The sequence below is a fragment of the Ipomoea triloba genome, chromosome 5 (assembly GCF_003576645.1).
Source record: "Ipomoea triloba cultivar NCNSP0323 chromosome 5, ASM357664v1".
NCBI lineage: Eukaryota > Viridiplantae > Streptophyta > Magnoliopsida > Solanales > Convolvulaceae > Ipomoea > Ipomoea triloba.
The window spans coordinates 1412917-1554606 of NC_044920.1; the positions used below are offsets into that span (position 1 = coordinate 1412917).

Here is a 141690-nt window from a genome sequence, read left to right on the forward strand (position 1 = left end):
TGGAAAGTGCAAGCCTACCAAACATACATACATAGAAGTCATCTAAAGAATTTTGGTTTAGTATATGTGATCATTTCATTCTATAATGAAGAATAATTATTTATAGTTATTTTGTTCTATAATGAAGCTAGTTGTTGGTAAGTTATAAAATAACGTTAAGCAGTGATAAAATTAAGCAGAAGCAACTAACAGGGTAACTCTAATCATGCTGGTGAATTAATTGACTTGATAATCATAAGGTTCTAAGTTCATCACCTACTTAAGGAGCGACCTTTTGGCTTCCATGGTTTGAGTCAGTTAGTCAACTATAAGCAATCTAGGTTGGTTTACCTCCAAAATGTAGTTTGGGCCGGCTAGTCAGTTATGTATAACCTAGAATGTGGTTTACCTACAGAATGTGGTTTGAGCCACCTGGTCAATTATGATCAACTTAAGCTGGTTTATCTCTATAACATGGTTTGAGCTAGCTGATCAACTATAAACAACCTAAACTAGTTTATTATCTGCATAACGTATCTTGGGGTAGCGATGATTCCAGAAAACCCCATGGCCATTATAATGTGGTTATCATAATGCCCACAATCACTGTGACACTTTATTCAATTAAGACTTATTTCATGTTTATGTAAAACAAAAGTATACTATAATAGTGCATGTATTGTGTGTGTTTTACTTTGTAATCCCTAAATGTACATTGTCCCATTGAGATACTTGTATTCTGTCTGTATGCAATAATTAATGTGGTTTAGATTACTTTGCACAACTAGTAATCATTGTATTAAAATAAAATGTATATGTTTGTGTGTATATAACTCGTGCAAATTTTGAAAGTTAGGGTTAAGGCATAACCTACTGGTCGTATTGTATTTATATATATCTCTAGTCTCGTGCACAACTTAACTGATCAACTAACTCAAAATAATTATGTAAGTCAGTTGAGACACATTCCAAGTGATTTACCTCTAATTTGGTCAACCTATCCCCATAACAGGAGCAATTAGGCAGCTTTGAGATTGGTGTTCAAATTTACATATATATAATTATATTGATAAATTTTCATTAACTTATGTGAAAAACATTGAATTTAAACATAATAAATGTTTAATTTAATGAGCATCATATATCATATGTGATAAATATGATCTTAGACACCCACATGGTTGCTTGGTAACTTAATTGAAATTTTATAGAAATTTCCTTATATGCATGCAATTAATCTCTTTTCCTCCTATTTCTTCTTATCTTGATATTTTAAATCTCGAGGAAACTTCAATAATAGAGAATTTTTAATAATTTCACTTTTATTATTTTGATTGTTCCACGAAGATTGTTCAATCTCATTTTTCAAAAGACGAGACATCTATATTTTGACTAATGTTTTAAAGGGTTTTATTCCTAATTGGGACGATATGTATTGTGTTTCTAAGTAATTGTGTGGAAGATTCATGTAAGAAAAAGAACATATGTAAAATCATTACATCTTGCATGCCACACCTTTGAGGTTTATTTTGTCTCTTTTTTACATTTAAAAAAAAAAAGATTTTATTCTTGATTGGGGTGAGGTTGTGCTTCTAAGTAATTGTGTGGAAGATTCATGTAAGAAAAAGAACATATGTAAAATCATTACATCTTGCCACACATTTGAGATTTATTTTGTCTCTTTTTTACATTTTGTTTCTTAAAGATTTTATTCTTGATTGGGGTGAGGGTTGTGCTTCTAAGTAATTGTGTGGAAGATTCATTAACATTTTCTTTTTTCTATAAATGTTATCATGCAGCAACCTTAATTAGCTTGTAATAATATACCTATTTCCATTCCTAGGTTTACTCTAATCTTTCTTCTTTTCTTTGTTACATAATCTTCTCCAAATTCTAAGTGCAGAAAGCTATCATCAGATCACTACCTTAAACTTTTCTGGGTGCAATCAAAGTAGGAAAAATATCAATTATATTTTAATTTCTCCAAATTAGGTTAAGATGGAATATAATTAATGCAGTGTGAAAGGTACTTAGTTTTCCATTTTCCACTTTTCTCATTAGGAGTCCACTCTACCCTAACTCTTAGTTTTTTTAGTTCTTTCATAAAATTATATTCCAAGAATCTATGTATTTGTGTAGGTATATATTGTAAGAATTCTGAGTAGCGGTTTAATAAGATAAGGTAACTTAGATATTCAGTTTGGTGAAGTTTCTCACCTCGGCCGTCTTGGTCTTTGTGCCGCCGGCTGATGGGGCGAGCTACCGCCGCTCCCGGAGCGGTGTACCCTCGCCGCGGGTTGAGCCGGAAGCGGCGGTGGCGCCACCATGTGAGGGTGAAAGAGCTGAGGATCATGGGCGGTGGTGCTCATCAGCCAAGTGTGATCAAGAACGCTCGGCGGCAGACGGGTGATCTGCGGCGGCGATGATGATGAAACCCTCTCCCTGACGCCGCTGAAAACCCTAACGATGTCATCGCAGGCTCGGGCAATGTAATCACGTTCGGTGGCGAGGTTGTGAGCTAGGTTAGGCTCCAGGTCTTTGGCCAGTTGAATCCCACGTAGGATCGTCATCATCAGTAGAGCTGGTGAAGTAGTAGCAGTGTTAATAATATTGTCGTCCATTTCTTGTTGTTTTTTGGAGATTTTGAGGTGGTCGGCGTTTGGTCTGCTCATCATCATATCATTTATAATCTGGTATATGAACCTGGAGGGTTTAATTTTGGTCTGAATTTGGGGATTTCTAGGAAGCTAATGGAGAATCTGATGAGGTTTATTATTCAAAGTATCTGATGTAGTGATATGTTGAACACGGTGCGTTTAAGTAGGGTTTTTTACACACCAGATATTAAAGAAAGAAAGATAATGTGTATACAATTAAGTGTTTGTGAGACCAAGTCTTGGTCTACAGGGTTTACCATTTTTCTTGAGTCTACCACATGACTTTTTCCCCCATTGAAAACCTGTTCTTTATCTTAGACCTTTGAACATGGAATGTTCCTTTCACAACCTACTTTGAAGATGGTAATTAAATTCGGTTCAACTACAGTACCATCCCGTATTTTGAAGTTGGTCAGACAGTTGATTTAGTAACAACAAATTAAAGTTTTAAGTTCGACTTTCAATGAGAGAGTTGTCGATTAGTCTTCTTGGTTTGGTTTGAATAAGTCTATCAGCTATAGGTAATCTGGACTGATTTATCTTATTGTGATTTTTTGTCGATTAGAGTCAGAAGGTGGGCTTCACCCAGAGCGCATATTCGAGTAAAGTATTAATATTTATAATAGATCAATCAAACACTCTATTTGTTGTCATTCTTGATTTGAACTGGTCTATTATGAATAACTATGATTATTTGTCAGCTAAAGGCACAAGACAAACTTCAGGTATTTACCCAGTACACACATTTTAAATTATATGATAAAAGTGCAAAATAATATTTGTAATCAAGAGTTATAATTACTTGTTAATTAAGGATAAGGTTAGTGAAGGAATAATAATTTAGCTATTGTCTTATGTGTGGTTGTGAACTGCAAATCAAAAGATTGTAGACCTTGACCCCTACGTCAAGAGCACCTGCCTGTCTGGCATGCATGAAGTATATTCTAATCTTTGAATATTATATTAATAATTATACAAATACTTTTTTTTATGGTTAATTATACAAATACTTAAACAAACAACATTGTGGCCCCATGCATAGATAGCAATTTAGATGTTCTGATCTGAAAAAAAATTGGTAACACTTGTGTGAGCCTCACGAGTCTCAATCCATGAGACATATCAGATCTTTGATTAATGAGTCAGATCTATAACATCATTAATTAAAAATTCGACCCGTCTCACAGATAGAGACTCGTGAGACGGTTTCACACAAGTTTTTGTCAAAAAAATTAGCATAAATTGACATTTAAAATAATCATTATGAAGTATAGTTTTAAGTGGGGTCTACCCTTAATTTATGTTAGATATAATTTTCTCTGGCATACTCTCTCTTAAATTATGTTAACACTTTCATAATTTTTTGAAGTTCAGCAAGAACGTTTGTATTTCCATGTTCAAATATCTACGTTGATATCAATGCTCTTAGCACCTTCTAGAGGAAGCAAATCAGTTGTAAAGACTGTGATCGAGTAACAAATCTTTTGGAATAATTTTGTGATTTACCTTGATTGAAATAATTGAAAATATTTTGAATTAAAAAAAATTCCCTACTACGGACTATACATTGAGAACAAGGGGAAAAAGTTAAGGGATTTTGGAGAATATGATGCAAATGCCTCCGTTTCATCGAAGTTGAATTGAAGAACAAAATTAACAACAATGGGAGGTTTACACTTACCTAAATCAAAGGTTGTTCATATTGGTTTTTTGATATTTCCTAGACCAATCACAAACTATGTATGGGACCATGAATTACATTGGACGATGCTGGAGTAGACATCACGTCTTCGTTCAAGGATTTGTGCTGACTGCCCAGCCGCCGTAAAGCCATGTTTGCAAATTGGTTTACGCACTGAGCATGCATTGCATTGTCAAGTGGCTGGGTTGAATTATGCGTAACGTCTTAATTATATATATATTGAATAATTATAGACACACGCGCACACATATATATATATATAGGGATCAGTTCAGGTGTGAAGAAGCTCTCAGTAAAAGATGGGGTGAAATCTGAGCCGTTGATTTAATATAGATCAATGGCTGAAATCAAGAAAAAATATTTTTTTTTAAACGCGCTTCTGCCAACATGCATGCAAATGATCAATTGTTTCAACTTGATGCACTGCACCTTAAGATATAAAACTACGCAACTTAAGATATAAAAGCACACAACTTAAGGTATAATACAACGCACCTTAAGTTTAAACTGATGTACCTTAAACTAGAAAAGTGACGCACCTTGATTAAGCTTTAAATATACACACGCACCTTAAGAAGGAAACGGCACATACACCTTAAGCTATGGAAAGACGAACCTAAAGCTTTAGAGACTAACGCACCTTAAAATTTCAACACAAAAAAAAAAAAAAAAAAAAAACGCACATTAAGTTCTCAATTGAAAAACTGACCCACCTTAAGCATAGAAATCACACACCTTAAGAAGGAAAACGACACACCTTAACTCCTAAAGAAGGAGAACGACGCACCTTAAGTTTGACCAATACGCAAAAAGACCAAATTGTCACCGCATTTTTTAAAAAAGTTTTCTTCAGTTTGGGCTGTTGATTTTTATTAGATCAAGGCATGAGATTAAATCTCACCGTACTAAGACTATTGTATGTATAATGTCAAATGAAACTGTAATTAAAACAAAATGAAACTTTAGTTGTGTTGAAATGAAACTACAACGTATATAAAATGAAACTAAATATTCTATATACAAATAGAACTAATTACGTAAAATAGGTGTCGTTTCTTTTCATTAAAAGAAAAGACACCGTTTTGGATCATGGTCCACATTAAAATTTACCTATTATTATGTTCCCTATAAACATGAACGCCCCGTAACTTAGAATGATTTGTCTACACCTATCAATCACTACGTTCAATTTTATCCAACCTTATGACGGTTTTACCTAGTGAATTATTGTTTAATTAATTTCATTTTTTTATTACTTATTATATTTTATATTTTACATAGTGTGTGTGTTATGTATGATCATGTGCAATTCATTTTAAATCATCTCGCATTAACATTCATCTCAATTACCATTCCATGTTCATATTATGTTAACGTTCCTTGCTCATTTTCAGTTGTATTTATATTCACTTAAACTTGGTTTCAAGCTCAATATATTCCAATTGATCTTTATATTCATTTGATTTGTGCTAACAAACTTATCTTTAAGCGTGTGCAATTCAATCAGAATACAATGAAAGTATTGTTTTGATAACCTATTAAAACATGTTTTGTTCACGAAATAAATTTTGAAGGAATAGAAAACATATTCCATCAGTAATGAAATCAGCAAGGAATATAATTAATAGGAACTTAATTTCATTGTTTGGTTCGTGAAATTACTAGATTCAATAATTATATTAAAGTGTTTGGTTGTATTAAAGAATAAAATGTACAATAAAACCATCAAAATCTCATTTTAGTGAAATATAATAAAGACCAAAAAAAGAAAAAATTAGTGACCTGCTTTTACAGGTCACTAGGGTTCCAGTAAACTCCGGCAACAAATCGATTGACAACCATTCTAGGTCGCCGATTGATTTTGAATTAACGGAGCCTTCTCACTGGAGAAGGCAACCAATGGGTTGCTTTAAGCCGAATAAGGCAACCACCGTCGTCGCCTTCTGTCGGAGAAGGTAACCCAGTTGCCTTCATCGTTAATTCAAAATCGATTGTACAATCGTTCTATAGTCGTCGGTCGATTTGTTGCCGAAAATGTCGCTGGAGTTAGTCAAAGGTTGCTAGAACGTTGGCCAAAACCTAGTGACCTGTAAAAGCAGATCACTAATTGGTTTTTTGGCTTTATTGCACTAAAATGATATGTTGATGGATTTAATTGCAACTTTAAAACATTTAGGGCGTAATTTTTTTTAAGGTAAAGTCCGACTAGCTATTTTCCCTTATTATTATTGTTGCTATTGTTGTTATTATTATATTTGTTGTGCCAAACTATTATGTAGTGTGATATTACCTCTGTTATCATTTCAAATGAGTGGTCACAAGATCGAATCCTAGTGGTGGGGACAATTAATTCTTTGAACCGAAAAAGTTTGAGAAAGTATAGAATATAATCAATATATACCATATTGTAAAGAATTATGAGTGTTGAAAAAATTGCTAAAAGTACAGTATATTCAAGAATACAAACTAATTATATATTTGTTTTATTTTTGACAAATTAAACAAATATAATATATGAATATTTAATCCGTAAGAACAAGTATATCCAAGAATTTTGATCAATGTAGTATAATAACATCTAGATGCCCTTTGGGTAATGACTGACCATTAAGAGTGGAATTCAACTTTTGACACCATAGGGTACGTGACTCTCAAGTCGAACATAATAATTACCCTTTGTTATAAAATCCAAAAAACAATGAGGAAAAAAAAAAGAAAAAAAAAAAAAAAGAAGATTCGAAGGAGGTGTTAATTCTCTTACATTATCCAAATTTAGTTAGAACATATGGTGGGATGAGATAACACAATTCTTTTTCAATTTAACTAAATGTCTATAGATTGAGTTGTCTTAGCTTAAAATGTATTTCGTAATATTTTTTTATAAATTAATAAAAAGTATTATATTTTAGTTAAAAGTATTACACGTCTTGATAGTTTCACACAAAACCTACTCTAGTGTTATCATATTGTTTAATCATCTTATATATACATGTGTAATGAACAATTTTAATAGTTTTCGCAACTCGTAAGTGCACAAATTGTGTTGTAGCACAACATACAAAAACAATGGTTGATCACACAAGAAACTATTTATAACCAATTTTTTTTTTTTTTTGAAAACAACTATTTATAACCAATAAAATAAGTAGGCAAATCCAGAAATGATAACTGAAAACTAAAGGTGAAGGGCTACACTTGTGTGAGACCATCTCACGAAAATCCTTCTCCGTGAGGCGGGTCATGTCGGTTGGATCAATATGTAAATGTAATATTTAATTTATACTGAAAATGTAATATTTACTAGGAATAAAGTGTTTGTTAATTACGTACTTATAAAAGAAAATGTAATATTTTTACATTTTGATGTATATTTGTATTACATTTTTCATCAAAAGTATTACTTTTTCTCTTATAAGTAATGTTGGCAAGTGTTTGTTACTTATAAGGAAAAATGTAATACTTTTGAGGAAAAATGTAATATTTTTAAATCAAAATGCAAATGTATTATATTTTTCTTCGAAAGTATTACATTTTTTCAAATAAATAATAAACATTTTATTCCTTCTTATAATTCAATTTTTCAATATAAATATTACTAGTACATTTTTATCATGACCCGAATCGTTTCACGAACAAGGATATGTGAGACGGTCTCACATAAATTTTAAAGTCTAAACAGTATATGAAACGTGACAATTAAAGATCATTCCAATACAATTGTTCATTGAACGTATGCCATTAGGGGATGATCAAGACTTCCACAGGTGATAGAATTATAGAAATCAATCACTACAGCACTTCCAAAGTTCCAATCCATCAATTCAAAGAACCTCCGAATGGGCAATCCCAAGTAAATCATTCGATTGACTTAATAACCACAAAATTTTAAATTTAACTTTGTCTTAGTATAAACTAGTCAATTATGGGTAATAAATTAAGATTGATTTACTTCGTGACCCTTTGTTGATATAGTCACAATATGAAATTTATTTCATGCTTGAGTTTTCTTTATCACTAAAAAGGGTGGGGAATCTCCGAAATTGAGAAACTTAAGTGCATTTCCATAGAAACTTCCTTGAAATTTGAAAAGTGACAATTAAACAGATTAAAAGTTCCAATCCATCAATTCAAAAAACCTAGGTAAATTAATTAAGTTGTTAATTCAGTAACTACAAAGTTTCAAATTCAATTTTATTTTATTTTGAGCTGGTTAATTATCAACTACATAAGTTTTTTTTTTTTGAATACTATTGACCCTGTTACATAAGTTAATATACCTCGTTATCTTTTGCTAACTAGAGTTACAAGATAAGATTTATCCCCTGCATATTTTAGGATATACCCGATTTATACTCCCTATCTAGATGAGTAGATGATGTAGCATATATTTTGCATATTAACGTCATTCTCGCGGTCTAATGTTTCATAGGTCGCTGGAATTCTATGATGCTACATTTGACTGTCTGTACGTTGTGCAGAATATAATGCTGAATCTTCAATAATAGGTAGCCATGGTTTTCTTGGAGCTTTTGACCATGACATTTCAACACACCTCGCAATTAATGGTATATTTACCAGCGACACAACCTTAGCTTATACAGCCATGTAACATGTTGCTGCTGCTCCAAACTTAGACTGCCATGGTCTCACTGTTTTAAGTGAGAGAGGACTTCTTCCACCTTCCCTTTTTACCCAAAAAAAAAAAAAGATTTAAAAAGTCTTTATATATTGTATTTTATTAATTAATTAAACGGAAATATAAAATTCAGGTTTACTTAGTCTTATTTTTTTTTACGTAAATCCAGAGAGTAAAAGATTGACTCACCATTATATTATCATATATAGTAATTTTCTCTTTTAGACCACAAATCACCCTAGAACGACATTATTATATTTTATTTGACTAGTATCGTTATATAGGACTTTAACTTTTGACTGTAAGTGGTCTATATGGATTAGATTGAGAAGTTAGTGCGTGTGTAATATGCATATTCATATATAGTTGGTCCATATATACACAATTGTTTATTTTAGAAAAAAACTTGGGAAGGGTGGATACTGATATTTGTATGCCATTATATTTTATAAATAAATCAAACGAAAATATAAAATTTGAATTTACTCGGGCTTACTTTCTACGTAAATCTAGAGAGTAAAATATTGATTCACCATTTGCATAGTAATTTCTTCTTTTAGACCATAGACCACCCGGAACATCAACATTATTATATTTAATTTGATCAATATTTCTTATATAGGACTTTAAGGGCGTGTTTGGTTCAAACATTGAAATCGGAATGATAATGAAAATCAAACATTTAATAATGGGTAGTCACTTTATTTGGTAGTGAATAGGAATTATAATCTAAATAAATAAATAAATAAATATATATATATATATATATATACATATATATAATGTATAATACAGATATATACACATACGTGTGTGTGTGTTTTATATATAAATAAATTTCATATTTAATGCATGGACAATAACCTTTTTTTTCTCCTTTATTATTATTATTTTTGTATTATTAAAAAGTGGATGAGCAAAAGGGTAATAGGTTTTGTAATTACTAAAGAATTTGATTCCAATAGTAGGATATCAAAAGTACGTAGACAAGCAAACATAATAATAAATATCAAAACTCATAGTAAGATGTAAAAATCCCCAACCAAACATCACTTAACTGTTGATTGTAATTGGCCTCTATGACTCTATGTGTTAGATCGATACGAAGTTATTGGCAAGAGTATTGTGTATATATCTACAATTTTAATAACCTATCTATTTGCATCTACAATTTTAATAAGAGCCAATAAATTTAGGGTTTTAACGGGAAGAAAAAATTGTTGGTAGTAATTATTTACTTAAACGAATGGTTCATATTATTTCGATTTTAGTATTTTTTTTATGATTTTCCTTCTTTAGATATATTGTCTTTATTTTTCTGCCATAAAAATTATTCATTATCAAAAAATTAAAATAGAGATATATTTCATTAGATATATATATGTCTTTAACTTCTACAATAAAAATTATTCATTATCAAAATTTTAAAAAGGGATAAAATTTCATTGGTTATATTGTCTTTATTTTCTACAATGCAAAGATTCCTTACATTTAAATCATATTAACTTTTGGCGATGATTTGTTGACAAAGAAGACACTCAAATAACCTAATAAATTGAAGCTTGAAACTATCTAGTAATATTTTTTGGACTACATCACAGTTTTTCACGTTAAAGGTAAATCATATTTCTTTATTAATATGATTTAAAATGTATAAATTTTTATTACCAAAAGTAGTATTTATTTATACTATCATTTTTAGACTAAGTATTTAGACTATCGTTTTTACAAAATTGCAAACATTTATTTTAGTGACAATTATAATCAACTTCTCATATATTATCTTGTATTCATATACTTTGAATTATCAATTTAAATAAACAAATTCAACATTCAATTACATATGCATGAACATCTCATATATAATCGTGTATTGATATACTTTGAAATACTTATTTAAAAATAAACATTGGACATTATCCTATTCGCGCAATACACGTGAAAAAACTAGTAAAATATACATGTAATGTGCATATTCATAGTTAGTTAGTCCAGGCAATCTTGTCTACACTTTTTTTCAAAAAGAAAAAAATAAAGAAAAAGAAAAAGAGGTTTCCATACGGTGGACCAAAGAATGATCTTTGTATACCATTATATTTTACAAATAAATCAAATAGGAAGCATAAAATTTTTAGATTTTACTTGGTCTTACTTTATACATAAATCCAGAGAATAGGAGACTCACCATTTGCATAGTAATTTCTTCTTTTAGATCAAAACTGCCAACTTGTCATCGGGACATCAATATAATATTTGGATAATATTCCTTATAGGACTACTAATAAATTAAATAGAAATTAAAAATTTGGGTGTACTTTGGTATTAATTTTTAGAGTTAATTCCAGCAATGGTCCTCCGACTATGTTAATTTTTCAAAATTAGTTCCCGACTTTTAATTTGGACAATTTAAGTCCCTCGACTTTCAAATTTTTTCCAATGTTGGTCCTTTCGTCAAATTTTGGTTAAGTTGAGGTCAAATAAAGGGGTAAAATTGCACATTCACTTGTATACTCGTATTTCTCCTATCCTATACGCTATATATATGAATATAATATTAGTTAAAGAGACATCGACAGAGATTATACGGCTTCGGTTGACACTTTGACTGAGATTATATTCATATATACAGCGTATATGACAGGAGAAATACGAGTAATATTACACTAAACATATGAACGAAAAATTTTACCCCTCCATTTGACCTCAATTTAACCAAAATTTGACGAAAAGACCAACATTGAAAAAATTTTGAAAGTCAAGGGACCAAAATTGTCCAAATTAAAAGTCGAGGACTAATTTTGAAAAATCAACATAGTCGGAGAACCATTGCTGAAATTAACTCTTAATTTTTACATCAATCGTGACACACTTTGCATGATAATTTCTTTTATTAAACCACAAACTAACCAGGGGCATCAATAATATATTTGAACTTATTAATATTCCTTATATAGGACTTAACGTTTGAGTATTAGAACAAGAGGTCGTTATTTACATAATATTGCATATACTAGCTAGTTTATACAAGCTTGGCACAATATCATTTTAATTCAAATACAGTTTTATTTAACAATATACACTCAATATATAAGACATGCTATTCAGTTGCATTTTATATACAATGTAGTTTCATTACAACATATCAACTAAAGTATCATTATTATTTAAATACAGTTTCATTTGACAATATACACTCAATATGTGAGACTAGCTATTCAGTTTCATTTTATACACATCATAGTTTAATTATAGCATCACTAAAGTATCATTCTAGATAAATTGTACTACATTTTTATTTAACAATATACATTCAATATGTGAGACTTACTATATATACAACTCCATTTTATGCACAATGTAGTTTCATACGGCACCACTAAAGTACCATTCTTATTCAACTATTGTTCATTTGACAATTTACACTTAATAAGTGAGACAGGCTATCCAGTTTCATTTTATACACATTATTTTTTTTTGAAAACTTTTTTATACACACTATATTTTCATTAAATCACTACTAAGTTAAAGTATTATTCTAATTCAATTCAACTACAGTTTTATTTGATAATATATACTCAATATGTGAGATATGTTATTCAATTTCATTTTATACCTATTGCAATTTTATTATTGTATCATTAAAAAAAAAAAAAAACTGAGTGCGACTCAGAACATAACTAGCGTACAGAAACGGTACCGTTTTGGCCACGGTCCATGTAAACCATTGTCCACTATATAATGATTGGCGAATTCATAACAAGTAACAACTAATGAATATAAATTACATTATGATGCAAAAATATTTAGAAAAACTTATAGGTAACATTTTTCCTTTTCGATATCTATAGTAATCTTGTCAATCAAAAGTATTCCATGGGTTTTAGAAGGCATTAATCCCACGTGCATGTTGTAATGGATAAATGGAAGTCCTTCAAGAATTGGAAACACAAGTTATTGTATCAATTTCTGGCAATTCCCTATCACTACTTTTCATAAGTCTTGAGAAATTTGGGTTTTCTATATAGAAACTTCTATGCATGTTCAATATTGATGCTTTAATTCTTTTTTTTTTTTTTACTCGGTAGACTTTTTTTCTTTTTAAAATAAAAAAAAAATCTTATATTCATTTCTCTTTCTATTTAAGTGGTATTAAAATGGACGAGTTCACTTGTCATCTATTTTGTTATTATTTAAATTGAATTGTGCTAGTTTAGTTAAGAGTTAATCACTATTTTTGACCCTCAATTATTTCCTATATGTCAATGTTGTTTCTAATTTCCAATTTCAACCAATTTAATCCTCGAATTGTTTAAAATTTCGTCAATTAAACCCTTTCAGGAACTAAAATGGTGATTTTTACATTTTTAAAAGGAAGGTTTAATTGACGAAATTTTAAACAATTCAAGGATCAAATTGGTTGAAATTGAAAACTATGAATTACATTGACAGTTGAAAAACAATTGAGGGACCAAACTGTTGATTTTTCCTTTAATTAAAATATGCACTTGGTTAGGTTGAGCTTTTAAAAAATGGTTTGGCCCAACCTATAGCCCAAAAGATTAAAAAATATATTATTAATCTTTATAACTATTACTAGTATTTATATGTGTTATGCGCAAAAATATATGTCCAATATTAATACTCAATGTTCATTTTTTAAAAATAATTGTGTGTGTATATAAAATTTATAGTTATAGAATTCGTATTATATTAAAAGTATAGTTGAAATAATTATGATATGATTAATATTATTAAAGTAAGAATTTTATATATGAAATTATTAAATATAATTATAGTAACCTTTAAATAAAATATAATGAAATCAAACTTATTTCTTACAGAGTTCTACCACATGAATTCCCTATTTATACTCACTCATTTTTACTTCCTGATGTGGCAATGAATGATTAGTTATTGGTCCCATGAAAAAATGTCAACATTAAAATTTTGTAAGGGGGAGTAAAAGTTCGGAGTACAAGTAGTATATTCCTTTCTTATAATAGCATGTCTACATATATTATTACCATTGAAGAATATAAGAAAATATATTGTGTATGTATGCGCATAGTAATAATAATGGAAAAGATAACATAAATTATAACGGTAGGGATATTTTTATCCAAAAATTCTTATAGTACAACTCTTATAACAAAATGTATTTAAAAAATTAACAAAAAAAAAATAAACATAAATAAGTGGTATAACCTGGAGTGAGACTTATTATGTTTTTAGATAACTTTGAATTTATAATTTTATTTTAATATAAATAATAATTATTATCACCATTACAATATTAATATTTTATATGAAATTACTTACTAATATATTGAGTTAATCACAAATTTGCCCCCCCCCCCATTGTTTTCCAACTGTCAATGTAGTTTGTAGTTTGACAACCAAGTACAAATTCAACAAAGCTCACTGTCACTATCAATTGGATGTGCAATCGTCGCTAAGTGCTCATCACCGATCGGTATCGAACATAGCTCACTGAACTAACGTAACATCGATTAGGTAATGTTTTTAGTTCAATAGTTAAAGAATAGTTTTTCTTGAATTCTTTGTTTTGTATATATGCTACTTATGCTTTAGTCTCACAACACTAATTTTCAGTAAGAAATGCAAAGAATATACACAAGAAGTTAACATTTCATTCAAACATTTATTTATAGGCATCTTTCAATGTTGTAAGGCTTATGGCTGTTGGGATTGCGGGTTACCTTCTTTTGTGTACTTGATTAGTTGCATTCATTGAATTTGTATTGAAAAATGCAAGCAAGTTTTTGATTTACTCAAATATGTGGTCCTTCTTTGTAGTACATAATGAAATCTATTGAATATTTTATTGCACATATGGCCGAATGCTCTATGATTGGTATATATCATGCTAGATTTTGCTTCTTATTCTTCTTCTTCTTCTTCTTTTGCAAATGGGGTCTAGTGTACTGGGTATGTTTGGTAGGTGTTTTATTTATGCCTTAACATGTGTTGATTTTTACATTTTCTCTTTTCACTTTAATGTACTTTTACTTTGTATAAAACAACATTTAATAGTATACTAAACTATTGCAGATGTGTGAACAACTATTGAATTAATGGTCCATCATAGTGGAAATTTTGTACAACAACCTAAGCTAAAGTATATAAATGGTGAGGTGATGAAGGTAACAACTAAACCCATATTTGAAGTTATATTCACACTTGGTCAAGTATATAAAAGATAGGCAATACGATAACATTATTAAATCTCTATACTATATATAAAGCAACTATTAGAGAAATAACTCATATATATGGAATGATCAAACCACCATATAGACCTAATTATTGTGGCAAAGAAGTGGAAGAAATGATGTGATATCATTGTAGATCATGGAATTGATGAAGTTGAAGTGATAATGACTTCTCTTTACATGCATCTAAGAATGCTAATAAAAGAAAGGAAACTGATATTGTTTATGAAGGACAAACAAATGGTGAAGCTAATGTTGAGGCTGAGGATGTGGTTGTTCATTCAAATGATGAAACATAATGTAGTTTAGAACATTTTGATCATGCTTTAGATGATGATGATTTTGAAAGTAATTATGAAGCTGAAAATGAGATGAATGTTGAAGATAATGAAGATGTTACACAAGAGTTTAATGTTGACTTTAATGAAGCATAAGAAAACCTTAATGTTTATTCAAGACTTGATAATCACCAATAATTATGCATGGACAACTATTTCAAACCAGCAAAAGACAAGTTTTCACATTTTTTTCTACTTATTATGCTTATTATAATTTCAGTTTGCTTGATGTCTTATATGTGTTTAATATATTAGTTTGTTGTATATCAGTTTGTTATATCTGTTATATCTGTTAGTGATATATGTGTTGATCTATTTGCTTATATAAGTTTGCTATGTTTGGTTATGTTTATTATATCTGATTGGTATATATATCTATTTTTTTTTTTATTATATAAAGGGTATATATCGATGTGGTATAATATGTTTTCTGATTTTATTATATTTTCTATTTTTTTCCTTAAATGATAATGTATTATGTTTTTATATTTTTTATGAAGCATGATTTCAATTTCTATGTGTTGATATATCTGCTTATATCAGTTTGATGTATTATTTTTTGTGGATAAATCAAATTGATATATGTGTTAATATATTAGTATGTTATATATGTTTGTTTTTTTTTCTACAAATTATAATATGCATTCTGGTTTATTTTGTTCTAAAGTTTGATTTCAATATGTATGTGTTGATATATCTACTTAGAGTGAATTTCATTTTTGGTCCTACTGTTATTAGGCATTTTCAATTTTAGTCCACTTTATTAATTTTTGCCACATTATGACCACTGTTATTTCAAGTTTTCCACTTTTAGTCCACCGTTAGTATTTCCGTCAGTTGACCGTGTAATCCAGGGGCATTTTTGTCTTTTTGTCTCTTCTCCTTTAAGCTTTCTCCTTTAATTAGCCACCGATCGTCGGACACTCATCGAGGAGTAGCAAAGCCCACAAAAATCCGGTGAAAGCAAAGAGACCCAACCTGCCGGCACCCAGGCCGTAATACTAGTTTCCGACCTTCCAGAGGTGTATGCTTCACAAATCACAGTACTAAACTGGAGAGACGACGAGAGAGTGACAGAAATTAGAGGATGAAGCGTCATCGGTGTCACCTCGTCTTCCTTGCTGTCGACGACAAGAGAGAGAGATGGAAACCAAAGGATGAAGCGTCGCCGGTGACACCTTGTCTTCGTAGCCGAAAGAAATTGCAGGCGGAAGAAACCAGAGGAGGTGACGGAGCTGTTGTGGTTGCCGGAGGATGCCACAATTGTCCAACGTGGACGCGAAATCGGTCCTCCATTTTAGCAAAATGCCGTCGTCTATTCCCAGCTCGTCGCTAGGCAGCTCGATTTGGAGGAACTTGATTTCGTTAAAGTTCTTCAAGACCTAAGTGGGGGAGTGGTGCATCACGGAGCTCTGGTCAAACTCGTCGTCTTCCAGCGCTGATGACACACCCACGCGCCTCAGGGAGGCGAAGGCAGAGATGAATTGGGAGAAAGACTAGAAGGGCTTGAGCAGCCTCGGGAACACCAGGCGGAGGATGGAGGTGATATCGATGAACAAATACTAGTGGCACGAACAATTGGGTCTATAAATTGTCCAAATTTTTTATGGAGGACTAAAATTGTCCATGCCACTATAAATCTATGACTAAACAAATAATTGACTCATTTTTTCATACAACATCACAACACAACTTCCAACAACAACTTTCATCAACCCATAATAACTTTTCCATACTAACATAAACCAAACACTTTACAAAATATGCAAATTTAGGTTATTACTTTGCTTTGCCCAAAGCATAGCAACATTGCTAATAACTACACCTATCACAACTATAGTAGTAAGCATCTTAGACCAAATTTTCCTATCACCTTTAGTAGCACCAACATTTGACAACTTAAATCTCTCCTATTCTCTTTGGACAAATGACATGTCATCTCTTAGTTGTTGAATAATACCATTCAAATCCCCTAATGCATTTACATTTGAAAAGAATCAATGATTGGAATTTCTTGAACTTGAGCATTCATCAGAATATAATTAACCAATACCAAAAATCCACAACCATTTTCCTATTACATTGTCATATAACACAAAATAATTTTTGAAAATCCACTCACGTCCTCCTAGCGTCCCTCTTTCATCACTTGAGATCCACATATATCCTTGCGAAGTGAAGTTTGCGATGAAATTGCTTGTTAGATCAATGGGAGTTTATACTTCTAGAATTCTTTCGCCATCTCTCTTTTCATATGTTTTGCTGAGCAAATAAACATGTTTAGATAGTAATATACTAAATAAATAAGAAAAAAAGTAATTAAAAATGTTACATGACAGCCAATTGACATAGTAACCAGATGAAAACTTGTAAAACTAAGAAAATTGGAAAGAATTGCATGGTAATGGTTGATTTAGAGAGCTAATTGTAGTTCTTTTGAGTTTAGTAGTTTAGCCGTAGTTTTGTGTGCACTTCAATACCTTTATTTCACTCGGATATTATAGGAGTGCTATTTTTTTGTGTGAATTTATAATCAATCTCAAAAGGAGTGATCGAGTATGTAAAACATAATTTTCATATTTAGTGGTCATAAGTTCAATTCTTGTCAAAATAATTTTTGTTAATTCTGTCCCACAAAATCTTGCAATTTACTTTTTGTAAATAGTAATTGTGGATTTTTCTTCTTAGTCAGGAAGACTATAATTATAATGAATTGTTTTAATACTAATTGTTATAAATTATCATTTCAATAAAATGGGAAGTAAAAGATCCACCGTCGATCGCCAAGTACTGAATCCAGCAAATATTTTCCGATCTTTCCACACTTCGTTTCGCATACTCGTCTTTCCACTCCCTCCTTCCCTTCTCCCGGCACCAAATCTCCAGATCGATCGTCGCCGGTAAACGGCTGGTGGCGTATTACCGGAGGATAAACGATGCTGAAATTCTTGAAAGGCGTCGTCGCCGGATCTGGGACGGGCGTCAAGGATCTGCCATACAACATCGGCGAGCCTTATTCCTCTGCTTGGGGCTCTTGGGTTCACTACCGCGGAACCTCCAAAGTAATTCATCTCTATCTCTCTTTTTTCGTAATGTAGTCAGTTCGAATTCCGTCATTATATGTAGTGTTAATCTCGTTTTGATTGCTCATAGATCAGTTTGTGGCAAGTGGTTATAATCTCTTGGATTTTACCTCAATTACTCTTCTTTCGAATGATATGATGGACTATAGAGAGTAGGGAAGGAATTGATGATTCAGGATAATGCTATCTCCAAGCTTGTTGATTTTGAGTTTATGGATTGAACAATGGTTGGGTAGAGGTTTAAAGAGAAGTCAAATGTTAATTTGCTTGAATCTCAATGCGTCAGTTTAATTCTGGTTCGGTTGTTCGAACTTCAGCTCCAAGTTGAGCAGTATTTGCCAAATAAACCCAATCAGCTAATCTCTATAAATTGCCAACTAAAGAAAGTCATGCAGTGAGAACATAGAAATACATTTGAGGGATAATAGATGACCTGATGCTCCATGCTTCACATATAACTGCTCAAATTATCTTTGTTGTTCCTGTCTGACTAATGCTGCATGTTTTCAAAATTTTTGCCTTAAAAAATGAATATTGAGGGCTGGGCTTCCATAAGAGGGAAGCCAGGTATGATCTTTTGGTAGGGAAGCCATATTCCATAATCTTAAAATGCAGTAATAAGTTCTACTGTTTGGGTTCTTGATGTTTGACTTGGGAAAGCAGTAGATTATAAGTTATAATATGTACATTTGCTCTTATATTTATTTTGATGCAATACAAATGATCATGATCCGTAGTGTTCTTTTGAGTCTTTTCTGTATGCTACTGTAAGGATAGTTGATTACATTCTAATAATTTATTCTGACCTTGTGTCCTGGTGTCCCCGACTTCTCCCTATTTTACAGGACGATGGTGCTCCTGTGTCTATATTTGCACTCTCAGGTAGTAACGCAAATGATGGGCATTTGGCAGCTGGTCGCAATGGAGTCAAACGACTTCGCACAGTAAGCTTTTATTCATCAGAATACTGATATCTTCTTATCCTCTTTATATCTAAGGTTGTGTTTCTGTTTCACCTTTAGCCCTAATGTGCAGTCTCATCACTCATGCAACTGATTTCAGTTATCCTGTGTTACAATTTCCCCTTTATTTTCAGGTCAGGCATCCCAATATTTTATCATTTCTTCACAGCACGGAAGTTGAAACTTTTGATGGTTCTACAACAAAGGTTACTATTTATATTGTCACTGAACCTGTAATGCCACTTTCTGAAAAGCTCAAGGAATTAGGATTAGTGGGCACACAAAGGTATTATTTCCTGTACTTATATTTTGATTATCTTTTGGGCTTAACTAAATTGGATTTAATTGCATTTGAACTGCTTCTGTTTCAGTATATGATTTTTGCCATTCAATGAGCCAGATCCTACTTATCAATTTTATTTCCTAGGCACGCCTTTTTTATTTTATTTTATTTTATTTTTATTCAGTAGGTTTTATTTTAAATATCCATGTCAAATATCAAATATCCATGTCTTTGTTTTCTGTGATTGGCTTAAGATTAATGATTTTTTAACAATAAAGAAATAAAAATGATTAAACTATTGATAGTCAAGAGGGTCTAGTAAGACCATTTGTCCTAAAGTGGTCACAGACCATTGCATGGATCTAGTGAGAACTTTTTTTGCATTTTAATGAGGTGCTTTTGCAGAGATGAATATTATGCCTGGGGACTGCATCGAATAACCAAGGCTGTGAGCTTCTTGAATAATGATTGTAAACTTGTAAGTCATTATAAAATCTCCTTCAGTTGGGTGTAAGCTTCTATATAATTCCTGATCTATACAGCTTATGACCTTAAAGGTTACCATTTTTCTTGTTGTGACAGGTTCATGGCAATGTTTGTGTTGCTAGTGTTGTTGTTACTCAAACTCTAGACTGGAAATTGCATGCCTTGGATGTTCTTTCTGAGTTTGATGGAAACAATGAAACTTCTACTGGACCAATGCTGGTAAAATGTGTATTCCAAATTTATCCAATGGGTAGTTCTTATGGTGTTCTGTATGACTAATAAATCTCATTCTCCTGATTCCTATCTGGAAAAGGATTTCAAGTTGTTGAATGGTAGTAAATTAAAATGATATGCTGTTTTATAAAGGATGTTAATATGAGATAGAACTCACAATTTGCAGCTCATTACCTTTTAATGGTGCTATTTTGAAGTTTTTGTGATTGTAATTGTTTTCAGATTACTAAACCACAAGCTGTTTTATTTATTCATTTATTTATTTTTGGGTTTTTGTTGAAGCATTCTGCATTTACATCTGCAAGTATATCTACACCTTGGCACACTTGCTAATTTAAAACAAAGCTCTCTCACCCTCTTTGATATGGGGTTGGGATGAACAAACTTCCTCAACTGCAATCATGATGGTTTCATATATATAATGAAACTGAAGATACTCTTATGTCCCAAGCAGCAACATTAAATTGCTTATTGCCTTCATTCGTTGTGCAGCAATATGAATGGCTTATTGGTACACAATATAAACCATTGGAGATGGTCAAGTCTGATTGGACAGCAATCAGAAAATCTCCACCATGGGCTATTGATTCTTGGGGTTTAGGTGAGCATCTACCCAATTTTGGTGTAATCTCATTTTTTATAGATTCAGCAGGAACCTATTGTATATCAGCAGTAACAGTAGTTCTGGACATGAATGCTTCCCTGGTTAAGCCCTAGAAAATGGTGAATTATTTTGAAATCATAAATTGTATGGGAATTGGTTTATACATTCAGCACTGTTTACTTTTAGTTTATGTTTCTAAGTTCGCATATTTTTCCTTTTCATCAAATGGAAATACATCAAATCCTTTAGCAGTTCTTTGTTTTCTGTTGGCATGCTCTAAATATTTGACCTTACATGATCAGTTCTATAGAATCAGGAATTTTGAAGCTGTTGTTACATCTCTTTTGTGGATTTTGACCAAAAACATACACATTCTTTTCCTATTATGTAGTTATTGAATATGTTTTTAAGTTCACATGGGCACTGTAGCATTAGATGGGTATGTACTAGAATTTTCACTTCAGCTTAAAAAATTGCTTTACTCTATGATTGGAATTATTTGTTTCAATTATGACCCTTTTGCCATGATTTGGGTTGTTCCTTAATGTTTTCAAGTCACCAGCTTGCAATGAAGCACATGTTCTGAAATTGTGACTTTTTGGTCTTCGTTTTTAGTGACAGTTACACATGACACCTTTTAGAGGTTTTTGTTAATTTGGGAAAAAGTTACTCCTGGATTGATGCTCATGATAACCTTTGACTAGTCCTAGGCTTTTTATTTTTTTGGTTAAACTTTGTTTAGAGTATGAACTAATAATTCAATTCCTGGGTAATTATCAGGTTGTTTTATTTATGAACTTTTTTCTAGTACAAAGCTGAGCAAAACAGAGGAGTTGCGTAATACTGGTTCCATTCCTAAGGTATTGCTGTTAGTTTTTTACTTGAATGTTTGATTTATAGTATTTAAGTAGCTATAGTTCTATTATCTTCTGGTGATTGAAAAATTCATTTTCATTTGCCATTTGCTATTTTCTTGTCTTACAGTCTCTACTTCCAGATTATCAGCGCCTCTTGAGTGCTACACCTTCTCGCAGGTTAAATTCATCTAAGCTTCTGGAAAATAGTGGTAAAGTGTTCATTATTCAGTCCGTCTTCAATTTATTGTTTCAAGTATTCATGTTATATTACTTTCTGCATCATATCACAGTTGTCTTTGTTTCATCTTACTTGGTATTGTTACGTTTTTACCTTCTAAACAATACACTGGCAGTGAACCACTGGTCTAAGCTTTCCGCTTTAGTTACTGCTTAAAAGTTGATAGTTGAATTAATCATTGATTAAGTGATTTAACTTCTCTTTTATCATTGAAAGTAAGCTCTATGTTTTGTAGTGCATGTAATCATCTTAGCACAGGTATGTAAGTAATGAGATGATGTTGACAGTTTTTCTTTTATAAATTGTTTATTTCCAGAATACTTTCAAAATAAATTGGTGGAGACCATACAATTCATGGAAATTCTTAATTTGAAGGACAGTGTTGAAAAAGACACTTTCTTTCGTAAACTTCCAAATTTAGCAGATCAACTTCCTCGCCAGATAGTACTGAAAAAGGTTGTCTTGACATACCAAAAACAGCACACTTCAGTAAACATTTTTTTAGTGGTTAAAGAAAAAAAGTTTTATCATGTTCTATTTCCTGCAGTTGCTTCCATTGCTTGCATCTGCTCTAGAATTTGGTTCAGCTGCTGCACCTGCTTTGACAGCATTTTTGAAAATGGGTTCTTGGCTTTCAACAGAGGAATTTAGTCTCAAGGTTATACTCTTTTACACCTATTTGACAATACCATAATAATTTTTCTTCATGTAAAAGCATAGAGCAAGAGCATTTTATCTATCAATCATTCCATAAATGACCTTTTTGTTTATTATTTATTTATTTATTTTTCTAAATTGTGGCGACGCCTCTTATCTGTAGGTACTGCCAACAATTGTAAAACTTTTTGCCTCAAATGACCGGGCAATACGAGTTAGTCTTCTGCAACATGTTGATCAATTCGGGGAATCATTATCTTCACAAATTGTTGATGAACAAGTATGCAAATAATGATTAAATTATACTTATCATTCAAGCATACAATTCATTTAGGATCAGCTTCTCTTGCTTGAGTAGTAAATGTTCCTTATAATATTTTGGTTAGGTTTACCCTCACGTTGCTACTGGATTCTCTGACACATCTGCATTCCTCCGGGAGTTGACTCTTAAGTCAATGCTTGTTCTGGCACCTAAGGTATGTGCATCATGTGAAATGTTATTATCTTCTATATTGAGACACTATGAAATAGGTAAACTGTACCTAATTTGGTTAAATAGCCTGTAAATAAATGTTTAATTATGTTTTCAATTGACTAAATATATCCAGTCTTCTACAAGGCAATGGTAGTTTTTTTTTTTTTTTTTTTTTTTTTTTTTTCATTTAAAAGTCTTTCTACTTGTATATATGACTATTATGTGTACTATTCTTCTAATCTCTTTTTAATCTGTAATTGCAGCTATCCCAGCGCACTATATCTGGATCATTATTGAAGTATCTTTCTAAGCTACAGGTATTGAATCATACACTTCAAATAAGCAAGTCTTAATGTAATCTGCTATTTGCTAATATTTTGTATCTGTGCTTGATTTAGGTGGATGAAGAGCCAGCAATCAGAACAAATACAACTATATTACTTGGAAATATTGCCAGTCACCTGAACGAAGGGGTAAGGAAGAGATGGTGTTAATGCTTTGAGACTGAAGGAGCCTAATAGTATTATTTACCATTTTGAAATATGTTTTTTTTTTTTAGTTTATTTTTGGTGATGGCATTATCCTTATAAAAGGCATTTGATTTATTTCCTGCATGCAGACGAGGAAGAGAGTTCTTATAAATGCATTCACTGTACGTGCTTTGCGTGACACATTCTCGCCTGCCCGAGGAGCAGGTAGAACCTCAAATTTTTTTCCTCATTGGTCTGTTTTTGGAAACCTTGGCAAGTTAATTTTTTTTCTTGGTCCTTTGACAAAGCTCCCTGACTTCCATCCTTCCAGCTTCTCTTCTCTACCTTCTTTGCCAGTCTTCAATTTACAAATGTGGATATTCTTTTGGTGACAGGTGTTATGGCTTTGTGTGCCACTAGTTCTTACTATGATGTGACTGAGATTGCAACACGTATTTTGCCAAATATTGTTGTGCTTACCATTGATCCTGACAGGTATTAATGAGATTTAAAATAATAGTCCCAAATCAGTTTCCTTTTTTCTCTTTATTTTCTGCTTCCTTAATAATTTCCTGCTGCTACTAATATCATTATCTCACTTGTGTGTGTGTGTGTTTTCTATCCCTACTCATGTCCTTGTAGCAGTAATTCATTCTAGTGCCTACAAAGTTTTAAACTTCTGATATCTGCTTCTTTTCTATGCTATAGTGACGTAAGGTCAAAAGCTTTCCAAGCAGTGGACCAATTTTTGCAACTATTGAAACAACACGATAAGGTATGTGTTTGTATAAAATGTTGATTTTAAAATTTTAAAGTGTTTTTAGTTTTTACTTTGTGTGTCAATGAACCTTGCTTTCTAAGGACATTTTAGGAAGAATGTCCTCCCACAACACACGACACCTTTTCCATTCTCAATATTTTAAGAAGTAAATTCTTGAAGTGGTTAATGTTAGCATGAATTCTTGTAAGTAATTTTGAATTTGATAGACATAAATCAAGGACAAAATGAACTATTGGAATTGGAGACTAAGAATTTCTATGATGGGAGTAGAGTCACTAGAGTGCACGAGCTAACTGGGCCTCACTTTTGACATTCATTATATGAGCTTCATTTTTGACATTCAGTATAAGAGGTGCTAGCCCTGAAGTTCTGACAAAGGCTCTGTTTGGTAGAGCTTATAGCTTATTTTAAGCTACAAATAAGCTATAAGCTCTGTTTGGTAAAACATGGAGAGCTTGAAATAATAGCTTATTTAGAAATGCTATTTCAAGTAGCGTTTCAAAATAAGCTATTATTTTAAACTCTCCATGTTTTACCAAAGTAGCGTTTCAAAATAAGCTTCTGGCTTTTTTTTTTTTTTTTTTTAAAATCTTTATTAATTTACAAAACTGACACCATCTACCCTTCATTAATCAAAATCTTAGTATCTTACACTTATCAGCTAATTCAACAATTAATTTTATCAAACACTTTAATTTCAATTTTCAATTACTTTGCTTATTTGCTAATAGCTTTTCAACTTTCAGCTTTCAACTAGCTTTTTAGATAGACGTGCCAAACAGATCCAAAGCCTCGTGCATTTGTTGGTCGTCGCATGCAAAACAGCTTTACTATCTTAAACTTATTCCCATGTACTTCCTTTTTAAAGTCTTATTTCTCTCTGGTACTATTTAGGCAAGCACTGGAGATGGGACTGGAATAGGCATGCAAACTTCATCTATTCCTGGAAATGCAAGTTTGCTTGGGTATGTTAAGATGTGATTATGTGAATGTGTTTCTGTTAAGTTCGTTTACATAACTTGCATTCTGATAATTTATTTTTTGGGCACACGTGAAAAGAAAACGTCCCACTTTTAAATATCGCAGGTTTCTATGTATTACTTCTATTACCTCCCTGGTTCATTGATAAAGATCTTTCGTACGTCCGACAATAGATGTCTAATCTTCCTTTGTTATGATGCAGCTGGGCTATGAGCTCATTGACCCTCAAAGGCGGCAAACCTTCTGAATATAGTTCTGTTACCCCAGCAAATTCTAGCGCACCACATAACTCTGCAATTTCAAATGCTAGCTTGGGTAAGCACCTTATTTCGTTTCCGTCACAATTTTGCTTCTGTGATGTATACTGAATGGTATTTTTCCGCTCCTTTATTTTAGATGTTCTATGGTTTCAAAATGCCCTTGCTAGTGAATTTGTTTTGATATTGGCTCTTAAAATCATGCAGGTACAGAAGATGCAAATATAGCTCCAATCCAAGTTCGTTCTAGTACGGATATTGCTGATCATCCAGCTCCTGAATCTCCTACATCTACTGATGGATGGGGAGAGCTTGAAAATGGAATTCACGACGATCTAGAAAATGAAAAAGACGGATGGGATGATATGGAGCCACTGGAAGATCCGAAGCCACCTGCAGCTCTTGCAAACATCCAAGCTGCTCAAAAACGCCCAGTCTCTCAACCAAAATCACAAGGTAAGAATAACCAACTAGACACCCAAAACAAAACTCTGGTTGGAATATAGTTTTCGAGCTATTATTCAGCTATTTGTGATGTTAGGGAATATCGCAATTCTGTCTATAAGTATTTACTATGAATCCTTGAGCCAATCCCCCTGCCACCCAACAAGGAAAACAGAATAATTGATCCTTCCGCTTTAATATTGACTTCAGCTTCTATTCCAAGACCAAAGAGCATATCAAAGATGAACGCAGACGACGATGACTTGTGGGGATCAGCAGCTGCCCCTGTCCCAAAAACTACTAAAGCAGCAGCAAGCTCAAGGGCTAGCTTTGATAATGATCCATGGGATTCCGTGGCCCCCGCTCCCAAGACAACTGCAAAAAAGGCTGCAACCGCCGATGATGATCTCTGGGGCTCCATTGCAGCTCCTGAACCAACAACCGCAGCAAGACCATCATCCATTGGGCGAGGGCGGAGTAAACCTGCTGCTCCCAGACTGGGAGCTCAAAGAATCAACCGAACATCCGGGACGTAAAAGCACAAAAAAACCGAGCAGAAATCAGGAAAAGAATCTGGACTGCTGTACATTTTCCTCCTCCCTCCCTCCCTCCCTCTTCTGGTGACTTCCAGTTCTAATGACCCAAAATGAACTGATGTCCCCTAGACAGAGGTTACTAATATGTTTTGCTGACCTCATAAGATATGTAATGCCTTAGTTTTCTCAGTCAAACTTCCATTCTTTTTTGCACTGGTTGCATATAACTCAATTCTTTATATACCCATCCAAATTCATTATGCCTCAATGCTACCGTTGTCTGCCTTTCTTAAAGTGAGTAAAAGGTATTGTAATGTGCTATGAAGTCTGTACTCATCTTTGTCTTGTTTAATATTCAATCAATATTTTTGAGTTCTTGGTTTCATTTGAAAGCATTTAGGTTAATTTATGGTTTCATTTGCTCTTTTGCGGATAGAATTGTTTACAATTGTTTTAATATGCATTTTTATTTTTTAAATTAGAAAGTTTTTTCCACTTTATTCTCAGGACTATGAGATCATTTTGGCATTTAGTTTTCTGACTATTAATTTTTCACATTGGTTTCATAGCGTTTAAATTCTTACCACATTTAATTTCTTTGACCTAATTTTCAATCATCAAAGAGCAAAAAATTACATTTTTTTTAATAACTTTTTTATTTTTTAAACTTCTCTAGGAGGAGATTGAAAATGATAATTTTATTCTTTAAGATAAATTCCTTGCTTTAAATTTTGTCACCTACAACTGAAAATTGGTTCAGGATTTAGAAGTCATGAAACTAAATGTAAAAAATTAATAGTCAGAAATTAAATGTGAAAATGGTTCTATGGCCAAGTGAAAACTCTTAGAAAAACAATCTTGTGCTTCATAGAACAATAGAACAAAATAATAGCAAGCCATTAACAGTGTCCGTGGATCATAGAACACAAATAAAAGCAAACCTCCCTACAAGACTCTTTTCATTTTCCCAATTTTTCTTATATGTCAAGTGAGTGAGAGGATTAAATACAACTTCAAGTCTTTTTCCAGCTGTGAAAGAGGGCAAAAGAACACCCCCAAACCCAAAAAAAAAAAAAAAAAAAAAAAAAAAAAAAAACGTTTAAAGTATGGGACTACTCTACTTGGCAGCACAATGCAGCAACAAACAATGATGTATACAGTTAAAAACTTTTATGACTTTGAGGATCTTTCCTCTTCTCTGCAACTCATCCAAATCTCTAAACTTCTTCAACCTGTAAACCAAAAGGCCATAATATCACAGTCAGACAGTCCAAAAAACAACATTGGAATATTTGGGACCCAAAATTTACCTGAGGGAGATTCATCAATTCAAAAACAGCTTTAGTTGGAGTGAGTTCATTGTCAATAATCCGGGCAACTGCTGTCAAAACCGGCATTTTGACCTTGTATTTTTGCGCTAGCGCAATCACAGCTCCTGCTGTTGTTATACCTTCAGCCACCTTAAAAAACACAAAGCATTTCGGGTGAAACAAACCCCGGGACTGTTTCACACAAGAAACCTCGAGAGAATTTTCACTAACCTGGTTCATAGAACCGAGTATGTCTTCAAGCTTTTCTCCTGATCCAAGACGAACCCCAACAGTTCTGTTTCTTGAAAGATTCACAAAACACGTGAGCATGATGTCCCCAGTCCCTGAAAGCCCCGTTAATGTAGTTGACTTTGCACCCATCTTTAGTGGAACAAAAACAGCATGACTTGGTAAGTAAACTAAAACAACAGAGAAGATGATCACTTTCTCATAATCATTATTCGCGGTTTTGATGTCACCATGATAATGTTAACTCATGAACTAATTTTTTCCTTAAAAACAGTGAGCAATCATGGAAAGAGTCAACCATGGTTTAGAAGATAATCCAACCAACCTTTGTTGCCAACCATCGAATTTCAGAGCACCCTTGTGCTACAAGAGCAGCCATGGAGTTGTTCCCGAGATTCAATCCTTCCACAATACCAGCTGCTATTGCTAGTACATTCTTCAGCGCACCTGCAATCTCAATCCCTGTAACATCACTGAAGCTTCGGTGTTACAAGAAAGCATTTAAGTGCATACATATTTTAACAGCTCGAGCCTCGAATCTCTAGTTCTCTCGCTGAAACTATCAGAGGATGGTTTGCAATGTGATACCAAAAAGCTCTAACCAAAATTGAAAAATTCCACGCAGCAATTTTTTTTAAGGCCTATGGTTACTCATCTTAGGTCTAGCCGGGTGACACTTATTTTAGCTGTCACTAAGAAATTAGTGCGCAAAAGATCTCCTAATTGCTGCTAGGCCAAAAAAGACAAGCATAGGATAAGGATTAGAAGAACAACCTTGATGTATTGATTCTCAGGTTTCTCGAGGCCAGAAGTTGCTGAACTGCATTTGCAACTTTTTTGTCTTTAGACGCTACCACCATTGCTGCATAGTTACGGGGAATGATTTTGATTACTAACAAACTTAATCCAGTACATGAAGTATAAGCTATGAAGATTAAATAAAAAACCTGTTNAAAAAAAAAAAAAAAAAAAAAAAAAAAAAAAAAACGTTTAAAGTATGGGACTACTCTACTTGGCAGCACAATGCAGCAACAAACAATGATGTATACAGTTAAAAACTTTTATGACTTTGAGGATCTTTCCTCTTCTCTGCAACTCATCCAAATCTCTAAACTTCTTCAACCTGTAAACCAAAAGGCCATAATATCACAGTCAGACAGTCCAAAAAACAACATTGGAATATTTGGGACCCAAAATTTACCTGAGGGAGATTCATCAATTCAAAAACAGCTTTAGTTGGAGTGAGTTCATTGTCAATAATCCGGGCAACTGCTGTCAAAACCGGCATTTTGACCTTGTATTTTTGCGCTAGCGCAATCACAGCTCCTGCTGTTGTTATACCTTCAGCCACCTTAAAAAACACAAAGCATTTCGGGTGAAACAAACCCCGGGACTGTTTCACACAAGAAACCTCGAGAGAATTTTCACTAACCTGGTTCATAGAACCGAGTATGTCTTCAAGCTTTTCTCCTGATCCAAGACGAACCCCAACAGTTCTGTTTCTTGAAAGATTCACAAAACACGTGAGCATGATGTCCCCAGTCCCTGAAAGCCCCGTTAATGTAGTTGACTTTGCACCCATCTTTAGTGGAACAAAAACAGCATGACTTGGTAAGTAAACTAAAACAACAGAGAAGATGATCACTTTCTCATAATCATTATTCGCGGTTTTGATGTCACCATGATAATGTTAACTCATGAACTAATTTTTTCCTTAAAAACAGTGAGCAATCATGGAAAGAGTCAACCATGGTTTAGAAGATAATCCAACCAACCTTTGTTGCCAACCATCGAATTTCAGAGCACCCTTGTGCTACAAGAGCAGCCATGGAGTTGTTCCCGAGATTCAATCCTTCCACAATACCAGCTGCTATTGCTAGTACATTCTTCAGCGCACCTGCAATCTCAATCCCTGTAACATCACTGAAGCTTCGGTGTTACAAGAAAGCATTTAAGTGCATACATATTTTAACAGCTCGAGCCTCGAATCTCTAGTTCTCTCGCTGAAACTATCAGAGGATGGTTTGCAATGTGATACCAAAAAGCTCTAACCAAAATTGAAAAATTCCACGCAGCAATTTTTTTTAAGGCCTATGGTTACTCATCTTAGGTCTAGCCGGGTGACACTTATTTTAGCTGTCACTAAGAAATTAGTGCGCAAAAGATCTCCTAATTGCTGCTAGGCCAAAAAAGACAAGCATAGGATAAGGATTAGAAGAACAACCTTGATGTATTGATTCTCAGGTTTCTCGAGGCCAGAAGTTGCTGAACTGCATTTGCAACTTTTTTGTCTTTAGACGCTACCACCATTGCTGCATAGTTACGGGGAATGATTTTGATTACTAACAAACTTAATCCAGTACATGAAGTATAAGCTATGAAGATTAAATAAAAAACCTGTTGGTAACGTGTTCATCAACTCCAGTGCAAAAGAAGGTCCAGATAGAACGACATAGGGCTGCCGAGGACTTCTTAGTGCTCGGGGGATTATCTGAGACATTGTTCTTAATGTATTGAGCTCTAAACCCTTGCTGAGAGATATAAATGGCAAGCTCGGATCAACATGCGTTGCAATATCCTCAAGGAATACCGAGCTGAACTGCAAAAAGAAAAAAAGATATAATCTGCAAATAAGTGGCATTCTTTGGTCGTGAGGTCAAACTAGACAGCATAAACAAGCTAAAGAAGAAGAAACCGAAATGTTAACATCAATTTAAGCTATCATAACCAAGCCAGTAAAAGCTGAAAAAACCCTAGTTTAAATTTCTCTTTTTGCAGATACCCATGTCTTTGAACTCTATGGTTACGAGGTTATTCAACATAATTTCATAAAATCTAGGGAAATGAAGTACCAAAGAAAATATGATCTGAATTACCTGAACAGGGACAGCATGGAAACAAAAATCTGCACCCAACAGAGCGGCCTTGGCATCAGTTGTTGCAATTACGTTTTCTGGTAGCTTGTGCTCTGGGAAATACTTACTGGAGCAAAATAAAATCCAAAACTATCATAAAGATGAAGCTATGGAATATGAAAGTGGAATGTGGAAAAAGGACGACACACAAACCACAAACACACCTATTGCAGTGATTCTCATTAATGGATTCACAAACTCGATGATCTCGTACGAGCATATTAACTTCCAATTCAGCCTTCCTATTTGCAACATGGGCAGCCATAGCTGTTCCAAAAGATCCACCTCCAAGAACAACCACCTAAAGTTCTAAGCAATACAAAATTAAACATTTACCCAAAGTGAAGCAACAATAGCACTAATTAAACATTTTATTGGGGGCAACCCCAGCCAAGCTGGCCAAGCTGTTGACTTGGTAACCACAAGGTTACAAGTTCGACGGCAAGCAAGAACAACCTATTGGCCTTTTTAGTCTGAGCCAGTCAGCTATGACAACCTAAGTTGTATACCTCACTGTGGTTCTTTGTTGGCTAGCGTCCCAAGTTGGGACATACCCAACTACCTAATGCACACCCATAATTAGGGCAATCCTAGCCAAGTTGATCATACTTTTGACTTAAAGACTTTTGACTTGATAACCATAAGGTTACAAGTTCAACTCCTAATAGGATCGACCTAATAGCTTTCTTGGTTTAAACTGGTCAGCTGGACAACCTAGCTTGTTTTATCTCCTTGTGTGGTCAGCTATGTGAGATGCCCTACCTGAGTTCTAGCATTACCATTCTCAGAACTTCATATACAGTCATACAGATATGGATATACCAATGGATTATTTAACTGAAATTCTAATTAATTTCATATAAAGAGCAGCAGAAACCAATTCAAGTAAACAAAAGTAAAACATAAAAATAAGAGCTTTAAAACTAATCCTACCTCAAAAATCCCAAATTACTACTTGCTAGCATTAAGATTAACACAGAAAGTGTATAGACCTTGTTAGTGCGTTCAAGAACATCAGTCTTGGCTTTGGACCGCCATGAGCGAGACCATCGAACCAGCTTCTCCCAGGCAAACTTGACCACCTTGCGCCGATCTTTACTAGACCCATCAAGCGAAATCTCGTCCTGGTTCGACAGCGGCGGCGGCGGCGAAGAGTCGACTGCTCCGCCGGAGGTGGGGGTGGAGGAAGAGCGGAGAATAGGGAGGTGAAAGGGCTTGACAGGGAAGCATTGCAGTGAATTGGGGTTGTGGGATTGTGGGTGTGAAGAGTGAGAGTGAGAGTTGAAGAGTGAGTGAGGTGAAGAAAATGGAGTCTCTAAAAGGGACGCCATTGTTGTGCCTCCGAGCTTCCTTGACTCTCGGCGCTTATTTTGGTTCTCTAATGTGGCTATCCAATCTGTGCCTTACACGTGTCACGGGAGTGTGCATCTCATACTCTCTTGGAACTTTGAAGTGGATATGAAAGAATAATGTTTATAGACTTTTAAAGTGATGAAAATTTAGAATCACTTAAGGCCATGTTTGGTTCGCTAGAAGTGTTTTTCCATTGGAAGTGGGTTCCTTCAAATCAAAGAAATTATACTTTTCCATGTTTGGTTGATTGGAACTTATATTCCAATGGAACTAGAGTTCTGCATTTCACAGGAAAATAAAATCGGAGGTGAGAGGTGGTATTTTATTTTCCGTGTTAGTTGGGAACAAAAAGTGAGATGGTAGGACTATTTTACCCTTTGATTCTTCCTCTTCCCGTTTCTTTGCTTCTTCTTCTTCACTGCCAAACTGGAAATTAGAAAGCTAGAACTCCAGCAACGCCTGCGATGGTGGACCTCCTCCAGATCAGCAGATCGCCGGTCGCCGCCTCATCTCCTGCCGCCTTGTCTCTACGCCTCAAACCTCTCCGCTAGTCGCCGCCTCTGCCTTCGCCGGTCGCCGCCTCGCTCTGCGCCTCCGCCTCCCGCTTCCGCCGCGCTTCCTCCTCTGGTCTCTGGCTCTGATCTGCTGACTGCTTCAAATCCTCTTCAATGACTAAAGAAACCTAAACTGCTAAACCTATTGTATTATATCAATATTGGGCCTTTATTCAAAAAATAAAAAATAAAAATCAATTTTGGGCCCCCAAAATTGAAATAAGAATAATGGGGTTGCCGGTTGTGGACTTGTGGTTCATGGTTAGGTTAATAATAATAATAATAATAATAATAATAAGAGTTCAAAATAATAATAATAACAATAGGGGCATTTAGGTCTTTATACACACTATTCCTTATCATTCTAAATTCAACCAAACAACAGAATTTATTTTCCCAGCAACTTCTTTTCCACCAACCAAACAACATAATTTATCTTCCTGGTAACTACTTTTCCACGGAATTTTACTTCCACTTCCCTTCAAATATTTTCCGCGAACCAAACATGGCCTTATTTTCTCATACTCTCTTGGAACTTTGAAGTGGATATGAAAGAATAATGTTTATAGACTTTTAAAGTGATGAAAATTTAGAATCACTTAAGTAATTTAGGACTTATTTTCTTTATAGATTTTGAAGTATATTCATGGGATCTAGATATAGTCTATCGAGAAGTCTAAGTTATATAAAAAAGAGTTTTTTTTTCTTTTTTACACGTTCAATTTGATTTTTCATCCGACGTTAATATATCATGTAACCTTTATTTAGGAAGAGTAGTACGTATTATTGAATATGGAATGTTCACGAAGAACCATGCATTATATTATTGACGAATCATATTCGTTCACTTTGTTATTAAACTATAATATTTATTTTTTGTATTTACATCATAATATCTTGGTGATAGTTGATAATCCATTTTGAGCATATAATATATAAACATAAATGTTCAATTCAACTACCAGCTTAGCTTAGACTTTTAATTGAGATAGAGCGCATGTTTCAATTTGGTATCAGAGATTTTTTTTTTTTAAAAAGACTATTTTTCACGTGTTGCTTGAAGTCCTTCAAAGAATTTCAATTATCCAAAGTGATTGAAAATTAATTAGTTGATTATTGAACGATTGAGTGATTAACCATTACACTTGTATAAATAGATCATGCATTGTAATATATTTGAACATCCAATAAGCATACACACAATAATCTTAAAAGAAAAAACAAAAAACAAATCGATTAAAAAAATGAAGAAGTGCATGCATTAACGCAACTGAGATATTAAGTGCTTCACATCAGAGCGATTGAGAGGCTTTGGCATGAACATAAGAGCTCCTCCTTCCAAGCATCTGTTCATTCATCAAATTAATTATTAATTACTTTTAACTGAATTTAAGGTAGTTTAACAGTTGACCAACTAATCCAACAATATTATTATTATTGTTCTTACTGGTTGATAATACTTGGAACATTCTCTGATGACATTACCACAACTGGGACATCCTTAAGCATTGCTGATTCCTGGGCCCAATGCATATATATCCAACCTCAACATATTACAATATAATATAATGAAAAAAAGTAAGAAATAAAGTAAAAAATATCAAACTACAATCTTTTACGTTAGTCTCATATTGACAAGATTTAAATACAATTCTAATTATATATGTGTACAAAAATATTCATATCCTATGGGTTGATTCAATCCGCACCACTGATCTTATTCCTTTTATATATATGAGGCATACTCATCATCACCAACAATTAAGATTATCTCGCTCATGAAATATCAAACTACAATCTTTTACGTTAGTGTCATATTTGGATAGTTTTTGGAGTGAAAGATGAAAGGAACAATTGCAAACACCTTATAACTATGACTAACTATAAAGTATTATACATCTCATGTGAAACAGTACGTCTTACCCAATATGACTTATTATTTTAGCATATATAATTTCAGTGATATTCAAATTAATTAAAATTAAAGATTCTGACCTTGACTTTCTTAAGAAGCTCATAGCCATTCATTTCAGGCATGGAGTAATCTGTTATTATCAAATTCACCTTTGGGACCTGCAGAAAGATAATATTATTCAAAATATATAAATATTCGAAGTAATTAAGGTTTGTGAATATATGGAATGAAATTTAGTACTCCGTAGTAACTAACGTTGGTGTTTGGAGAGTTGTTTTGGTCATCTCCTGCTAATAACCCCAGGTACTCCAAGGCTCTCAATCCATTCTCTGCAGTTGTTACTGAACCCAAATTTCATGGATTGTTGAAAATTAGTTGTGATCTCAGTACAAAGCCTGATTTATGAGCCCAAAAAGCGAGGGCAAAGTATTAAAACAAAATAGATAGTTAATCCATTGTTTATAATATATGTTTTATATATTTATATCTAAAACAATTATTATATATACATATATACATACAAGACTATATATGGGGTGGAGGTGGGGTGAGTGGGGGCAGCAGCTCCCACTGCCCCCTCAGTGGCTCCGTCATCGTATGAAATGCTTGATAGAGGTATGGTAGATAGATACATTACCACAAATCATTAAATTAAAGTTACAATATCAAGAACCAAAAACACAACATATTAGAATGACACAGTACAACAAATGACTATATATATTTCCAAAAATCGAATGAAAATATAATTCAATGACCAAATTAAAACAACGTAACTAAGCTAGCTTATATTAGTCAATAGTCATAATGCACAAACCTTTGCAATAAGAAGACTTGAGCAATTTGTCAAGGATGATAAGGTTAACTGGATCGTCATCAACAGCCAACACATGGATGACTTCATCTTCCCCATTTTCCCCTATTGCCATTGATGAAGGGCAAGCCATTATTTTCTTTTACCTTAATTTCAACAAAAACTCTAATAGAGAGAGAGAGAGATCAGAGAGAATGAAATTAAAGAAGATCCGAGTGGATTAATTAAAGAGATGGATTATATAAATTAAACTTTGTTATACGTCATCATCATGGAAATCTGTTTTGAGTTTGCAGACAAATTAACAACGTAATGTACTTGCCATTGTATGTCTTAATAATCTCTTGAAAAACATCATGGACAGTCTGTTATTAATGATGCTTTTTAATTAATGTCGTTCTCTTCCTTGAGTGGGAACGTGAAGCTAATGACGATAAGGGGAAAAGGATAATCCATATTCTTCTCCAAGGATAATCCATCTTTTTAACACATGTGATGAAGAGAACCATACTTCAAATCATAATTGCCAATAATTGGAAATTTATATAGCTGGCGGTATTTTTTTTAGATATGACGATTATCAAGAATTTAAATAATATTTTAGTGTTATTGGGTAAAAATATCATTTTAAGTTCGTTGGAATTTGTTGCTTGTTGATTAAAAATGGTGGTTATATAGACTATTTGTTGAAAAGCACAAACTTGTGTGCGATAATCTCATAAATCTTTGTCTATAAGACGAGTCGGGTCAACATTAAAATGTAATATTTAATTATTTATACTGGAAAATGTAACACTAATTAGGGATAAAGTGTTTGTTATTAGTGAAAGTGCAATACTTTTTGAAGGAAAATGTAATATTTTCGATTTAAGAGTATTACATTTTTTTCAAAAGTATTACACTTTCCTTTGTAAGTAACCAAGATTTTATTCCTGATTAATATTATATTTTTCAATATAAGGCTATCATGAGTTTATTACCGAAATGGCCCTCGACTATTATGAAATTATCAATTTGGTCATTGACAATTTTTCTTGCCCAATTAAGTCATTGACTTTGGAAAATTTAACCAATTTGGTTCTCCATTTATTTTGATGTTAAATATCCGTTAAATTGGGATCAAATTGATAATTTTGCTTTACTCATGAGGCCATTTCGGTAACTAATCCAACAATATTAGTATTATTGTTCTTACTGGTTGATAATACTTGAACATGATCTGATGACATTACCACAACTGGGACATCCTTAAGCATTGCTGTTTCCTGCGCCCAATGTATATATATCCAACCTCAACATATTACAATATAATATAATGAAAAAAAGGGTAAGAAAATAGGTTATCTCTAATGTATGAGATTTTATGAAATATTACTACGAAAATAATATTTCTGGGATTATAATAATGATAAGAATGACATGGATAATTTGGAAAGTGTTAACACGATTATTCGAGCGAAGCACTCTTTTCTTAAAGTCTTATTTGCTACCTCCCAAAAGTGCTAGGAGCTTTGTAGCCTAGATTTTCCAGGATAAAACGTGTTACGATTCACAGTTTGAGCACCCAAACTAATGAACCCAGCGAACTAGAGCAACGATATGAACACAGTTTAGAGAAATGAGTAGAAGCAGAGTTTCAAGAGACAAAATCGTTGTTTTTGTTGTGTGTACCATGACCAGCAGAGTGACATCTTTGACACATTCTGATTAGTGTCAAGCTGCTGGTCACACCGTGACCTCCACAGTGTTCACCGTGACCACTTTGCTAATTTCAGTGGTCACTCTGCTGGTCAAGGCATTATGTGACCAAACTTGTACCGTTTGTTTGACGTGTGACTTGCTCTATATTTATATTTAAAAAATAAATAAAAGTTGAACCATTCATCTATTGTCTAAGTAACTATGAAGCTAATTATAATATTGGCAAATAAATTTCATTAAAAATGCATATTACAGTAAAAAAGAATTAACTAATATAAACTTAATTTTGAAATAAAACATATGTTTCCTCGTTGTCATTTTTCAATTTTTCTCAATATATACAAAAATAAAAATTTGTGGTTAGCATATTCAAGCTCTCCATAAAAAATAGGTTTTATGAAAATTTTCAAATTAAAGGTCAATGGGAGGTCCATTTTATCATATAGATACATATATATATGTAATAACTAAAAAATGCTTGCACAACAGTTTAATTTTATAATTTGTCTTCATTTATAAATTTCATAGAAAAATAACGCATGCTTGCCCCGACAAAATCGGTAACTTCATATCCTTGATACAGATTAAATTAATTTTTTTTTTTTTTTTTGAAATCAATCTTGATATACTATAGCTAAAGCTTCTGATCTTCATTATCACATTGTTAATCTTCTATCTTCAGGATTGCATTAACTGAGATTTCAGTTGGTTCACATCAGCTTGCTTGAGAGGCTTCAGGATGTACATCTTAGCTCCTGCCTCTATGCATCTGTCAATCAATTGTATTGATTTATCAAATAATTAAACAATAATTAATTACTGTTAGCAGAATTTAAGGTTGTCTGATTAACCCCAATTAAGGAACTGGTAGATTGTTCTTACTGGTTGATCTGACTTGGAGTGTTTTCGGATGACATTACCACAACTGGAACATCCTTAAACATGGCTGAGCCCTGCAAAAATCCAACATCAACATCTTAATTAATGTTGAGATTAACAAGAACAATAAACTAATAATGACAGAAAATGGGGAAAAAAAAAGACAAGATTTACATCGATCGGTAATGTTTTTACATTCACGAGAGCTAAATTATTCAATGATAAATCAAGCACGGTTACAAAAGTCATATTTAAATACAACCCTAAACATATACGTGTACAAAAATATAAAATTAGAAATACTCTAGTGTCATATTTGGATAGTTTTTGGGTTAAAGGATGAAAGGAACAATTGCAACCACCTAACTATAAGGTATTATAATTATACTTTATATATAACTATAAATTATTATACATCTCACCTGAAACAGTCTTACACAATACGACTTAGCTTACTCTACCATATATAATTTCATTGATATTCAAATTACGAAGTAATTAAAATTATTGAAGATTCTGACCTTGACTTTCTTAAGAAACTCATAGCCATTCATTTCAGGCATGGAGTAATCTGTTATTATCAAATTCACCTTTGGGACCTGCAGAAAGATCATATTATTCAAAATATAAATATTCGAAGTAATTAAGGTTTGTGCGTATATATGGAATGAAATTTAGTACTAACGTTGGTGTTTGGAGAGTTGTGCTGATCATCTCCTGGTAATAACCCCAAGTACTCCAAGGCTCTCACTCCATTTTCTGCAGTTGTTACTGAACCCAAATTTCATGATAAAAACCAATAAGAAATATCCGTGTTTTTCGTAAAGTTATACTTTATACTTTACAAGTTGTATTCTCTCCATATGTACTTTTGCTAAAGTTAAGGTACAATTTTACATAGCACTCGACATTTTAACCTACGACACTAGAAAGCATCATGTGTCAAGTGAGATTTGTTTCTCAATTAAGAATATAAGCATGCTATATTTAGTATGTTGCTCACCCCTCCAAATTTTTCCAAAGTAACGATAGAATTTATAGGAGGAAAAAAATTTTCTTAAGGATACTTTAATTTTTTTTTTTTTTTTTTTTTTATAATTTGGGCCATTTCTCAATTTGTGTGTGATCCTTGTCCAGGGGCCATTAAAACTAAGCATTTTAATGAATTTGAAGGGCCTTAAAAGGATAAATGAGTGGAGCGTAGAACATAATTCTCCTACCAAAAAGTCACGAGTACGTTTGATTCTCACGAATACTCTTTAATTTACCTGGTGCATACCTTCGTACAGTGACGGACAGATTTCTTTAGTTACTGAGAAAAATGAATTGAATGAAATACCTTTGCAAGAAGAGGACTTGAACAATTTCTCAACGATGGTACGGTCAACCACACTGTCGTCAACCGCCAGCACATGCATGACTGCATCTTCTTCTCCATTTCCCACCGTCACCATTGATGAAGGACACTCCATTTCTTTCCTTAATCTCAACGAACTTATGTTTTTTTTTTTTGTTGAAGTTTGGCACGTAAACCCTAAACCAAAGATTCAGTTATAATGACGAATTCAGAGCAGAAAATGGGTGATATTAAAGAGAAGAATTCTGCTACCGAACGCGACGATTCAAGGAAGATCTACTGAATCGTCACAAATATTTCGTAATCTTTTCAAATCGTTTGTTTTAACAGATTCATAATTAATTTGCGACGAATGCCCCATTGTGTATCTTCGTTTCTGATCCTCCACTTCATTCACTGCCTTCTTCTTCATTTCTCCTTTACTATTTTTGCAATATTATTTAATTATTTTAAATTTTTTATGCATAAAATCTGGTGTTGTTTTAATGGTTTAAATCCATCAATCTAATAGGACAACCTGGGTACTAGGTTGTTTAGATTTCTATCCTAAATATCTTCAATATTTGAATATCGTATAAGATACAATACGATACGATTTAAGATACGGTCTAATATAGGAGTAGTGTGAGATTATAATATAGTGTTTAATTATTACTTGTTTAGAATTATACGTATCCGTAAGGGTAAAATCTATTTAGTTTGGGTAGGTGGTAGGTGTACCGCTGATTCGAATATATTTTTGTAAGATATGGTCATTGTATATTAAACCGATTATATTATCTTCCAAGTATTTTGAATTACTTTTTAAAAAAAAAAACTATTTAAATCAAATAATTTTACGAAATATTTTGTATTTACTGAAGAATATGGCATGTAACAAATGACGCGTGACTACTTTTTATATTTGTTATAAATTAACTTATTTTACCTAATAGTCTTAAACTAAACGTCTCAACAAGTTAAGAGAAGTCCAACTCTCATAGTCATTTAATCAAAGTAAAAATTAATTTATAACTTTTGTGTGGTGTGCGGGTTACTGACTTACTGTATTGCACAATAAGGTTATTTACCTAATGAATATTCTCAATCTCGAATAATGGTTGAGTGTTTTCTTATTCACTCAAGAAAAGAGTTAATTTTCCTTGGAATATACTTAGATGAGTTAAATTTTCAAAAGATATTTAGATGAGTTATGTTAAATGAAATTTGTATTATTTCTTACATACGTAGAAATATTAATGAAAAATTAAAAAAAAAAAAACATAAAACATAAAACGGAGTATTTGTATTTCTGTTTAACGTCCAAATTCATCAAAAACGACAAACAGAAACGAACATAACAGCACTCTGCCACCTTGGTGCCATTGTCTCCGCCACTAACGTTACGTTTGGTTTGTGGAATTTGTCAAAATAATAATAATAATAATAATAATAATAATAATAATAATAATAATAATAATTTCTACAAAATTATTTTATTTTATTTTAGGGTCTGGCTTGTTTTAAATATTATGGAATTGAATGGTCTCGTTTTAAATAAAATGGAAACTCCCAAATATTTTTTTTTTTGAAAACCAAGACTGCAATCATATTAACTGAGTAAACTGGACAAAAAAGAAGGTGGAGAATCTCTCCAAACGGAAATGGCACCCTCGGCCTTAGCTAAAGAGTGGGCAGCCCGCCGATTGGCGTCCCTACTAATGAATCTAGCATAGCATTCAGGAATCGAACTAATCCAAAGTAAACATGACTAAATAACATGACCAACATCCGAACGAACACTCTCATTGGGGTGAAGACTTGAATAGAGAGCCTAGCAATCTGAGTAGACGATAACATTTGAGTACCCTTGCTCCTTTATCCAAGACAACACTTCACGAAACGCCATAGCCTCAGCTAGAATAGGGTCGTAAACTCCCAAATATTTAATTTAGTTAAAATTTATATTTTGTACTTTTATATAATTTAAATAAATAATTGTATATATTTTTAGTAATATTAATAAGAATTATTTTATTCCAAATTTTGTAAAATATTTTTTGCTTAAATTAAAATTTTATTTTCATTATCTTTTTTAATATTTTGATGGGGTTATGGGATATAGACACAATTTTTTGGTTGGGGCCAAGCCCAAGGATCAAGGTAGTGCAAGGTAGGCCCAACAGAGGAGCGGTGCAAGTCAAGATGCAAACCTATGCAAAGGAGGTCCGAAGGAGAAGGGTGGTTGCCACCCGCCGACCGCCCAGGGCCGCAGCGCCCGGCCGGGGTGACTAGTTGACTCGGGTGGCGGCTGGTTGCACCGCCACCCAGGGCTACAACCGCATCCACCACCCCGCGAGGGGCGCGATCACCGCCCGGGCCCGAGGCGCCCCTGGCGGATCGATTGCGCTGTCCCGCGTCGCTACCCAGGGCACTCGGGCGTGTAAGCGCCATCATGTCCGTTCTGCCGTGTTCCTCTTCTTGCATTATATTAACATATATGATGATGATCATTTTCTCCTGGTCCACCTCAACTTCAACTACAACTCCAACTCTACCTCCTAACCCTTAATTATTGCATGAATAATTTCTGTCATCAATACTACTTTTCTGTAGATTTTTGGCCATGAATATAATATTTATTATCATTTGAAGTAGTCAAATTTTAATTAATGTATTTATTATTCGTAGACTTAATTGAATAAATTGGCACGCGTAAAGATCAACGAATCTAATCCGTGGGATTAAAAGTGCAAAAAATTCTAAACTGTGATAATGAAGTCAGAGAAGAATGCAAGAGGGAGACAGAGAGAGAATGAATGAATGAATTGAAATTAAAGAAAATCCGAGTGGATTAATAAGGTTTTATTATCAATATTAATGTTTGGTTATGTATCATGATCCTATAATGGGAATAAGATGTTTTTTTTTTTTAAAGAGGGAATAAGATGTTTTAAAAATAAAAAAATAAAATCAAGGTAATTGATCCTAATATAATAACATCCAAAGCACTAATATATATGAACAAAAAAATCAAAACAAAAATCTAAAACCATTAATTCTATCTAAACTTAAAAATCATATTACCGGCCAATAAGATGGAAATCTGCTTTGAGTTTGCAGACAAATTAAACAACATAATATAATGCATGTATGGTACTTGCAATTATCTTAATCTATTGGAAAACATCTTAGACTGTCTGTTATTAATGGTGCTTTTTAATTAATTAATAATCTTGTTCTCTTCCTTAATTGAGTGGGATGTGAAGCTAAGGATGACGACAAGGGGAAGACGACAATCCATCTTTTTGGATACCTACATGCGAGGAACAGAACCATATTTCAAATCGTAATTCGCAATTATTGAAAATTTAGATGATGGTGAAGTGGGATCCTTTCTTTTTGTTTTGAGATGAAGATCTCGTTGTGATGTCTCATTCCCTTTTTTCTTTCTTTCATTTATACTCGAACCATTCAATTCATTAGATATTGATTCCTATCTCAAAAACTTTTTATCCTGACCTAACTAATAAGGATCTCTCCAAATAGTAAACTTTGGGTTGGGGCTACTGAAATATCTTCTAAAATTGTAGATGAAGACAAAGGGCTGAGCCATAAATTTTATCCAGGCGAATGATTAAAAAATATTAATCAAGTAAGAAAATTTGACCTCTTGACCTCTACAACAACACATACATACCTAACCATTTAAACACTTCATCTTTGAGTAATACTCCGTGTATATATATATATATATATATATATATATATATATATATATATATATATATATATATATATATATATATTCAAATGTCTCCTATATATAAGGGGTGAGGTGCTGCCCGGCTTCGCCCCTTTCATGAATGGATTCAGAACTGGTGCAATCAACTGGGCACATGAGTGAAGTTTGGGAGAAGACACCAGGGATCGAGTTTCACCAGCGGCAGTGTGGGACAACCTCTCAAAGTGAAGGGACTTCTTGTGCACAGTGAGCAAATATCATGCTAGGGCGTGGGAGTCATTGGAGTTGGGGATTCAACCTTTTAGAAAAGACCCGGTGCAATCAAATCAACATTATTAATGTCATTATTTGATTTAAGAATGACTTTTGCATTTGACTGCACTAAATAATTTCTGTATCATTCTTTAAATTAAGAATGACTGGACTTTGGCATTATTTCATTTCATGCCTAGTGTAATATAATGCATGTGTTTCTATAATTGGGTAATACCGACTAAATTATTATGAGCTGAAAAAGTGTGCCTACCAGATTATTCTTTGTAGGAAAAGTGTCAAATAAGTCACTAAATTTTTACACATTATACAATTGAACCATTGAACAAAAAAATATGGCCATTAAAAACTCAAAATTTGTGTAAATAACATTTTTTACAGGTTACTCTCAAATTTTCTTAAATATGATGTCATAATATATAATTATATATACAAAATTATTTTAATTATTATTATTAAAAATTAAAACAATTTTTCATCTACAGTGGCCCCATAACAAACACGCACTCACACATGGATTTTCAGATGGTACTCTGGACAGGTTTTTTTCCCTATGCAGATGGATGGCCTTTGCAGACTGGCATACGACGAGCCATTTAGGCCTCCCTTTTTTTTTTTTTGGAAAACGGCCTTCCCCCTTAGTTCAACTTGGCACAAAACTAACGGTACACGTATTTGGTTCATGGATTTAGTTATTAAGAACGGGGTCATTTTCATTTTTGGTCCTACTGTTATTGGGGCGTTGCCAATTTTAGTCCACTTCATTAATTTTTGTCACATTGCGGCCAGTATTATTTAGTCCTTCGCACTTTTAGTCCACCGTTAAAATTTTCGTCAAATAACCGTCCAAAACAGGGGTATTTTGATCTTTTCATGCTTTGACCATCTTCTTTACCCTTTGTAGTGGTTTTCCTTACAGATTTCCATCCAATGAAGATGTCCGGTAAAAGCCATGGCTTTGTAATGTGGCTCACATAACTTTCGCCGGACCTCTTCAATAGATGAAAATGTGTAAGGAAAACCACTGCAAAGGGTCAAGGAGATGACCAATGCATGAAAAAACAAAAAATACCCCTATTTTGGACGACAATTTGACGAAAATTTTAACAGTGGACTAAAAGTGGCAAGGACTAAATAAGATTGGCCGCAATGTGGCAAAAATTAATGAAGTGGACTAAAATTGGCAATGTCCCAATAACAGTAGGACCAAAAATGGAAATGACTCTTAAGAACGGAAATTAAAATCATTACTATTGTTTAGTTGATATGTTTCTAGAAGGGATTTGATTACCCCCTTACTTAGAAAAATCCAAAATTTCCTAATAAAATAAAGGTTTCATTCAATTATTTTCCTCCTAATTGAAAATTTTATTTTTAAGTTTGGATTAATAGTTTTAGATTTTTTTTAATTTTTTTTTTTGGTTCATATGGATGCTTTAGATGTCTTTATATTAGAATAAATTATCTTAATTTTTTGTTCTTGTATTTTTTTAAAGCCTTTATTCTCATTATAGGATCATACATAACTAAACACCAATATTGGTAATTATTCCAATTTCACCCTACTACCAAACATGCAAAATACTTTTACCAAAACTCATTACCAGTACCAAGTATTTGATTCTTCCAATTCCTATTCTCATATGCGAACCAAACACTCCCTAAATTCAATAAAGCAAATTTGAAGTTTCAATTGTTTTCCGGCGATCACGGAGATGGACAACCGTTTGATGGTCGCGGAGAAGTCTATCCGGTTGTCATGGGTGCCTCCTCCTTGCTAAGGAAAATTTGGAAGTAACTTGTAAAAAAAATACTATTTGCACAATTTGAGTTTTTGATGGTCCAATTACACACTCTTTTTGTTTAATTAATAGTTCAATTGTACAATGTATAAAAGTTTAGTGAACATTTTTTCCTTCTTTATATTATTTATTCTGCAGCACTATTTACTCTATATATGTTATTTGAGCTTGTGTTTTAAATATATAATATATAATATAATGGTGTGACAATCTGTGAATCTCTCCCGGTCCCATCCACTCAAGGTTTGTCATATATATCAACAAGTTTTGGAACGTTGATGGTGAGTCAGCTGAATGAGACCGTTTCTTTTGAAAGCATATGCTGAAAATGACATAGACCACCCATCATTTATATTGTTGTCTCATGAGACCATGGACCCCTCAGGCTCAGAATGCTCATGGAGTCACGGGTTCTCTTCATCATATCCATCCTTTATGTTTCTTTCTTCCTATATTTAAGGCCAGGCGGTTTCATTAAAAATAAAGACCCAACATATTTAATAGTTTAATTTAGACGTTCATTATTTTTATTTCAAGATGCAATCTTATAAATATATATATAATAGAGTAAATTGCAAAGACAAAGACAATAACATATATAAGAAGAGAGAGATTCTTTTAATAATTTAAACTTCACTATAATAATAGAAATTTCTATTTAGAGTTTTTTGCACTTTTAGTTCCACGACTATAGTGGTACTATCAAAATTGATCCACGATTTTCAAACATTACAATTTAGGTCTACGACTATTGTTTTTGTTGTAAATAGGATCCTTTCGGCGGATTTTTCGTCAATTTCTTACCGGGTAAAAAAAAAAACAGATTTTCCGTCAATTTCTCGCTAGAATTTTTTATTTTTATTTTTTGCTTTCAAGCAGGGTTAAAATGGACATTTACATTGTTGACCGTTGTTGACATGTTATTCTGCTTAATTACCAAAGTGCGAAAAACTCAAAAAAAAAAACTCAATTGCGAGAGGAACCCTGATATGCTCTCATGTAATAAAAACAATTGCGAACAAGAGAAAAGCATCGATTGTCATCTTCAACACGCCATCCATTGCCGGAAAAAAAAAACTAATTCATTTCTAAAAAGCATGTGATCGCGTTAGCCTGGACTCCAAAATTATTTTGATTTTGGTAAACTAAAGTTAAAACTGATTCATTTCTAAATAGATATGTAGCCAATTTAATCTTGCTAAAATTAAGTACAATTTTTTTTAGTTAAAATTTAAAGTTTAAATATTTGATATAATAATTTTTCAAAAAATTTCAGAATTAAAAAATTCTTTAAAAAAATTAAGTGTTGAATGTGAAGATGGCAATCAATATTTTCTTCTTATTCGCAATTGTTTTGATGAGATGAGATCGAGCATATTAGGGTTCCTCTCCCAATTGAGTTTTTTTTTTTTTTTTTTTTTTTTTTTTTTTTTTTTTTTTTTTTTTTTTTTTTTTTTTTTTTTTTTTTTTTTTTTTTCGCACTTTGGTCAGCATAATAATAGGCCAACAATGGTCAACAATGTAAATGTCCATTTTAACTCGCTTCAAAGGGGAATTTTTTTTTTCCAGCGAGAAATTGACGGAAAATCCGCCATAATGATTTTTTTTTGCAACAAAAACAATAGTCGTGGGCCGAAATTGCAAGATTTGAAAGTCATGGATCAATTTTGATAGTGCCACTATAATCGTGGGACTAAAAGTGCAAAAAACTATTTCTATTTATAAAAGTAAAAAACATAATCTCAAAAGACCTCTGACATATGAAGATAAAAGTCTAGAAGATCTAAAAAACCTTTATAAAAACTGAGGTAATTGAGTTCAAATCCATTTGGACTTCAAATTATTGTATTTTATGACAAAAATAAAAATGTAACTAATATAACGCATAAAGATTTAACAAAGAAAAATACAAATCAAAAGTAATTTAAAAGTGTCATTTTTCGTTCATATTTAAATACAAATTAAAATTTCGTCGAGATCGATTCCTTCTAAAATTTTATTTTCAATTATAATTAAGACCAATCTATGAATTCAAAAAATAATAATTATCAAGTATAAAAAATAATAGATTATATACTCAATTGTCGTTTCAAGAACATTTGTCTTGTCATCAAGAGAAGTCAGCCCAAGTTTAACTAAAAGACTCATCTAAAAACAATTGAGTATATTCGATCTATTATTGTAACCATTAGAGACGTTACTACATCTAAAATACCTAAGGTTAATTAGTTGATTATCGAACGAGATAGTGATAGATTAACAATCACACTTGTTATAGATAAATAGATCATAGTATCATACATTGTAATATTTTAACATCGTCCAATGAACATACATGCAATAATTTTATTTTAAACAGCAAATCGATTAAAAAAATAAAGAAGTGCATGCATTAAGGTAACTGAGATATTAAGTGCTTCACATCAGAGCGATTGAGAGGCTTTGGCATGAACTTAAGAGCTCCTTCTTCCAAGCATCTGTTCATTCATCAAATTAATTATTAATTACTTTTAACTGAATTTAAGGTAGTTTAACAGTTGATCAACTAATCCAACAATAATTATTATTATTATTATTGTTCTTACTGGTTGATAATACTTGGAACATTCTCTGATGACATTACCACAACTGGGACATCCTTAAGCATTGCTGATTCCTGGGCCCAATGCATATATATCCAACCTCAACATATTACAATATAATATAATGAAAAAAAAGGTATTATATATATATATATATAGTGTGTGCGCGCCCACACCACTAGCTATGCAAATATACACCATTTTAGGGAATGCACAATACAAATATGCACCATTAGAACGCATCACCAAAAAAATAAGCCACTAGATATGCAAATATATACCAGCGAAAATGCACAAGTAGGGACATGGTACATATTTTGGGTGTGTCAGTGTGTTTTTTTGCATTTTCACTGTTGTACATTTTTCTAACACTAGTGATGTATTTTGTTAACACTAGTATATATTTCAAAGCAGCTGTACTGATCGCACGGGAAAGCGCGGCCGCATTTGAGCATACTTATATATATATATATATAAGTCCATAATCAGGTGATCGAGAACCAACCTTAACTTGCGAACTACGAACTACGAACTTGTGAAGGATTGTGTTGCACTTACTATAAGATTGCACCTCAAGATCCTCTAGGCATGTCTGAGAGTCGTAACAGTGCAATCACGTAGTAATTGCGATGCAATCTTTAACAAGTTCACATTTTGCATGTTAAGGTTAGTTCTTACATGATTAGAATATATATATATATATATAGTAAATAAAAAAGTGGTAGATCGACCTGTGTGCATAGCATATAGCGTAGCTAATAACTTGTTTTAAAAGCCAAAGTGCATATGTGCGCTATGGTATGGTGTACACTTTGACTTGATTTTTTCAAAATGGAGTAAAAGATACCCTCTTATTGGAGACTTTTCTCTTCAAAAACCTAAGAGCATGTTGGTGATTTTTTTCAAGTTTTCTTTTTAGACACCTAGAATGGAGGGAGAGGAAAACAAAAAGTAAAATAAATAAATAAATAAAGAATAAAAAAAGAACATTTCTTGACAAAAAAAAAAAAAAAAAAAAGAAGAAGAAGAAGATAGCTTATGCCTGCTAGGTGCAGCCCACAAAAAACCCTACACACACATATCAAATGCAATTTTTTCTCTTTCCTCCATTCTCTCTCCTCCGATCCAACTCATATCATCTCTGTTGAATGTGTACAAAAACATTAAACAAACCCTCTAAGGGGTTGCTCTAACGTAACACTCAAAATACCCTTAGAAAATCTCAAAATCAGGAAGAAATTAAAGGGAAAACAAATATGTTGGCTATTATATATAATTAATTAACACTCCCACGCTCACCTCCCCAAAAAAAAAAAAAAGAATTTTGAATTGGTACCTTAACTTTCTTGAGAAGCTGGTAGCCATTGATTCCTGGCATGGAGTAATCTGTTATTATCAAATCTATCCTTGGGACCTGCAGAAAGGTGTACTGTATGTAGTAATCATTGTTGATGAAGCAGAGAGTGAATTTTGATGAATTTTCATGCACGTGTCATTTGAAGTAATTAAGATTTGTGGATTCATGGAATGGAATTTAGTACTAACATTGGTGTTTGGAGTGTTGTGTTGATCATCATCTCCCAATAACCCTAGGTACTCCAAAGCTCTCATCCCATTTTCTGCAGCAGTTACTGAACCCATGCCACTTTTTATCATCAAATTCCTTTCTCATACATTACATATATGCAAATTTATTCGAGAAATGTTTTATTTTTGGTCTTTAAGGGATGCTATCATCAAGAACCGAAAACACAACATATTAAAATGACACAAAAAACGACTATATAGTCCGAATAGACAACTTGATCAAATGGTCACAGGAGTGAAATTTATAAACAATGATCCGGAATCGAGTCTCACCCGTCAGACTGTGGGAGTAGCCTCTCAAAGAGAAAGAGAGATGCTCATGGTGCTTTGTAAGCAAAAAAACAACAAATGACTATACATATTTCCAAAAACCGAACATATTTAATGACCAAAACAACTCAGCTAGCTTAGCCATGATCAAACCTTTGCAAGAAGAGGCCTTGAGCAATTTCTCAAGGATGATAAGGTTAACTGGATCGTCATCAACAGCCAACACATGGATGACTTCATCTTCCCCATTTTCCCCCATTGCCATTGATGATGAAGGGCAAGCCATTCTTTTCTTTTCCTTAATTTCAACAAAAAGAATGCAGAAGAGAGAGAGAGGGAATGAATGGAATTAAAGAAGCTAAGATCCAAGTGGATTATATTAAGGGTGTGTTTGGTTCATGGGTTTACACATTATTAAGAATGAGAATCAAAATCATAATTAGTGTTTGGTTGACAAATTTTTTAAATACAACTATGGCTTTGATTATCCCTTCAATTAAAAATCTCATCTCCTGAGTGGTATTATTCCATCTTATTGGTAATCTAATTTTTAAGTTTGGATTAGTGCTTTTAAATTTTTGTTTTGATTTTGTTGTTTGATGTTTTGGATGTCATTATATTAGGGCGAAAATTTATGTGGGACCATCTCACGAGTCTCAATCCGTGAAACAAGTCGGATATTTGATTAATGAGGTCAAAGATCCGACACATAAATCAAAGATCTGACCCCGTCTCACGGATTGAGACCCTTGAGACGGTCTCACACAAGTGTTACTCATATATTAAAATTAATTACCTTGATTTTTTTTTTTTTTTTAAAACATTTATTCCTATTATGGAGTTATACACAACCAAACATCAATATTAATAACCATTTCAATTTTACCATACTACTAAACATGCAAAACTTTCACCAAAACCTATTATCATTACTAAGTATTTGATTCTCATTTGAATTTCGATTCCCATGTAAACACACCCTAAATTTTGTTTTACGACGTGGGGACGTTTAGACGGTAGACAAACAACAATGCACTCGTGGAGCTAGCTAATTACTATTAGGGGAAGAGGGCCGTCTTTTCGATACACGTGAAGAAAACCACACTTCAAATCATAATTATTGGCAATTATTGGAAATTTATATATTTGGTGTATTTAACGTTTTAGATATGACTGTCAAGAATTTAAATGTTCCGTAATATTTTAGTGTTACGGGATAAAAATATCATTTTTTTAGTTGGTTGGAATTTATGTTGATTAAAATTAAAACGGTGGTTATTAGCTACTTGTTAAAAGGCAAAAAACTTACGTAAAACCGTCTTACGGATCTTTGTCCATAAGACAGGTCGGGTCAAGATGAAAATGTAATACTTATACTAGAAAATGTAACACTAATCATGAATAAAGTGTTTGTTGCTTATTGAGTAGGAGAACTGCAATACTTTTGAAAAATATACACCACTCATTGTTAGAAAATGCACCATAATGAAAATACACAAAAACACAAAAAAATACACCACACACCCAAAATAATGCACCATAACTCTCGTGCCTCTAATGGTGCATTTGCTAACACTGTGTGGTGTATATTTGCATATCTAGTGGTGTGTTTTTTGGTGATGCGTACCTAACGATGCATATTTCTGTGGTGCATTTTCTAACATTGAATGGTGTATATTTGTATACATAGTAGTGCGGTCGCACTGACCACACGTTAAGGGGCGGTCACACTTGATTTTGACTATATATATATATATATATATTCATGTGAGCATAAATATAATATGTGCAGTCCAACTATCAGCTTAGGCTTTTAGTTGAGATGGAGCGCATGCTTGTGTGTTTGGTTGGTGGGTTTACCCATAAGGAATGTGTATAAGGGTGATTGTTAGTGTTTGGTTGATAGGTTTTGAGAATGCTACTATGAGTTTGGAATACCCATTAATGAGAAAATTCATACCCTTATTAAATAAGGGTTTCATATCCCTTCCTCCTTTCTTCCCCCAAGTATTAATAATCATTCCCATTCCACCCAACTACCAACCATGCTAAGGGTGTGTTTGGTTGGTGGGTTTAGGTATAAGGAATGGGTATAAAAGTGATTGTTAGTGTTTGGTTTATAGGTTTTGAGAATACTACTATGAGTTTGGAATACCCCATTAATGAGAAAACCCATACCCTTATTATTTATTAAATAAGGTTTTCATTTTCCTTAATCCTTTCTTCCCCAACTATTAATAATCATTCTAGCTCATTCCACCCAACTACCAAACATGCTAAATACTTTCACCAAAACTCATTACCCTTACCAAGTATTTGATACCCATTCCGATTCCGAAATTCCCATGTGCGAACCAAATGGACCCTTATATTTTAGAGGATTATGAGGACAAATAGTGTAGTGTTTTGGATTATAATTTTGAATGGGCTAAGATTAATGTTATTTTTTGGAACGTTTTGGGTTATGTTTGGTACAGAATTGCACGTTAGGCATGATTGGGGAAGACACTGTTGGAATAAACCGGAAGAAGGTACAGTTAAAATAAATTTTGATGGAGTTGTAGACCTTACAACTAATATGGCAGGCAGTGTGGAAATTATTAGGGACTCATCAGGTTTAGGCTTGGGCCTTAAGGAGTATGCCATACAGATAGGATTCAAAAATGTTATATTTGAAGGTGACTATCGTGAAATTGTAGATGGTATAATGAACAGCCCGATATATAGCCACGTGACATACAATATACTCATGGCCTGCAAACAGGAACTAAACTATGTAGAAGCTTGGAGGATAAGTGTAGGACCCTGGGAGTCGAATACAACAGCAGACCAACTAACCAGTAGTTATACCGTGGATCATGGGTCATGGCTGATACTGCAGTTGTGTTGAACTGATACTACAGTTGTGGTGAACGGATACTGCAGTTGTGTTGAAAGGAAACTGCAATTGTGCAGAACAGAGACCGTTTCATTCGTCCACAATATCATTTGCGCCAACTAACTAGGACATTCAAGAACTTCCCTAAAGGATTGCATGTAAATATTGATCCTCTAGATGAACTACTTACCTTTCTAGAGAATGATAGGACTGGCTACCCCTCTTGGAGATTCATGTACAACTATAGTTAGTTAGAACATATATTTTAGTTTCCCCTTCTAATATTAATAAAAATATTGATGGATCATGGTTTTGGGTTGGGTCTAGCCCAATTCGACCATACCTAGGCTCACTTTTAAAAAATAAAAAATAAAAAATTCCTAGGCTCACTTTTAAAAACAAAATTAAATTGGTCCTCTTTGTTGATCGTTGAAACTCACTTCAAATGCTTTTGCAGATTTTGAAGATGACATTACCAATGAAATATTTATGATGGTCAAATAATGGTCAAGCTTTGATAATTCTGTCTCATAACTCCTATTTATTTTCAACTTTAGCTATAAAGCCTGTAATGGTGAAATATTTATGTTATTTTGGCTGGGGTGTAACAGAATTCAGCTTTCGCCATAACAGAAGAAGAATTGGCTCAGCTAACAATGAGTGGGGGTTTCCACCCTAACAGAATTGAGATTGTACTTAAATACTGCCCATCCCACCTCTCAAAATTTGAGAGCACGAAATGGAAAACACTGAAAGTGAAAGTGAAGGAGAAGGAGAAAATATTAAAATTGATATGGGGATGGACGAGGATCCTTCCTCTGACGTTGAATTGGCGGCAATGGAATTCACCATCGCACTCTCACCGGTGCCAATATCCGGCCTACCCTTATCCGACCCCACCACCATTATCCGACCCGGCAGCTTCACCTTGTGACAACTATTATATGAATGCTAGATACGTATGAAATTTTGCTAAAAAATTTACCATGTGTGTGAACTTTCTATGAATGCTGGGAGCATCCATTGTTATATAATATACTAGTTATCACACACGCGTTGCGCGATTAAACCAATGTCCAATGCGTAGTTTTAAACTAGTGTTTCTTAATTGGTTGAAGTAGGTCATATAATAATGAGAAAAAAAAATGCTAAATTAATAAAAATCAAAGAAATAGTCTCGATGTATATATATTTTAATAAAATATAACGAAATTGTAAATAGCTAAATTACAACTAAAGTAAGTAGAAACAAATAAACCACTAACTATAGATGACTATCTATCATGATCAATCAATGGAAGAAAACAATTGGATAAAGAGTACTAATTTGAGTAGAGTAAATTAATTTTTCTTAATTAAATAGCATCACAATCTACTAATTTTAAACAAGACACCAAATTTTTTATAGTCTAAAATCACATGTACCCAAGCCGTATTAAATACTAATACACAATAGTAAGGATCTACCACTCTCGGACATCTTAGCCTATTATGTTCTTCTTGTCGGCATATTTTTTATTATTGTGTATTAGTAAATGTTTCAAAGAGTCTTGGTATTGAGAAAACTTGGCAAACTCATCAACAAATTAAAGACCATGACTGTCTTGGAAGACGCCTCAGGTGTATATGCAACATTGTCAGAGGAATTTCTTCGATCCCGGCCTTAACAACTTCCTACAATCCTTCTTCATATGCCCCGGCTTTTGACAATAGTGACACAGTACACTATGGTGGAAGTACGCCCCTGGGAATATCCATTGTTCCCACTGTGAGGATGGCCGGAAGTATACCCTTGGGAATTTCCAGCATTCCCACGGTGAGGATTACGACTAACAAGAGCACTACCAGGTGGGATGGGAACTTCGGGTATAGTGGATTGCTCGGACCGAAGCAAGCGTGGGAAGACATCAGCTAGGGTAGGGATTTCAGAGTTACTAAGAATTGTGGATCTAGTTGTGTCAAACTCAGAAGGAAGACCTGCCAAAAAATTCATAACAGCCAATTGTTCTCGTTGCTTTTGTTGCTCTTTAATGTCATCAGTGAATGGCATGAGCTTATTAAGTGCCTCATATGTTCTCTTAAATTCTATAAAGTAAGCAGTGAGAGACAAATTGTGTTTCTCGGCACAGTAAAAAGACTTGCAAACATCATACATACGAGTGATATTCCCCTTCCCAGAGTACAAGTATTCCAAATAATCCATCAATTATTTAACAGAAGCACAATGACTAATGAACCCAATAATACCCTCATCTATAGAATTACGGATTTGTAAGAACAAACGTGAATCATCCCGCACCCAATTAGCATCTTGCCCAGACAAAGTGTGAGTGAGGTGGTCTTTTTTATCCAAACTAGTGAGATAAAGCTTAATGACTTGAGACCACTCTAAGTGATTAGAATCATTAAGCTTACAGTCCGTGATTTTGGAATTCACAAGAACAATATCAGTTACAACAATTGACTTATTCTCAGCCATACCCACCAAAAACTAAGTCTAAACAGATCAGAAAACAGACAAAAAATGGAACCTGAAGGCGAACGAGACAACATGATTGAAGAACCGCAATAACCGAAGCAACACTGGTCCAAACCAAGACCAGATCCAAGACCCCTGGACCCAGGCGACCTCGGAGACGTCCGCCGGGAAATTTTTCGGCGGCTGGAGGCGGCGCACGCGCCGACGCGTGGCGGAGGAGGGCGGTGGTTGCGGTGGCGCGTGAGACCCGCCGGGCAGATCGTCGCCGAACTTTGCAGACGAGGTCGCCGGACGCAGGCGAGCCCAACGGAGCGATTTTTTTTTTTTTTTTTTTAATTGTAAAGGCTCTAATACCATGTTCAAAGGTTTAAGGAGAATACCTTGATTGGCAGCTCTATGTCTCACACCCTTTGAGGATAGTACACCATCCTAAATATATAAATTGGAGAACATATGGTATAGAAATAGGTTTCCATATACCTCTACCTCAAAACCCTAACTTCCAAGTTTCCTAATATGCAAGATACCATATTTAATGAATACCTTATAACACCTTTCTCATGACATATATGCAAATTTATTCGGAAACACAACATATTAGAATGACACAACAAATGACTATCTCTGAGGTGAAATTTAGAAACAATGACTCAGAATCGAGTCTCACCAGTCATAGTGTGGGACCAACCTCTCAAAATAAGAGGCTCCTTGTGCTTTGTACGCAAAATAACAACAAATGACTATACATATTTCCAAAAACTGAACATATTTAATGAACAAAACAACTAAGCTAGCTTAGCCATGATCAAACCTTTGCAAGAAGAGACCTTGAGCAATTTCTCAAGGATCATAAGAGTAACTCGATCGTCATCAACAACCAACACATGGATGACTTCATCTTCCCCATTTTCCCCCATTGCCATTGATGAAGGGCAAGCCATTATTTTCTTTTCCTTAATTTCAACAAGAAGAATGCAGAAGAGAGAGAGAGCGAGGATGAATGAAATTAAAGAAGCAAAGATCCGGGTAGATTATAATATTATATTAAGGGTGTGTTTGGTTCATGAGAATCAAAATCATATAATTAGTATTTGGTTGATAACTTTTTTAAAGCATAACTGTGGGTTTTGATTACTCTTTCAATTAAAAATTCCATTCTCTAATCAAATACTATACGAACCACCAGATAGCATATATACTCGACCTATTTGATTCCGATAGCGCTGATTTCCCAGTTTGGAGACTAATGTACAATCCCAGTTAAATCTCTGTAAACTCATTCGGATATCCCCTCTCTATTGAAAAAAAAAAAAAAAAAAAAAAAAGGGTATCATTCCATTTTATTGGTAATCTAATTTTTAACTTTGAATTAGTACTTTTAGATTTTTGTTTTTGATTTTTCTTTTGTTCAAATTAATGCTTTGGATGTCATTATATTTGGATAAATTGTCTTGATTTTTATTTTTGTATCTTTTATAGGATTATATACAATCAAACATCAATATTGGTAATCATTTCAATTCCATCATACTACCAAACATGCAAAATACTTTTACCAAAACTCAGCTCATTACTATTACTAAGTATTTGATTCCATTCCGATTCAGATTCCCACGTGCAAACCAAACACAACTTAAATTCTGTTTTACGAGTCATCAGATGGACGTTTTGAGTGCAGGCAAACAACGTAATGTACTGGTGAAGCTAATGACGATTAGGGGAAAGGGTTAATCCATCTTTTTTATGCATTGATGAAAGAGAACCATACTTCAAATCATAATTCGCTATTATTGGAAATTTATTCTTCCCAATTATGGGAAATTTATATATCTGGTGCCTGGTGGTATTTAACGTTTTAGATATGACTATCAAGAATTTAAATAATACTCCCTAATATTTTAGTGTTACCGGATAAAAATATCATTTTTAAGTTGATTGGAATGTATTATTACTTGTTGATTAAAAATGGTGGATATTGACTAATTGTTGAAAAGCAAAAAACTTGTGTAAGACTGTCTTATGAATTTTTGTCCATAAGATGTGTCGAGTCAAAGATGAAAATATAATACTTGTACTAGAAAATGCAACACTAATCAGAAATAAAATGTTTGTTACTTATGGGGTAAGGGAAGTACAATACTTTTGAGAAAAAATGTAATACTTTTACATTTTTCATCAAAACATTTTTGTAAGTAACAAACATTTTTTTTCTGATTAGTATTACAAGAAGAAGGAGAAGAAGAAGAATTAATTGTAATTGGGTGTTGTTGTAATTGATTTCTCGTTGGCCCTTAACTCCTAACCGATGAACTATGCAGGATAATAGTAAATAATAGAGAAAAAGAGAATGAAGGTAGACAATTTTATTCATCAACAACGACCAATTACAACATGCTATCAACACGCTCAACCCCGGTGAACGGTAATTTTATGCATATTATATTTGTTATTAGGCATTCGGAAATCATATTTGTGTTCTGTGGATATATTTCTAAGATTATATGCTTTTAGATAATTGTTTGGAAAGTCTTATTTCTCTTTTTTCTCTGTTCACTACTATCTTGCATAATTCATCGGTTATGGCCAAACTCTTTGCTAACTTTGACGTGCGGCTTGCTCACAATGTATATTTAAAAAATAAATAAAAATTGAACCATTCATCTATTGTCTGAAGTAACTATGCACCTATAATATTACAGTAAAAAAGAATTAACTCAACTTTTGAAATTTTGTCCAAAAAAAACCAAAAAAAAAAACAAAACTTTTGAAATAACTAAAACATAAGTTTACTCGTTGTCATTTTTCAATTCTTCTCAATAAAAACAAAAATAAAAATTTGTGGTTAATTGGCACCTTTGAGCACTCCATAAAAAATCGGTTTATGAAAATTTTCAAATTAAAAGTCAATGGGAGGTCCATTTTATCGTAGATGCATATATATGTAATAACTAAAAAATGCTTGCACAATGGTTCAATTTTATAATTTGTCTTCATTTATAAATTTCATAGTAATAGAAAAACAATGCATCTCTATCACAACAAAGTTTGTAACTTGCTATCCTTGATACATATTAAATTATTATTTTTTTTTTGAAATCAATCTTGATATACTAAAGCTTCTGATCTTCGTTATCACATTGATAATCTTCTATCTTCAGGATTGCATTAACTGGGATTTCAGTTGGTTCACATCAGCTTGCTTGAGAGGCTTCAGGATGAACTTCTTAGCTCCTGCCTCCATGCATCTGTCAATCAATTGTATTGATTTATCAAATAATTAAACAATAATTAATTACTGTTAGCAGAATTTAAGGTTGTCTGATTAACCCCAATTAAGGAACTGGTAATAAATTGTACTTACTGGTTGATCTGACTTGGAGTGTTTTCGGATGACATTACCACAACTGGAACATCCTTAAACATGGCTGAGCCCTGTAAAATCCAACACCCAACATATTAATTAATGTTAGAGATTGACAGAAAGTAAAAGAAAAAAAAAATTTACGTGGTTCAGTAATGTGTCTACATTCACCAGAGCGAAGCTATTATATTATTAATTGTAATGGTAACGATAAAACATCTAGGGTTACAAGCGTCATATTTAAATACAATCCTAAACATATACATGTATAAAAATATCCATATACTATGGGTTGTCCCAATCCGCTCCACTCTTATTCCTTATATATGTAAGACATACTCACCAACAATTAAGATTATATCATGAAATATCAAAGTAGTCTTTTACATTAGTGTCATATTTGGATAGCCTTATAAATGTGACTACATATAGCTATAAAGTATTATACGTCTCACGAAAAACAGTCTTACACAATATGACTTACTCTAGCAAATATAATTTCAGTGATATTCAAATTAATTAAAATTAAACATTCTGACCTTGACTTTCTTAAGAAACTCATAGCCATTCATTTCAGGCATGGAGTAATCTGTTATTATCAAATTCAGCTTTGGGACCTGCAGAAAGATAATATTATTCAAAAATATAAATATTCGAAGTATTTAAGGTTTGTGCATATATGGAATGAAATTTAGTACTGACGTTGGTGTTTGGAGAGTTGTTTTGGTCATCTCCTGCTAATAACCCCAGGTACTCCAAGGCTCTCAATCCATTCTCTGCAGTTGTTACTGAACCCAAATTTCACGATAAAAAACCAATAAGTAATATCGTATTTTTCGTAAAGTTGTACTTTACGCTTTACAAATTGTACTCTTTCTATATGTACTTCTGTTAAAGCACAAAGTACAATTTTACATAGAAGTTGGCATTTTAACCCATGGCACTAGAAAGCATCCATCATGTCAAGTGTGATTTAATTTGTCTCTCAATCAAGAATATAAGCATTCTATATTTAGTATGCTGCTCACCCCTCGAAATTTTTCCAAAGTAATAATAGAATTTATGAGGGGAAAAAAACATTTTCTTTACGATATTGAAACTAAGCATTTTAATGAATTGAATGGCACTAAAAGTAGAACATAATTCTCGTACCAAAAAGTCATAAATTTGATTCTTAAGAATACTTAATTTATCCGGTGCACAGACTAAGATACTGACGACAGATTTCTTTCGTTACCCATAAAAATGAATTGAATGAAATACCTTTGCAAGAAGCGGCCTTGAACAATTTCTCAACAATGGTACGGTCAACCGTACTGTCATCAACTGCCAGCACATGCATGACTGCAGACATTTTTCTTTCCTTAATCTCAACGAAAACAGGAGTTTTATGTTGTTTGCAGTTTCAGTTGTAGTGATGAATTGGGAGCAGAAAATGGGTGATATTTAAAGAGAAGAATTCTGCTACCGAACGCGACGATTCAAGAAGATCTACTGAATCGTCACAAATATTTCGTAATCTTTTCAAATCGTTTGTTTTAGCATATTCATAATTAATTTGCGACGAATGGCCCCCATTGTATCTTCTTTTCTGATCCTCCACTTCATTCACTTCCTTCTTCTTCATTTCTCTTTTACTATTTTTCTTTATTATTTTTGCAATCTTATTTAATTATTTTAAACTTTTTGTGCATAAAATCTGGTGTTGTTTTAATGGTTTAAATGCATCAATCTAATAGGACAACCTGGGTACTACGTTTTTTAGATTTTTAACATAAATATCTTAAATATTTGAATAATATAATTGATATGGTATAAGATACGATCTAAGATATGATACGATTTAAGATACGGTCTAAAATAAGAGTAGAATGAGATTATAATATAGTGTTAAATTATTAATTGTTATTATAAGTATTAGTAAAGTTAAAATCTATCTAGTTTGGGTAGTTGTACCGGTACTGATTCGAATATATTTTTTGTAATATATGTTCATTGTATATTAAATCGATTATATTATATTCCAAGTTTATTTTGGCTAAAAAAAAAACAAGCTATTTAAATCAAATAATTTTACCAAATATTTTGTATTTACTAAAGAATATGGCATGTAACAAATGACGTGTGACTACTTTTTATATTTGTTAATTAACTGATTTTACCTCATCGTCATAAATCAACGGTCTCACATAGAGAAGTCCAACTCTTATAGTCATCTAATCAAACCAAAAATTAATTTTTATTTTTTGTGTGGTTTGTAAGTTATTGTATTACACAAAGAATGTCATTTACCTAATGAATATTCTTGAGTAATGGTTGAGTTTTTTCTCCTTGGCCCAAAAAAAAGTTAATTTTCCTATGAATATGTTTAGATGAGTTAAATTTTCAAAAAATATTTAGATGAGTTATCGTCAAGTGCAAAAAAAAACAAAAAAATTAATTCTGTTAGTTTTTTTTTTTAAAGCAAAATTCTATTAGTTGATTGTTATTAATAATAAAAAAAAAGTGCACAAAAATTATTATATTATTTCTTACATAGAAATAGTAATGAAAAATTAAAAAGAAAAAACATAAAACGTCCAAATTCGTCAAAAATGACAAACAGAAACGGACATAACGGCACTCTGCCACCTTGGTGCCGTTGTCTCCGCCACTTTACCGCCACTAATGTTACGTTTGGTTTGTGAAATTTGTAATAATAATAATAATAATAATAATAATAATTTCTACAAAATTATTTTTTTTAATTTTATTTTTTGGGTCTGTCTCGTTTGAAATATTATGGAATTTAATGGTCTCTTTGCAAATAAAATGGAAACTCCCAAATATTAATTTAATTAAAATTTATATTTTTATTTTTATATAATTTAAATACATAATTTTATATATTTTTAGTAATATTAATAAGAATTATTTTATTCCAAATTTTGTAAAATATTTTTTTGCATAAATTAAAATTTTATTTTCATTATTTTTTATATTTAAAATAAATTTATATACTCTTAGAAGATAATAATTATGGGAAGAAAATAATTTTTGTTGGTACAGAAATATTTTTTAACTGATGTGAAAGTGAGTTTGATATGTTAATAAGATCAAACATACTCTTAAATGTGGGCGAGTATTGTATTAATGTATATTAGATAGCCTTACAATAGTGATAATTGTTATAATAGTTTTTCATTAGTGGACATTATTGCTTGTAACAGTTGTAACGGACGCAATTATTCCTCATTATGTATCCCATTATTGTACGCCTTTATATATATGTGTGGAATGATGAATAAGAAGACACCTGATTTTTGTCTCTATTACTTTGTCTTTACTTTTCTCCCTACATCATGTTTGAGCTAATAGGTTTCACAACAATAATGAAGTTGAAGCAATTGAATCGTTCTGATTGTATCACTTTTATCAAATTATTACTACTCTAATTTAAAATTTTGTAATTGAAAGATTTACCATTTCAATCACTCTGACAATCATACTCTTTATCAAATATTTAATAAATTATAGGTATTTTTGTAAAATTATTATATTTTTTTTTATGTATTTCTTAACCCAACTAATAAATTATTAAGTATTGTATGCCATGTATTCTTCATAGTCATAGAATATATAGTGGAATAGTAGTCTTCTTTTTATATCTTAATATTTTCCCTTTTCATTGTTTTTTTTTTTTTTTTGTTTTGTTTTTGTTTTTGTTTTTACCATGTGAACCATACCAAACATCTAGTTAAATAGTATAAGTTTTATTCAATTTTTTTAACAAACACTCCCTCAGTCACATTTTATGTGTCTGGTTCGGTTAACGAGGCTTGACTGAAGTTATTTTTAATTCAATTTTTCATAATATTAAGTTTAGTATTAAACTATTAATATACAAAATTTATATAGTTAAAAACTACACTAAAAGTACTATTAAACACACAAAAAATCAGATTTAAAAATAAGTAAAAAATAATAAAGAAAATAAACAAAGAAGAAATTATTGATTTGACCATTGAATAATAAGTATGACAAATAAAATGGGACAGAGAGAGTAGTATTTTTCCTAACCCCCAAAAAAGTGATATATTATCATAAAAATAAAGAGTTAATTTTTGTTTTAGTCTTTTAACTATTGTGTTTTTCGAGTTTGATTATCAAATTCAAATTTGATCCCAATTACTATTGAATATCTCAGTTAATAGTTATAGATCAAATTTGATCAATTTCAAAATCTAATACTAGAAGTAAATATGTATGGAATAATAAAAAATAAAGCTAAAATTAACTCTAAGAATAGTTTTTGTTAAAATTAAAAAAATCTCAATGCATTGTTCCAAATACACTAACCAATTTAAAAAAGTTATTCTCTTTGTCCCATTTTATCTGTTCTACTTACTATTCATTGGTCAAACTAACTCTTTTTTTATTTGTTTATTTTCTTTATTACTTTTTCCTTATTTTCAAGTTTGATTTTTTGTGTTTAATAGTATTTTTAGTGTAGTTTCTAAACCTATAAATTTTGTATACTAATAGTACTAAATTTAATTTTATGAAAAATTGAATTAAAACTAACTATAATCAAGTCTCGTTAACCGAACCAGACACATAAAATTGGACGAAGGGAATAATAATATAAGTCTAAACACCCTAGAAATCAGTAAAAGAGGTAAATTGTGGGATATGCCTCCCATGGACCGGCTGATAAACCCCCAAATGCTTATACATTAATGCACACAACAATGCCAAATTCATATACCTCCATTTTTTGGTCCTTGGTAGAATGCAACACATGTACTCTGCGACTGCTGGTCAAAGAAAGCTTATGAATCGATTTTAGATTGGTTGACGAGTTGATTTGTACCCCAAGAACAAGAAGCTAACAATTAGTTATATCGTGGACCCTACATAGTGTATTGTGAATCTTAGTCAAAATTATATATCTGCAGTTAACATATAATATATGTACCTTCAGTTTATTTATCCTCATTTACATAGTATGACTTAGAACAAGGTCAAAATATGTACATAACATCTGAAGACACATAATATGTTAAATGCATGATATACACAATCTAGATTAGGATCCACAATAAGCATGTGAATCTTGGTCCATGATATAATTTGTGAGAAACTAATAGTATAACATCACTAACAACCGCAAAATGCAGAGTTCAGCTAGATTCCTACTTTTTTTTTAAGTGATGAGAGGAATCCTCAATCATTATCCGATGATATATACTGAGTAAATCTCATCTTGTGATCTAGCTAGCTATATTGGGTTATAAAATGCAGAGTTTAGATTCTTACTTTTTTTTTTTTTTTTGAGTGACAAGATAAATCTTCAATCATTATTCAAAGATATATACTAGGTAAATCTCATATTGTGACCCAATTAGCAAATAATTATAATGAGATAAATTAGTATAAATTAGCCAAAACCTTGTGGTCTAGTGGCACCCGGTGTCCCAGTTTACACTCCCACATAAATGATTGGAGTGGATCCGAGCCTTAATGGAGACAACTGTTGACTTTTTGTGAAAAATAATTATGAACAAATACTACATTATAACTGAATCTAAATCATACTCAAAAATCAAACTTAAAATCTCATAATTATCAAATCAATAATCTAACCAATTTCACCTGGGTAGCAACATTTTGTATCACTACCTTTGTGTATCGACATCGTCTTTCTTGGACAATATTCATGTGTTGTACCCTTTTATCTATGAGACATGATTGGACCCCAAATATTTGACAGCAGTTTAAGTTAGGTGGTGTCTAGTAAATTTGCTTCCAAACTTTCCAACACGACCATCTGCTAAAGCTGACAAGAAACTACACACACATTCGTTCAACAAATCTCCATATATTAATTATAATGTATAGCATCAAAATGATTTTAAAATAGAAGAAAAATAAATGACTTCTTTTAAAATTATCTCATATTTAACCAATTTGCTTGACGTGGGTAATTGTGTAATCTCAATCATTAAAGAGAGGTCGGGAGTTCAAACCTTTTCTTGTATGAAAAATATAATTTTGGTCAGCACTTTGCCCTTTAATTGGATTGACGACCTGGTGTGAACGGAGGTACCTGCTCAGAACACCTCATATGCTAATAAAAAATATCTCATATTTTTTAAATTGCAAGATGTGTAGTGTCTCAACTGGCTAACACCAAATCCATACCCTCTTTTTTTTTTTTTTTTTTTTTTTTCTCATTTGTCTACTAGAAAATTAAAGTTTATTAACTTATTTTGAGTTGGTTGATCAATTGAGTTGGATCTTAAGCACCAATTTTTTTTCTATATACATATATGATTGGAACTAGATTTTACCAAACTAAATCAAAATTGAAAATTAGCTTAAAATAATACAAGTATACAACGATGAAATTGCAAATAAAGCTTAAGGATATGATGTCACAAATGCTAGAGAACAATAACGCTATTGTATTGCTATAATGTATAGAGAATATGTCATATTTTACATCTTAGAGACAAACCTTTGAAGAAGAAACTGATGGTTATATCTCATTCTAATTGTATTATGATTAGACTCATAATGTATGTCTATCTAGTTACATTATTGTACCTTGAATTATATTATATTATGGACATATAATCTAACTAAAAGTCTTCTTTGAGTTACTTACTCCTAGTAAACTAGGACAATACTTTTGTCATATTAGCCTATGATAAATTTTATAATCCTCTCAAGCTCTTGTGCCCTAACCCTATTTCTTGGGACCCACTTCACTTCACCAATTTAATCTTATGCTGTTATTCTAGATATAGGCTAAACCATATGAATTGGTCTAGGCATGACCCATATGCCAATATTCAAGATATAACAGTGTAGGCTAAACCATAGAGTTAATATCGAATATAGTCATCGACTATGGTGGTTTTACTCAATTTAGTCCTAAATGACTTTTTATACTTAATTTAATCATCGATTTTGATGGTTTTTTACACAATTTAGTCATCTTGTTAAAAATTCTGTTAGAAATATGGTCCTAATGGTAATTTCTCATCCTTCATCCTATTTGGGATGATTCCTTATTCTTCCTCTTATTAAGATCAACGCAAAAATGCAAATTTTCGTACCAAATCAACTGCAACCCTAAATAAATAAATATAGAGTAAATAAATATTTGGGTACAAAGATTTACATTTCTGCGTGAATCTTAATAAAGGGAAGAAGCAAATGGGATGAATGATGAGAAATCACCATTAGGACCCTATATCTAACTGTCCACTAACAGAATTTTTAACAAATGACTAAATTGGATAAAACCATCAAAGTCGATGACTAAATTGAGCACAAAAAGTCATTTAGGACTAAATTGAGTAAAACCACTATAGTCGAGTATAATCGAGTACTATATTGGGTATTAACTCATAAGCCATATGAGTTGGTCCAGGCACGACCCATATGCTAGAATAGTATGCTTGGCCAGACATAACTGAATCTTGATATGTAGTCGTGTCAAGCTACCCTCCCATGTAATGTGGGCTAGGCTAAACCAAGTTAGTTAGCGCACATATTACTTTTATCTCTTTCTTTTAATTACTTTTTATTTAATATCATAATACGGAGTAATAACCTAAAAATGTATTGGTTAAAATTTCTTTTACATAAAAGACAAATCTTAACCCCTTTTATAAAGAGTCTCACACTTATACTAATAATGATTTACAAAAATATTTATGTATTAGTTTAAATTTATTCATTGTAAGTGATAAGTTTGTAATTTGAATTAGTTTTAATTCTTATTTTAAAAAAATAATTCTTCAATATTGTTCAAATCATCACCACATTTGTGAGAAGTATACGTGTCAACTTAGTCATGATCAGCATGTCAAATCAGTAGTATCCTACTGAGTATGTAAAAATGAGCTCAATTGTATTTTTTTTTTTACCGATTTAAAGAGATTGATTGAAATTTTTTTCAATTAAGAGATTCAATTATACTATTTATTAGATTATGAATTAATTTCAGATGTTTTCCTTAATTTTAAATTAAAATAGTAAATTAAGTTTGTAGTTACTTAAAGTGAAAATTTGGAGCAATGATTTTATTGGTGGTCAGAGTAACAAAAATTTTGTAGTGCAAGAATTTTATCAACAACGACTGCTGTGTGCCATGTCAGATGGTCAAACCCTATTATAAACTGACACGTGTATGGCCTATTACAATGGCCCCACGTTCCCTTTTTCCCTCTACTTTTTTATTTTTTATTTATTTTTTTTTCTCTTTTTTACCACTAAATAAAGAGTATGTCCGGCGCTCAGACACCAGAGAGAAATAAAGAGAGCTTTAAATGCTTCACTGACTCACCGCTTAGCCGCCGTCACATTCTCCGGCGAATTCTCCGGTACCGGCGTCTCTTGAACCGGTTGAAACACTCGCTCCTCCAGCGCCGGCGTTTCCCATTTCCGGTGATATCTAAACCTCATAACTTCACGTTCTTGATTTTCCGTTTCTGTCCATTTTTAGTTTCCACGGCTTTGTTCTTTGCCAGCACAGCTTCTTTGAAGTTTTCCGTTTCTGGGCATTTCTCTTTGTTGTTATTTGGTCTGCATTTCTAGCCGTTATGGCCAAAGATGAAATTTTTGAGGGCTAGAAAGTGTTAAAAAGTAGTCATTTTCAGCCCCAGTTGTAGTTGGGTTTCTTGTCTATTCTTGTTAGTCTAGCTGCATTTTTCACCGTTATATTATATTATTATTTCCCAACAAAAGTGAGACTTTGCTGTGATCTACATATCTGTTCAGTGTGTTCTAAGGTTTTTGAGTGGTTGTAATGGAAATATAACAAAGGGTGTTTACTTTTACTGCATTTGTGTGGGTTGAGGTGGAGGATTTGAGATGAGAAGGATGTTGTGTGGTTTGGTTTTGAGCCTTTTAGCTCCCATTCTGGTTTGTGCTGTGTACCCTTCACTGGATGATGATGTTCTAGGGTTGATTGTGTTTAAGGCTGACATTCAAGATCCAGATGGGAAGCTGGGGTCTTGGAATGATGAGGATGATAGTCCTTGCAGGTGGAATGGGGTGAAATGTAGCCCTAGATCTAATAGAGTCTCTGAGATTAATCTTGATGGTTTTGGGCTTTCAGGGAAGATTGGTAGAGGCCTTCTTCAATTGCAGTCTCTTAGGAAGCTTTCACTGGCTATGAACAATTTTAGTGGAGGGTTAAGTGTGAGTCTTACCCAGCTTGGTAATCTCAGGACTATAGACTTGAGTGAGAATAGTTTGTCTGGGCCGATCCCGGGGGATCTTTTTCAAGAATGTGGGTCTTTAAGAACGATTTCGTTGGCTAAGAACAAGTTTTCGGGGAGAATTCCGGAGAGTTTGGGTTCATGTGCTTCACTAGCTTTGTTAAACTTGTCATCAAATCAGTTTTCTGGATTGTTACCCCGCACCCTTTGGTCTTTGAATTCCCTAAGGTATCTTGATTTGTCGGATAATTTGCTCGAGGGTGAGATTCCAAAGGGCATTGAAGGTCTGAGCAATCTGACAGGGATAAGTTTGCAGAAAAATCAATTTAAGGGCGAAATACCTGATGGAATAGGAAATTGTTTGCTGTTGAGGTCAATTGATTTGAGCCGAAATTCTTTATCTGGAGGACTTCCCAGCACAATGCAGAAGCTAAGCTTGTGTCATGACCTAATCTTGAGACAAAATGCATTTACAGGTGATTTTCCAGAATGGATAGGAGAAATGAAAGTCCTCGAGACCTTGGATCTTTCGGAAAACCGCTTCTCAGGCAAGGTTCCAACATCAGTTGGGAAGCTTCAGTCACTAAAGGTACTAAAAATATCCAAGAATTCAATTTCTGGAAACTTGCCCGAATCAATCGGCAGTTGTACAAATCTTCTGGCTTTGGATGTTAGTCATAACTCCTTGACGGGTGAAATTCCTTCTTGGTTAAATAAACCGGGATTACAGCAAGTTATATTTTCCGAGAATAAATTTGCTGGGGAAATTCCATCTGCCCTTGGCGGTTATAGTGACTTGGAAGTCTTGAATTTGTCTGGAAATTCACTTACAGGACGCATTCCTAAGAGTATAGGAAAATTAAAATCCCTGGATGTACTCGATTTGAGTAAGAACCGGTTAAATGGCAGTATCCCTTGGGGAATCGGAGGGGCTACCTCTCTAAAGGAACTGAGGCTACAGAAAAACAATCTGACCGGAGGAATTCCACCTTCAATCGGAAACTGTTCGTCTCTAGTGTCACTGTAAGTTCTTCCAATATCCTTATCGTCGTGTATATCCTCCTTTAAGCATTTTTTTGATCTTTACATGGCTGCAATATTTGTCATTTGCTGAATAGTAACTGCAAACACTTTCCCGAGTTGTTAGGCTAACAGTAAATGGCTCGTTTTTGCAGGATTCTTTCACATAACGACCTAACTCTCCCTTTACCAGAATCGCTAGCAAATCTTACTGCCATTAAACACGTTGATCTATCGTTTAACAACCTCACGGGTGGCCTGCCAAAGGAGCTAGCTAATCTTGTACACCTCTTGTCGTTCAACGTTTCATATAACAAGCTGCAAGGTGAACTGCCTCGCAGTGGGTTTTTTAAAACCATTTCGCCTTCCTCTGTGTCCAATAATACGTTCCTTTGTGGGGCTGCAGTCAATAAATCTTGTGTTGACAAACCGGTAGTAATGAACATTAGCACAAATGCTTCTACTCCTAACTCAATCCCGCGAGGTTTTGGCCATCCGAAGAAAATCCTCAGCATCTCTGCCCTCATTGCCATTGTTGCTGCAGCTGCAATAGTCGTTGGCATGATTACGATTACTGTGCTTAATCTTAGTGTACGGTCTGCCACTTCTCGCTCTGCTGCAGACCTTACGTTCTCGGGTGGTGATGACTTTAGCAACTCGCCATCTACAGATGGGAATTCGGGTAAACTTGTCATGTTTTCGGGTGATCCTGACTTCAATACGGGCTCTCATGCTCTGCTCAACAAGGATTGCGAGCTTGGGCGGGGTGGATTTGGAGCGGTCTACAGGACTGTTCTTAAGGACGGGCATCCAGTCGCCATCAAGAAGCTTACTGTCTCGAGTCTTGTCAAGTCTCAGGAAGACTTTGAAAGGGTGGTCAAGAAACTGGGGAAAGCCGGGCATCCTAATCTCGTGGCGCTTGAAGGCTATTATTGGACTCCATCACTGCAGCTTCTGATATACGAATTCGTATCAGGAGGAAATCTGTACAAGCGTCTCCACGAAGGATTAGGCCCGAACTTAATTTGGAACGAGAGATTCAACCTAATTCTTGGAACAGCTAGGAGCCTGGCTCACTTGCACCAGATGAACATAATCCACTACAACATAAAATCGAGCAATGTCCTAATTGACAGCTCGGGTGAACCAAAACTTGCAGATTACGGGCTAGCAAAGCTGCTGCCAATGCTCGACCGATACGTCTTGAGCAGCAAAATCCAGAGTGCACTCGGGTACATGGCCCCCGAGTTCGCGTGCAAAACTGTGAAAATAACCGAGAAATGCGATGTGTTTGGGTTCGGGGTCCTGGCTCTTGAGATCATCACAGGAAAGAGGCCGGTGGAGTACATGGAGGACGACGTAATAGTACTGTGTGACACGGTGAGAGCAGCCCTCGAGGAAGGCAGGGTGGAAGAATGCGTCGACTTGAGACTACAAGGCGATTTTCGAGCCGAGGAGGCAATCCCCATCGTCAAACTAGGCTTGATCTGCACATCACAGGTTCCTTCCAACAGACCTTACATGACAGAAGTGGTCAACATATTGGAGATGATCAGAAGCCCTTCAGAAAGCCAGGATGAACTTCCATGAACATATGATCCTCTATTGAACTAGTAAACCCCATATGCATTACATTAACGACTAGAAATTCGGTTATTTTGGTAGCTTTTGAAGGCTTGAATGGAAAAACCAGAACTGGTTTCTGCAGAAATTTTAGGCTTTTTAGCACATCTTAACTTACAATGTCTGTAATGCTTCTTTGTTTTTTTGCACTTCATTGCCGGATTCGTTTTCATCAGGTTCCAATTCAATCTGGTGTACCCTCTTGTTTATTTCAGTGCAGAAATCTTCACCCCGAGAATCGATTTTAACATGTTAATGTTACATCGTCACTAATATATTTGTCTCAGACATAATCAAAGTTTTACAATAGGGCCTGTTAAGTCCTGTGGACTAAACATGACAGATAAGAATGAGATTTTGGCATTATTATTGTTTTAGTCGAAGTGAAAGGGGGCCCTTAGAATAGGGTGTTTTTAAATAGGGTTTGATTGAGTTTTAATTGGATTAGTTTCAAAATGTGAGTATGGATGGACAAAATAGTGGTTAAGGAGGATTAGAATAGGGTAAATGTGAGTATGGATGGACAAAATAGTGGTTAGGGATTAGACTAAGTGTAATGCTTAGATGATGGTATCAGACACACCATCACCTTCACTGAGACTCAAACCCATTCCCTTCCACATGAGGGTACAATTGGATGCCATTAAACCACAAGGTTATTGGCTAATAGCATGTGCTTAAGTTAACTAAAATGACTTAAATGAGTTGTCTTAAACTAGTAGTTATATCGTAGACAAGGGTTCACTTAGCGAGGTGGACCCTAGTCCATATAACTAAAGTATTTTAAATGATACATATATTGATATTTTAAAAAAATTAAATAAATCTACATATACATAAAAGACTTTGGATGAAGTTAGTATTATGACCTTAGTTGACAAAGGACTAGAAGCAAATAAATCATTGTTGACCAGCTCAAACTGAGAAGGTGCGCTTTCTAAAAAATACTATTGTAAGTCTATTAAATATACCTATAATATTATTTTATGTAGTTACAATATTAATTTTGTGTATTTATATTATTATTTTTATGTGCATACATCTATTATTTAAAATGAATCCTAGTGCACAATATAATTTGACATCCTAAGTCCTGTCCTTGGGCAACTCTACTCCCAAGGTTTTTGGCCCAAGAAAACCTAACCGATTGGCTTATTCATTGTGTCACCTTTGCACATGGGATACATTATAATAAATTAACAATAAACTTTATTATTATACCTTTTTTTTTGAAAACAACTTTATTATTATTATACCTATTTTGTGTGTTTGTCACTAGGACTTTCAATGTCAATCGAAACTCGCGGGTTAACTTGCATTCATCTCGTGGTAAATTAGTTTAGAGCCATGGAAAAGATGACCCGCAAAAACACTGGTCTAATGAGTCTAGCCTGTTGCAATTCACAACCCTCTCAGATTACAGATCAATTCATAGGTCAAGCCTTATTTAAAATTAATAATTAAAAAAAAAGTACTAAGTGTCCTGCTGCAAATTGAAGCATGTGCTCCATCTCAACTAAAAGTCTAAGCTGATAGTTGGACTGCACATATTATATTTATACTCACACTGTCCTCCCAAGTCCTAAAGTCCTAATTTCTAATTTGCTTTTTTTTTTTTTTGAAAAGGAATTTCTAATTTGCTATAAACCGAAAGTCCAAAACACAAGTTGACGATGGAACACGTTTCACCATTTTCAGAAAACATCGAAACCACACTTATATTTGTCATTCACTTTGCATTCTAGTTCAATGTCATCTAAGATGAATGGCACTTTTTGCAAGTATTTGAAGGGAATATTTTATATTATTTTGTTACACAATTTCCAGGAAAAAAATTTCGTGAAAGATTGATTAAAAAATGAAACTTTTTGCTTGGCATTTATAGGCTTTTAATTGCTAGTTATTAGTATTTAGTTGTTGTAAAAAAATATAAATAAAAAATTCGTGGAGCCGCTAACCCGCGTGGAGTGAGTTAAGGTCACTTGAACTCTAACTTGCAATCCGCTTTAACAGGCCGTTTGGTTGGGAGGAGGGAATTAGGGGGGGAAAAAATTGTAATTCCGTAGAATTGTAATTCAATGAATAATGTAGGAATTGAAATTACAGTATTTGGTATGCAGGAATAGGAGTACAGGGAATTGAAAGGTAAGAAGCGACAAAATGACTGAAATGCCCTTATGTAGTAGTAGTAATAATAATAATAATAATAATAATAATAATTCTTTCAATAATAATAATAATAATTCTTTTAATAATAAGAATAAGAATAAGAATAATAATAATAATTCTTTCAATAATAATAATAATAATAATAATAATAATAATTTCAAAAAAAAAAAAAAAAAAAAAAAAAAAAAAAGACAAACGATTGAGATGAAGGGCAAAATGGTCTTTACACCAATATAAATGCCCCTCCTCTCCACCGAATTACAATTCATGGGGTAATTGTAATTCACCATTTAGAGGGAATTGCAATTCCGCGGAATTGCAATTCCCTCTAACCAAACACCGTAGTTGTCAAATTCATTGAATTGTAATTCAATGAATTACAAATCCCCCCAAATTACACCCAACCAAAACCCCCTAATAATACTATTTCTCACATACAACTTTAAGAAGTTATCAATTTTAGTATGCGAATGAGAATGTAGGAATTCTTGCCTTTGGTCATGACAATGTTAAGGGTCAAGCTCCCTAAATTTATTGTAAATATATTGCAAATGACACTTAGATAACTTTAACACTGTGAGGCTAATTTATATTTGGCTCAAGTCGTGTCTACAAAATCCTTCACCCTTGCAAATTACAATTGTGTTAAGGAGAGATGTCTAGATGAGAATGGGATTTAAGAGCAAAACGAGTTGTCAAAAAAAAAAAGTAATAAAAAAATACTACGTAACATTTTAAAAAAATGTTATGGTTAATGCACCCAGCAGGAGCGTGAAGTGCACACGCTCGGCTGAGCGCTTCTAATGCGCATCACGTGCATCAGCAACAATTCTTTTATTCTTTGGTAGGACCCACTGTGGAGACAAAAAATCAAGAAAAATTTACTAATGGGAGTGCATACTAAATTTTGAGTTTTTCATAGACAAAAGAAAAACAAAATGCACGCTTTGATTGCATGTAAGATGTGTAGTGGACAAATGCTCTTTATCGACTACTGAGCAATTAGGGTAGTCACCAACTAACAACCTCTCCAATTATTATATTATTTTTTATTCTAATTTCCTTTTATATTGCTTGGGCCCACAAAAACTCCAAAAGCTTATCCATTAGTCAAACCATTAGGCCTTAGCAACTAACTTATCAACTACTTCCCTTCCAAAAAAAAAAACCTGTTGGGTTTTATTATTATATAAATAGTTTTTTTAAAAGTAGTAGAAAATTATGTTAAGAGTGTATGATTGACACCTTTAGATTGATGTGTTCAATTAGTACTCTTAAAGCGGACCGTTCCGTGCCACGACGTGCCTAATTTTTTACAGGCCGGTACGTTAGGTCCGCGAGCTATGATTTATACAACCCTAACCCGCCTCATGTTCGTTGGCCAGTCCATATATATATGGCGGGTCGTGGGTCGACCCACAACCTGCGCAGATTTGCCTGCACGAGTCGCAGGCCTTAGCGAGCTAGGCCCCTTAGGCCCGCTCCTTCGCGGACTATCTTTTGTGTAGCCCTAACGCGCCTCACTGCGGAGCGGGTGCGGACCAGTCCATGTACTTCGACTCACTTTGACAGTATTATGTTCAATTGCTCATTCATAGGCACAGAAAATAATATTTAAGATAAATAAACCATCAATGGTGGTGGTAAGAGAACATTTATATTCAAGGAACTGAATAGTTACTGCAAATTCTCAAACTACTGAGAAACAAGTCAACAACTACCATTTGCTAATAACAGCAAGTTACAGCCAAAGAGTACTGAGAAGATGAATGAAAACTCAATTAAAATCTCTGATTGCTATGCAAGAAAGTAATGAGAGGATCAATGGAACTCAAAGGAAATCGAAAATACACAAAAAAGATTAGAAGATTAATGAATCAGTACACTGACAAGTTGCAGTTAGAATGATCAGAAACATGGCGTGTTCTCCATGGATGACAGGAAGCTGCAGGTCGAATAAATGGAGGCTGCAGCAGCTCTAACCGCTAAATCCCTCTCCGCGTCTTTCTCCAATCTGTGCATGGTGAAAAGATTGGCCAAAATGGCATTTCAGTGTACTCGTTTAGTGAAACAAAAGGCAACCATGAGTCCCGGTTTTGACACTAGTAATGTTAATCGAAAGAAGTGTTTCTGTGCTTCTGGCAAAAACGAATATCTACCTGAAGTCGTTTTGTAATGCAGCGATCTGAGGCAAAACGCAAGGCATGTTGTATTTGACAAGCCCCTTCTCGCATTGCAGCTGCATTTCCCGCACTTCTTTCTGCCAGCATTCCTGAAAATCGCATTGCAAAGGTAAGTAAATTGTTGTTGTTATTGCCTCTTCCTCTTTGTATCGTGTAAGCATGCTGTATATAACTCGTGTGTCCTTATCAAGGGATAGCCATAACAGATTCACGGGAACTCACCAGCTGTCTCTCTTCTTCAGATAAAGCTCGATCCATCTGGTCGAACAAAGAACTCCATCTAGCATGATGCGCATCTGCAGTGGGTTTGTCAAATTGGCCAACAATCGAACCTTGGGAGCTATATGGCTCGTTTTCTTGATTAGAAGAAAACTCTCTCGAGACTAGGCATGGGAATTCTGTCTGAATAACAGCCCGGACTCTCTTCCTACTGCGTTTCAATGCTGAAAATACAGATAAACGAAGGTAAGTAGCTTCTTGACAGACAATAACTGAGAAGAATATCTGAAATCTATAGCCTACCTGCAAGACGCCCTTTGATGTCTTGATGGAGCAATTCCAACCATTGCGAAGCCACATTGGCAGCTGAAAATCAAAGAAACTATTACGGGTTTTGATTGCAATTATAAACATAAGATGGCGGGATTTTACAGGAAGCAATTAAACAACCTTTGACAGAGAGTGAATTAACGCTACTTAGGTTTGCAGACTCATCATTCGATAACGAGCTAGTGTTATCTGAGACGATAGCGGTGGCTGATGACAACTTCAATGCAAGAACATCGTCCTTAGAGTCCGTGCAAGCTTTTGGGAGATAATTTGTTCTTTCGGAAACCTTTGCCTCAGTCATACATAAATCACCACCTGCTCCTGTGAACTCCGAGTTCAAAGAGATAGATCGGTTTAGCGATGCTGAGTAACCACCGATATGCCCGCTTGATGACAGAGTGTTGGAATATCCTTCTTGATAACAAGAACTAGATCGATTTATCCCTGCACCACACTGATTTTCTAATTCTACCTCCTTTCGTTCCCCACTTTTTGGTTGGCTTGCGTGTTTGCCCCCAGCACGACGGTTTTCATGTTTCTCGGATCTCACAAGGGCTTCGATTATGGAATGAACCTGTTTGCTGTTTCTGACATGGTTAATGATCCCGGGGTTCAATCCGTTTAACAACCCAGTAGGCGCAGCAATCTTTGCAAACCTATCTACTCGTTCTTTCTTAGCGAGTTCTATCTTTTTCTTCATCCCGTCATTCTTATTCTTCTTCCCATGTGCCTTCGGTATTGGCACACCACCATGAGAATACGAGAGAAAACCATTCTGTTTCATTTCGTTCCACACCTTCAACGAATCTCTCTCCTCCATCGGTCCAACAGAGCTTGCACATTCAAAATCATCACTTGGTTTCCCACATCCACCATCTTTGTGGGGATAACAAAAAGCAGCATGATTGATCGAGCTAGAAACATCTTCTGCGTTTAGATCTAAACCCAATCCTCTTGGCTTTCCCGAATCAGACTCGTGCCCCATCCTGTCCATCTTACACAAACCCTCTCTTCTAGCTTCTTCGTCAACACACGCTGCAGAAGAGCTACTAACCGCAACGCTTGAAGCACCAACAGTTGCAATAAGATCAAGCGGTTCATGAGTATGCTCAGCCACAACACCTACATTTTCCATTCCATATCTTTCTGCTTGGATAAACATAAAATGAAAGGCAAGTATTCACCCCTATCAATTACCACAAACTATACACATGTAATTTCCTTGCAGTGCAGAAGCATAAATTTCACAGCAAATTAAGCCATTGAACATATGCTCTTAAAACTAACAAAATGATATAAACCACATAAAGTTCTTACTTCATTGTAAACATATATAACAAAGATATTTACACATTGTCAGCTTCATCGTACAACTAATGAAAATCGAATAAGAAACTGCTAACAGACTTATCAAATCTGAATTGCAACCACAATGTTACAACTTACAAGTTTGACTCCCAATGGGAGCAGCCCATTGGCCTTCTTGGTTAGAGCCGATCAATTATGAGCAACCTAGACTGGTTTAACTCCCGCTATGATTACAAGGCAGGGTTTACTCAATGCTCACTCTTGAGTAGTGGCCGAGGATTTCCTCGTCACCCAAAAAAAATCTGAATTTGAATTTGAATTTGAATTTTTCCCATCATTCCATCATCTCAATGTAAAAAACTTGAAGACATTAAGCAGGCATTGCTATATGGATCAATTCAATGAAAGAAGCATACCTTCAGAGCGAAACACAGATTCAAGATCCCTCATTTTCACCTTCCTGTTAGAAAGCTGAGATCTTTCTTCCACTTCTGCAATTCCTCTCTTCTGCCCAACCATGACCTAGAAGAACCAAACCAAGAATCTGGAATAAGTTACAACTCCATCCCAAAAAAAAATTAAAAAATTTAAAATCTACTCCGTATGTTACAACTAGAGAGAACTAAAGTCCAACGTTTTTATTCAGATCTAAATACCCTTGGAGACATATCAGCAATGCCACATTTATCGTCCATTAATTACCCATCCCACCAAACCCCCGCTCAAGCACACAATTCAAATTAAAGATTTCAGCTTTGGCTTTACTCGCAAAAACCCAAGATTTTTTTTGTTCTGGGAATGAAGTGTGATGGTTCCTGTGAATCTGCGGAATTGGAATTTCGAGTTTGAATTTAATTAGGGTTAGCCCGCTCTTGGGAAGAGGAGCGAGGGAGAAGATTTGGAATTGGTGGGTGAATGGCGAAACGAATCCTCAACGGGGCTGGGATTTGAAATTGTAGAAGAGCGCGCTGACAGCTACATATAAATATTGGACTCGTCCTATGTATGTTGCGTGGAATCTTGTACGGAATACGTATAGGTTTTTTTTTTTTTTTTTTTAATAATAATTACGAGTACTTTGGAGGGGGAAGTGGACCTTTACCTCCTTTCAGTTTTCAAATTCAAATAGAGGTCTTGTTGGCGAATATTGTTGCATTTGGTGTGAGTTAGTGTAAATTTGTGTTTTCGTTCTTTTAAGTTTAAACTTCAATATAAAAAATCCCATTGTCCAATTCTTATAATATTGAGGAGGATGTTCCTGGTCATGCGGTTACATTTAAGTCATGATTTAAATCAACGGCTCAAATCAATGAAATTTAAATAAAAAACGCGTGTCTGGAAGAAAGAGACATAAGCTAAAAACTACGCACCTTAAGTGATAGAAACAAGTACCTTAAGCGTTAAAACAACGCACCGTAAGTGTTAAAATGGCGCACCTAAGTATTAACATCGCGCACCTTTAGTTTATAATAATGGTGCACCTTAAGTGATACAAAAACGTACCTTAAGTGTTAAAATGACGCACCTTAAGTTTTATTCAAAAGTTTTGTTCTTGAGGGTCTGAGCTAGGGGTCTGGCAGACCCGTGACTCAGATCCCATAGTTCAAAGGGGAGAAGGGTGGCCAGCAAGGAGTGCCCTTTGAAGAATGAACACGACGCACTTTAAGCACAAGACCTACGCACCTTAAGCACAAGCCATACGTACATTAAGTTTGCCCCATATGAAAAATGATCAAATTACCACCACATTTTTTTAAACGTTGTTAATCCTGGATGTTTATTTATGCAAGATCAATGTATCTCATTTAACCGCACAACCGCACCTAAGAAGATCAACCACACGCAAACTGAATATATATATATGTGTGTGTGTGTGTGTGTGTGTGTTCAAATGAGGACACATATATTATGCATGATAATGAGGACAAGTATTGTGCATTGGATTCTAAGAATTAATGGTGTAGATTAATTGTAATATTAGATTAGGTATTATTTTAAAAAGGCGTGTTTGTAGTGGTCTAGTGGAATTAATATGATGGGGGTATTTTTGTCAATTCATGCGTGTGTTTTAATTTGGGAGGCTTGATTTTCGTATGGTTTTTTGGAGGTCTCAATGCACATGACTCATCACTCTCTTTTTTTCCGTTTTCGAACCATTCAACTTCCGTCTCTCACAATTTTCTCGTTGAAGGCGACGATTTCCTCTTGGTAGACCAATAGAGCAGTAATGGCGGACGAAGGTGATGGTCGTTGGCAAACTAATAGGGCTGGGTAGTCATGTGTGCCGGCCAGACGAGGTATGGTTTTTCCTCCATTGCGTTTTTTTTCCAATCTGGGTTGATGTTTTTTTGTTTGTTTGTTTTGTTTTGTTTTTTTTTTTTTTTTTTTTTTTGGCGTTTTTGATGTTTTGTGTNCTTCAATATAAAAAATCCCATTGTCCAATTCTTATAATATTGAGGAGGATGTTCCTGGTCATGCGGTTACATTTAAGTCATGATTTAAATCAACGGCTCAAATCAATGAAATTTAAATAAAAAACGCGTGTCTGGAAGAAAGAGACATAAGCTAAAAACTACGCACCTTAAGTGATAGAAACAAGTACCTTAAGCGTTAAAACAACGCACCGTAAGTGTTAAAATGGCGCACCTAAGTATTAACATCGCGCACCTTTAGTTTATAATAATGGTGCACCTTAAGTGATACAAAAACGTACCTTAAGTGTTAAAATGACGCACCTTAAGTTTTATTCAAAAGTTTTGTTCTTGAGGGTCTGAGCTAGGGGTCTGGCAGACCCGTGACTCAGATCCCATAGTTCAAAGGGGAGAAGGGTGGCCAGCAAGGAGTGCCCTTTGAAGAATGAACACGACGCACTTTAAGCACAAGACCTACGCACCTTAAGCACAAGCCATACGTACATTAAGTTTGCCCCATATGAAAAATGATCAAATTACCACCACATTTTTTTAAACGTTGTTAATCCTGGATGTTTATTTATGCAAGATCAATGTATCTCATTTAACCGCACAACCGCACCTAAGAAGATCAACCACACGCAAACTGAATATATATATATGTGTGTGTGTGTGTGTGTGTGTGTTCAAATGAGGACACATATATTATGCATGATAATGAGGACAAGTATTGTGCATTGGATTCTAAGAATTAATGGTGTAGATTAATTGTAATATTAGATTAGGTATTATTTTAAAAAGGCGTGTTTGTAGTGGTCTAGTGGAATTAATATGATGGGGGTATTTTTGTCAATTCATGCGTGTGTTTTAATTTGGGAGGCTTGATTTTCGTATGGTTTTTTGGAGGTCTCAATGCACATGACTCATCACTCTCTTTTTTTCCGTTTTCGAACCATTCAACTTCCGTCTCTCACAATTTTCTCGTTGAAGGCGACGATTTCCTCTTGGTAGACCAATAGAGCAGTAATGGCGGACGAAGGTGATGGTCGTTGGCAAACTAATAGGGCTGGGTAGTCATGTGTGCCGGCCAGACGAGGTATGGTTTTTCCTCCATTGCGTTTTTTTTCCAATCTGGGTTGATGTTTTTTTGTTTGTTTGTTTTGTTTTGTTTTTTTTTTTTTTTTTTTTTGGCGTTTTTGATGTTTTGTGTTGTTGTATATGGCTCACATTTGGTAGGGTTTTGGTTTGGGTTTTTTTTTTTGGTATTCAGTTCGCATTGCGACATTTGTTTTTGTTCTTGCATTGTTCCAAATTCGGGGCATGTTTTTTGGTTTTTGTTTTTTCGTATCTGGTTTTTTTTTTTTTTTTTTTTTGCTATTTAGTTTGCATTGGGGTATTTTTTTTTTTGTTCTTACCACATTGTTAAAATTATTCTTTGTTTCTTAAAAGTGTGTCTGGTTTTTTTTTTGTTGGCATGTTCCTTTCATATAACTTATAAACACTTTAAATACAAAAATAATCCTGACAACAAATTTTTACTTGCTTTACTCGATACAAGATCATTGATAATTGCATCAAGATTAATATTCTCTAGCATATCCTTCTCAATACACAAAAAATCGCCAAACATTTCAATCTTTCTTGTGACATCTTAGAAAGTATTTTTTTCTATAGAATATTCAAGTAATTATGACTATTCTTAAAATATTTTATAGAATCAAATCTCATGTATTGTATCAAGCAAATCCTATACATTTACTAATAAGACAAATGCTATATATATATATATATATATATATATATATATAGGTGTTAATAATAATGTCAATTAATATTTTTTAAACCATAACTGAAATTTGTAAAATTAGAGAAAAATGTTATGTAAAACATAAGACTTGTTTTTAATTGTTCAATATAACCCTAATATAATCTATCATATTAGGGAGATTGTACTCAATAACTCTGGGTAATTATATATATAATTATGATTCAAAAATTATAATTATATATATAATTATGATTCAAAAATTATATATATTCTAGAATGACAAAACCCCAGAATTCATTGTCTAAATAAATATTTTAGAGTTGTATGACGCAAAACCCGTCCGCGAAAATGTGGCGAAGAGGAATAGACAGAGACATTAAGATAATGAGTTTATAGCTGTATGGCTCAAATGTCGGCGGCCTCTATTACTGGACACAGCGACGACGCCCTTATCCGACAGGCGACGAGGCCTCCTCTTGAATTTACATTCTTAGCTCGACTACGGAGCAAGTACTTCTAGAAAAATATTTATACTCTCAGCGGCACGAATTCCCATCCGACGGCCAGCGCAAATTCCTCTCATCCCGGGCCCGACGGGGAGCGTTTTGCAGGTTAGAAAGTCAGGTGGATCACTATGGGACATATTCAAATTCAAACTAGCGTGTCTAAACCTCAAATACTTAAAAATTTCTGCACTATCTCGAAGGCCTATGTCAAGAGAAGTCTGCTTAAATTCATATACAAAGATGAAGAGAAGGATAGGGTGCTGTTATAGCCTGAATGCTTTAAATTTTTCGGGCCAAACACAACCTTATTTTCGTATTACTAAGGAGATATCATTTATTTGTTTTTTAGTACTAGCTTTACAGTGAAATCCAGAAAATTTTATTTATTTATTTTTTGTTTCTTTTCCAATAGGAATGTTCAATTTGTGTTCAATGAGAAGATGATTTGGTTTCAATGGGTTTCTATTATGTGTTGGTTACAGGTATCAATTTGTGCCTCAGATGATTTTTCTCAACAGCCTTTTGGATATTGTTCACTTGTCATTATCATTAATATTTTGCTGCAGTTCTCTCTAGAATGATGGTCTCTTTTTGTTTTGTTTTGTTATGTTTTTAAAAACTAAAACTCCATTAATGCAAATCGTTTTACAATCCGTTGACAATAAAGAAAGGAGTGCAAGAGGACCACTCGTTACGTACAGACAAAGAACAGCTTCCCTAATAAGTTTATGAGCAACACTATTCGCAGTATGTTTAACATGAGAGATAACAAATAACAAAAGAAAAAATTCATACACATATCGTATCTTGTATTTGAACACATTAGAATTGACAAATAACAAATGAAAAAATCATGACACATTATTATGTTAAATACTTTCAATGCACATTCTTGATCAAGAATCCTCTCTCATTTTACTTGATGACACATAATTTGCAGGGAGTTTATGGCTTTGTGGTGTTCTCCTATCAAAACTTGTTACTCTGTGTATGTTTATGTTAAATTGCGAATTGAATGGATTGTATTAACACAATAATGCGCCATAATTTTTTACTTTGTTATTTGTCAATTCTATAGCTAAATTAACGAAAATTTTAACATATGACTAATGGCGGCAATCAAATAAAATCTTTGTTATTTGTCAATTCTAACGCTAAATTAACATTAATGACTAGTGGTGACAATCAAATAAAAGTCAGGATGTAATATGACATCAAAATTCATAGAGATAGGTCTGCGATATACTAGGTCTATCTAAAGAAACCTATATAAGCAACATTTTGGAGAGATTTCATATGCAAAATTGTTCAGCAAACGTTGCTCCTATAGCAAAAGGAGACAAATTCAATTTAGACCAGTGTTCGAAAAATGATTTGAGAAAAAAACCCATGAAGAACATTCTGTATGGTGCAATAGTTGGGTGTCTTGGATATATTCAAGTTTGTACAAGTCCGAACATTGCTTTTGTGGTCGGGATGCTAGGATGTTATCTGCAAAATCCAGGTTTAGACCACTGGTGAGTTGCGAAGAGGGTTGTAAGGTATCTAGAAGGAACCAAAGTTTACATGTTTGGGTTTAGACAGACGGACATCTTAGTTGTAATGCGGACTTTGCTGGCTGTGTTGATTCTCGAAGATCAACTTTAGGATACGTCTCTATCATGACCGATGGGGCTATCTTAGGGAGAAGTGTTTAATAATCCTTAATAACTACTTTTCCGAGGCTACTCCAGAATGTGTGTGGCTAAAGAATTTTATCTTTGGGCTTAGAGTTATGAGCTTTGATCTATATATCTAAGCCATTGAAAGTCTATATTATGACAACTCAACTGTAATCTTCTAGAACGACAAAAGTGAGAGTCAAAGTAAACACATCGACTTCAAGTTCTTATCTATTAAGGAGCATATTAAAGATAAAATTATGGTCATTGAACACATTAGTATTGAGTTTATGGTCATTGAACACATTAGTATTGAGTTGATATTAACAGTTGACTAAAGGCATGCCTCTATTTAAATTTAAGAATTGGTTCAGAAAATAGGACTTTTCGCCTACCTTGTAATTTGTATATACATTTAGTTGGGAGTGAGACAAAAGGAACTAGCAATCCAGAACTACTCAATCATCTACCACATGAAGCGATACTGCTGGAGGTTAGTGTTTACATCATTTGTCTTGCAAAATATACATATCCCATATATTTTGAATTTTGATCATCATATATTATCTACATTTTGTTATATATACAATTCTATCTTGTATTATTTGCAGTCCATTCTACAATGTTCCCATAGACAGGGAAATGAAGATGAAGATCACAATATAATCACTTTGCCAGCCATGAATTCATGAATTGCCCAAAAGCACTTTCCCTAAAGCTCTTCACCTTCACCAAGCAAAAATGGGTGCAAGACAACTCCACGCCCGCCGCCGCCGCAGCTCTGCAAGTCTTCAACAGATAGCAAACCGGCGCGGCACAGTCTCTGCCCTGAATCACAATCCCCCAGCACCGATCGCCGCCGCCGTCTCCGCCATCGCAAAGCTCCTCGACGAATATGAGCCCGTCAGGGCACTTCCTCTCCAGTTCCTCCCTCAGTGCCGCCCATTCGTCCGCCACCGCTTTCTCCGCCTTGAAACGGGCCTCGCCGTCGCCGGCGTACACCTCCACCACCAACGCCGCCGCCGCCGCCGCGGCGGAGCCCCCCTCCAGGTTCCTCACGATCTCCTCCACTGACCCTTTCATCCACCGCTCCAGCTCCGCCGGATTCACGTCCCTCCTCGGCTGATCCGAACTCCGGTGAGTGAGCTGGCGGCTGCACGGCGGAGACACCGCGAAAACGCGGTGGCGCCTGCATCGGCGGCGCTGGGTTTCCTCGCCGGAGACCGCCAGCGCTGCGAGGAAAGGGTTGGATTGGGATTTGGGAGGATTGAAGTCTGGGAAAGAATGGGTTTTTGCAGAGTGGAAGTTTAAGGATGCCATTGTTGAGGAATATTTGAAGGTGATATGAGAATATGGATCAAATGAAGCAATGAGAGATGGAGAAAGAAACAGAGGGAGTTTTATACTTCTATGTAATAAAGCAATGATGTAATATTGCATTATTCCAATATTATTTACACTAGAATTTTTTATTTTTGAAAATAAAGAAACTAATTCATTAATCATAGACGGAAACGTTTACAATCAAGATCGACTAATTTACACTAGAATTTTTAAAAATATTTTTTATAATACATAATGATGTAGTAAATGTTACATTTACTTTATTAATTACACAATTTTATAATAAATTACTTATGTTAAGTCACGTCTTAATGGTAAAAAATTTTGTATTTTGTGAAACAACTTCAGTCAGACTAATTTAATAGATAGCTTATAATAATTATAAAGTTCAAACTTGAAGTTGTCAGATAATTAGCTTGATAATTATAAAGTTCCATGTGTGATATACGCTATTGATGAATCATAATTTTTCATATTATTAAAAAACAAAGGAAAATTTAATATTTAGTAAACCTTTTTTTTAGGAATAATAATAATTTTTATTTATTTATAACTCATAGAATAATTATCCAAAAATATTTGTGCTTTGATGCGGTACGCAAGGCTGAGGTGGGCACGTGCCTGCGGTATCCATTTCGAGAATGGCACACGCTCTCCGTCGACATGGCGCATGTTTCCTTGATGATGTGGCACTCCTGGGTCCCATTCGTTTTTTTCTTTTTGGGGTAATATTTTTATACTTTCTTAATTCTACTTTGATATTTAGATATTGAGTGTTTACTTCGACCTCTTTTAATACTCCGTATTGTGTATGTGCAGCACAACCTCAATTTATGTAACCTACTAGTAAGTCATGCTTAAGTATCGAAATTATTTAATCTCAGATATTTTAAAAAATAAAGAACTATAATATCTAATAAAATTAGAATTAAGTTATACTAGGTTTGCTATTTAATCATTTTATACACTTATAGTCGCTTAGCAATATGAACTTTTTAGAAAATTATTAATAATATGGCAAGTCTCCAAATTTTCCACCCACCTCCACCTTATTTTTTGAAAATAAAGAAGCTCATTCATTTAATCATAAGCTGGAGCTATTAAAAATAGAATTGGTGGAACGGTATACCCATTCCTTACAGTCAGATATAGAAACAACTTCTCTAGCAATGCTACAAAGAACTTGATTCGCACTCTGTTTCACAAATTTGAAGCTGAATTCGTTGGATGAACTTAAAGTTTCTTTAATATCATTGAAGAATCGATCAAACGTAGTCCATACTAACTTTAGCACCACTTGAGTATATGTTTTCTATATGTCGTTCATTGACAATATATCCATCGAGCTAAGCTGCATATGCTCTTTTTCATTGTCATCGAGCTGTATATGTTTTTCACCCACCCTACCTTATTATGTAACAAGACAAGCTGGTCCGACCAGTTAAGCTTGTTTTGATATATCTAATAATATTTAATATTTTTTAACCGTATTTCACCACATAATCATCATGAGATTCTTAATAGAATGTAAATGATTCTATTAAAAAAAAAAGTGATATCCTACTATTAAAAATCAATATCAAATGGAAATGAGTAAAATAACATAAAATAAAAGCACCATTAGTTTTTTTTTTTGTTTTTTTTTTAAGGAACTAGAATCAATTAATCAAATGAAAAATACAATGAGGAAATTCCAAACCAACTATGAAGATCAATATATGAATGAGCAGTTCGGACAATGGTATGAGCAAGCACATTCATTGATCTATTGATATGTCTAATAGCAAAAGCCTGAAAATTAGAGGAAATAGAACGACTATCCCTAAGCACAGTATTAGCATACGATAAGTCTTGAGAAGACTCATTGGATACAACAAACTTGTTGACAATAAGACTGAATGCAAATTCTCTGCCACCATTCATCCTTCAACTAAGAAAGAGCCTCTTTAATGGCAAGAGTTTCGGCAAAATGAGCTTCACTAACAGGTCTCAAAGACCGGAAACAACAGTAGCAAGAATCGAACCAATGTGAGAAAGGATTACTGCAGCAAAAGAGGCAGAATTCGCTGTGACTCGGCCTATGCATCAACCTCGCAAAAAAAACCCAACTAGCATCCATAACGTGAGTCTCTTGAGAGAGAGAATAATTATTTGCCTTCTGAAAATCATACCAACACTGCCAATATTGATACAGTTGTTCACAGCAACTCTGTTAGCATTAATATTCCAAGTCTTGTTATTCCAGATAAAATCGTTTCTACCTTTCCAAATTGTCCATAAAATAGCAATGATAACACTAGCTTGAGCCTCATCATTAGATTCATCAATGGCATGGGACAATCAACCCTCAAAATTATCCTCAGAAATATGCATAGGAAGGCCAATATTGTTCCAGAGAGGTTTAGTATAATCACAATTCAAAAACAAATGTGACCTGAACTCCATATCTTGATGACAAGAGGGATAGTATGAGGGAATTGTTGGGAAAAATGGCATAAATGGCATTTTAAGTGGCCATTTTGTGGTATAAATATATGTAGGGTCCACATCCGATTTGGGTCGGGTCAAAGTGGATTCGGATTCTTCGTAGTGAGACGAAGAGATCGATATATTATACGCTCAAAATGGATAATGGGTGAATGAGAAATTGGTTCTCAAAGTAGACTCATTGAAATTGAAAAAATGTGGGGAAAAGCTTTAAGGAAAGCATTTGTCCCACATTGGTTTGGGAAGAGGATTTCACCCACTATAAATACAAGAGTCTTTTTAAGGTTAATTGACTTGTATAGCATAGAGGCTCTCTCGCGCGCAGGGGTGCAAATCAAATTCCAAAATGAGTTCGAAAAGGCTTGAACTTGTGTGCGCCAGCACCTGTCCGAGGGGACTGTGCTTAGTGGATGAAGGTTACCTATGAGGAATGGGAATGAATGCGCGCCATTAATCCCTTCCTCTACTATATATTACACAAGACGAAAAGAAAATCAGTTTTTCCTCCTCGAAACTCTGCTCTTCCTTCGTTCTAGCCACCTGTGTTCATCCCACGTTCTCGTTCGCCGGATCGATCCAAGTTTGTGTTCTCAAACGGCGGATCGTAGTACGTTTTATCCTGGGAAACCTAGACCGCAACGCTCCAGCACTACTCTTCCTTCGTTCTAGCCACCTGTGTTCATCCCACGTTCTCGTTCGCCGGATCCAAGTTTGTGTTCTCAAACGGCGAATCGTAGTACGTTTTATCCTGGGAAACCTAGACCGCAACGCTCCAGCACTGCTCTTCCTTCGTTCTAGCCACTTGTGTTCATCTCACGTTCTCGTTCGCCGGATCCAAGTTTGTGTTCTCAAACGGCGGATCATAGTACGTTTTATCCTGGGAAACTTAGACCGCAACGCTCCAGCACCCCGGGAGGCGGTAAATAAGGTTTTAAGGACAGAGGCAACTCGACTCGTACTTACATCTACCCCAAAAGTCCGTTCTTCACCGTCCCTTGTATTCCAGGTTTATCTAACCTTTGTTGTAGGTTTAAATTCCTGAAATTTCTTGTAATATTTTGTTTTAGTGGATTTTCTATTTTCGTCCATTTTCTTGGGTATTTCGAGATTATTTCCCAACAGGAACTTCAACTCTTCTCGGTAAGAGGGTTGTTAATGTTATATGTTATGGGCGCAACGCAAAATGAAATTCCTAATTTTTAGAGGAATTTTTAGCCGTCATAGCCGGTTCCTAGCCTAAAGGCTAAAACACTGCATTAGTTCTTTATTTATATGTCCACTAGTAGTCTAAACAATTTTTTTTTTTGATCTAATGGAGGGTCAAGCCCAGTAGCTTACAAAATACAATCCTCTGAGATAAATCTTTCGCAAGAAAGAGCACTCAAATAAAAAAGTAATGCCTCCTCGAACCTGTGAGGAGGTTCCTCCCATTCAACCCATGTGGTGTTGGAGGCTTGGATGTGTTTAATCAAGGAGTCTGCCACCGTGTTTTGCTCTCTATAAATATGGTTGAGAGATATCTACCAAGCCAGTTGTTCTTTTTTCACCTCTTGCACCTCTCAATAATGTTACACACTGGACCTCTAGGAGTGTTCCTTCCTTCAATCCAGTCGGTCGATAACTATTTTTGAGTCACTTTGCACAATCAATTTTGTGTACCCTTTGTTCCAAGCCCAAAAACTCCCTTTAGAATAGTCCAAGCTTCAGTCAACACCACTGTGGTAGTGGGGGCAAATTATTGTATGGACCATGGTCCACATAGCTGTGTGGACCATGATAAAATGTACATTTTTAATGTACTAAATGTACATTATTTTTGTACTGAATGTACATTATTTTTATAGCACATTATTTTTATGCTATAAAAATAATGTACATTCAGTACACAAATAATGTACATCCCCTGAATATAATGTACATTATTTTTATACTGAATGTACACTATTTTTATATTAAATGTGCATTATTTGATAGTATGGTCCACACAATAATGATTGGGTAGTGGAGACCTTGTACCCAAAGCCCCCACAAGTCTAAACAAATTTATTACTACTTTTTAAATTTTGTGCGATTGGTCCAATAGAAATTGCACTTGTTTATAACTTTTTTTTTTTTTTTTGTGAAAATAATTTGTGGGGGTTGATTAGATATGCCGTTGTGTTATTTGTGGATGTGATTGGCTTAGGTGGTGAATGTAGTGCTTGTTATTATGGTTCATGACTGCATGAATATTATTTTATAATTTCCCAAATTTTATAGTCAGCCCACTATCAAATTTGAATTATTAAATTCTGCCTAGCTTTTTCAAGGTATATTATATTATTATTATTCCATATATTAAGTTATTAACCGCAAAATATCCCATCCAAGATCCAACTGGTCCTATCGTTGTCAAAATAAAGATATGGGACCCTAACGTATATTTTATTTTATTTCGAAAATAGAAAATATTCCATTAACAAGCTCAAATAAGAGTTTCAACAATAAAGGAGGGAGAGGAAGAGAGCTACTCCTTGCCTTTAATCATAGAAAGGGGTTCCCGGACTAATAAATGATCAATCCTATTCGCTGATCGCATACCAAAAGAGATAAAGACATTAGACGAAGTTGATAAAATATCTTTAACATCTAATAAAATTAAACAAAACTTATGTGACTCTTGCCAACAAATTTTCAGTTGATGAATCTTTCACACATAATTTTTTTAGTTGATTTATCTATCTTCTGTGTGTTCTTTACTATTAATCAGGAATAGGATTTATCTAGTAAACACCATTAATTAGTTAGTGACCACGAGTTTTTCTCGTCATCAAAAAATAAATAAATCAAGTATGATTTCAAATTACGAGTATGATCCAGTACACTGGACTATCTTTTGTATCCAACAATCATTAATAAGACATCTGTCCAATCAGGAGTAGGGTTTATCCATACACAAAACTTATTTTGCTCATTTTTAATATTCATATTATACATTTATACACTTTTATAGTGGGCCTTCTAGTGCAATGGCCCAAAATATTAGCCAGTAGCAGAAAATAGTTGGGCTTAGTGGGCCTACTCTTTAACGGACACATTTTAGGTGACTATCAAGACTTTAGTTAACATGCCCAAAGTGGAATTTTTGTGGGCCCTGATTATCCAAAGGATTTGCTGGGGCCCATAACTATATCCATACATTTATCTATATTACTAACTAAAAGGGAAAAAATTATTTGAGTTATATCCCCATCTTGAAACACCAACCAAGAAATCTGATCTGCTATCCTATCACCAATAAGATGGTGAGACCCCACTCTTTGAGTTTAATTGGAAAGTTTTTAAATAAGATGTTTAAAGAGTCATATTAGGAGCATGGTTTAATCAGTAGACATATTTGAATACGAGATTATAGATTTTCTTGATCACTAAAGGAAAAAAAGAAGAGAGTCATATAATATGTAATTGTACTTGGCTATTAAATTCTATTACTTAAATATTGGACAACGTTTAGCAAAAACGTTATTATAATAGATTAGATAGTGATTGAATAATTTTAAAATGTGAATATCTTACACTATATTTCAATTCAATTGAATGTGGAGTAAATACACCAGAGTATGAAGGTCGGCATACCAATACGGGTTTTGTGCGTATAGTTGTATGAATATGCTTTTGTAGTTTAAGTGTTTAGGCTCAGGTATAGGTGACAATAGGTCAGAGAGTCCCGAGTTGATGGGGGTTAGGTGAGAATGCCCAAAAATCTCCTTTCTGCAGCATTAAATGTGGTATTTATAGAAAAAAATGAGACACATGCCGGGCTCTCGTCATGTTTGCCACGCGCCTCACATGCATTCGGCAGGGTCGGAGGCCATTTCGATTGATCCAGGCGTCTCAATATACATGACGAATCCTAGGTGATATGATCGATCATAGCGTCATCTCATGGCTCCTGTCCACAGATGTAAAGGATGTTCGGCTTAGGCCCCAAGTCAGGACCGAGCTTAGGATGTATTAGGTGGTGGTCCACATAAACGATCGCGGGTCCACCTCTGCATCCGGGTTAGGTCATCCATGGAACATGGTCAGTTCTGGTCGGGAGTCGCTCCCCGCGCGGATGTGCCTTAAAGATTACATACCGAGTAGGTGTAGAGCCATATGCCCAAGGTATATTTTCTATTAGAATGCAAACACTCGCTAAGTCAACAAAATCTTATAAACATATCGTTAGAATATAATGTTGTATATAAGAACTTGTTCAATAATTAATGAAAGATATAACAAAAATACAAATATATATGAACATTAAATACCGAAATATTTAATTCAACAATACTGTCAATGTGCATATGCAAATGTCACATAACTTTAATTTTATTATATAAATTGATATATGTTACTCATTTTATTATTTGATTATTGTTACCTATCTTAGACAGTTTCATGTGGTACATGTCCATTTGCTATAATAATGTTGAATGCTATAGGGAACCATATCCCCTATTTGATAAGCCTTTTTCAATTATGTTGGAAATAAAATTTTAATTTTTATTGAAATGGAAAGGCATTGTATTTTTTATTTTTTATTTTGATAAAGAAAGGCATTGTATTTAATCTCTTGTGTTGAGAATAATGGGTCATGAAATCAATAATAAAAACAAAAATGAAAAATAATACAAAATTTACGTGGTTTAATAGTGTATATCCACTATATATATACCTGTCCATAGGAACCAAGTAATACTTTTATTAATTGTGATGATAATCCATTCAAGACTACAAACATCATATTTATATATAACCATAATATACGGTACATTAATAAAATTATCTATCTATCTCTTCGCTTGTTGCGCTCCGCTCCACTATGCTAATTGTCATACTTCAGTAACATATGAAACTTACACAATACCAAGTGATATCATTATAATATTGGACCAACACTTATTTTCATTGGAACACTAAGATTAAGTGCTTAAAATTTCAATATATTTTATAGTGTGATTTATCATTTTGCATTTGTGGATTATTATACAAAAATCATCTAATAGGTTAGTACGCACAGTCGCACACTTAAATAGTAACTACAAGTTTCTCTCGTCACACTATCTACATTAATTGGACTAAAAGTACCAAAAAAATATAAAGGGTAATTAATTATTTCTAAAATTGATAATCAATAAAATATAATATAGAACTCCATCTCTTATAATATAATCTTACAAGCTCTTTGTAGTAAGCTAAACGGCCATTCTTTCATCTTCGATCTTCAGCCTGCAATTCCTATTTCTAACTCCAAACTTTAAACTTCATAGCTTTTGATCTCTGAAACAAAGCCATTATCTCATCAAATGCAAGATCCAGCCAATTCGAAGCCGATGATGATGAGCCAAGCGCCAGCGTTTCCATCGGCATTGAGGCCATCGCACCACCGGAGGGCTCACTCGGAGGTGAACTTCCGGCTGCCGGAGGATCTGGATCTGGTGTCGGACCCCTTCGATGCGGCGCCGGCCGGGAGCTTCGAGGAGATGGGATCCGAGGACGATCTCTTCTCCACCTACATGGACATCGAGAAGCTCGGCGGCGCCGGCGCCGGAACCGACAGTGTAGCGGCGGATAGCGGCGGCGATGGAGAGAAGAGCCTCGGCCGGCCGCGCCACCGCTATAGCAACTCCGTGGATAGCTCCTCCAGCTTGCTGCTTAGCGAGAGCACGATTGAAGCTAAGAAAGCTATGGCGCCTGATAAACTCGCGGAGCTTTGGACCATTGATCCCAAGCGAGCTAAAAGGTAGCAAACAGCTTTACATATTACAGTTTTTTTTTTTTTTTTTTTTTTTAAACTGCATTGGTGATTTGAATTGCTAGAGTTGATATGTTTATGAACTTGGATTGGATAGGATAGGATTTAGGGAGAATTCTGAAAATTGTGCGAAATTGTCGAAGAATTTATGAGTTTTAGAGAAGATCTTGGATTTAGATCTTTTTGTTTCTTGGGGTTGATGGAGTCAACTTATGACTGTAACCTCTAATGACTTTGACATTATTCTTTAAGCCTTGAGCCCAAACTTTCTTCTTTGTTACGTATTTCCTTTTTTAGTTCCCCTATTTCAAAGTTAAAAAGGATTATGTATTGAAAGATACCAAGTCATGTCAATTTATTTTTATTTTTCATTTATTAGTTAAAATTGACGGACCCAACTACGAGTTACTCTCTATAGTCCGTCAAAATAGGGATATGAATGAAAGGTATATAATCTAATAGGATATCTTGAATACCTGAGACGGCCTTAATTGCTAATCAAATGTGCCTATTGGGTGAAGCCCTCTTTGTAATTCTAACCGATAACGGATCACAAGCAGGTAAGCTAGTCTATTTTCTTCATAGTTAACAAGCTCAAACCAAGAAGTCTAATAAACCAATATTATGGAGAGTTGAACTTGGAATCTTATGGTTATTAAGCCAATTGTTTGATCAACTTGATTGGGGTGCCTCCAAAGCTCCAATCTTTTTTAATCTAGGTGCATTGCAAGGATTGCAAATGCAAATTTGACACCATTAGCCTATTGGGGCCCAATTTCCTTTTAATAAAGTTAATTGTTAATTTTAGTATTATTATTAGTGAGAGAATGCCAATGACCTTTGTTCTTGCATGCATTTTACTTCTACCTGTTGATGTGGATTTAATTAAAAGATGTGTTATTTTTTAACTAAAAGTCTAAATTGATGGATGGACTACACATCTATATACGGAGTATTATATTGTATTTTGCTCAACATGCCCCCTTGCATTTGCGAGTGAACACTTTTTTGATGGGTTACCAGCAACATGTGCACAGTCTTTTTATTCGGTAGCACTTGTTTTGTCCTAAGCTAATAGTTTGACTACATATTTATATTTTATATATTTTGCTCAACCGAAAGAAACCAAAATTTAATGGAATTTGTGTAATAGAGGGGTGAAGTGATAGATACAGCTGCAGATCGTTGAGGGGTAAATGGAATATCTTGTTACAGCAAAGATGCACAAGTATCTAGCTACAAAATACAAATCCTCATTTGGCTCACTAGATATTATCTTGTAACCAGCAAGCATCAACAATATCAGACGTGATCATGTGAATCGCATAAAGAAACATGAGAAAACTGTGTTTTGATATGAAATACAAAGCTCATGACCAGTAGGGGTCTGTTTATGTTTTGTTTCCTTAGGAAAGATTTTAAGAGGAGTATTATATAGAGTATATTTTAGCCATCGATGTTATCTCTGGATCTTGATGTAAAAGAATTCTGTGACATTCGGTACATCTTGCTAAAATACATTGCACCTTAAACATGTCTTTCTTTTCTTAAGTATTTTCTTGACATCAATTATAAATGTTTGATCCATTATGGATGTCATCATATTTTCTCTAAAGATAACATATTTCTTGAAAAAAGTAGCTTAAGGTTTATGAACTTTTTAATTCAATGTTAAATTTCAGTAGGATCTCATTATTTTCAACTGACAAGGTGGATATGCCTGGCTGATTTCTGCTATCTGATTTATTCGTTAATTATTGTGGTTTTTTTACCAATTTTAGTTACAAAGATTTTCTAGCCGGAGCATCTTGAATTCAATCTACTTGCTGTTTGTGAACTTGCAATTCTTTTTCTATTGTGGTGGTTTGTGCAAGATCAATTAAACTTGGTTTATCTGGTTTTATATCATTCTTTGTCTTGCCACTTTCGGTGTTGTATGAAGTGATATTCTTTAGTGCTAACTTGTCATACATGGCATGCTAAAAAACAACGAAAGGATACCTTCTCTAAATCTATGATTGTCTGATTGTTGATAATGGTGCACAGAATTCTGGCAAATCGCCAATCAGCTGCTCGATCGAAAGAGAGGAAGGCGCGCTACATATCTGAACTCGAGAGAAAAGTGCAGACCCTTCAGACAGAAGCAACCACACTTTCCGCACAGCTTACCCTGTTCCAGGTTTGTTGCAGTATCCATGGATCTGAAGAAATGTACTCAACTTATTATGAATAATGGTGTAAGACAGAACTTGTACTTATGATTCTCCAATCTCTACGTCTTACTATGCTGAGTTAATACTCCATAGTCCATATTTACTTGAAGGCTCTACTTCGAGAAGAATATGCTCAGTTCTGGATTGTTTGATATTTGGAAAAGGGTTCCTCTAGAATGCACGAAAGCAAATCCTGTACAAAAGATGTTTTCGTTCCCATTCATGTTATTATTGCTTTACTCCAATGCCAATCTCGGTGTTTAGTGTATCTGTCTGTCCTCCATATGACATAGTGGAGCCACCGGGATGCAAATGTTAACTGACTCTTCTTTCTTCTACAGAGGGATACGACAGGGCTTAGTAACGAAAATACTGAGCTTAAACTTCGTTTGCAAGCCATGGAACAACAAGCTCAATTGCGTGATGGTATGTATCCAACATAACCTCGATTTTCACCTCTTTCCTGGCATATACTTGAGTGAATGGTCTATTCTGTGTTTGGATGGGTAAAAAGCGGGGGGAAAGAAAATGGGAGAGTAAGTAAACTGGAGAGCAAAACTTGTATTTAGATGAGAGGAAAGCACAAATGCACCCAATTCTCTTAGTCCAAAGAAAAGGAAAAAAAAATCCTTTCTTTAGAGCAGTGATGAAAAGATATTATTACTGTGTTGATCTTTGGCATGTTTTCTGAAATTACAGCTTTGAATGAAGCGTTAAAGAACGAAGTTGAAAGACTCAGAATAGCTACTGGCGAAATAGCAGCTCCTTCTGATGCTTACAGTTTGGGAATGCAGCATATTCCTTATAATCAATCAGCCTTCTTCTCACATCAGCCACAGTCGGGGCCAAGTGACTCCCAAAATATTCAGATCCCGCAGTTTCATGCATTCCAGCCAAGCACATCTACTCCACATCACCCCATGCTTGCTTCTGCCTCGGTCCAGGCTCTTGCAGACACGGTGCAGCAGGATCCTCTCGGTCGCTTTCAGGGCCTCGATATCAGTAGCAGCAGGGGCTCTCATATTGTGAAGAGCGAAGCCCCTTCCATATCTGCAAGCGAAAGCAGCAGTAGTACATTCTGCTCTTGAGTTGCTCTTTTGTGCGACGCCCCCAACCCTATTTATCAAATTGTTCATAGACTGACACCGTTTTTAACATCCAGGAAACTCACTATTCTTCAAATTTTTTTTGTTTGGAACTGTTTTTTTTTAATCTTTCCATTCAATTTGAGGAGTCCTAGGTTCTCAGTAGTTCCAACAATTAATGTCTGGACATTCTTTCCCTGTTGTGCCATTGGTCTTTCTCTTTTCTCAACTCCAATCCATTTCCCATTATTTCATTAATTCAAGGGCTACTCCTAAAGACATCCTTGTACCTGCATATGGGAGGTGAGGTGAGGACTCTCGTCATAACCTATTCCATTATCCTATCTTTTACTTATTTCGATTATGACTTGTGTGCTAGTGTACTTCATTATCCCCTTACTGGAATATAATGCTGTCCATATCCCCAAAACGCCCCGCCCCGCCCTTTTCTTCCCTCTCAAACTCTAATGTTTAATGAGACATTGACATGCAGGAAAGCGAAGCCGATTGCTTGGATTGATCCCAACCCTGCACGTTCTCGAGTTAATGCGTGGATATTGGCAATTTTTGGGTGCTTAATACCATTGTGTGGCTGTTTGATCAAAATGGGTTTTATGGAAAGCTTCTCTGAGAGGTTGTTTCTTTCTTCTACCTTATTTCTATCTGTTCTGTCTTTGTCTCTGTGTGGACAAGTGGAGTATTTTGACACTGAAAACGGCAGATAACTGCCTGGTTTCTTGTAAGCATTTGCTGATGAGGCTTCTTCTGATCTGCTGTGGTGCTTGCTTGCTATGATCCACAAGAAATTTTTGGGTGTTTTTTGGAGATGAAATAAACAGACATCGTGTCTTCACATGCACTGCACGTTACAATCTCATTTATTCACGAAAGGCACCCCTTCTGCGACCATACAACCATCTTTCTTAGTCTCGTATCTGCTACAAAATTCTTTTGGTTCATGTGTACATTGTTGTGTTATTGTGTATGTGTATGTCGAGTGTATTGTATTGTGTCTCAAGGCGGGCTTCACCCAGAGCGCACGTTATGGGTAGCGGTTGTGAACTTTTTCGTAAATCAAGGTGTATTGTATTGTTATTGTGTCCCAAAGTGCTGTTCTGGGTAGCGGTTGTGAATTTTTTCGTAAATCAAGATGTATTGTATTGTTATCACAAAAAAAGTGGAAAAATCCTTAACTGAACGATAAATGAGTTTTGAGTTACAAATACTATTATATGTTTGATTTCTGATTAAGTTGTGAGATACTTGTGCTATCTCATCTATATTCAGATAGGTTCTTTGTTGATCGTTGGTGTTACAAGTGCAATGTTCAAAGCCAAAGTTTGACCCTCGTCTAAGGTCACGAATATCCTCTACCCACTTCTTAGATGTTCTATATGTCAAAGAGTTTATTACCGAAATGGTCCCTCGACTATTGCGAAATTACCAATTTGGTTCTTGACAATTTTTCGTGCCCAATTAAGTCCCTCGACTTTGAAAATTTTAACTAATTTGGTCTTCCGTTTATTTTGCCGTTAAAATCGAGACCAAATTGGTAATTTTGCTATAGTTAAGGGACCAAATTGGTAATTTTGCTATAGTCAAGGGACCAAATTGGTAGTTAATTTTTCATTGAAATGGTCCCTTGACTATAGCAAATTTACCAATTTGGTCCCTTGACTATAGCAAATTTACCAACTTGGTCCCGGTTTTAACGGCAAAATAAACGGAGGACCAAATTGGTTAAAATTTTCAAAGTCGAGGGATTTAATTGGGCGAGAAAAATTGTTGAGGACCAAATTAGTAATTTCGCAATAGTCGAGGGACTATTTCAGTAATAAACACTATGTCAAATAACAAATGTATTGTTGCCAATGATCTTGGGATCAAGTGGCATGTAGTGATTCTCATAAATGGAAGTCATGAGATAGCCTCAATGGAGCATATATTACGAGTCAGTAGTACTCAAAAAGTTAATTTGGTTTAATTAAAAGGCCATTTATGATATTAGCTCTTAAGTCAATTTCAAAAAATAGAACCCCAAAGTGAATGATTGAGGAGGCAAATATGAGATGAATAATATTATACTTTTATAAAAAAAGAAATTATACTTACATTTACTTTTTACCCCATTTTTAAAATTTTTAATTCACATGACACATTCTAAACAAAAAAGTGAGCAATTTTTTTTTTTTTAATTCATTTTTCTTTTCTAATAGAATCAATATAAGTGATGGTTGGAGACAATTTCAACTGAATTGGTTAGGTAGTAACTACAATGTTATAAGTTTGATTTTTCATAAGAATTGCCTATTGGCCTTTTTAGTTTGAGTTGGTAACTTATGAGCAAACTATATTGGTTTACCTCTTGTCGTTATTTCCCGACTAGGACAATAAGACAGACTTTACCCAGAGCATGCCTCCTGGTGGTGGTGTAAGTTTTTTCATAAATCAAAGATAAGTGGTGGTTCGACTCCTTGTGAAAGGTAGCTATTGACATTCTCGATTTGAATCGATTAGTTATGGACAATCTAAACTAGTTTATCTCTTTGTGATTTTTTATCGGTTAGGGTCACAAGACGAATTTCACTACACTTTCGAGTAATGGTAGTAGAAGTTTTGCTCTGCAAGAAAACACTAATTGAATTATGGGATATATAGATCACACCGTGTGTATGCAGTATGCTAATCAAATATAAAAAAAAAAAAGTGAGCAATTTTTTTTTTTAAAAATTTCCTTTTCCTTATCTAATAGAATCAAGATAAGTGATAGTTGGGTAGATGACAAAATAGTCACAATGTTTCAAGTTTGACTTTTTTATGGGAGTTGTCAGTAATTTATATTGTGCACCAGGGTCCACAGTGCATTGTGGACCCTGATAAAATATAGAGAATTTGACTTTATAAAGTACATAATTAATGTTCATAATGCATAAAATTATATAGCTAAGGACACATAAACATTTAATATTATATTGTGTTTATGTGTGTGTGTATTATGAACATAAATTCTGTACATTATGAACATGAATTACTTTACAATAAAACGATTAGGGAGTTGCTTATTGGTCTTTTTGATTTGAGTTGGTAAATTATGAACAACCTAGATTGGATTACCTCTTGTGGTCCTTTGCTGGCTAGGACTTAAGGCGGACTTTACCTAGAGCATATCTTCGGGTAGTAGCTGCGAGATTTTCGTAAATCAAAGATAAGTGATGGTTTGACTCTTTGTGGAAGCTACCTATTGACATTCTCAATATGATGAGCAATTATACGTAACCTAAACTAGTTTATCTCTTTGTGATTATTACCACGCTGATTTCATTTGCACTTTCCAGTAGTGGGGCCAGAAGTTTTACTCTGGAAGGAAACACTGTATATAGATCACACCGTGTGTATGCAGTATGCTGATCAAATCATGCATATATGAGCCAAATATGATAATACAGGCCAACTACCTTATTATTATCAGTCCCTGCCCTGGCGGAGGGCCATTTCCCAAACCTAAGGTTGAAAATGCACGTGAAACTAACGCCCTTAAAAGAAAGGACACCTTGTATGAACTATACGTGTCTCAATGGAGGACTTGAATTGGACCTCTACAATGCCAAACTAAAATTCTTCACCTCACCCACCTAACAACTTGAAACATATGGTAAACGAGTCATTAAATCAACTGTGTAGCAGATGCCGTGGCAATTAGAGAAGTTTTCAGCTGGCTCAAGTCCCTCAACTTTGACAATATTTATATCGAAATCGATTCACTTCAAGTAGTCAAGGCCTTAACTTTACTAGGGGTGATTCTTTTTTTCATTTGATTCTTAGGAATATAACAAATCTTATGAGTGATTTTGCTCAAGTGTTTTTAACTTTCACTAAACTATCTGTGAATCAGGTAGCCTACCTGTTGGTTAGGAAGTCTGTTTCTAGGTATGATTGCTCGGAGTGGCTTTCATACCCCCACCCCCCTCATATGTAATGTGTTATCCTCTAATTTGAATTAGTATTATAGTTTATTTGCTTCAAAAGTTTACCACTATGTCAAAAGTCATAACTAGTAGTGAATACACAACTTTGTTTTCTTACACCGCCACACATTTCTTAGAGCTAGGTGCTAGACTTGGCCCTTTACGGGTCTTCACCCAATAATTCTCTAGCAACATGGTGGTGGACTTGACCCTTTACCATCCTCCACTCGACAATCTAATTTGAATTAAACTTAGAATATTGTACTTACAAAGTTAACTATTTAACTAATTTAGCTCGGAGTTGCTCCAAGAAAAATTAATTCTTTGTATTTATCAATTATTGTTAAAGAATAGACTTTCTACTACCTTCACGTGAGAGGAGTATGTTCGAGTTTCAGTAGAGGCAATATTAACTCTTTATGCTTCATTTAATTGAGAAAGTGACTATGAACAAATACTACATTGTAACAGAGTTCATAGTACTTAAAAAAAAAAACTTTCTACTAAGTAAGAGTCATATTCTAAAAATACAATGTGAATTAAATTTGAATCAATCTTTACCATAGTGACAATTTGCAGTGAAACATCAAAGTTGTAAAAAATGAAGAAATTGGTCACCTCATTAGGGGGCCTAGTGGGAGGGCCGACATTATAAACAAACCACAGAAATGCACATGGCAGACGTCGGAGATACCCATAATCTGATATGCCCCCTCCTTGGAAGATCATGTGGGCTACTTGCGCTGGCCTACTTAGCCTGCAAAATACGACCACCTTAATAAATGGCAACTACCCTTTCAACCAAACTTGTGTCCCCCCCTCCTCTCTCTCTCTCTCTCTCTCTACTAGTCCTACGTAAGAGTAGTACATAGGCCCTCCCATGTTGCCTTGTTAGGGCAGATGCCAAAGAGCGTTGAACCAAACCCACACTTGCATTTCCTTTGGACCCTAACCAAGCAACATTCAGATAAAACTCACATGCCCATTTTGTGGTTCCCATTCTTTCTTCCACCTTTCATCATTTGGTCCCCCTCGGGTCGAGAATTTTAACAATTTTAAATATAATCTCAGAATTCTAGTCACGTTATAATACAAATTTAATCTAACGTTCGTGATTTTGTGTTCTGCACGCGTAATTTTCTTAAAACTGATTCGCTTTTTCTCGAGAAGGTTAGTGAGACTTCGAGTTTTGAATACCCAATGGATTTTATCATTTGGTCCCCTCCAAACAATTCTCAATCATAAACACCCTCTGCAAAATTTCCAAAAAGCATAGGAATAATGAGCAACTTTTGTGTGTGTGGAAAGCCACCTACAATCTAACACGAGTATACATACATATTTAAAGCAATTATTCTTGCATCAATGAATGTACCATACACAAATTTAAGTGTCACAATATTAGGTATACTCGATGTTATGATGTATAAAAATTCTCAACTGAGTGTTATAACATTTTGAGAATGTTTCCTACTAGCTAAGAAATTTAGGGAAACTCTATTAAAGGCGATTTCAAAATTACTTTTCTAAATTAAAAAAATAAAATACATATTCGAAAAAGAAAGTAGCGAACAATGAATGTTTATGTATATTTAAAGAAAATTTTTGCCTCAACGCCTATGGAGAGTGTGAGAGAGGTTTGAGTCATATACATCGTAACTTTTATATTTGTACGTATTCTATGATTCTTTGTGTTTAGTTTTCTGTTTCTCTATTATGTACTTCGATGGTTAACTTCTATTTCAATTTGAGTCGAGTATTGCAAGTTTGAAGTTAATCTCAACTTAAAAGTTAAAATTCAAAGTTTGAGTTGAGCTGAAACCTAGTTGTAGGGCTTAAGCTTAGCCCGAATAGAATTAATACGATCGGAAGTTGCTTAATTAACTACGGAGTATTTTTTTATTTTTTTTTTCATTATGGATTTTTGGTTTGTAAAATATTAAATAAAATAGGGGGCACAATTGTAATTGAACGAATTTATCATATTTTAATTCATTGAAGAGAAAAAAGATTCAAGCTTGACACTAGGTATATTAAATAACATGCCTAACTTTCATACCTATAATATCACCGCCCACCAAACTATAAAATCCTTTGTGTTAGATATATAATTTCTTATTATATTATATATAAAATACCGAATATATCCAAAAATATAAAGATTAATCAAATTCACAAAATGTTCAAATTGAACATTAAAGTACTCGAGTTTGATTTGACTCAAAAGTTAAGTTGCATGAATTCAAACTTGGCTTGATCCGTTGTAACTAAATCAAATTTGAGTATGGAACGAATCGAAACGGACTCGAATAATTCATGAGCAGCTTAATCCTTTTACATTCTTAATTTCAACACATAAATTAATTAGAATTATTATTTTTTTTTTTGACATCTTGTGGAGGGGGCAACCCCGAGGACTAAACTAAGAACTGGGCGTCCCTGACGGGGCTTTTAATGCTAGGGACTCCCTGTCGATCGTCCTCCAACAAGGCTATTAGGTAGTCTGGAGGTTTGTCAAAACACCGGTTGGTTTCCGCTTGCAATAATGAGGCCTTTGCTAGTAGATTTAGTCGAGCTGTACGTTCTCGAATAATCCATGAGCTATTTAATTCGTTTACATCCTTTAGTTTCAACAAAGAAAGTAATAACCTACGTGTCGGATGAATCGTTATATTGAGATAATGATCATGAATTGGGACTTATATCAACTTATTATAACAACATGCATGTTACAATCACATCGCCATTTCTTCTCAAACTTGAGAACGAATTTTTCCAAAGATTATGAATGAAAATGACGCACGAATAGCCGAGTACAAATGGACCGTAATGTCCTCTTCTTGCATGTGCTCCTAACGTGGTAGGCCCTTTCCATCAAATCCGCACAATTTGTTTACATGCTAATATAAACCCTTCCTTTGTCCTAATTACACTAGCAATCGCAATAATTATTATTCATGAATACAACAAATAACGCCCTAAAAGGTTGGTTAAGTGGTTGAACCCATCGTCGTACATGGTCATTTTTAGTGCATTTTACCCTGATTTCTTTTGTTGTTTGTTAATTATTATATATGAGCGGTGTTTACCCAATACATAACTTCAAGTAGTCACTAATTTTTTTTGGTGAGAACTTCAAGTAGTCACTATGAGTTTTCTTTGTCATTCAAAAAAAAAAAAAAGATCGAATACAACAAATAACTACACAAACGCTTAAATTTGGAACAGTTGGTTTAGTGACGACAAGGTTTAATTTCAAGTTTGACTCTTTGTGGGAGCAATTGGCGACACTTGGTTGGACAATTAGTTTGGTGATCAAAAGGTTTCAAATTGACTTGGTGATCTTTTCAATTTGAACTGATCAATTATGGACAAGTCATGGTCTTTTGTTGACTAGACTTGTTTCATCCAAAGTGCACCTTCAAGTAGCAAACTCTCGCTCACGCAAATATAAACAATTGATCAGCAATTAGTTTGGTGATCACAAGGTTCCAAATTAACTTGGTGACCTTATTGGTTTGAACTGATCAATTATAAACAACGTAAGCTTATTTATCTCCCATGAGTTCTTTGCTGACTAGAATTGTTTCATCCCAAGTGCACATTCGGGTAGCAAACTCTCACTCGCGCAGTCGAGAAGTCCCAAAATGAGTTCAAGTAACGCTCTTCGTGGTAATATTCATCCGTTATTTACATCTTAATTTTTAAGTGTGACGTAACTATGATTTGCATAATTTCATTTTTTGTCTTGTAGTGTATAAGAAAAGTTAAACTAAACATAAACCTTTTTACTATTTTTAGATCACGTAATCATAAGATAACCTACACGGTTAAACAAACAACACAACCATTAATCATGGCAGACAAGGTTGGTTTGATAGCAACTCAAATTAATTAAGAAAATCCTCACAAGTAACCTCGATTATCATTTCAATCATATTTTAGCGTTAATTGCGTGATTTAGGGACTGAACACGTGTATCAAGAGGTATTTATTTGACCCATGAATGAAGTATAAATTGACTAATTGAGTTTATATATATATATATATATATATATATAGGAAGCCATTGAGGTGAGAACGGGTTGCTTAGGAGAGAACTAAGAACCACTCACATCCGTTTAGGTGTCCAGATCTAACGGACCAGAAAAACTAATTTTTAAAAATGTATCATATTTTCGTAAATAATTGACCATTGAAGTGCAAGTAAATTGTGTTAAACGTGCAAGTAACAGTTTCATATAGTGCACCTAAGTGCAAGTAAAATGTATTACAAGTGGAATAAATAATGAACACTGAGCATCAATAATATTAAGTGCACCTAACGTTATCATTAGTTGCACCAAACGTTATCATTAAGTGCACATATGTGAAAAACTTTATCATTAGGTGCACAAATGTTAACAATGTAAATTACTTGCACTATTTAGTGAAAATAGTGTCACTTGTAAGTGATTTTAATTGCACTTTTTACTTACAAACTTGCACTTTTAACATATTTTACTTGCACTAAAGTTTGAGTTATTTACGAAAATGTCACCGCGTCGTTTTTTAAAATTAAATATAATTCGTTGAATTTGGACACATGGACGACTACAATTGGTTCTTAGTTCTTTCTTGGCTCCCGTTCTCACTTGAGCGCGCTGACACACACACACACACACAAGCCATTGTTCAGGTGAGTTCACCCTTTCCTATGAGTAAGTGTGGACATATTTGGGTCATTGAATGCTTGAGATCAATGGCTTAGATTTCGCCAACTGTGCAACTGAATTGCACAGTTTGTGAAATCTAAATCATTGATCTTAAGTATTCAATGGCCTAGATATGTCAACACGAACTCATGGGAAATGGTGAACTCATTTGATTATGAGTATATATATATATATCACTGTTGCAAAAATCCCCGCCTAGGCGCTAGGCGCTCCTAGACCGAGGCGATTTGCTCCCTAGGCGTCTGCCTAGGTGGCCGGCCGCCTAGCGCCTAAGTCGGCCGACTGGGCCGAGTTGGCGGCCGACTAGGCTGAATTTGACCGAGTTAACTCGCCCAACTCGGCAGAGTTAGCCGAGTTAACTCGAGCGAGTCGACCTTGTTAATTTTATTATTATATTTATATATATTTAAATTTATTTATTTATATAAGTAAAAGAAGTAAGATATATATATATATATATATATTATATAATATAATATAATATATGACATACACCCACACACATGAATTAATTTTTTGTTTTTATAGGTCGCCGCCTAGGTACCGCCTAGGCGCTGCCTAGACCGCTTAGGCGCTAGGCGCTAGTCTACCGCCCGACTAGCGCCTAGCGCCTATTGCAACCATGATATATATATATGACAGATCAAATAAAAATGTGTGACCATGTATAAACGTATATCGTGCAAAGCTATCAAGCGTATTTAATGATATATAAAAATGTATAGTATTTACGAACTTGTGCACCTAGTGATATGTAAAAATGCAATTGAAGGGCGAATAAACTTTATAATTTTATGTAGTGTACTTTTAGAGTTCGTGCGTTTTTTGAGTTGCACTTTTACATATCATTATATACACTTTGTAATAATTGTGTGTGGTGCACTTTTTCATTCACACATTCGCACACTTGTATCTAGTGACTTGTTTTTACTTGAATACGCCCATAAAACACACACACACACACACCACAGACCATCATTTAGTTCACCTTAATTAGATCAGCACTTAGTGGTGCACTATATACCAACACTTAGCGCACCATACACCATTACATAGTGCACCAAAAAAATATACTTGGTACATAAAATTATAAAAAATCTTGTTACAATTTTCTTTTTTCATTGATTTTCAACCGTTAATCTCAATTCATCTAATCGCTCAAATCTATCCGCACAGTTACACTTGGTCACTTGGAGAGGCTGCCGCCTAGCTCATCCAATTTTATTATAATGTAGGACCTAATCATCAATATAATATAAAAGTATGATGTATTATGTATAATAATAATTGCCGACAAGCCACTTCTTTCTACATATTCCCAAATTCAATTCACTTTAATGGAATTGATGGGTCATCTACTAATTAAGACAAAAATTTGCATGCTAAGTGCAATATTCAATAGTATTGTTTTTAACTTCATATATGGAAACATATACATATTTCTAAGAATTTGTATATATGGGTCAAACACTATATTTTGCACATTACATGTTTTGTTTGGTTACTTATCTTATGAGATCATGGATGTTTTTCAATGTAGTCATGAATTAAATAGGGTATATATATGTGTGTGTGAATAGTGTATATATATGTGTATGAATAGTGTGTATATTTGGGTGTGAATAGTGTGTATACTTTTACATGAAATTATTAATTACATTGAACTTTTTGTATTTAATTTTCTTTAATGGCCTGTTTGGTTGGATTTAGTTTCGGGGGAATTGCAATTCATTGAATTGCAATTTAGTGAATTCCCAAACTACAGTGTTTGGTTGGAGGGAATTGCAATTCCGCAGAATTGCAATTCCCTCCAAATGATGAATTGCAATTCATGGGGTACTCCCCATGAATTGCAATTCGGTGGAGAGGAGGGACAATTTGTTGGTGTAAAGACAATTTTGCCCATCCTCCCATACCCTTTGTCTTTTTTTCTTTTTTTTTTTTTTTAAATTGAAATTATTATTATTATTATTATTATTATTATTATTTTGAAACAATTATTATTATTATTATTTTTGAATTATTTTTATTATACGGGTACTTATTATTATTATTATTATTATTATTATTATTATTTTTTGAAAGAATTATTATTATTATTATTATTATTATTAATACTATTACTACAACATCTACCACAACATAAGGGTATGTACTTTAGTCGTTTTGTCATTTCTTACCTTTCAATTCCCTGTACTCCTATTTCTGCATACCAAACACTGTAATTTCAATTCCTACTTTATTTATTGAATTGCAATTCTACAGAATTACAATTCTTTTCCACCCTAATTCTCTCCTCCCAACCAAATGCCTTGTAAGAGGTTTTTTTAATGACATTTGGTAATATATATGGCTGGTTAATTAACATATAATTAATGAGTATAGAGCGTTTTATAAGTTGCAAACCCCAACTTAAGACCCTCTCATTATTCATGCCAATGAGATTGGTAGAAAAGGTAAATCGCGAGATGTGTGGGCTTACAATTCTACAAACCCCCGAATGCTTACAACACAAGGTGACATCTATACCAAAATTATGAACTCATTCAGTTACAAGTTTTGTTTGGTTACTATCTTCTTATGAGATCATGGAAAATTTTCAATGTCATGAATTAAATAGGGTATAATATATGTGTGTGAATAGTGTATATGTGTGTATGAATAGTGTGCATGTATATGTGGGTGTGAATAGTGTGCATACTTTTACATGCATGACATTATTAATTATATTTAACAATTTGTATTTAATTATTGTTAGAGTTTTTTGTTTTTATTTTTCTTTTAATGACATTTGGTAATTTATATGGCAAGTTAATTTACATGTAATTAATGAATATAAAACATTTTATAAGTTTGAATCTCAAATTTAAGGCTTTCTCACTGTTCTTACCCTAGTGTAGTGCCACACAAGGCTAAATCCATACCTCACCCTACACCATATTGCTGCTAAAAGAGTAAAGTTTATAGACTTATTTTTGAGTTGGTTGACTAATTGAGTTGTGTCTTGGGAGCAATATAAATCGTTTTATAATGCTATGTCAAAGAGTGAAATTAGGGAATGATTTAAAGAAGTAATAATATTTTTTTTAAAAAAATTTTTGTTACACCAAAATTAGTTACATAATTTGTTCGGTTATTGTACTTATTGAGCGAGCATAATATATATAAATAATAAATGTTTGATTTCATCACCACACTTTTAATTAAGCTTTTAATTGAGAAAAAAAATACATCTTTTAATTTATGCTCAGAACAAATAAAAGTTTTATATTTGAATTTTCGTGTGACTTGATATATAAAAACTTAATTTTCAGAGCTTAATTAAGTAGTACTCAAAGCTAGGTCCTTCATGATTAAGAAGGTTAGGCCACCTATTTAATTATTGACCTACTCTTGAAGCTAAGGGTCATCAACTTTTGAGTAAGAGTTGTAACAGAAATAATAATTGACAAACTTCCAACATATAATAATGCAATATCTATTCTAGAACAGAGTTGAGTAAAGTAAATAAATAAATATATGTCAAAAGAGGCGACTGTGTAAATTAAGTGAAGTATAATTTTCATACTAGAAGGTTATGTTATATGTTTGATTCTTGTGCGAAATTTACTTTTTATACACCTCCAATTAGTATTTATCAGTTTTTCTCGTCACTCAAATGATATAAATATTTAACTAGCATGTGTTAATATACCATATGTTTCAATATGCATGTTGTCTAATTTCATTCTCCGAGGGTACGGTTCATATAATTTTATTTTAAATAATGTTTTAAAACCTTTTTTTTTGTTTAAATGTTGAATTGTGATCTTTGGGATGAGCAATACTTAATGCATGTGTAGTTTCTTAATGTATAAGTGAGATGCTCAAAAGTTAGATTCAGAAGGGTTTAATGTTGCGGTTTTTAGTAGTTTAGTGTCTTCTTTGGTGTCCCTCATTATTTGATAAAAAAAAATTATATAAAAAATAAATTAAATGTTTGTTTGTTTGAAAATTAAAAAAAAAAAAGTCATTTTTTGATAAATATTTTTATTTTTTGGTATTTAATTAAAAGTTAGGAAATTAGTTTCTTCTTTTGGTTCATTTTCTTAAACAAAAATTTATTACAAAATTATATATTATAAAATATTAATTATTTTAAATCGATAAATGAAATAATTCATAACTAAAGAATTGAAAAAAAAAATAAGAGAGTAAAAACTTTTAAAATTTTTGAATTGTCGGTTGTGTTGATCACTTGAACTATGATTTATTTATTTATTTATTTACTATTTGACTTTGCTTAGTCCAATTTAAATTTTAACTTAACTAACTCTATTAGGACTCTCCGAGTTTGAGTCACGTTAGGACTAGCTATCCTACTCTACCTGAGACTCCCCTAGTATATATATCTTCTATTCCTCATCATTGTAATTCTTCAATTGAATCAATACAATATTCAGTTCTCATCTGGTATCAGCTAGCCTAGGTTTATTTTCCAATGGCTGACGGCTCTGTTAATTCTTCCGAACAGACCGTTTCTGATGCAGCTATTTCTTCTGCGGTTTCTTCAGCAGCCGCTTCTCTGTCTGCTGCGCATCACTATGTTAGCATTAAGCTAACGAACAAGAATTTCTTGTTTTGGAGGACGCAGGTTATTCCGTTTCTTCGTGGGCACGACCTCATGGGTTTCGTTGATGGCACGAACTCTTGCCCTAATCGTTTTCTTCCCGTTTCTGAAGGCTCCTCCACTGCTGCTGCTCTACCCAACCCGCTGCATGCTCCATGGGTGCGCCAAGATCAGGCGGTCCTTAGCATGTTAATCTCTTCACTTTCGTCGGAAGTTATGTACCTCGCAATTGGTTGCACTACGTCGCGTGATCTCTGGTTGGCGCTTGAGCAGGCTCTCGCTTCTTCCAGTCAAGCTCGGATTATGCATATTCTTGGACAGCTGCAAACAATACGCCAAGGTGATGCCTCCGCCGTCGACTACATTGCTCGTGCGCAAGTTATGGTGGAAGATCTAGCTCTTGCTGGCCGTGCGGTTCCTTTGGAGGATCAGAATATGTATATTTTCAGAGGTTTACGTCCAGAATATCACTCTATCGTAGCCTCTTTGAATGTTCGAGATCAGCCGGTGCGTCTTCCCGAACTCGCCGATCTCCTTGGCTCGCATGAGTTCGCTACCGGTGATAGCTATGGCAGTGTTCCAGCCCCTGCAGCTGCGGCTTTTGTTGGCCAGCGTGGTAGTGGAGGTCGGTCGCGGTCTTGGCGTGGCGGATCGAATCGCCGCGGTGGGAATCAGTCACGTGGCGGTGCTGTTTTTGCCGACCAGCAGCAGCAGGGCGGTGGTGTGCAGCGTGGACGTGGCTCGCATGGCGGTGGCAGGTCACGTGGGCGACGTGGTGGTAATTGGCAGCCTCAATGCCAATTATGTGGCAATTATGGCCATCTTGCACCAGCCTGTTTTTCTTTAATTGGCCGTGGACTCCAAGCTCATTTAACATATGCTGAGGATGCGCCGAATCTTGTGTCTGACTCGCATCTTTGGATTCCAGACACTGGGGCGACAAATCACGCGACCCCTGATATTGCTGCGCTCTCTACATCTGAAGAGTACACTGGTGGTGATGCTCTTCGAGTTGGTGATGGTACAGGTTTGCTTATTAGTCATACTGGTCATGCTTCTTTTTCTACCCCGTCTAAAGTATTTAGGATGTCTGATATTTTACATGTTCCTGGTTTGTCTTCCTCTCTTTTATCTGTGCAACGCTTTGCAAAAGATAATAAAGTCTTTTTTGAGTTTCATCCATCCTTTTTTGTTGTGAAGGATATAGCAACCAAGGCAATTCTTCTTCGCGGCAATAGTTGCGGTGGTCTCTACACGTTGCCCATTCCGAAAAACAGTCCCCGTGCGTTTATCTCGTCCCGTGCTTCCTCTTCCGTATGGCATGATCGTTTGGGACATCCTCATCAACGAGTCTTAGATCGTATTCTTCCTTTTTGTTCTGTTAGTGGTTCTAGTCGCAATAATCGTTCTACTTCTTCTTTGTGTTCTGCGTGTCAATTGGGCAAGTCTACTCGTTTCCCTTTGCCACGTGTAGACTCTGTTAGTTCGAATATTCTTGATTTGATTTATACTGATATTTGGGGACCAGCTCCTGTTTTGTCTTCTTCTGGTTATCGTTATTTTGTTCTTTTTGTTGATGACCATTCTCGTTACACGTGGTATTATCCTATGAAATTGAAGTCTGACTTGTATACCATTTTTGACAAGTTTCGTGCCTTAGTTGAACGGTCATTTAATCGCAAAATTAAGGCTATTCAGTCGGACTTAGGAGCTGAATACAAAAAGTTACATACTGTTCTTCTTCAGTTAGGGATTAATCATAGACAATCCTGTGCCTACACTCATGAACAGAATGGTCGTGTTGAGAGGAAGCACAGACATATTGTCGAAACTGGTCTTACTCTTATGGCTCGTGCGTCTGTTCCATCTCGTTTTTTGGACTTTGCTTTTGAAACTGCTGTTTACTTGATTAATAGAATGCCATCTAGTGTTTTGCAGAATTCCAGTCCTCATTTATTGTTACATAAATCTTCTCCCTCATACTCTTTTCTTCGTGTGTTTGGTTGTCTTTGTTATCCTCACTTGCGTCCTTATAATCGTCACAAAATGTCGTATCGGTCATCTCCTTGTGTCTTCTTAGGTTATCCTGAGTCTTTTAGGGGGTACAGATGCATGGACTTAACGACTAATAAGATTTATATCTGCAGACATGTACACTTTGACGAGAATGTGTTTCCCTTTGTTAGTAGGGTTGCTGTGCCATCTCCTCCCTCTGTGCAGAAGCCGTGGGCTGAATCGGTTTTACAGGTATTGCCATCTTCTCTTGCTGATTCTGCTCAGGCTGATTCTCCTGTCACCACCACTGCTGCTCTTACTCGTCAAAGAGGACGACCCCGTGGCAAGTCCACACGTCCGACTGTTCGCTCCCATGCAATGGCTACGAGGAGTCGGTCTGTGGCTCCACTTTTGGCTCTCTCTGCTTAGGCCTGTCCTACCGAGCCCACTTGCTACACTCAGGCAGTTAAATTTTCTGAATGGCGAGAGGCAATGGATCTGGAGTTCAATGCACTTTTGCACAATCAGACTTGGGTTCTAGTTCCTCCTCGCCCAGGTATGAATGTGATTGGGTGTAAGTGGGTTTTTCGTACTAAACGTAAAGCTGATGGTTCAATAGAGAGGCATAAGGCGAGACTTGTGGCGAAAGGGTTTAATCAAGTTCCTGGTCAGGACTTTTTTGACACCTTTAGTCCGGTTGTGAAACCCACTACAGTCAGATTACTTTTGAGTTTGGCTATTTCCTCAGGTTGGGTGGTTAGGCAGCTTGACGTACACAATGCATTTTTGAATGGTGATTTGGCTGAGACTGTTTATATGTGTCAACCACCCGGGTATGCTGATGCTCAATTGCCTGATCACGTTTGTCTGTTGAGGCGTTCCTTATATGGCTTAAAGCAAGCTCCACGAGCTTGGTTTAATCGGCTGCATACTTTTTTACTCTCTGTTGGGTTTATAGCTTCAAAGACTGATGTGTCATTATTCTATTACTCTCGTGGTTCTGCATGTGTGTATCTTTTAGTATATGTTGATGACATTTTGGTAATGGGGACTGATGAGCTACTAGTGTCTGATTTACTCTCTAAACTGTCTAATGCTTTCAAAATTAGAGATCTTGGTGAACCTGGTTTCTTTCTTGGAATTGAGCTAGTCAAAACTAGCAATGGTGTTATTCTTTCTCAGCAGCGGTACATGTCAGACATCTTGAAACGGGCTGGAATGACTGATTGTAAACCTCTCGCCACTCCTATTTCTACATCGAAAACTCCATTGCTTAATTCAGATTCATATGAAGATCCAACGAAATACAGGAGTTTGGCTGGTGCTCTCCAGTATCTCACAATTACACGGCCAGACTTATCCTTTGCGGTCAATCAATTATGTCAACATATGCATGCTCCAACATTGTCTCACTGGGAGCAGCTAAAACGAGTGCTCAGGTATGTCAAAGGCACCCTCTCATTCGGCTTGCATGTAACTCAGTCAAATTCTAGAGAGCTTCATGCTTTCTCTGATTCTGACTGGGCTGGTTGTCCTGAGGACCGTAAATCTACTAGTGGGTATGCAGTGTTTCTTGGCACCAATCTTATCTCTTGGGTGTGCAAGAAACAGAAGACAGTTGCAAGATCATCCACGGAAGCTGAGTATAAAGCCTTGGCTGATGTTTGTGCTGAGGTCATATGGATCATGTCCTTGCTGCGTGAGATCAAAATTGATGGCATCCTTACTCCCAAATTATGGTGTGACAATCTTGGTGCTACTTATATGTGTGCGAATCCAATTTTTCATGCAAGAACTAAGCACGTGGAGATTGACTACCACTTTGTTAGAGATAGGGTTGCCAATGGAGATATTCAGGTTAACTTTATTTCCACAAAAGATCAATTAGCTGATATCTTTACAAAAGCTTTGCCTAGTCCTAGATTTTCTTTTCTTAGGGACAAGCTTCAGGTTAGTAGTTTACCCTGCGCTTGAGGGGGAGTATTAGGACTCTCTGAGTTTGAGTCACGTTAGGACTAGCTATCCTACTCTACCTGAGACTCCCCTAGTATATATATATCTCCTATTCCTCATCATTGTAATTGTTCAATTGAATCAATACAATATTCAGTTCTCATCTGAGCCATCTCAAATAGTAATAAGGTAGCTAGGTAGATACCTAACCAACTTGTTCATTTGACATTACAAGAGATGAAGGAGAGAGAGAGAGAGATGAGTGTGATTGTGTATTTGTGTGAGAGAGGAATCAAAAAAATGTTTTTCGAATAAAAATTTCGAAAGACATTTTTGTAGGGTCAAAATGATTTTTTTTTTTTTTTTTTTTTTTTTCATTTGGACAAAATTTATATATATTTTTTTGTTGACTTTCATTTTTTAGATAGCCATACATTGAAAAATTCAAAAAAAAAAAACTTTTAGAAGTTATTTTCTAGATTATATTTTTAAACATACCCTAAGTTGACTGCCTAAATATATATATATATATACTACAGTAATATACTAAATGACACAAATAAATAAATAACAACAAATGAACTTTAGCCTTGGTTACACACTTATGCGGAAGCACACATGACCTATTTAAAAGTTATGAAATCGATTATTACTAATCAAGTAAAACTTGATCGTGAATGTATAGTTTACTATTTGTTAATGTTTATTTTCTTTGTTTTTAAAATATAATTTGGTCACATGGTCAGTAGCACTCAAAAAAAAAAAAAAATTTGGTCAAATTGTCTATTGAGAATATTAATATATGATTTTATTTGGCAATAAGAGGCATTTGGTTTACGGAAAGATAGATATTACCAAAATAAATTTCGTGCAAGTTATTACCAAAATATCATCGGGTTTTTTCTCATTAGTGCACCACAGACCAACACTTTGTGATACACCACAAATTACTTAAAAGTGCACCACAAAGCATTTATAAGTACACCATACACTAGCATTTAGTGCACCACCAAAAAGAAATTACCAAAATGTCACTACATTTTTTCATCTTCATTGATTTTCAACTATTGATCTGAGTGCATCCAATGGTCCAGATGAGTTTGCACAACCGCGTGGGAGAAACCACACACACATATATAGATACTAAAATTACCATAACACCCTCCACTTAACATACGCGAAATTGCAACTAAACACTAAGATTATATTGCCATCGTTAGATTACTCCGATTCGACGATAAAAATGCAGCCACACGACCGCATGAGAGCTTTAGGCCACATGTGAGCATTTAAGAATATCTCCATCTCACCAACCTCATGCAAACCACAAGTAAAGAAGTCAAAAAAGGAAACACAAAAAAGATTTACATGAGTAATAACGTGCATGGATTTTCTTGAACTAGTGTTGACTATATACATTTTATCCTTGAAAACATTGTTTATAGTAAAATGTATGCTTGACTATGTGCGTACATACTACAACGAACTTCTTCAAAAGATACCGCCATAAAACTTTCCAATTGCGACTTTGACAAATTCAAGAATTTCCCATTCTAATGTCGGGTGAAATTATACTTTAATTAGTACACATCTAGTGAAGTTAACCTTACAATTTCACCAAATACATTATAAAATTCTATAGAGTTAATTTCATTTTTATCTTAGATCTATAGGTGTCAATCCATTTTAAACCATTTTCTATATAACATCATTCTTTAGTCTTAGTATTATTGTAGCATGATCATTTTTGGTCCTCCATCAACAAAACAGTTTAAATGCTATAAAATACAAGGGAATTTAGATCTTCAATTATGATTTTTTTTAAAAAAATAAAAATAAAAAATATAGCAGCTCAACCCGACAACCCATCCACTTTATATAGAAAAGATCGAAATGTTCTTATAGTTAACAATATTTCAACGATTTCATTGACAAAGAACGAAAAATGGTTATGCCACAAGCCCACAATAATACTAGGAGCTAGTCTAGGAACAAAGTGGATGTTCTGAAAAAAAAGGACTAAAAGTGGGTTGTCACCTATAAATCTAGGACAAAAAATGGAATTAACTCAATTCTATAAAACATTAATTTTCACTACAATATAGTATCAAGTTTATATATTTCACTATTGGTCTTTCAATGAAAAATCCTGGGCCTCAGCAGGTGAGTATTAACAAGAATTAAAACCGTGATCTTCGAGTATGAAAATCATTTCCCATCCACTGAACCACCCCCATTCGAGACTTTAGTTTACATTTTTAGTCAATATATAATGTCCTCCGAGATGCCCTTAAATACGTAACAAGTTAAAATTGTAGACTAAAAGTGGAATTGTACTGTAGACTAAAAGTGGAACCAAGACTAGTTCTTGGTTGTCATTTAGTACTAGATTTATCAAGGGTGTGGTGGTGAAGTTGAATTACAAGGACAAATTATTTGCAAATTAACATTAATGGCCTTATACATAATTAACGCAACTCAACTAGTTGAATAATGTACTTTGAATAATAGGCTTAGTTTCTTAGGTTCAAGGATTAATTTTCTAAAGCCTAACTCGATCAAGATTGGTTGAAAAATGTATATAAGTCATCTCAACAGCCAAACTACCCAACCTATGCTTGTAATAGTACTAACATAACCTGCCATAGCTGTTTGAGTACACTATCACATCGGACTGGCTAACCATAACAATCAACCAAGGAGAATTATCGATCCAAACAAACTCGCAAATACGGTATTGCATTGCTATTTGGCTAACTACAACAACCACTTAGGAAACATTACCGATCAGTCCACTTGCAAGGTGTCATCATGACATAAATAATTTGCGACATACAATCTAAATTACTTAGGTAATTAATTAGTGGTTTCATCCATAACGCAAATAATTAAAATTAAAAGATTAAAAGATACTAATAATGTCATTTTCCATTCCCCATCTCTATACCGACGAAGAGCGTAATTTGAGGATGATCAAAAGAACACGAAGACAAGAAACTGAAGTAATAGTGTAATACCACATCGACAAATACGAAAATTGTGAATAGAAAAAGAATGGATAGAAACAGTTTTAAAAATATGCAGGCATGTGCGTGGTGGGGCCCAGAGAGATTAGCAGTTGGTATAGTTGAAGAAGCCAAGTAGTGCATGTGGGAAATGGGGTTAGTTAGTTGTTGCTTTGCGACCTTCAACGCTTTAACGGCGGAATGAACGGAGGAGCTGAGGAACAAAAACCGGAGTTGATCTCGCCTAGATACAATACAAAATTACAAATAGACACCTCGAAAAGATAGAAACGTCAAATCGCTATATAACTTCAGTCAAGTCCCGTTAATCGAACTCGTCACATAAAATGGGACAGAAGAAATATCATTTTTGTAACAATATATCCATATGAGACAATTTCAACCAAGTTGGTCAAATTGTTTATTTCGTGATCATAAGATTATAAGTTTGACTCTTAATGAGAGCAGCCCATTGACCATTTTAATTTTACCAAAAAACATATACTCGTCATACACGGAGTAAGAGTTAAATTGCAACAGAAATTTTCAATTTTATTACTTGAGGAACGAAGTTACGATTATTTTTTGTTCAAACTAGAAGTGTATATTACAATGTTTGAAAAATATAAACTAAAACAATTAGAGTTGCATAATTGATGAATTAAAATCCACAATTTTTCCATTTTAGTTGATAGTATATATTTTTAAATTGGTATTTTAGATTTTATTATTTTAGAAGATAGTGGCATACCACCAAAGGTACTATGTAGTATCAAAATGAAGGGTATATAATGTCAAAACCATATTATTGTGTGATAACAAAAGAAATAGAATAAAAAAAGTTGAGGTATCTTACCCGACATGAATCATATTTCTTCAAAAAAATAAGGATTATTGTTGTTTTTATGGTTTGAACTAGGACATAAATATGTGCTAAATTGTCACTTTCACACTCCTATTGACCCCCCCTAAATCTTTACTTGCAGTTTTTTGTATATAAATAGAGCCCCACACTTCTCCCCATAGACCCAAACTCACCACTAATCACCCATTCTCTCTTTCTCTCTCTTCTTCAATGGCAGCTGCATTCTCTGTTTCATTCTCTCTTCTCTTCTTCTTCTTCTCAAGCTTCTGCTTCCATCTCAGTTTTGGTGACTATGGTGGCTGGCAATCTGCTCATGCCACTTTCTATGGCGGCGGCGACGCTTCTGGCACAATGGGTACATTTTTCTTTTCTATTTTTGAGTAATCAGAAAAACTTGCAATCATTATTTGAGAGTGTGTATTTTGGTAAATCTTGCTTTGTGATCTTAGCTGACAAATGGTCATAGGTAGTTAAATCAGCCTAGGTCACCTCAACCTCAGGCTGAAATCGAACTTGTAACCTAACCTTGTGGTTATCAAGTCAAATAGTCTGACTAACTTGGTTGAGACTGTCCGTCAATTTTCTTTTGAGTAGTTGGAAAGGTGGATGGAAATTTAGAATTTTGTGCTAATTGTGGGGTTTGAATGTTGCAGGGGGAGCTTGTGGATATGGTAACTTGTACAGCACAGGTTATGGCACCAACATTGCAGCTCTTAGCACTGCTCTGTTCAACAATGGCTTGGCCTGCGGCTCTTGCTACGAGCTTATGTGCAACGGCCCCTACTGCGTCCCCGGCAGCATCACCGTCACTGCCACCGACTTCTGCCCACCAAACCCCGGCCTCTCCAACGACAATGGTGGTTGGTGTAACTCTCCCCGCCAACACTTCGACATGGCTCAGCCTGCTTACCTTCAAATCGCTATTTACCGGGCCGGAATTGTCCCTGTATCTTACCGAAGGTAAGAATTTATGTCGCTCGACTACAAGTCTCTTGACATTTTTTTTTTTAAATTTTTGTTTAAATATTAAATATAATATAAACGTTTAGTTTTGCTAATGACTTGAGTTTTTTTATCTTGGCAGGGTGCCTTGCAGGAAGAAGGGAGGAATAAGATTCACGATCAACGGACACACCTATTTTAACTTGGTGTTGGTGACCAACGTTGGGGGTTCTGGAGACGTCCATAGTGTTGCGATCAAGGGGTCAAAAACCGGATGGCAACAAATGTCACGGAATTGGGGCCAAAATTGGCAAAGCAACTCCGTTCTAGATGGCCAGAGCCTCTCATTCCAAGTCACCACCGGAGACGGGAGAACCGTCACCAGCTACAATGCCGCCCCTGCAAATTGGCGATTTGGTCAGACTTTTGAAGGGGCTCAATTTTAACTCCGAAAGTTTCACCCAATAGAAAAGAAAGAAGTTTAAAGTGTTTTTTACAACTTTACATTTCAAAGGGTGAGACGGCCGGGAGAGGCTCTATAGCCGTGGTGGCTGGTACCACCCGCTTAGGCCTATAGTCTATAGTAAATATAAGTGCTCTTTTCTTTCTTGAAAAAAAGCTACTCCGTTTATATTAAGGATTAGTGTTATACTTATATAGTTTAGAAGGATATATTTTCATTTTTCACAGATGTACTACATATATATGTTTAGTTGCGAGCCGGCCATATATAGTTAAACTTAGGCCACATTGAGTATGTTATATATTTTGTATATTTAATCCCGATTTGGTGTGCAAGAAAATTTGGGCAATTTAATAATACTATGATTTAATGTGAATTGTGTTGTTACTCTTTTATATTATATTATTCCTTTTTGGTTCTTTTTCTTTTTTCTGTGTCTTTTATCCCTTCTTGGTTTATCCCCTTATATTGTAGTGCCTCTGTTTATACCCACCAAGTTTGATACAAGTTAACAACCAATCTAAAGACACTATGTATAAAAAGTACATTTCATTAATAATCTTACAATTTTAATTTTAACTATTATTATTATTATTATTATTATTATTTTGTGAAAAACATATCAAAACGAACTTATATAAATTTGGAAAAACCAATAATAACGGCATATGCAAAGGGGTAACACTTGTGTGAGACCGTCTCACAGGTCGCAATTCGTGAGACGGGTCGAATATTTGATTAATGGGTCACATCCGTTGACAATTTAGTCATATGTTCACTTCTTTAGCAAAAGTGTAGTATATAGCTCTCTTTGATAGTTAATACTCCGTATTTGATAGCGCATTGCACACTGTTCAATAAGTCAATTGAAACCACATATCGAGACATACTCTCTTATCAATTTCATGATAGTTGTATTCTCGGGTTCTTGATACACACTCTCTTATCAATTTTATGATACCGGTTTTTAAGACACATACACTTCCTAGTGAATTTTATGGTAATTGCATTGTCAGATCAGATTTCAAACTTAAACATTTTGTTAACTTGTTTATTTAAGCCATTTCATTTATACTCCATGATTCTGATATCAATACTTTAGATAGGAATCTAGTGCACTTTTATGCCATTCAAAATAAAGACAAAATTAGTGAATGATTATTTACTGATAAGGATTTCTTTAGTTCAATTATGTTTGTTTTTAATGGCATAGTATGATTGGTTAATCGACGGTGCATAATTCACATGTGCATAATGATATGGACATTATTGTAAGTATAATATTTGGTTAGGATACTATAGCCCATACACAATATTATTTGGTTAGGATGCTATAGCCTATACACAATATTAGTGTATCAAAAACTTTTGTTTTTGGTTGACAAGAACAACTCAGTCATTACTTGAAAATGTGTATTGGGTAAAATTCTTTCTTATGTAAAAACCTAGACAAATTATACCATGTAGTAGGTCTACCTTTCATTGTAGACCCTTGTTCAAAAATAACCTTCAGATTAGATTCTGTATATGTAGCTGACTCACATTTTGTATATGTAGTTGACAATTTTTGTACTTGTAGCTATCATATTATGTGTCAACAATTATCAAGTTATTTGTTTATATGTACAAAAATTGTTAAGTGTAGCCGTGTAGGTACAAAATATGTTAACGGAAGGTACATAATTTTTGTATCAGGTTCACAATGCAAGCCACACAAAAGAGGTAAATTGCACATGTAGGGTGCATAATGATAAACATTATTATAACATTTTGGACGAGAAATTTTAAGAGGGAAATTACAAAAAATAACAAACATGTATATTGAGTCACAGTAAATTTGTTCTCTAAAATTGTTCTTTATTTTTTTTGACATGCTATTATTATATTTAATTATTTTTAAAATATTTGATTACTATTTACTCTTTTCATGACACATATATTTTTATTTTATTAATGGTAACTGAATTGACAAATTTAACTAATGAATATAAAAAGTATTATAATTGTTGGAAAAAAATAGCATAAAACTAGCATTGAAAGTGGCTACTTTTTTATACAAATATATGTGGGTCCAATTTCGATTTAAGTCGGGTCAAAGTGGATTCGGATTGTTCATAGTGAGACGAAGAGATTGATATATTGTAGGCTCAAAACGGATAATGAGTGAATGAGAAATTGATTCTCAAAGTAGATGCATTTGAGTTGGAAAGACATGCAACAGGCACTTGTCACACATTGAAAAAATAAGGAAATTTGCACTACTATATATACAGGAGCCTTTCAAAGGCATGTTGAATTGTATAGCATAGAGGTTTTCTCTCGCGCGCATGAGGTTGTCTCCTAACCTTTCGAAAGGCACCATTTGAATATTTTAGCTACCGTCCGAGAACTAGACTCCTCGTCTTGTAACCTTATGGATACCTTATGAAAGACACCATTCTAGTCGTTACCTTTAGAACTGTTTTGATGTTACGAACTAATTCCAATTTTAAATTTTAGAATTAATTTATAGAGTAATGGTTGTCTGTTATGAAGGTTGCCGTTTGGTTTTAAACCCGTGATTAATGTCATGTTAATTGCTATTAATTTCTCTTCTCCTATATAAGCTTTGGTTGAGCAAGTAATTTTACACACTGAAAATCTAAACTTTCTCTCTCGAAACTTTGCTCAACTTCTTCCTCCTCTATCTTTGGGTCGATATTGTGCATTGGCCACAGTATAGGTGTGCATTATCTAGTTACTTGTGTTTCGACGAGTTCCACTGTGCATTTGTTCATCGGTCATGAGGATGTCAATATGGTGGCTTGAGCAGTTGGAGGAGTCGCCAGTTAGCAACGTAGAACACTTGAAAGTTTAGAGAGACCGGTGCGTTCGAAAAGGCCAGGATATATAGTAGGGGATGTTTCACTATTTTATTGCGTGTTCACGTTATCGTTCGGGCCAAATTGCCCTTCAAAACACTTTTCCTTATTAAACAACGCCTTAATCAACGCTTATTACATGATTAGGAAGATTTGATTATAGCCGTGCATTGTTTAAATTTAATGACTTATATTAGACCCCAGTTTTCACCTAGAGCATGACTTTTCTCTACCCTCCAACTCAATAAAATTGACAAAAAATTCACATTTAGATTTTATTGTTGTGGTTGCTTTGAAGTTGGTAATTTAATACTAAAATGTGAAATATTTGTACTATTTTATCTAATTTTAACCCAATCCTTAAAAAAAAAAAGATGTAATTTGAATTACTTCATATCTTACATGATTTTTTTTTTTAAAAGTTGAAAATGACATTAAAGTTTTACATACAACCCACATTGAAATTATTATAACACACAATATATATGTAACATTCATATGTTACAATTGAAACTTTTTACTGTGCGGAACAAAATCAATACTTTTTGTACTAGGTATAACTATATATATATATATATATATATATATATATATATATGCCATTTGGGTTGTGCGTATTATCCATATTTGTATTATAATAATTGGTGCAATCAGACATACGTACTGCTGGTGTTCCATGAAACAACTGAGATTGTATAAAATTTTAATTAATTTATGCTGGATTAAATTTTATTTAGATCATGTTAAAAACTCCTTGTGCATAATATATATATTCACCTACGGTTGGAATCTTGTCTAACAATTTGATCGGAATGTTTGGTTGAATATCAAATTAAAATAAGAAAAGCATATAGATAATCCGTCATTAGATAAATATTAAAGAATGATTTTAACCAATAATAAAAAATATAACACGACTCTATAAATATAAAATTGAATTTTTATTCTATAGCGACCAACCATATGTATGGATAAACAGGGAGGAAATTGCCCAAAAGGGGCAGTCGACTGGTGAAACATGATACGCGTATCTATCTAATAGTCATGAGTTTGATTCTTGTTAATATCTCTCGGTTGAACTCGTAGCACATTATTTTTTTAGTTTGGTTCCTCAATTGTTTCCCAACTATAAATGTAGTCCTTAGTTTTCAATTTCAACCAATTTGATTCTCAAACTGTTTAAAATTTCGTCAATTAAATTATTTAAGGGACCGAATTGACAATTTTTTTTTTTTGAGAATTGAATTGACAAAATTTTAAAATGTGAAAATCACCATTTTGGTTTCTTGAATGGTTTAATTGACGAAATTTTAAATAATTTGGATCAAATTGGTTGAAATTGAAAACTAGGGACTATATTGATAGTTCGGAAATAATTGAGGGACCAAAATATTGATTAGCTCAATAATGCAATTTACCTTTCTTGTATGATTTACGGACTATTATACATGAGTAAAATGTACTCAATACATATTATATGATAGTGACCGTGAATTTCTCATGTCACGAAAAAAAAAGAAAAAGAAAAAAAGAAGAAGAGGTAATTGAATTGATGTCAGAGGTATTAAAGAGGAACTTGAATTGATGTTGGAGGTATTAATTATTATTTTGTTATCATAAAACAGATGAACGAATGGCTGAAACATAACTTTCGTACTAAAAGTTACGGGTTTGATTCTTGTCAATACTCTCTTGACCGAACCTGTCACGTAGAGTCTTCGTAATACATTTTATTTTTCGTGCGTGATTTACGAATTATTATACAAAAACTAAAATTTATATCGCATACATCACTAAATAGTGACTGCAATTTTCTTCGTCATCCAAAAAATAATAATAAACAAATAGGAAATTGAGAGATAGAAACAACTTAAAAATGCATGTGCTTTTGTCGGGAGATTGAGCTTAGCGGTTGGTGGTTCTAAGTTGGAACAGCTGCATGTGCAAATCGGGTCGTTGTTTTACGTCCTTCAAATCCGATCCACACAACCAATCACTATTTCTTCCCGGAATTGCGATCTAAATGAATAGACTCATCAAACAAAGTTAATTTAAATCATGATTGTATTATATACCGGAAATCTGAATTAATAGTGACATATCAAGTTTAGATGGATAATATCACGTAATTTCGGTCTTAAATTTGTTTGAAGGGAAAAAGAAAATATATTAGAACAAGAATTTCATAATAGAGTTAGGAAGGACAACGTCTCAATACAAAGAATGATCATGCCTAGAGAGATGACAAGATTTAATCATCACTTTTGGTATAAATCAATAGGCGCATCATATCAAGGTTAATCATTATATGACCTTCAAGTCCACTAAAGCAACCACGATTGTTGCTCGTATGAATAGCTCAACTAGTCGTAGGGGTAAACTTTGTTATAAAGGACCAATGATTGAGTCTCACTAGTGACAGTGTTGAGAAACCTCTAAAAAATGAAGGAATTCTTTATACACAGTAAGTAAAAGTCTAGTTTCTATTGATCAGTTGAGTCGTTATGATTAACCTCAAGAATTAAATTACTTTTGTTTGACGAGTCCATTCTTTTAGGCCGCAATTCGTAGTGACAAAAAGGTGGAATAAAAGGAATTTTAGAAGCCTTAATTACATCACTTTTTCCCTCGGTATATATGTATAATCACATCAAGATTAACCATTATCCTATATGGACCATCTTCATAAGTACATTAAAAAGAATGAAAAACCTCTATGACATATCAATTATTTTTTTTTTTTGGGTAAATCTACAGGGTCTTTCTCTCTGTTCATTTAACATGGACACTTGTGGGAATTGAACCCAAGTTCTCCCGAAATTCCTCCCCACAAAGAGAACTCACTTGCCACTTGAGCTACCCCACTGGGTTATGACATATCAATTATATGTTCTCTAATATAATGTATACACGTTTCTCAGTTTAGTTTCATTTCAACATCTTGATACAGATATCTGCCTTATTTAGTAACATAGTTACCTTATTAGTCAATTTTAGCTTATTTGACCACTATTAGTTGTTTGACTTGGTGAAACAATATTAATGCTTGATTAATTAACTCTTTGTAACAGCTTATTACTTTTTGACATCAAACCCACTAACCTATCAAAAAAAAAAAAAAACAGCTATTTACCAAACACACCCATCATTAAACAAAAGAATAGTGTCTACTACTACACTCAATAACATGTAGTGTTTTACAAAGTTGTATTTATGCTTTGTTAGGAGTACGTAAGGTAAAAAGTACAACTTGCAAAGTATAATATAAGATTTTACTGAGCACATGACATTATAAAATTTTCCAAAAAAAAAAAAAAAACTATAAATAATAACAAAAATTTTTCCAAAGAATTTATTGTTTGTTCTAATAGGACTTGGACATATCATATGTCTAGTTCCCAAATCTATCCTTACAATTTTATTTTTATTATTATTATTTTTTGTATAAATAGAGCCACCCACACCTTTTCCTAAGACCAAGCAAGCTAGCTCATCACTCCCACAAGTTCCTATCACTCATCTTCTTTCTTTCTTTCTTTCTTTCTCTTCATCAATGGCAGTTCCAACACCATTCTCAATCCCCTTTCTCCTACTCTTCTTGCCAACCTTTTGTGTTCATCTAGCTTTTGGTGACTATGGAGGATGGCAAACTGCTCATGCTACTTTCTATGGTGGTTCTGATGCTTCTGGCACAATGGGTACATTTCGATCAATTATGATTCTTCGATTCTCACTATTTTATTTCTTGAGACACATTCACTATTTCATTTCTCGAGACACATATAGTTATTTAGGACGTACCATGCCATCTTCTTTTTGTTTTTTTTTGTTTTTTTTTTTTTGGTTTTAGTTAAAGAGTGATATTGACAAAAACTGACAACTATTCAAAACTAAAATATAGGTTCAGTTCCAATTTTGCCCCATTGACTATTCTGTTTTTTTTTTTTCCTCACTTCTTGTCATTGAGTTTAAATTGACCGGATTTGATGTTGAACTATACAAAATGTGTTACTTTTAGTAGTCCTTCTTGAGAACTAAAGTGGGGCATAATTTTTTTTTTGGGTGTACCTATGGTTCACCGTCGAACACAATAGCTAATCCCCAGCTGAATTGTAGGCACCTATTTGGGTGGGATTAGTGGGGCATATTACTAGTTGATTACAAACCATATAAAAAGGGGGAAATGAGTAAAATGAGTGTTTTTGAAGTCAAATGTAGCAAATTGCATTTAGGTCCCCATAGTTATTTAGCATTTGGAGTGTTTTTAAGGTGTAAATTGTAAAATGAGCAATGGAATGCAGGGGGAGCTTGCGGATATGGCAACTTGTATAGGACAGGCTATGGCACCAACATTGCAGCATTAAGCACTGCCCTCTTCAACAATGGCCTGGCTTGCGGTTCATGCTACGAGCTTATGTGCACCGGCCCCTACTGCCTCCCTGGCTCGGTCACCATCACCGCCACCGACTTCTGCCCACCCAACCCCGGCTTGCCCAACGACAACGGCGGTTGGTGCAACCCTCCCCGGCCACACTTTGACATGGCCGAACCTGCCTACTTACAAATTGGTGTTTATCGTGCTGGAATTGTGCCTGTAAATTACCGAAGGTAAATGATTGGTATTTGTGTGTAGAAGCACGAGATTAATTCAGTTGGGTCATGTTCTGATTCCATTAGAGATGATGATGTTTGATAGTAAGTGCGTAATTGCTAACGAATTACGTATTTGATCTTGACAGGGTGCCTTGCAGGAAGAAGGGAGGAATAAGGTTTACAATTAACGGGCACATCTTCTTCAACTTGGTGTTGGTGACTAACGTTGGAGGGTTCGGAGATGTTCATGCAGTTGCAATTAAGGGGTCGAGGACCGGGTGGCAACAAATGTCGCGGAATTGGGGGCAAAATTGGCAAAGCAACTCCGTTTTGAATGGCCAAAGCCTCTCATTTCAGGTCACCACAGGTGATGGAAGAACAGTCACCAGCTTCAATGCTGCACCTTCTGACTGGCAATTTGGTCAAACTTACGAAGGAGCTCAATTTTAAATTTCAAAATTTCGAAAAAACTTTATATTTTTATAGTTCGATCTTCTGGTGCAACGGAGTCAACTAAAGGGTAAAATGGCCCAAGGAGGCTCTATAGCCGTGGTGGCTGCTACCACCCGCTTAGGCCTATATATTATATATATGTGTGTCTATTTAATCTTTTAATGATATTTAATTTGAGGGTTATATATAATTATATAAGATGGGAAGGTTATATTTTCACAAAGATAAGTTAATTCCTATGAGATATCTTGTATGACTGAACCTTTATATGAGAGATTTCAAATTTTTATTCTCAATGTACTAAAAACATAATTAGTTAGTGGTTGTAATGATTAAACAAGTTCACAATATGCAATAGAGTGTGTACTTAATCCCAATTTGGTGTGTGGGAATGATTGGAACAATTTAATAATATGATTTGAATTATGTTATATCCTGGTTCTTTTCTATTTCCGAGATCATTATATTTTATTTAGAAATAGTATTGTGCATTTAGATTTGAATGAATGATTTTCCCATATAGCAACTCTGAATAAGAAAAAAATTACATTTTTCGGCCAGTAGTTGCCGGAGATTTGGTTACCAGGACCAGATGTGACAACAAAAGTATACTGGTTAATACTTGTGCACTAAATGTGGAATAGTTGAGGGACCAAAAGTGGCAATATTTGTTCGGTAATCTAACAAAGGAACACAGAAAAGTATAACTCTCTTACTTCAGTTAACGAGAATTGACTAAAACTTACATTGGTTAACGAGACTTGATTGAAGCCGTTAATGAGTCTGCGGAGGTCCGAGGTAAATTTACAGCAATGTCTGCATCAGGAAGAGTCCCCTTTTAGTCAGATGTGGGAAGAAATGAAGCTAAGAGATGATGAAGTTTAGCACCTGTGATTTGCAGGACAAACAGCTTAATGATCTTTGTCCTTGGCTACATTTCGAGGTAATCTGCTGATGCTCTCGTCCACTATTCTGTAGTGCCGCGTGAACTGCTGGTGTAGCTTTCCAGCGCATCGATCAACATGAGCTTCGAATCTGCTGTACAACGCGGGCACTGTAATGAACATAATAGCCCCTGCAACAACACAGGAAGCCAGTTCAGAGATCAATGACCGCATTACGAATCTGCAGAGAAGGCGTTCCTGATATACAATTCATCCAGCACATTGATAAGATGAATAGCACAATCCTTGTCAAGCCGTGAATGACAATGCTTCTGTTTTGTATATTGCTCGGTGTATAAGTGTTAGGATCAAGCGCTTACTATTACGTCAAAAGCTATAGCTCATAGCGTCCTTATTGTATCAACTCATTTTGGAGAGGTAGGTGCTGGACTTTGGCCCTTCAGGCCCAACAATCCCTCGAGGTAGGATGTTGGACTTAGCCCTTCAGGCCTCCGCTCAACAACCAAGTGCTGGACTTTGGCCCTTCACCGGCCTCCACCCAATAATAAGTAAATTATGCACAAGAATATAGCAGAAAAGCAGTCGATGCAGTTCATTAATTAAAACCGAAGAGCGAATGCTCATTTTTAGCCCCTCAAAGAATAAGTAAGCCATTTTTTGATGAACAATGTTAATAGCTGTGCACTAAATGTTGCAAGGAATAATAGTTGAGAAACACACGAAAAGTGAAAATTGGTTTTTGGAACAGAAAACAATGCATACCTATATAGGTGAGTGTGAAAATAGAGACCATGCTGCCAATGGTAGACAGAAGCCACAGAACAATCACAACCTGCATTTTGGACAAAATTTAGCAAATACATAATGTAACTACGTAAGATCAGTTTTGGAAGTTAAACGCACTAAATTTCTTGACATGGACATCATCGGTAAATGCGCCTCATAAAAGGTAACCGAATAGATCTTATATTCAAGAGAAGTGGGGGTATTACGGGTTTAATACATTCATTAGCAACTCGCCTTGAAAACAAGTTTGAAATCTTTCCCGAGAGTGATATCGTGAGCCATTAGCAACATATAATTGATTTTGACACGAAATGATGCAGCTGCATTGTTGACCATTTCTTCCGACAAGACTAGCTGAGGCAATGTCTGAAGTTGTCTGCAGAAAACAAAACAGGAATTTCATTCGACATCCAATGTAAACATTGGATAAACACATTCATAACACAATCGTGGGTTTTTATAAAGGATAGACCGGCCATACTTATTTTTGTAGGCAGCATAGTTTGCACGAAGAAAAAGTAGGACGGTTAAAACCAGCAAGATGTCGGAACAAACTGATAAGAAAGGCAACCCCGAGTGCTCAAACAAGAGCCACGCAACAGTAGCTATGACAATTATACCAAACGAACCACGTCTCCACCTCCACAATATTACATCGGCAGCTTAAATCAAGAAGAAATAATGAGTCAGTCTACAAGATTGTCGAAAACGTGAGAAGAAATATGCAACAAGAATTATATATGGAAACAAATGATGTCTAGGACGGGGTAACTCCAGCCAAGATGGCTAAGAATATAGACTTGTAACCACGAGTTCAAATCCTAGCTTTCTTGGTTTGAACTGGTCAGCTATGGGCAACCTAAGCCGGTTACCTCCTTGTGCTCCTTTGTCAATTAGGGTCACAAGGCTGGGTTTTTCAGGGCACACTCTCGGATAGTGACTGCAAGTTTCCTCGTCATCCGAAATGATCTCTAGGACATATACAAACATGACTCTTTCAACTGTAACATCGGTTTTCCTACCAGTTAATCTGGATTCGGTTGTATTAGCAGCCCGGTTACCAACTATCTAAATCTGCTAGGTTAATACATGAATGGAATTTGGTAAAGTACATTCTAACTCTTTCACTGTGATAAGCCTGCAAATGCATTGTGCTCTCTAAGTTGCATAGCTGCGATTTCATGCTTAAATTTCAATGATCACAAGACAGTGAAGACTGAAGAGTTATATATTGAACATAAAGTGCCTCAAATATTTATATATATGAATGAAAAAATCAATAAATTTACTTCAATAAATGTTTCTTTTTCTTATTTAAAACAAGCAATAGTACCTTTACCACCTCCCATCATCTGGTGAAACGAGGATTGCCGGCGGAACAATTTGTACGGAGAGCTCGACGCCGGAGCAGTCGACGTCGACGGAGCACGGGAAGCATTGTTGATGTTTCCTCTACCGTCAACATCGCCCTCCATGCTACATAGATCATCGGAATTCTCCATCAAAATTCACTGCACAGAGTAATCCATCAAAATCTTTCCGAAGAAAATCATTGATTAAAACAAACAAAAAAGAAAAGGAAGAAATACACAGACCTGAAAATCGATCAACAGTCGAGTGCGATCATGGAACGCTACTACTTTTCTAGTTAAAGTTACGGTAAATTTTCTCCGAAGACTCTTTTGACTTGGAATCTTCAACGAACAAATTGGATACGCCGATGCTAGAAACGACGTCGGTGCAGGAGGCTCGCGACGACAATGGCGAGAAATGCTCACGCGCGTTTTAGGGCAGTGCGCTTCACTCTCCCCGAGTTTTCAATTATTTTAAAAAAACTCTTTGCGCGTCCTAACAGATAAACGGTGAAGATTGAAGAAGATACCCAAATCAGGTCTCCCACAGATTTTGACTGTAAGTCTGTAAAGCAATCTTCCATATCATGTTTATACACTGTATGTATGCATATTTGTTAATTGTTATTATCAATTTATCATATCATATATGGAGTAATGGAAGGGAGGTGTGCATAGCTTTGAATCTTTGATGCATTTACACGCTTGCACCAGACTGTAGTTGAACTGGCCAATAAACTAAAGTGACTGCTCAACTTTTTTGCCCTAAAATAATCAACACGTTCACATTAATTAATCCAAGTTCCTGAAGTTGGAGAGCTACGAGTTCACATACATAGATAGATACAAAAACTCTCTGCACAATCGTCGGATCTGTATGAGTCCTTGAAGCTTGAATTGGACGTTGCAATTGAATTTCTGCTGATCTTTGTCTGTCTACTTTCTGGTGTGGACTGGTGGAGGTTTTTTCTTGAATTTTCGCGTTTCAACTTAGGATTCGAGCTTCCTTTGCTTACAGTGCTGTTCTGATCTAGATTGAGAAGCTGAAGGCGAAAGGATGAGTGAGGGGAAGCAGTTTCAGCTTGGCACCATTGGAGCTTTGTCTCTGTCTGTTGTTTCATCTGTATCTATCGTCATTTGCAATAAGGCGCTTATGAGTACTCTAGGTTTCAAATTCGGTGAGTTGAAGTTTACAATTGCTCTTCTTTATATGTATATTCTTGTTGATTTCTGCTCAGATTGTGCTGTTTTTTACACTTTTGAGAAATTTTGGTTTGGAACTAACAAATAGATGAAGAAGACTTCATCTTTAGGATCTTAACCAAGACTGCAGTATCCCGATTAGATCTTAATATTTCCTTGTTTTCGAGTCATTTCTCTGGTTGGCAACTATAGTTCGAAGAGTTCTACAGTAGTGAAATTGAAGTTGCTACCTTTGAGTTCTTTTCAGAATGCACATAGTGAATAGTTAGGTGCTCAAGAAGGATGCTTTAATGGTGGTTAATAGTTTTATTTGAAGTGTGTTTTAAAGGTGAAGAAAATGTTAATGCTTGTTCTAATTTTTTGTATGCAGCGACAACCCTGACAAGCTGGCATCTGCTAGTTACTTTTTGTTCCCTCCATGTAGCATTATTGATGAAACTATTTGAGCACAAACCTTTCGATCCAAGAACTGTGATTGGATTTGGCATTCTCAATGGGATTTCGATTGGATTACTGAACCTTAGCCTTGGTTTCAATTCAGTAGGTTTCTATCAGGTATAGCCTCTTCTCTAGTTCTCCGTATCTTCTTCAGTTAAGTTTCATAGGTCCATTCGGTTTCTTAATTCAACGTTACAACATGTTTTAGATGACAAAGCTTGCCATTATCCCTTGCACTGTAATACTAGAGACACTTTTCCTGAGCAAAAAATTCAGGTCAGTCTTTTTTATATTTTAGGCAAGTTACTGGATTCTCTGTTTGCTTCTTTTTCAATATTCCCTAGTGTTTTTTTTAAAGCTATTTTAATGCTATCATTATGTACTCTATTCATAATATGCCTTTTCTGATGAAAGCTCTAAGATTTCAACACATTCTTTCTGTTGGATTATTTATTGAAGCTGCTACATGACTTGCTGAATAATTTAATTTCTAGATCATTCTAAGCTTTGTGGCTCTGTTCCTCGATTGGATTTAAAAACCCTAATTCCCGAGTGCTTAATCAGTATTGAATATTTTCTTTTCCCTGCAATATTATGCCATACTAAGGGTGGATCCAAAATGAGATATTAAGATCTTTTTGCATTAAGCTGTGAGTACAATTTTTATCTTATATAGCAGTTTGGAATCTTAAATCTAGCACCAGCTCAGGCTCACAACCATGCTTCTAGGAAGTTTGAACATATGTTTCTTTTGTCCCTCTGTTCTGCTTTAGTACTATACTACAATTAGAAAATCATTTCTTTTATCATGACATATAATTGAATGATTCCTCGTGTGCATACATGAATTGAACTTGATATTTCCTCATTATTACTACAGTAGGAGCATTCAGCTTTCTTTGTTCATTCTTCTTCTTGGCGTTGGGATTGCAACTGTTACTGATCTGCAGCTAAATATGCTCGGCTCTGTCCTTTCACTGCTGGCAGTGCTTACAACCTGTGTTGCTCAAATTGTATCCTTTAATGTGGTTTCTTATACCTTTAACGACTCTCAAATCTGAATACATTGGAAATGCTCACTCTTTGGAATTAGGAGTAAGTCCAGAAGCCCAATTCCTTAAAACTTTTCAGTCTATAATAATTGTGATTTGATATCATAAACCTGAGGTTCAGTGATCATCTTAAGAACTTGTGCATTTTGACACAATGTCTATGTATCGTCTTACACATGATAATACATTTTGCAGAGGATTTCCTTGTGGTTTGTTATGCTGCATTTTATCAGTTGGGATTAAATCACGATTATGAATTCTAAAAATGATCATTGTTCTCCTTTTCATTGATTTGCACATCATAAGTAAACTTTGATGTGATGCAATGCATTCTAGAGCTAATGTCCAGAGGACATGTCACCACGTGCCCTTGTCATCGTTTCTTGTTACGTTCATACTTAACTTCTTTCAGATGACAAATACCATTCAAAAGAAGTTTAAGGTTTCTTCGACACAGTTGTTGTATCAATCTTGTCCTTACCAGGCAATGACTCTGTTCTTCTCTGGTCCGTTTCTGGATAAGCTTCTGACTCAACAAAATGTATTCGCCTTCAAGTACACTCCGCAAGTTCTGGTACTTATTGCTTCTATGTTCTCTTGAATTATAGAACCAGCTCTTGTTTAATTATGTTCCCACGCCTAATTTATTCTCATAATTGCAGGTTTTTATTGTTTTGTCCTGCTTGATATCTGTCTCCGTTAATTTTAGCACATTCCTCGTGATTGGAAAGACATCCCCCGTCACCTACCAGGTTCTCGGCCATCTTAAAACCTGTCTAGTACTGGCTTTCGGTTATATCTTACTACAAGACCCATTTAGCTGGAGAAATATTTCGGGAATCATGGTTGCGCTAATGGGGATGGTTCTATACTCGTATTACTGCACTCTCGAGAGTCGAAGCAAAGCTACGGAAGCATCTCTGCAACTCCAGGTGCGAATCTAACACTGCTCCTCTTTAGCACACACAAATCACGACCTCTCCTAACTTCTCTCCCTGCAATTGATACAGCTAAAGGAAGACCAAGCTCCGCTAGTACAATTAGAAAATGGCACCGGTGTTATAAGCGATATTGCTGCGCCTAAACTTCCTTCCGGGAAAGATCTGCAGGCTTGAAGTTTTGCGTGTTTGAAGCAACTACAAACCGAATTCCTTTGCAACTATTCGCGCTATGGTGAAGTTGGCGAGTTGCGGTGTGGCACAAGCACAGCATGTCACAGAGACAGAAAGGAGGCTCTTGTTGTGTAAAAGTTATCATGTGAGTAACAAGAATCACCCACTTTTCCACATGTATTGGTTGAATTTTTATCATAACACTATTTAGTTGTAAACAAAAAGGCATACAATTTTTTGTTCCATCTTTGAATTTTACACTTTTGCAATCTGTACTATGTATATCAGTTTCTGTTTATATATATGCTTTTAGCTGTAAGTGAAATAGTGAAAATGTGGTATCATGAACATTTGCTATATCTAGTCATTCCTCAATGAACTTGTTATTTTCTTGAAGCTACATCTTTGTTATTTTGCCTCTTTTACACACTGCTTTGATACCTACATCTTGGGTAATATCTAGTTGAGTCTTGATCGAACCACATTTAAAAATTCTCCGAAAAATGATACATACATCTTGGGTAATATCTAGTTGAGTCTTGATCGAACTACATTTAAAAATTCTCCGAAAAATGATACATACACATTGTTTGATTCACAAAATATAATGAACTTTTTTCTGTAATATTCAAATCCGACTCTTCTAGGTTTAATTCTCCCAAAACCAACCCACAGGTCACATCTACCCATTTTATGGTAGGTAGGTACAAAAATGGGCTTTTAATATTAGTTCGAAATGTATTTGATCTTGGATATTTCATTTCAAGTGAATGGTTATTTAGATCAATTTTGCATCAATGACTTGTGATCAAACATGTTGACATGACTTCACATCCTTTTCATTAACTATTCATGAGTTAATCACTATTATCCAAAAGAAAAAGATTATTTTTTTCCACCGTACGTGAGGTTAACTCTCAATTGACATGCATGAAGAGCTTCCAAAGATGGACCAAACTGACCGGCGCCGGCCGGCCGTCGTTTCCCGGCGACGTAATTCGAGGTTAAGAAGTCCACCTCCTGCGGCATCACCGGCGTTGATTAGTTTATGACGGTGACCGGAGTGGTGGTCGACTTTAGTCGTTGATAGTAATGCCATAGACCTTTGTTGGGCTAAACTATCATCATCATTCATCAGCTTAACTTACAAGCCATTCAAGAATCGATTGGTTAATACATACAAGTGTACAACAATTTCAATTCAAGAAACTTTCCACTTTATTTTTCAAAGGAAAAAACTACTTAGATTGACAAATGAAATAATAATTTCATTTATTAAATAAATAATAAAACTCACTTGAACACACTTTTGATTTTTCTATGTTTAAAAAAATTGTATAAACCTAACATTATTCCATGATAACTCATTTAGGGTGTGTTTGAAAATCCAAAAAAAGATTTCTGAAAATCATTTTCTATTGATTTGACAAAATAAGTCTGTTTTGGGGGCAAATAACTTCCGCCAAATTTTGGCAGAAGTCATTTTCCACAGACCAATCACAACCTTGGTTTCTAAGGAAAACCCAGAGTTTTTTTTTTTAATTAATAAATAATATTATTTTTAATATTATTATAAATTTTTATATTCTAAATAAAACAATTAAAATGTTTAGTTATACCATTCTATTCATTTTCTAAAAAAGAACCAACCACGCAAAGACAGTTTCCAGAATGCAACCAAACACTGGAAATGAAATTATTTTATGGAAAATGACTTATTTTGTAGAAAATATTTTCCATAAGTCATTTTTCCAAACACACTCTTTATTGGGTTACAAGGCTGATTTCATCCTAATTTGAATAACGGCTGCGAACTTTTTCGTAAATCATTTAACTGATCAAATTTTTCGAATGTAAAAAAAAGTTATTAGAATTTTCAACTACTTTTAATGAGTGAGTAGTCAATAATAGCAATGAAAAATTCTTCACATTCTCAAAGTCGTTAATAAATTAACTAGAAAAGTTATTTTCAACTAAAAACTCTAAATTTTCTGGCACGTGAACAGAGGGTTAAGAATTTCACCGGCTGCCGTGGCTGCTGCATCATCGGCGTTGATTAGTTTGTGATGGTGACCGGCGAGATATGATGGTGGAGTGGAAATGGGAAGAATGTTGCACATAATTGGCTCCAAACCTTAGGAGCTATGATGGTCGTTGATAGTAATGCCATATATAGGCCTTAATTGGCTGCCCTAAATTATCGTCAGCTTAACTCACAAGTAGTGTTAATATTCTTTTGATGGAACTCGACATATATGGTCTTCTGCGGTTTATTTCTCTTGTGTTGTTTGCGTCTATTACACAGAAATTGAGTTTACATGAGCGGCTATAGGATGTATTTACCACTTTTATATGATTTACAAGATATTATATATGTGTAAAATTTATCTAGTACCCATATTCAGATAGTAATTGCTAAGTACGACACATTTTACCTTTCCTGTATGGTGTTACTTTGCTCTCAAAGTTCTTATCACTTATCACTTAGACAAGACCTTGAGATTATTTGACATGTTTTGTTCAAAGAATTTCTCTTATATATAACTCTATTTTTCATTTTTTTTTTAAAATTCTATTTGCATTATCCTATAAATTAAAGTGAGTGCGTGGGTCACATTTGAAAAAGTTTTATTTTCTTAATAAAGAATTTAAAAAAAAAAAAAAAAAAAACCAGCGAATAAGACCACAGATAAACACCAACTTCCATTTTCAAATGAAAAACTACTTTTGAGTACATTTTCAAATGAAAAACTACTTTGAGTAAGAAAGTTAGAAAATGAAAAGAGAAATATTTTTTATTTTTCAAATAAAAAATAAAACTGTACGTATTGCTCTAACGTAATTTTTTATTAAAAAAAATCATTCACGAAACTCGCGTACTAATGTACGAACATAAGCTAGTTTACATGCTTATGATCCTTTGCCACTATGGTTATAAGACGGACTTCACTCAAAACGCATATTCATGTAGCAATTGTGACCTGTTTGGTAAATTAAAGTGTACAAGCATACAAGGTCAGGTACTCAGGTTCATGTGCGATTTTGCAGTCATTTACCATTAGGTACACATAAATGCACCAAAAAGTGTTCAAAAATACGTCATTAGGTGTGGTGCGGTGTAGTGCATTAGTGTATTTTTGAATATTGTATGGTGCATTTATGCATACCTAATGGTGAATCCGCACCGGTCGCATGGAAAGCACTGTCCACACGAGAACCTGACTATATATATATATATGGGGGAAATTGCACTTTTGGTCCCCCAATTAGTACCATTTCTGCAATGTTATCCTTATCTTTCAATTTGAACACTTTTGTTCCCTCAGTTATTGACCCGTTAGTCAATTTAGTCCTTCTGTCAGTTAACAAACCTAACCTCCGTTTAGACCATGGGTAAATTTGGAATTTCACATGGCAAGAAAACCAGAACTAGAATGTTGAAGTCAACAATGTAAATTTGGTCCCCCAATTAATACGACTTCTGCAATGTTGTCCTTCTGTCAGTTAATAACCATGCATTCTCCATAAAATATACTCTGAACTAGAAAAATTCAATTCAATCCAACTCAGAATATGCAGAACATGTTGCAGCAACATACAAATTTTAGGCAAAATAAAAAAAAATAGCAATAACAACAACAATCATAGTAGCAAAGTTATCTTGAAACTGAATAGCAAAGAAGATTTAATAACCTTGGTAGGAACATTTGCACAATAGCGTGAAAACCTCCTCAGAGCTCTTGGAATCATTATCGCACAGCAAAATCCTAACTTTACTTCTATCTATGAAACCATCCCCAGTCTTCACAACCTCATTCTTCTCCATCATCGCTTTTCAAAGAACAATTAAGCAATATACATATACGTTCATAGAAAATATACAAAAAAAAAAAGGGTTAGGGTTCAGCTCAAACCCCTAAAAATCTAAGTATTAAAAAACCTCTATATAGAAAATTTTTCTATTTATTACTAAAACTAAAGCGTCTAATTTCGAAAACCTCATTTACAGATCACACACTAATTCCAATCAAATATCCAAAATTAAAAAACAAAAAAATCTATAATTTTCTAATAATTACGATGCACACCAGAGGCGCAACTTATCTATAAACCATCTGAGCTGCTAAAAAACATGGCGAAGTTCGGCCATCTAACGGCGACGGGTTAGATTGTGAAATTAGTCACAAAAAAAAAACGAAACAAAACAAAGAGAAAAGCTTCGCCAGCCCACCACCTCCGGTGCACGTTAGCGTCCGCCTTTCAGCCAAGCTGTCTTCTACTACCTATGGGGTCCTAGAGAGAGAAAAGAAAGAGAGGCTCCAAGTTCAGCTCTGGTGGTTGAGGAAGAAGCTCAGATTTTCGGAGAAAGAAACTTGATATTTTGATGGCACTTTTTAACTTGAAGTTTGAAGATGGACCAAAAGTGAATTCCCATGTGAAATTCTAAATTTACCCATGGTCTAAACGGAGGTCATGGTTGTTAACTGACAGAAGGACTAAATTGATTAACGGGTCAATAACTGAGGGATCAAAAGTGTTCAAATTGGAAGATAAGGACAACATTGCAGAAGTGGTACTAATTAAGGGACCAAAAGTGCGATTTCCCCTATATATATGTGTATGTGTGTTACTTGCTCAATTACTCTATATGTGTTGACACAACGTCTACGCAACCTATGAATTGAATTGGGTAGTGTAACATCATATACAAAACTAGAATAAGATAAGCACTACATTTGACTTTGTTACTTGGGCACTCCTCGGAAGAAACCAAACGCGATCCTTTAGCTTTAATTTGCTATGACTTGGTAAACTCTTTGACTAATTATCCCCAACATGTTACTTGTCCATTTTATTATCAGCTTATAATATATAAAATATAAGGGTAATACTTAGCTGAGTCCGTCTCACGGGTCTTAATCCATGAGATAGATCAAATTTTTTATTAATGAGTCAGATCTTTGACCTCATTAATAATAATAAAAAAAATGGTTCGTCTCACAGATTGAGACCTCTAAGACGGTGTCATACAAATTTTTGTCAAAATATAAATGTCTATCTAAAATGGAGTCTAATTAAGAGTGAATATATTCTTCAATTTGATATCATAAGAATTATGTGAATGCTAAACATAGGAGGGTGAGTATATATTATCCTAAATGTAAACAACAATTTAATTTTGAATTATAAAAAAATCACAACAGTCACGCTTTGGCTGAAGTCTGCCTTGTAACTCAAACCGATACAAGATCACAAACAGGTAAATTTGTCTAGATTGTCCACTAGTTCAAATCATAAAGACTAATAGACAGCTCTAACAAAGTGTCGAACTTAAAACTTTATAACTAGTAAGCTAACTGCCAAACAAATTTGACGAGAATAATGTAACATAACACATTATTTTTAAATTATTTTTTCCCAAAATCCCATTCTAATTCCCTTATAAATACCATTCCCACCCCCAGAATTTCCTGCAAGATTCCTTGCACACAACTCCTCCTCATCATCTTCATCATCACAGCTAAGTTTACCTTAGCTTCATCATCATATCTCTTTTAATGTCTCCATCCAAACACAAAATCATGGCACCAACGTTTCTCCTTGTCGTCTTCTTCTCCTTCATCGCCATCATCGTACCTCAATCATCGCTGTCTGCCGCCGCTAGACCCTTGAACTCTGCCGCTGACAACCTTATGCTGCCGTCGACGAGGTCCGACAACATCGCCGCCGCCACCGACAAGAAGGCGACGGAGATCATGAGGAGAAAACGTATCGTGAATTCGTTGCTGATAATGCATAGGTTGCCCAAAGGAGCAGGCCGCCCTTCCGGACCAAGCAGGAGAACCAACGATGTCAACACCTAGGTGGCGGAGTAGGTACCGGAGGGCATTTTAGTAATTTAGTGTAACACTAAAAAAATATATGTTTATATTTATAATTGTTTTTGGTCAGATCTTGTACTGAAAAGAAATGATTTTCATCACGTCAAATGATATAATATTTAGACATGTAGTATTCTTATATTGCATTTTATTTTTAATTATATTATATTTCTATTGATTAGTGTTGTGTCAAGTGTAAATACGTGAGTGTAGCATGTTGTATTAGGTATCATGTTAACCACACTATTTGATATAACCTATTACACGGGTCTGGGTGTCTATATATATATAGGAAAGTATACGGTGTTGATAAACCTAATGCCTTAGTACAATCAAAAAAAAAAAAACTTCGAGGGTTGTACCAATGCTATAGGCCCGGAATAGTGTCTCTATTCGCAATACAAACTCAAAATTTTTTTTAGTGTCAATTAGAAAAACCCCAACAATTCTCAATTGACGAGATTTTTCGTCACGAAAAAAAAAATCAACTCAAAAAATGGAGTTGGCGACCCTCACGTGTTCACTTGGCGCTGTTGGTGCACGAAACACACACCAACTTTTTTTTTTTTTCTTTTTGCGATGGGATCCACGTTTCATCAAAAAAAAAAAAGAAAAAAAAAAGAGAAAAAAAAATCATCCCTATGCGAGATACTCTCTCTTCTCTTTATTATTTTTTCTTCCCTCGACGGCTCCACTTCACCCAAAAACTCACAAAGAAACTCCAAAAAACTTATGTTGGGCTTGCTTTTAATACTTTAGAATTTTCTATGATTTTCACAATATTATATTATTGTTTTAGTTTTCATTTTATATTTGATGATCATATGGTGATGAAACTTAATTGTAATTAGGATATACTACGCATGCGTGGATTTTGTTTGGTTAATTTTGTTAATGTTAATTAATGTTTCAACTTCCACACATCTATTGTTTTATACATCAACCAATGTGGTAGCTAGTTTGAAATTAACATAACCTACATACATATAGAGTTTGCNATATATTCCCCCCCCCCCCCCCCCCCTCTCTTCTCTCTCTTCATTTTTAAAATTTTTTATTTAAAAATATTTTTAAAAACCATGGTTAATTATATAATAATCACGGAAGAATAGTATTCAACTTTGGCCCAATATATAATCAACAATAGATTCATTGGTCAAGGCCGGCCCAAAAATTATAGTCGAGCAGATAAAATATGACTCTCGTATTTAAATGTCAAGAGTTTGATTCTTTTTCAACACCAACTCAGTCAAGCCCATCACATAGGGTCTTTTTAGTACGATTTACTTCTCTTGTGTGATTTGCCCCCCATTACACAAGAGCACATTTTAAGTCTAAAGTGCACAAAATGCTTTCGGTTCCATCCCTTTATTATTATTTTTTTTTATCAATTATCAGCAATAAGAATTAAATGTTTATCAATATGTCTAAGTTATATCTAATGTCAAATGCACAATTTATATTTTTTTAACTTACGTACCAGCTGACAACACTATGTTGGTACGTTTCAATGGTAAGATGCTGGACTTGACCCTCTAAACCTCCGCTCTTCAAGCATGAAATTGTAAAGATACTTAGATATATATGAAAAATATATTATACTTTTGTCTTATAAAATGTGAATATTAAAGTATAATTTGAAGAATATAGAATGATTATTTGTGGCACGCCACATACAAGAATAGGAATAGTTATAGTATATTAATTAGTTAGTTAGAGATGGGAAAAGATAGGGGTAGAGGACTGCAACTCAATGATGAAGTTGCCATTTTGGAAAAAGAGTAATATCAGGAGGGATCAATAATTCCAAATATTTGGTATCAATGTGGCTGTCTGCAGCTCAAAGTCAACATGGCTGATCTCACCATATAGCACACACCACTACTTGCTACCTTGAATTATTTTACATCTACATATACAGAGATGATAGTGTATATATATATATATATATATATATATATATATATATATATATATATATATATATATAAAATATTGGAGTTTATTTCTCTAGTCTAACTAACCTAACATATTCGAGTTTAATTAATATATTATTGGCTAAGGAAACAAGGATATGGAGATAATGACTAATAAAGCAAGATTAAAGAAAAAAAAATATAATGAGACACTATATTTTAAGTAGAAATTTGAATGAAAAAATTGGGAAATCAACATTTTGGTCCCTTAATTGTTTCCCAACTCTCAATGTAGTTCTTAGTTTTTAATTTCAACCAATTTGATCATCGAATTATTTAAAATTTCGTCAATTAAACTCTTTCAGGGATCAAATTGGCAAAATTTTAAAAATGTAGAAATCACCATTT

General features: G+C 34.4%; 16 protein-coding genes across 24 annotated transcripts in view; 6 read left to right on the forward strand and 10 right to left on the reverse strand.

Moving 5' to 3' along the window:
* LOC116021108 (WRKY transcription factor 55-like) overlaps positions 1-2751 on the reverse strand; it is a 5383-nt gene extending 2632 nt beyond the window's left edge. For both annotated transcript variants that reach the window (XM_031261719.1, XM_031261718.1), the window contains exon 1: positions 2197-2751. In XM_031261719.1, the coding sequence (XP_031117579.1) occupies positions 2197-2657 (461 nt within the window). In that variant the 5' untranslated portion in view covers positions 2658-2751. The remainder of the gene's footprint in view (positions 1-2196) is intronic.
* Positions 2752-18325: 15574 nt separating this feature from the next.
* Positions 18326-27278, forward strand: LOC116019949 (probable inactive serine/threonine-protein kinase scy1). The gene is made up of 21 exons (XM_031260352.1): positions 18326-18607; positions 19474-19572; positions 19725-19876; positions 20279-20351; positions 20456-20578; positions 21086-21194; positions 21978-22057; positions 22182-22263; positions 22609-22748; positions 22840-22950; positions 23113-23229; positions 23336-23425; positions 23688-23741; positions 23823-23897; positions 24044-24119; positions 24290-24389; positions 24603-24669; positions 25570-25640; positions 25859-25971; positions 26121-26369; positions 26568-27278. Exons 1-21 carry the CDS (start codon positions 18482-18484, stop codon positions 26891-26893), a joined length of 2433 nt encoding a protein of 810 aa, XP_031116212.1. The 5' UTR covers positions 18326-18481; the 3' UTR covers positions 26894-27278.
* Positions 27279-27737: 459 nt separating this feature from the next.
* Positions 27738-29312, reverse strand: LOC116020837 (glycerol-3-phosphate dehydrogenase [NAD(+)] 2, chloroplastic). Its single transcript, XM_031261389.1, has 5 exons — positions 29227-29312; positions 28778-28925; positions 28435-28584; positions 28204-28353; positions 27738-28125 (listed from the first exon to the last, which is right to left on the reverse strand). The coding sequence occupies exons 1-5, from the start codon at positions 29310-29312 to the stop codon at positions 28111-28113; spliced, it is 549 nt and encodes a 182-aa protein (XP_031117249.1). The 3' UTR covers positions 27738-28110.
* Positions 29313-29429: 117 nt separating this feature from the next.
* On the reverse strand, positions 29430-32775 carry LOC116019275 (glycerol-3-phosphate dehydrogenase [NAD(+)] 2, chloroplastic-like). Of its 2 annotated transcripts, none has more exons than XM_031259427.1 (9): positions 32360-32775; positions 31532-31668; positions 31329-31434; positions 30850-31051; positions 30677-30764; positions 30228-30375; positions 29885-30034; positions 29654-29803; positions 29430-29575 (listed from the first exon to the last, which is right to left on the reverse strand). In XM_031259427.1, the coding sequence occupies exons 1-9, from the start codon at positions 32696-32698 to the stop codon at positions 29561-29563; spliced, it is 1335 nt and encodes a 444-aa protein (XP_031115287.1). In that variant the 5' UTR covers positions 32699-32775; the 3' UTR covers positions 29430-29560. The 2 variants fall into 2 exon arrangements, with proteins under 2 accessions (XP_031115287.1, XP_031115288.1); XM_031259428.1 differs by having other exon boundaries at positions 31532-31676; positions 32360-32473.
* Positions 32776-34419: 1644 nt separating this feature from the next.
* Positions 34420-36197, reverse strand: LOC116021080 (two-component response regulator ARR17-like). The gene is made up of 5 exons (XM_031261689.1): positions 36007-36197; positions 35445-35530; positions 35270-35347; positions 34722-34792; positions 34420-34620 (listed from the first exon to the last, which is right to left on the reverse strand). Exons 1-5 carry the CDS (start codon positions 36134-36136, stop codon positions 34536-34538), a joined length of 450 nt encoding a protein of 149 aa, XP_031117549.1. The 5' UTR covers positions 36137-36197; the 3' UTR covers positions 34420-34535.
* A 2185-nt stretch (positions 36198-38382) lies between these two features.
* Positions 38383-40055, reverse strand: LOC116019609 (two-component response regulator ARR17-like). The gene is made up of 5 exons (XM_031259883.1): positions 39923-40055; positions 39269-39354; positions 39105-39182; positions 38587-38657; positions 38383-38473 (listed from the first exon to the last, which is right to left on the reverse strand). Exons 1-5 carry the CDS (start codon positions 40053-40055, stop codon positions 38383-38385), a joined length of 459 nt encoding a protein of 152 aa, XP_031115743.1.
* Positions 40056-48131: 8076 nt separating this feature from the next.
* Positions 48132-50464, reverse strand: LOC116019610 (two-component response regulator ARR17-like). Its single transcript, XM_031259884.1, has 5 exons — positions 50332-50464; positions 49867-49952; positions 49658-49735; positions 48325-48395; positions 48132-48216 (listed from the first exon to the last, which is right to left on the reverse strand). The coding sequence occupies exons 1-5, from the start codon at positions 50462-50464 to the stop codon at positions 48132-48134; spliced, it is 453 nt and encodes a 150-aa protein (XP_031115744.1).
* Positions 50465-58626: 8162 nt separating this feature from the next.
* On the reverse strand, positions 58627-60293 carry LOC116018680 (two-component response regulator ARR17-like). Its single transcript, XM_031258645.1, has 5 exons — positions 60160-60293; positions 59599-59684; positions 59436-59513; positions 58897-58967; positions 58627-58780 (listed from the first exon to the last, which is right to left on the reverse strand). The coding sequence occupies exons 1-5, from the start codon at positions 60248-60250 to the stop codon at positions 58690-58692; spliced, it is 417 nt and encodes a 138-aa protein (XP_031114505.1). The 5' UTR covers positions 60251-60293; the 3' UTR covers positions 58627-58689.
* Positions 60294-67072: 6779 nt separating this feature from the next.
* On the forward strand, positions 67073-70989 carry LOC116018847 (probable LRR receptor-like serine/threonine-protein kinase IRK). Its single transcript, XM_031258863.1, has 2 exons — positions 67073-69134; positions 69287-70989. Exons 1-2 carry the CDS (start codon positions 67762-67764, stop codon positions 70719-70721), a joined length of 2808 nt encoding a protein of 935 aa, XP_031114723.1. The 5' UTR covers positions 67073-67761; the 3' UTR covers positions 70722-70989.
* Positions 70990-74561: 3572 nt separating this feature from the next.
* LOC116020870 lies at positions 74562-77926 on the reverse strand. 4 transcript variants are annotated; one of them, XM_031261429.1, is made up of 7 exons: positions 77729-77926; positions 77380-77485; positions 75776-76804; positions 75629-75691; positions 75329-75549; positions 75083-75195; positions 74562-74937 (listed from the first exon to the last, which is right to left on the reverse strand). In XM_031261429.1, exons 2-7 carry the CDS (start codon positions 77480-77482, stop codon positions 74832-74834), a joined length of 1635 nt encoding a protein of 544 aa, XP_031117289.1. In that variant the 5' UTR covers positions 77483-77485; positions 77729-77926; the 3' UTR covers positions 74562-74831. The 4 variants fall into 4 exon arrangements, with proteins under 4 accessions (XP_031117289.1, XP_031117287.1, XP_031117288.1 ...); XM_031261427.1 differs by having other exon boundaries at positions 77620-77926; XM_031261428.1 differs by having other exon boundaries at positions 75776-76801; positions 77620-77925.
* A 5752-nt stretch (positions 77927-83678) lies between these two features.
* Positions 83679-84687, reverse strand: LOC116020746. Its single transcript, XM_031261261.1, has one exon. The coding sequence runs from the start codon at positions 84627-84629 to the stop codon at positions 83976-83978; it is 654 nt and encodes a 217-aa protein (XP_031117121.1). The 5' UTR covers positions 84630-84687; the 3' UTR covers positions 83679-83975.
* Positions 84688-92353: 7666 nt separating this feature from the next.
* Positions 92354-97442, forward strand: LOC116018775 (bZIP transcription factor 18-like). Of its 2 annotated transcripts, none has more exons than XM_031258761.1 (5): positions 92354-92907; positions 94966-95098; positions 95474-95558; positions 95832-96525; positions 96711-97442. In XM_031258761.1, the coding sequence occupies exons 1-4, from the start codon at positions 92471-92473 to the stop codon at positions 96218-96220; spliced, it is 1044 nt and encodes a 347-aa protein (XP_031114621.1). In that variant the 5' UTR covers positions 92354-92470; the 3' UTR covers positions 96221-96525; positions 96711-97442. The 2 variants fall into 2 exon arrangements, with proteins under 2 accessions (XP_031114621.1, XP_031114622.1); XM_031258762.1 differs by having other exon boundaries at positions 95832-96520.
* Positions 97443-117489: 20047 nt separating this feature from the next.
* LOC116019994 (expansin-A2-like) lies at positions 117490-119105 on the forward strand. Its single transcript, XM_031260416.1, has 3 exons — positions 117490-117679; positions 117978-118284; positions 118409-119105. The coding sequence occupies exons 1-3, from the start codon at positions 117535-117537 to the stop codon at positions 118710-118712; spliced, it is 756 nt and encodes a 251-aa protein (XP_031116276.1). The 5' UTR covers positions 117490-117534; the 3' UTR covers positions 118713-119105.
* A 5955-nt stretch (positions 119106-125060) lies between these two features.
* On the forward strand, positions 125061-127067 carry LOC116020110 (expansin-A2-like). The gene is made up of 3 exons (XM_031260598.1): positions 125061-125288; positions 125892-126198; positions 126330-127067. Exons 1-3 carry the CDS (start codon positions 125144-125146, stop codon positions 126631-126633), a joined length of 756 nt encoding a protein of 251 aa, XP_031116458.1. The 5' UTR covers positions 125061-125143; the 3' UTR covers positions 126634-127067.
* A 66-nt stretch (positions 127068-127133) lies between these two features.
* LOC116020111 (reticulon-like protein B16) lies at positions 127134-130032 on the reverse strand. Its single transcript, XM_031260599.1, has 7 exons — positions 129923-130032; positions 129661-129838; positions 128809-128989; positions 128562-128703; positions 128304-128373; positions 127525-127711; positions 127134-127452 (listed from the first exon to the last, which is right to left on the reverse strand). Exons 2-6 carry the CDS (start codon positions 129827-129829, stop codon positions 127548-127550), a joined length of 726 nt encoding a protein of 241 aa, XP_031116459.1. The 5' UTR covers positions 129830-129838; positions 129923-130032; the 3' UTR covers positions 127134-127452; positions 127525-127547.
* Positions 130033-130106: 74 nt separating this feature from the next.
* LOC116020109 (UDP-xylose transporter 3-like) lies at positions 130107-133884 on the forward strand. 3 transcript variants are annotated; one of them, XM_031260596.1, is made up of 8 exons: positions 130107-130238; positions 130714-130857; positions 131253-131437; positions 131529-131596; positions 132201-132333; positions 132785-132946; positions 133035-133304; positions 133383-133884. In XM_031260596.1, exons 2-8 carry the CDS (start codon positions 130737-130739, stop codon positions 133485-133487), a joined length of 1044 nt encoding a protein of 347 aa, XP_031116456.1. In that variant the 5' UTR covers positions 130107-130238; positions 130714-130736; the 3' UTR covers positions 133488-133884. The 3 variants fall into 3 exon arrangements, with proteins under 3 accessions (XP_031116456.1, XP_031116457.1, XP_031116454.1); XM_031260597.1 differs by having other exon boundaries at positions 130185-130238; positions 130698-130857; XM_031260594.1 differs by lacking the exon at positions 130107-130238 and adding an exon at positions 130270-130625.
* The last annotated feature ends 7806 nt before the right edge of the window (positions 133885-141690 follow it).

What these genes read in the sequence shown, in the direction of transcription:
- LOC116019949 (XM_031260352.1), top strand. Translation starts at nt 18,482, where the DNA reads ATGCTGAAATTCTTGAAAGGCGTCGTCGCCGGATCTGGGACGGGCGTC. An exon ending in CTTACCATTGATCCTGACAG is followed by an intron (nt 24,390 to 24,602) that starts GTATTAATGAGA and finishes TCTATGCTATAG; the next exon opens with TGACGTAAGGTCAAAAGCTT. An exon ending in GGAAATGCAAGTTTGCTTGG is followed by an intron (nt 25,641 to 25,858) that starts GTATGTTAAGAT and finishes GTTATGATGCAG; the next exon opens with CTGGGCTATGAGCTCATTGA.
- LOC116020837 (XM_031261389.1), bottom strand. Translation starts at nt 29,312, where the DNA reads ATGGTGGTAGCGTCTAAAGACAAAAAAGTTGCAAATGCAGTTCAGCAA. An exon ending in CTGAGAATCAATACATCAAG is followed by an intron (nt 28,926 to 29,226) that starts GTTGTTCTTCTA and finishes CCGAAGCTTCAG; the next exon opens with TGATGTTACAGGGATTGAGA. An exon ending in TTCGATGGTTGGCAACAAAG is followed by an intron (nt 28,585 to 28,777) that starts GTTGGTTGGATT and finishes GTTCCACTAAAG; the next exon opens with ATGGGTGCAAAGTCAACTAC.
- LOC116019275 (XM_031259427.1), bottom strand. Translation starts at nt 32,698, where the DNA reads ATGGCGTCCCTTTTAGAGACTCCATTTTCTTCACCTCACTCACTCTTC. An exon ending in TTCTTGAACGCACTAACAAG is followed by an intron (nt 31,669 to 32,359) that starts GTCTATACACTT and finishes TTAGAACTTTAG; the next exon opens with GTGGTTGTTCTTGGAGGTGG. An exon ending in TTCGATGGTTGGCAACAAAG is followed by an intron (nt 30,035 to 30,227) that starts GTTGGTTGGATT and finishes GTTCCACTAAAG; the next exon opens with ATGGGTGCAAAGTCAACTAC.
- LOC116021080 (XM_031261689.1), bottom strand. Translation starts at nt 36,136, where the DNA reads ATGGCTTGCCCTTCATCAATGGCAATAGGGGAAAATGGGGAAGATGAA. An exon ending in AGCTTCTTAAGAAAGTCAAG is followed by an intron (nt 34,793 to 35,269) that starts GTCAGAATCTTT and finishes CATTGGGCCCAG; the next exon opens with GAATCAGCAATGCTTAAGGA. An exon ending in GTTCCAAGTATTATCAACCA is followed by an intron (nt 34,621 to 34,721) that starts GTAAGAACAATA and finishes ATGAATGAACAG; the next exon opens with ATGCTTGGAAGGAGGAGCTC.
- LOC116019609 (XM_031259883.1), bottom strand. Translation starts at nt 40,055, where the DNA reads ATGGAGTGTCCTTCATCAATGGTGACGGTGGGAAATGGAGAAGAAGAT. An exon ending in CAAGTCCTCTTCTTGCAAAG is followed by an intron (nt 39,355 to 39,922) that starts GTATTTCATTCA and finishes ATTTGGGTTCAG; the next exon opens with TAACAACTGCAGAAAATGGA. An exon ending in ACAACTCTCCAAACACCAAC is followed by an intron (nt 39,183 to 39,268) that starts GTTAGTACTAAA and finishes ATCTTTCTGCAG; the next exon opens with GTCCCAAAGGTGAATTTGAT.
- LOC116019610 (XM_031259884.1), bottom strand. Translation starts at nt 50,464, where the DNA reads ATGGCTTGCCCTTCATCATCAATGGCAATGGGGGAAAATGGGGAAGAT. An exon ending in AGCTTCTCAAGAAAGTTAAG is followed by an intron (nt 48,396 to 49,657) that starts GTACCAATTCAA and finishes CATTGGGCCCAG; the next exon opens with GAATCAGCAATGCTTAAGGA. An exon ending in GTTCCAAGTATTATCAACCA is followed by an intron (nt 48,217 to 48,324) that starts GTAAGAACAATA and finishes ATGAATGAACAG; the next exon opens with ATGCTTGGAAGAAGGAGCTC.
- LOC116018680 (XM_031258645.1), bottom strand. Translation starts at nt 60,250, where the DNA reads ATGTCTGCAGTCATGCATGTGCTGGCAGTTGATGACAGTACGGTTGAC. An exon ending in CAAGGCCGCTTCTTGCAAAG is followed by an intron (nt 59,685 to 60,159) that starts GTATTTCATTCA and finishes ATTTGGGTTCAG; the next exon opens with TAACAACTGCAGAGAATGGA. An exon ending in ACTCCAAGTCAGATCAACCA is followed by an intron (nt 58,781 to 58,896) that starts GTAAGTACAATT and finishes ATTGATTGACAG; the next exon opens with ATGCATGGAGGCAGGAGCTA.
- LOC116018847 (XM_031258863.1), top strand. Translation starts at nt 67,762, where the DNA reads ATGAGAAGGATGTTGTGTGGTTTGGTTTTGAGCCTTTTAGCTCCCATT. An exon ending in TGTTCGTCTCTAGTGTCACT is followed by an intron (nt 69,135 to 69,286) that starts GTAAGTTCTTCC and finishes TCGTTTTTGCAG; the next exon opens with GATTCTTTCACATAACGACC.
- LOC116020870 (XM_031261427.1), bottom strand. Translation starts at nt 77,658, where the DNA reads ATGGACGATAAATGTGGCATTGCTGATATGTCTCCAAGG. An exon ending in CATCAAAGGGCGTCTTGCAG is followed by an intron (nt 75,550 to 75,628) that starts GTAGGCTATAGA and finishes CTGTATTTTCAG; the next exon opens with CATTGAAACGCAGTAGGAAG. An exon ending in CTGAAGAAGAGAGACAGCTG is followed by an intron (nt 75,196 to 75,328) that starts GTGAGTTCCCGT and finishes TGCGATTTTCAG; the next exon opens with GAATGCTGGCAGAAAGAAGT.
- LOC116020746 (XM_031261261.1), bottom strand. Translation starts at nt 84,629, where the DNA reads ATGGCATCCTTAAACTTCCACTCTGCAAAAACCCATTCTTTCCCAGAC.
- LOC116018775 (XM_031258761.1), top strand. Translation starts at nt 92,471, where the DNA reads ATGCAAGATCCAGCCAATTCGAAGCCGATGATGATGAGCCAAGCGCCA. An exon ending in GATCCCAAGCGAGCTAAAAG is followed by an intron (nt 92,908 to 94,965) that starts GTAGCAAACAGC and finishes AATGGTGCACAG; the next exon opens with AATTCTGGCAAATCGCCAAT. An exon ending in CACAGCTTACCCTGTTCCAG is followed by an intron (nt 95,099 to 95,473) that starts GTTTGTTGCAGT and finishes TTTCTTCTACAG; the next exon opens with AGGGATACGACAGGGCTTAG.
- LOC116019994 (XM_031260416.1), top strand. Translation starts at nt 117,535, where the DNA reads ATGGCAGCTGCATTCTCTGTTTCATTCTCTCTTCTCTTCTTCTTCTTC. An exon ending in CGACGCTTCTGGCACAATGG is followed by an intron (nt 117,680 to 117,977) that starts GTACATTTTTCT and finishes TGAATGTTGCAG; the next exon opens with GGGGAGCTTGTGGATATGGT. An exon ending in GTCCCTGTATCTTACCGAAG is followed by an intron (nt 118,285 to 118,408) that starts GTAAGAATTTAT and finishes TTATCTTGGCAG; the next exon opens with GGTGCCTTGCAGGAAGAAGG.
- LOC116020110 (XM_031260598.1), top strand. Translation starts at nt 125,144, where the DNA reads ATGGCAGTTCCAACACCATTCTCAATCCCCTTTCTCCTACTCTTCTTG. An exon ending in TGATGCTTCTGGCACAATGG is followed by an intron (nt 125,289 to 125,891) that starts GTACATTTCGAT and finishes AATGGAATGCAG; the next exon opens with GGGGAGCTTGCGGATATGGC. An exon ending in GTGCCTGTAAATTACCGAAG is followed by an intron (nt 126,199 to 126,329) that starts GTAAATGATTGG and finishes TGATCTTGACAG; the next exon opens with GGTGCCTTGCAGGAAGAAGG.
- LOC116020111 (XM_031260599.1), bottom strand. Translation starts at nt 129,829, where the DNA reads ATGGAGAATTCCGATGATCTATGTAGCATGGAGGGCGATGTTGACGGT. An exon ending in ATTTCAAACTTGTTTTCAAG is followed by an intron (nt 128,374 to 128,561) that starts GCGAGTTGCTAA and finishes TCCAAAATGCAG; the next exon opens with GTTGTGATTGTTCTGTGGCT. An exon ending in TTTCACACTCACCTATATAG is followed by an intron (nt 127,712 to 128,303) that starts GTATGCATTGTT and finishes GTGTTGTTGCAG; the next exon opens with GGGCTATTATGTTCATTACA.
- LOC116020109 (XM_031260596.1), top strand. Translation starts at nt 130,737, where the DNA reads ATGAGTGAGGGGAAGCAGTTTCAGCTTGGCACCATTGGAGCTTTGTCT. An exon ending in TACTCTAGGTTTCAAATTCG is followed by an intron (nt 130,858 to 131,252) that starts GTGAGTTGAAGT and finishes TTTTGTATGCAG; the next exon opens with CGACAACCCTGACAAGCTGG. An exon ending in TTCCTGAGCAAAAAATTCAG is followed by an intron (nt 131,597 to 132,200) that starts GTCAGTCTTTTT and finishes TTATTACTACAG; the next exon opens with TAGGAGCATTCAGCTTTCTT.